Below are 121,896 nucleotides of genomic sequence, written 5' to 3'. Positions count from 1 at the left end.
CTGCACTTATTTCATGAGAAAGATTCATCCAAACAGACATCCACATCTTACTTACAAAGAGCTGCAGGACTCTGGTCCATTAGATTATAAACTACATCGGAACATTTATTCTTCAGGTGAAACAGATCACTTGATTTTAATGGCTTTATTACCATTGAGTTTGTACCAACCATTTAGTACCATTCAGTTGCACATAATTGAAGTGAGACTCCTGCAAGTCTTCATTGACAACGTTATTAACATTTGTAACTGCAGCATTGAGCAGGTCAGAGACAGTTCACACTATTAAAGATGACAATCAGACATGGAGATGTCATGTTTAACTGTTCTTATACTCTAGCATTTCCTTAGTTAGACTGCCATTACTGAAGTGCTGTTTACGTAATAATAATCCATCAAGTCCTTGTAAGACCTTCACTTGGTTATAAGCAAAACAGGAAGTTATAAAGAGTCATTAATGTCAAACTTTCCACTAAAGTATAATTGCAATCTATCTCAATAAAATGGGTATACAATTTACACTTCCTAAAGAGCCATCAGAAAACACTGGTCACTGACCTGCAATCATAAGTGCTAATTGTAAGGATACATGTAAGATTAATATAAACAATTCACGAAGCCTGCAGTCTGAAATGTAACAATTGTGTTGGAAAGAAAAATTATATAGGATGTCTATTGAGCTAGTATTCAGATAGTTTGTGTACAATGTCTATTGTTTTTTCTTTGCATGATGTGCAGATTTGTGTCATCTTTCTTTGTCTCTCATCCTGCGCGTGCGGGAGCAGTGTTGGCGCGCGCACGTTTGGGAGCGCTCCTGCTCTTATAGTGGCATGTGGAGGCACCACGGGCTCTAAAACAGGGACAGGCAGAGGAGAGGGAGGCAAAGAGGGCCGGACTGAGAAAGAGGGGCGGCGTGAAATAGTGCGAGAGTTTTGGACTGCTGCCGCCGTGTGAGGAGGGGATATAAAAAAAAAAATCTGAAGAGGATGAAAAAGTAGAACCGAGATTCTGGATCTCTCTCCTGAACTTTGATTCAACACCACCAGCAGCAGCAGCGGCAGCAGCAGCAGCGGAGACAGAGCTCCATGAGCGGAAAAACGAAAAGCAAAGAGGATAAAGACCATGCCGCCAAAGGTGAGTGATGATGAACCCGAGTCAGATACAAGGAAGGATGTAATGACACGTGTTTTCTTCTTTACTGACAGCACAAAGGAAGAAACACTTGCTTCAGCGTTGCTGAGATCAGCATACTTATTCTCATTGTCCCCACAGAGCAGAATACAGGGCGCGCTAACTGGACTGCCTTTACAATGTAAACCCCCTAAAAACAATGTGTTCATAGACGGGGTTTGGGGTAAACGCGTAACAATGTGGATATGCTTCTCTGTACGGGTCTTGCAGCTTACAATTGTATTACAGAAACATGAGGAGACCTACATACCTGACAGGGTGTTTATTAAAGTGTGCTAAAGGAAACATCCAATAGGGAAAATGTCGATCTTATTTAATCACTAAATGAAGCTATCATTCTCCCCACAGAAGGGTTTCTGTGTCCAAGATCTAATTGCAGCCTCGCACACTCACACTCATTTATTTTCTCCCCCTGGATAGCAATAAAATTGACGCGCGATACACCGCAATGGAAACTGGGAAACTATCATTGCCATGGAGACAAAAAAGGGTGTTGCCCGCAAGCTGACAGAGCTCGTGCATCATAATCTATGCATATGACCCGTATCCATTCATAAAAACGCATTAATATGCAGCGTACTGGGGTTTTAATAAAAGCAGCAGAGAGATGAGATTCATATTCATCTTATATATAATTGAAAGGAAAATAAAATAAGCAGATACAGACAAACGCATGATAATAAGCTTTTAGTGGAAGTCCTCCTAAACAAGGCACAGCCAAAACGCAGTGGAAATCATGATACGAACATAAAGAAGTGTATTCAAGAATGTGACAATGAAAACTAAATTAATTTTTCCACAAAAAAATATCTCCAATGTTAATTTACCTTCTTAATATGGTAATTTGACATTTATGTTTGTGTATATTGGCTGTCTTCCCAAGATCTCAAGTGGAGGTTTTAGTTCAAGCAGTAAACCATTTTTATGATTACACTCGTAAATTCTGCCAGTAGCTATGCCTGGAGGTCCCAAGTGAGCTGAGCGAGCTAAACACACTAGAAGGCTGCAATGGCCTGAGAAATTTTTACTGGGAAAAAAAAAGAAGGTGACACCACTTATCGAAAAAAAAATCAATAATAGTGATTATAATTTAGAAAACACTTCCAATTCCATTACTGAGGGTGAGACAAAAAAAAGACAAAATCATTTGATACAGTAACATGGAAAAAGATTCTTAAAAATCGCTACAGATTAGTTGTCCACTTACAAACATTATTCCTCTTGCCAGGAGGACACAAAGTATCAGTGAAAAATGAACACAACCCCCCCTTAGGGAACATAGGCATAATGGCTTTGGTAGACTACAAATACAATAGTACAAATAGAGCAGTAAAACACATAGCATCAATGGTAACAGTATTTCAACTGCTGTCAGAATAGTGCACCAAGTAAGAAGTTAGGCTAGTAGTATGCTAGCTTGGCGGTAAAACACAGGGAAGAGGGAGTGCGCTGTTCCTTTAAGTAAGGTCAGGTAGTTAACCAGAGGAACAATTTGCCAAGCCAGCCAGTTAGTCTTCAATCTTGAAGAGTTATCTCTTGTAAAAAAAATATGATTCGAATGCAACTGAAATAAGGTACAAATCTCACCTTAGTGTCGCTTGTCCAGGTATATTCTCTTGTGCGACGTCTTCTTCGTCTAATTTAAAGTGCGTTAAGCAGTAATTGAGTCATTGCTGCCCCCTGTGGTCCGAGACGAACAGTATCAACAGCCGGCAATACTATATGTGTTTCCCCCCTCAAAGGCCACAGGGGGCGACAATGAGCCGATTCCACACTTGTAAATACACTTCGACAAGCGACATAAAGGTGAGTATGAGTATTATACTTTATCAGACGAGTTTTTAAACTGGGGTTTTCGTTTTCACAAGAACTAAGACTGAATATGTTAAAAACAGTCTGGCTGGTTTGGACACCGTAGGCCTACGTATGGTTGATGTAGTTACCTCCATTTATGAGCAGTCCACAGAAGCTAATTAGCTGAGCGTTACTTCCGGGTATGTCTCCCTCACTTTTCACGGAAAAAAACTAAACGGCTGATCATGAAACAACAATTAAAACATCGGGAAAACAGAAATAAAAAAAAGTTGCTACTACAGATAATGCTCAAGAAGAGTCATTTGAGGCGTTTCTAAGCGATTATTTGGCCACTAAGTGGACAGAAGCCTGGATGTTACAGTATCAGTAAAACGTGTGCTGTTTTGGAATTCGTCCAGTAGAGGTTGCCATAGCAATAGAATGTTCAACTGAAACCAACCGCCAATGACAGAATTGTAATATACCTTATTTATGATAACCTTTCCTCATAAAGCACCCTTTAAAGGATACAAACCATCCCATCAATACCCAGAGAAAGCAATAAAACCAAGCCAATAAACAAGGAGGAGTGATTTATTAGATGATAACTCCACAGAAAGACCAGAACAATAACTCCTGCAGGCTACAAAGGATTGCAATACAACAGACGATAAACACTACCCAAACCTAATATTTGTTGTTGAAATTAACATTGGTGTATTAGCACATTTTTAAGGCTATAGTTTTCAGTGTTTACTATAAGGTGGACCAAATTTAAGACCTTTTGGTATCATGCTACAAAGTACAGCCGTGAAACACAACATAGTACTCTCAACAGTGAAACATTTTTAATAAGTAAAGCAGTATGTATTGAAGCACTGGTGCTTTGCATTGTTTTTATACAGGTGTCTTTTTTAATTAGTGGACTTGACTATATATTGAGTTTGAGCTAAAGGATAATCACTCCCTATGACTTAATGATGAAAGCAACAATAAACCACATGTAAGTTACCACTTTCTAAATTATGATACTTAAAGCTTGAGGGCAAAACAAAGTCGTGAAAGACGTGCAGTTACCAAAGCCACTTCATTGGAAGATTGATTGTGACAGTGACTTAAAACAACAACAAAAGAGACCGACCCCAGCAAAGTTTGATCTCACCGTCGCAGAAATGTGTCAAATCTGTTGTACTTTTTGATTAAAATGTCCCCCCACTGCCTCACTCCCTCTCCGGTGGACATACATTCAGGGTTATGTGCCACCTTGTAATGTTCTGTATAAAATAATAGTAGCATTAAGGATTAAGTTTGGGTAGAACAAGAACTCATTAACATCTTGTTCTTAAAGAGATTAGGCTTAAAGATGAGGATTATAACTGTTGTAGAAATGTAGAAAATAAGGAGCTGGAGAGGATTCAATGCAGAGACACTATTGTTAATTAACCCTGATTGTGACACGGCAGTGTGGGGGCAGAGGTCAACACTGCACGGCAATTAACGCCCATCCAATATACAGTATAACTGAGCTACATCTGATGTTACACTGATGTGAATATGAGCATAGTCCAGCAATAATGTACAACCAGCACAAGCTGATTGCCTTCTTAGCAGTACAATGGAAGCCCAGCTTCACTAAACAAAAAGGAAATTCCAACACCCAAAGATTTTTAGATAGCACTAACATGTTGGTTATAGCTATATTGTGTTGAACTACAACAAGATTTAAATCTTTTAATAAAGTTAAATAAAAGTTTAATAAATCCTACAGAACAAGAATCATACGACTCTGTTGATCCCCTGCCTTTCCCTCTAGCACCACCAAGAGGTCGACAGTTGTCCTGACATCTTACTTCTCCTTATGACCAAATAACAGCAAACAAATAACATTCCCATCAGCCTCACTTGCACTTAACACGATTAGTGCTAATTAGCAAATCTAAGCTAAGAGCTAATAGGAAGGCTGTATACTTGTACTTTTGTTATTACATTATTAGATGAAATACTTATACAATACATTAGAATACATACAATAAATATTTTTAAAATGGGCTTCTATAATGAAAATAACAGGTGCATTGTTTTGTTTTACAAGTCTATTTAGGTATTGAATTGTTTTCCAGTATATTACAAATTGATGGTATATAGCCAGCAGAGTAAACCTCATAATTCACAACAGTTTCTGCCCACAATTAATGTTATTACTTTGGAAGCACTTTGTTGGTCTTTATATTATCTGTGTGGCCCTGCCTCTTTAGTCTGGGCGTACATTAATACTCTGATGTCATGAAAAAAAAAGTGGAACATTTCAGTGCAAATGTGTGTTATACTTTGTGGTGACAACCTGGTCCACCTTCTGTCCTGCCATCCGCTGCAGTAGATGAGGTCTGTCACAAAGAGGGACTCCTGGGAGTCTGAGTGGAATTAGAAATGTGACGAGGATGTGAGGGAGTTATCACTGTGACGGAAGTTTTCCTCTGTAGCCTGCCTGATAAAAGTTTTAAAATGTTTAGTCTGTCTTCTTTCATGGTTTGCTTTTATTTTTGCCACTACTGAACTGATTATTTGAAGCAATGTAAATATACGTGTGGCAGTAAACCTTGTTGTTATTATAACTGCCATTAGAAGTGAAGGCTTTGGCAGCAGTCAGGTGTTAAGGGTTGCAACCTGACAAGGTGAACATGGGAGTTATGAAGGATGGACTTGTTGGCTCCTTTCTTTGCAGCAGTGGTCACATTGTGTTGTAAATGGTTTGCAAGGCCACTGCAGCACCGTGTTTATGATCATCTGCATTTGCTTCATTATTCTAGTAATGTTATGAGAGCTGAGACAAGACACTTGCACCCGCAGAGGCTTGACATGACAGTGCTATCTAACCTGGGACCTGTAGGGACCTGTTATCTGACGATATGGCGCCCTCTAGTGGCTAAAAAGTCAAATTGCTGCTTGTGAATGACAGCTAATGATCTCCAAAGTGCTCAGTGACTGGGAGTTGGCTGCCGGCCCAGGCTACTGGCCTGGGGAACCTTTGCCAAAACGTACCTGCTGCCATCTTTGTGGTCTGCTATTTCAAGCCAAAGCTACAAAGCTATTTCGGGAGGTGTTATGTGTTTGTTCAAAGCTGAAATGGCTTTTCAGTTCAGCTGAGACGGATACAAATACAACAGGAAGAAAGAAGGAGAAACACAGGCACAGTAACCCAGTCAAACCATCCGCTTGCTCAGGAAATAACTAATTTCCTGATCACAGGAAGCCATAATGTTATAATTATGACAACTGTGTGTGCAGAGACAACTATAATATTGTTTCCCTGATTATGACTTTTGTAGCCTCTGAGAGATTTGTAAAGCACATGTCTTACAAAGATAACGCAGATAAATCTTCTACAAGCGTCGCTTTGAAATCGCTGAGTGTGCACGTTCTGCAGCAACATCCTGCCTCACAGCCTCCAGCAGCTCTCGCAGGCTCCGGGCCCTGCAGTATAGACTCTGCACCGTGTAATCGTTTCTGCATCATCTCAGTAATATGGATGTTGCAACCGGCTGCTTCACAGGAAGTAATGTAACAGCACTACAGTGTGATGGGCCGATAATAGATGGTTGTGTGCGGCTGTGTGCAGACTGTGTGCAATCTTGGACTGCTGGCAGCTTTGCTCTGAGTGTGGTTACTATATAATGTGATGGTACGCATTGATGATAGCCCACAGAACCTCAGATAGATATAGCGTGAAGCCATTAGGTGTGTATTTGTGTGCATGCAGAATGAGTTAGGCTCTATTTTAAACTTTCCTGTTTCCTTTTGCAGTAAATCACATCACAAAGGCAGTTTTACACAAGAAAATCATGTTAAATCGAACACCAAGTTACAGCTTGTTACAGCTTTCGCAGAGGTCTGAGCAATTACAGAGCAATTAGTCTTTTTGGCTCAGTTATTTATTAATCGCTTGGTCTAACCAGACTAATTGACAATGAGAAAAGTGCCTGTGTGCAGTGCTAAGATGAGGTTTCAAGGCAATGCAAGGCAATTTATAATATGATGCTTATTATAATTAAGACTAAAATATGCAAGATTGAATCTGAAGTATTTTATTTAGGTTTATGGATTAGTTTCATGGAGCGGACCTACTTTATCTTAGGCGTTACTAGGAGGCAGTGGAGTCCTACATGCAGTAATGTAAATGTAAGCAGTGAACATGTGTGTCCCCTGACAGTTAATCTGCTGTAGGAGTCGGTAACAGTTTTGTTTCACTCTGATCTCACACAAACACACACACCTTCTGCCTCCTGGATGGCTCCTTGAGTTTGGGACCGGCCTGCTGGCTGCCTCCCTCTCTTATTGTGCCAGATCAGCGGGGCCTTGAGATGAATCATTAATGACCGCTTCCAAAGGCTTAATGGCCTCTAATGTTCTGTAATGATCTCCCGTCAACGCCATGTGCGCGGCCTTAATGGATCCAATGCCGTGGAGAATTGTCTGCTTTGAACTTCGGTAATTCCTCCTCTTTTCGTCGGGCAGCGCACAACAGGAAGTGCGAAAAAGTCACGAGCACAAAGCTCCGGAGCTCCACGGGCGCAGCATGACTTTCCCTCTCCGCCGATCCACCTCAGGTAGGACCGGGGGAACGATTTAATAATCAGGCCTTTGCTAATCCTGTTACAAAATCCTTTTAAAATTTTTTACGAGTATTAGCTCAACTCTTTGTATGCAGTGCTTTGGGAATTGGCGGGCACTGGAGAGGAGTGGTAAACTTAGAATAAGGTCACCAGACGCTCTTTGACTCTCCAAACGGACTGTCCTTTGGTGCTGTTGTTGATTTTCCACATACAGATAGTTTTCGACCTTGAAATGTTCTCAAATTTTAAAATGTTCGGTTTTATAAAGTTGTGTTTAATATAATTTCACTACACTGCTAAAAGGAAGTTGAAGTTTTTCGTGTTTTTAACGGATTCAAACTTGAGGCGCTGTCCGTGGTGCTGAAACCGGCGCGGGGCGCGCCCTGCTGCTAAAAAGGATGCTCGACTTCGGTTTAACATTTTAATTTGATACATTTTGAAAGTCTTATATACATATAAAGGAATGGCCTTGTGATATAGGCTGAATGTCATTCTGTAGTATCCTTTGTAGCTCTGAGAAAAAATGAAAACATTTCAGGAATTGAGAATTGAGATTTCACAAGCTTTACTTTTCAATCATTACAGAACTTAACTGAAAAAAAAACATTTTGGAAGTGCTGAATAGATAATTTATGTTGCCTCTTATAAGTAAACACCATCGCCTTCAGAGACCCTGTATCTAAAGTCCCAGCTCTTTGCTCTTCCAACTAATCCCTTTACTGAGAGACTGCATGTCGCCTGCAGGGCGGGTTCTCACATCCTCTCTACTTCCAAAATAAGATTAACAGATTTACATTTTTTCTCTTAAATCCTTTACCTTAACAAAGATGCCCCAGAATGTTTCAAGTACAGTGTACATACGTCAATTTCAAGGTCCTTTAAAGGATGCATCACACTGTTCACTGCTGCTTTTCATGGTCAACACCTGCTGAAAGCCTCAGCGGTTTGCTGCAACGTGTTTTGACTGTTTTGAAAACAGCTGCATGATCCTACTCTAACTGGCACTCATGGTTAGACTGATGATAACACACATACAGTCAGGGCTCTTTCTGGATATAAATATAGTGTTGTTTTTGTAACAGGATTGGGCAGAGGACAGGGTGAAAACGCTGGTGCAGCAATCAGACAGAGTCAGGTTAACGGAAGAAAAGGGTTTTTATTTACCCTAACAGAAAGTCCCTGAATGCCCTGATTCCTTTTGTTCTCCCCTGATGTTTGATCAGCCACAGGTGTGTGGCTTCCCGCCCCCGCTCCCAATACTGTCAATTGGGAGTGGGTGGAGCCACATGGCAGAAATGTAGATCCCTCCAATTACCTTGCCCCTCAACCCCTTACATTTTCTTATTCAGAACTCCCTGTTGTCCTACCTCTTTGGTCAGATTGTACCACCTGTAGGGGGCGCTATGAGCTCCCACCAAACCCAATAGAAGTTTTAAAGAATTGTATAGACTGCATGCAACAGCTCAAAAGAACTTTTTAATTCCTTTGTTTTTATTTGATGTTATAGATGCAATCAAATTAAGACTTTTAACTGTTTATCCAATATTTGATCAAGGCTTTAGCCGGGATATTTTTATATTCTCGAAACAAATCCTTTGCTAATTCCTCCCTCTGTGTTGTTTGGCTGCTTATTTGTTTAATCCACCATATTTACTTGGCCGCCATTTTCCTCTGACATCATGCTGAAGGCGGGAAGCTTAACATGCAGTTATACTGTCACACTGATCAGACACTGAAAGAAAATCTGGAGGGAAACGCGGTCGTCTTGCAAGTAACATTTGATTGTTGTGGTTCGTAGCTGTTGATATAAAACAGGTCATGTTAGCATTTAGCCACTTACTTGGTACTACAACTGTTAGCTAGGAAGTGGCTGAAATGTAATAGGCCTACTACTGTGTGGTAGTGTTCCATGATACAGTAGGAAATGTGTAAATTAGCCACCCTGAGTATGTCAGAGACAAATGGCCGCCACGTGAATATGGTGAATGGTCTTTCTATGTATTAACTCTCTGTAGGACCTTTCAGTTTGTTATTTGCTTACAGCAGACGTTTAGAATTTGCAGTTTAATTTCCTTCAGCTTCCTGAGGTTTCCTCAGTTTTGTCTTCTCTTTAGGAGCACATGGTGTGTGTTGAGCGAGGACGTCATCAATGAAAGATGAGAAACAAGCCCTAGCTTTCAGTCATTTCATCACAGTGGTTTTACATGTTTTAGCTTTCCTATTTTGATGTTTTAGATGACATCACGGATCGGTTATGAAATGGCTGAAGTGTCCCTGTGAATGCACAGCATGTGGGCAGAGCTGCACAGTCACACCTAAACTATATTTATCTGCACATTTACAAGGGGCTTACCTAACCAGGAGGCCACAGGTGGAACTCCAGCTCCTTCACGCCAAAGGTCTCCTCCTCGGTGACCAGGTCCTGACCCCAGCTTTCTGTCCACAGTCCATCACTTTCCCCTCCACCCACAGTGTGCTGCAGCTCACAGAGTTCACCTCCGCTTCACTCGTGTAATTTACTGCCCTCCACATCCTCCCGCTGCTTCAGCCATCGATTTTCTCTCTCTTTTCCACTGTGGAGAAGCACGCAACGGTCGTGCCTGCTGCTCGGCGCCAGGTGCCCAAAGGTCGACTTCTGCTGCGAGTCTCCGTCCACCTCCTCGTCCTCTTCCTCGGTACCGGTTGGAGTTGCAGTTGCCATGCGCCACTGCAGCTGTATCTTTCACTGACAGCTGTGCACGGGTTCTCCTGCAGGGATGCCTGCGGCCAGCCGACATGCATGAATTGGCTGCTGTGTGTGTGTGTGTTTGCTCTGAATGCAAAGAGAACATCGTGAAAACGCCACAACTCATCCACGCTGAAGAGCTGCTCCGTTTTTCACCTCCTCCTCTCCCGCTGCAGCCTGTCAGCAGGAGTGAACCTCTGCACCAAAACAAGACGAGAGCCCCTCCTTTCCCCCTCCTTCTCTTCCTCCACTTTCTCTCCCCCTCTCTCTCTCACACACGCTTTAGATGTCCCCCTCATTTTTACTCCTCATGTCATACTTTATGTCCTCTCCGTTTCTGTAACATTTCTGTTCCTTCTCCATCTTACGTCTTCTCTCTCTCTCTTGCTCATTTGCCTCTCTTCGTTTTCTCCCCCTCCCTGTCATTCATCATTCTTTTTTCCCAATCCATTTGTAGGTTGTATATTCTCTACAAGCTCTCTGTCTCTCTCATACACACACACACACATACACACACAGGCACACTCAATATCTCATTTTCTCTCTCCCACACCCACCCTACCACCTCCCCCCTCTTTCCATTATTCCTCCTCTCATTCATTCACCTGTCTGTCTCCTGGCTCCCTCTTATTTTTTCACTGTTTATTTTTTCTTCTCTCACTCCTCCTCCTATATTACCCCCCCACCTCCCTCTCCTCCTTGTCTCTCTCCCCCCTTTTATCTCCCTCCCTTCTCTTAATCTCCCTGCCTATCACACATCAGTATTCAGGGGAACATGTAAATATCATGCCACGTGGGGCTCAGGGTTACAGGTGCCCTATAAGAAAGAATCGCTGAAATCCACCACTTAACACCACCAACACACATACACACATGCACACACAAAACACGTACACTCATACACCCCCTCCACCCCCCCCTCCTCCTCCCCCTCCTCGTTCTTCCTCCTCCTCGGGGCGCGCAGGGAGGGCTGCAGCAGTTTTATGAACGGCACGGCTGCATCATGATCCCTCTCCTCCCTCTGAACCGGCCCCGAGCTGTTTCATTGACAAACATTCCGGTTGGTGCATTTCTGTCACGGAGCGCGTCGAGCGGCGGAGCAGCACCGGGGGAGCGGCGCAGCGCGGCAGCAGCTGCAGTGAGCAGCAGCAACAACAAGCCCCGGTGTCGTTCACACCAGCGTCTGTAAGCTGTTGATTCGCCGCTTGGACCCGGGACTAGATTCTTCCGCACCTCGCTCTTCTCTCCCGGGACAGCCTGAAGATTCAACTGAGGGGAGAGCAGACAGCTTTTGCCTCTCAGACCCCTTGAGGGGGGACATGAGGCGGCGTCGTTAAGTCTCACTCTCTGGCACATTACCGGATTTGTTTTACGACTTCCATGAAGCGCCCGGACGCACCGATGATGGAGGATTCTGGACGCTTTTTAAAATCACGGATATCTGCGAGACTGCAGCGGCCGGTGTGTGATGCGAACTGAGCCGTGGGTGGCGTAGACCCCCTCCCCGCAACCCCCCCACTGCCTTATCCGCGAACCCCCCTTTGAACCGGGACGCACAGGCTCGTTTCGCTCCACCGGGGGAACATGTCCCGGGCAGCGGCCATCGCCAGCTCCCTGATCCGCCAGAAGCGGCAGGCGAGGGAGCGCGAGAAGGCGAACGCGGGTCGCGGCGGCGGCAGCCCGAGCAACAGCAAAGGCACCAACGAGAAGCCCAGCAAGCTGAACGTTTTCTCGCGCGTTAAACTGTTTGGCTCGAGGAAGAAACGGAAGAGAAGGCGACCTCCAGGTCTGAGAGTGGGGAGAGAGTGGCTGCACCCCCACCTCAACCATCTTCACCCCCACCACCACCAGCATCATCACCATCACCTCCACAATACACCATTTTCTCCCATCACTCAGGCTGCTCCTTCATCACTCCATCACCCTCCTGGCTCAGGAGTTGATCCTGTTGCATGACACCACCACCATCACATGTAAATAACTTTGTGTTGAGTGTTGTAGCAGCATGCGTCTGTGTAGCTGATGGAGCTGTCAGAAAGCAGAGTGATGATTTAAGCAGCACTTGAGCTCCCATCATGTCACATCTGTCACTTATTCGTGCGCCACAGTGTGCAGGGGTCAGGGATCGATACTGGGCCCTCAAGGCCCTGTGATGGAAACAAAAACAGCTTCTGCTCCTCTGACACTTCCGGTTTCTGCTGGATTTGGTTCATGTGATCACATGACTGTATTAAGGAATGAACGCAGTCAATGTTTCTCCTCTCCTCTCGTCCTCGCAGAGCCCCAGTTGAAGGGCATTGTGACCAGGCTTTCCAGTCGACAGGGCTTCCAGCTGCAGATGCAGCCTGACGGCACCATCGATGGAACCAAGGATGAAGACAGCACCTATGGTGAGTCCTGCTCTGAGAGAACAGTGGCCATGCAAATGTTCCCATGCTCACTGATTTTCTTCATTTGCCCTCTATTTTAACTTTGGCTGCAACTAAGGCTTATTTCTATTGATCAATCTGCAAATCACTTTATAGACAAGTTGATTTATTTATGTTATATTGTCTGACAACAGTGAGAAATGTGCATCATAATTACAAAAAGGCCAAGGTGCTTTCTAATAATTGCTCATTTTATGTGACAAACTCAAAGATTTAGAATTTACCGTCACGTGTGCAAAAAAAAGCAAAGAAATCGTCACATTTTAAAAACTGTAACCAGCCAGGTTTTTGGTGTATTTGCTTTGAAATGACTGAAACAATGAGTCTATAATCATTCTCACTATTTTAATTTCTTTACTGTCGATCAACAAACACATTAACAGGCTCTAAAATCTGCTTTAAAGAATTAAAGCTGCCATAAAAGCAAAGAGAAGTGTGTGCTTCTTCAGTGCAGGTAACTACTGTGAGCACAGTCTCCAAAGGGCTTCATTAACTGGTATAAATATAGATTGAAAGTGAGGAAGATACAAGAATATGAACACATATAACTGTACAGTAGAGGCAGAAACCAAGCTTTTAATCTTCAATATTACTCCAAGCTACAACAGACCATTGCAACATATTGAAGGTTCAATATCCAGCAAGATCTAATTTAGTTTAATTCCCATTCGCCCACTTCGCAGTTATCATCCGAAACCAATTCGAATCCAATTTAGTGATAAACTTCACCCTGTGGAAATCTGTCTGATGTGGGGAATTCACTCAGACATTCACCCGACAACATGTCAAGTGTTCATTTAATTAGTAAGCTGACGCACGTCTTCCCTCCAAAGGTCAGATGGCAATCTCTCCGTGTTAAATGTTTCCTGGTTAAAGAAATCAATGAAGATCCACAGGATGCGCGGTGTAACGCTCAAATCTGTGACCTAATGAAAGAAACCAGTTTAAACTGAACATTTTTGCTCTTTCGCTCTCTCACAAACAGTCACAGGCCACAACGCGTGATTGATACGGCTAATTCACTTCTGCTGTCGCGGTTCAGACGGCAATCGCTCTCCCGCTCGTGCACAGTTGGTGTTTCCGGCGTCGCACATTAATCTCTGCCACTTCTCGGGCCACCAACTGTTGTTGTGTACAGCCGAGGAAGGAGCTGCTGCAAAGGAAGCGTGCTCTTTAATTAGATGATTACATGGTGTATACATCATGTCAACGCCCACACACACATGAAACCAGTCGACCGTGACTAGATGTGAATGGGTAATCCATGTAATCCAAGTATCTATTTAACCACAGTCATTATAAAAACATGGTTGGCTGAATGAGTATAATTAAACAAGAGCTGAGTCATCAAACTGTCCGGAATAATTATGTGGCTGCTTCTGAGCTTTTACTGTAAAACATGAATACACAGCTTTTTGCTTGTGAATGCAAACCACCGGAAAACTACAGGGATCCAAATGAAAGGATGAATGTTGTGATGGAGTTTTATGTACTCCAAAAAGAGCTTTTAAACTACATTAGATGTTTTATCTGTTCATTCGGTTACTGGGAATACCTTGGAATGACATCACTGAAATGCATTAGCTTTCATTGGATGACATTTTAGTCTGCAGGGGCAAAGGGCGATATTAAGTGTGCTTCAGGTGCAGCCACTTCTGTGCGATTCACCAGACAATAATCGATCTAAGTGCTAAAAGAACTACAATATCATCCAACAGTAGTTGGTGCATTTTGGCCCGTGTGTTACACCTCTTCAGCTCTCCAATCCAACTCTTTTCCAGCATGCTTCCAAAGCCTGCCCAAACATGATTCGTCAACAGTCTGCAGACTGAAAGCAGAAGGCCTTTGATGCCACAATCTCCTCCCGTGTTTACAGATTCTCCACTCACACGCAGATATCTGTTTGCAGAGATTATATTCACTGTAATGTATTTAGAGTGTGGAGCCCCAAACAGCTTAACGTAGTTTAAGTTGATTATGTCTTTGTGCCACAAACAGCTCTTGTTCAGGCCCCTTGAACCTTACAGTGTCTGTACTCTATAGACAGGAATAAATCAATCATATAATCAATACATTTATATTTATATTTATATTAATGTCGCGCCAAATCACTTCAAAAGTTAAGTTGTTAACACTTTACATACAGAGCAGGTATAGACCAAAGTCTTCGTTATGAGTTTTCACAGAGACACAACTTAATCCAAGTCCTGAAGATCTGAGTTGATTGATAGACCATCAGGGGCTGCATGGTGGTGCAGTGGTTAGCTATTAGGTTCCTGGTTCGAATCCCGGTTCGGACAAAGTGGGCCTTTCTGTTTGTATGTTCTCCCCATGCATGCGTGCGTTCCCTCCAGGTACTCTCGCTTCCTCTCACAGTCCAAAGACATGCTTGTTAGGTTCATTAGTAATCTTGGACCCCATCGGCTATAGACGACGGTATAGCCTCAGGGGACAAAGGTGAACATGCCAGGTGTGTAGCTAGCGGTTAGCATAAACGGCTTCCGGTCAATGCTTCCTTTTCCGCGTACTGCATTGTTTACAGAAAAAGAAACCGCTTTTCTTGTGATTGACTTTAATTACAGGTCATTAACATACAGGTAATTAACGGGTCTTGTCTTTGCTGAAATTTCAACATCATGATGTAGATTTGTAAGAAGTAAAAATGGAAGCTTTGTCCGGTCTGTCCTCAAGAGGAGAAGAAAACTACTTTTAAAATGCTCGTTTGTTGAACGGAGGTCGGATCGATCATTTCTGATGTCAGGAAATCTGAACGGCTTTCGTGACACAGCGTCAAAGGAATTTATCTCAGGTTTAATTTTAGATCTACAGCAGATTGTTAGCGGTTAGCATGTAGCTGTCTGTTTATAGAGATTAATAAGAAGCTAAACCATCGTCAGATAGCCGCTGATGGGAGCCGGGATGTCATTAAGGCGCATTATGTTCCGCCTTCTTTTGCTCTCCACACGGACTGTTTTTCCTGCATACGCCGCGGCCTGCTGGTACGTGATTGGTCAATATTACTCAGACTACAAGCGTACTACAAACAGAAACAAGAAAGCTTGCCATCCCTAAAATCCACGTCCCTGCCTACAGATTCTACATTTATATGTAGAATCTGTAAATATAGATTAGGTTCATTGGCGACTCTAAAATTGCCCATAGGTGTGAGTGTGAAAGTTTGTCTGTCTCTATGTGTCAGCCCTGTGATTGACTGGCGATCAGTCCAGTGACAGCTGGGATAGGCTCCAGATGTGTGAAACTGTGACAGGCATCTTTTTTTACCTTCCTTCTTATTTTCTAAACAAAATGATTAACAAGAATTAACGTGACAGATTAGTCGATAGTGTAAATACTCTTAGCTAAAGCTGTAATAGTAATATTTAGAGTATAAGTAGATGTAAACTCTGACTCTGTTGAAGCTTCTCCTTGCATTTCCCCATGTATACCAACCCTGCTTCTCTACATACCTTTTGACAGCTCTCATCATTTCCATCCCACACTTAATACCAGTCTGAATATCATAAGTGTAATCCAGCAGCCTGAGTGCCTGACTGACCTTTGAAACAGCTTCTCTTTGGCAAAATGGAAGTGTCAACACACCAGATGCTACATTGATATTGATGAGGATTTTTCTCTCTGCCTTCACTCTGTGCGCGCCTGTTTGTTTGCTGCGCGTGCTCGTGTGTTTATTGTGTGTATTTTGTAGCTGTGTTCAACCTGATCCCAGTGGGGCTTCGTGTGGTGGCCATCCAGGGCGTCCAGACCAAACTGTACCTGGCGATGAACAACGAAGGCTTCCTCTACACCTCTGTAAGTCATCACCAGCATTAGAGTTAGAGTAATAAACCGGCATCTCTCATTATCTTCTGATCATCTCATCAATACTTTAACTACAGATCGGCCTTATAATCCTGTGTCTGAGCCTTATCTGTGCACTGATACTGTGCCCTCACAGGATTGATTTCAGATCATCCTCCTGCCTCCTCTTGTTTATCTCCCTTCCCTCTCCTTCCCCTGATGGAAAGATTACTTTGTGTCCGTTTACAAGCAGCACTAAAATGTGTTTTCATGCTTTTATTCCTCGGCTAGATTTACACATACATCCCCACTGTGCATATATTCTCTCCTGCAGGTCAGGAGGCGGTGTTGGCTGCAGTGCATTGCATTAAGTGCTTCTCTTTAGCTGTTGAGCGGTGCTGGTGGGTGGTGTAGAAGCAATAACAAAAAAGAATCAACAAAAATAACTCTCGGAGCAATCTAAACACGCCGGTGAGCCTGAGAGATGAAAACTAACAGAGAGGAAATAGAAAAATGACACACACCACCTCAATGTAATAACTATATGCTGCTGCTACGCCTGTGCAGGCACGTACACCACCACCACGTCTGACCCCTCCTGTCCAGCCCTGCATGCTCCTGATTATCTTTGCTTCAGTCACACTCATATCTCTTGTTTTCAGTCTTCACACCTTATATGAAATGATACGCGCAAAGAACACCAACCTATCAGGTCAGAACTGATCATTCAAACCTGAAAGATGATTAATATTCATACAAGATGGAGTAAAAGAGCATTATTTCTGTATCTTTCCGCTTCCTACGGCAAACTGGGAATCATCCTTCTCTCAGCGGGCTGGTTGGTATTCATGGGAGTAGCCGGTTTCCATGGAGATGCAGGAATAAGGAAATGCAAATGTCAGCTGTCCTAAGTTGGTGCAGTTTGTTCTCGGAGAGACTACAGCCCGGCTGAGATAATGACTCAAAGAGATGGAGGAAAACACCGACGGCACTAACAGAGGAATGATTGAAAACTTTTTAATGCAGCTGCCATCACAAACTTTCTCCACACCTCTTCATAACTACTAAATCTTCTTATCTTTATCATCCTTTCCCCCTCAGGAACACTTCACCCCGGAGTGTAAGTTCAAGGAGTCTGTGTTTGAGAACTACTACGTCACCTACTCGTCCATGCTGTACCGGCAGCAGGCCTCAGGTCGGGCCTGGTACCTCGGACTCAACAAGGAGGGCGGGATCATGAAGGGGAACCACGTCAAGAAGAACAAGGCGGCCGCACACTTCATACCCAAACCGCTCAAAGGTAAGACTGCAAGCGTGGTAAACTGCACCAAACCACTTATTAGTACAACATCTCAAAGGTGAGAACAGACTAGAGGTCAAAGCGGACACATTTCTTAATAACTTGTTTTCAGGCAACCAAAAAGTTGGTGTCAAAGGAATTGCTCTGTAACATTCAGTTCCCCTTTTTTTCCCCTTGGATGTTTGAGCTGCGCCGTGCAGAATGGCGCTGGTCTAGTTTGACAACAGGAGGCCATTACAGAGGGAAAGTTTCTCTGTGCTCACCTTGAGTACGAGTGTATAAAGGTACAGCTAGTCTGCCATGGTCGAGTGTGCATCTTACAGACGTGCAATCGATATTTAAACTTCCATTAAACATACAGACTTCAGTGGAGGAACAGAGCTGTTTAGAATCTGTTTGTAGTTTTTTGAACTTTACTTTGTTTAAAAAAAATATCAGAGAAAGTCAAATTCAAAACAAAGAATTTAAAACCCTGGTTTGGGAATGAAACACGTCTCTACAACATCAATTATTCATGACTAAATAAGCGGCTCTCCGAGTTTTAGCTCAGATAAAAACCTCCTTAGAGATTATTTACAAAGAGTTTAAAGGAGGACTCAAACCATAGCTTTAGCATCGTTGGAGTAATAGAAGTCAAAGTCAAGGCAGAGCATCTTTCTTGCACCGTGCACCTTGTCAAAACCTGGTGCCTACATTACCCACAATGCAAGTCAACAGGCAACTAGAAGCAGCAGGATACACACAACCCCAGATTTTTTCACTTCCAAACTTCAGACCCAACCAACGCTGACTCAACAGACATCACTTGAGGCATTTTTTATCAGTATTCACACGGCTCCTTTTGAAGACACCATGTGCATTATGTAGCTGTTATTAGAAGTCTCCAGGACCTGTAAGAAGACAGGTATGGGATGCTGTTTGGCTCGGTTGGTAGAGCAGGCGCCCCATGTACAGAGGCTACAGTCCTCGTCGCACTGGTCGCAGGTTCGACTCCCGGTCTGCCGATCATTTGGTGCACGTTATCCCCCACTCTCTACTCCCAACATTTCCTGTCTATCGTCAGCTGTCCTGTAAATAAGCCCAAAGGCCAAAAAAAAAAAAAGAGCCCTGCCCTCCTTACATGAGTGAAAACAAAAATCTACCGAAGCAGAAACACAGAAACATCCTCTGTGATAGAACAAAAACTGTTAGAGAAAATAGTGTTGTCCACGCAGGATCCCCTCATTCATAGCTTTGAAGGCTTCTTTAAATATTCATCACTACAAACGTCCTTAATTATTGATCCATAAATGTAACATTAAAAAGCTGATCTGCTCCATCGGGACTCTGTGGGTGAGCTGGGATCAGATTTGATTGACAGTGACGTCTCCCTGGCAAAATAAGAAACAAATCCATCACTGTCATCCCGCTGACTTTGACTCTAAATTGGAAACACTAAACATTATTATTTTTTCCTGTCAAGCCTCCCAGCATCCAAACACTGCCATCTCATATGAGAAATAAAGGAAACTCGGTCTGTTTCTGTTTTTAGATCCTGTCGCTAAAAGCTAAGCTAGCTGGGAAAGCTCTGAAGGTTTCCACTGCCTTTGATTGTGCCCGAGATAACTATAAAAATGAATCCTTTTACATCACAGGACACTCTCGTGGTTGTTCTTGTATTCAACACACTGACCTGTTAATATTCACGAGAGAGCATTTACATGAGTTTGTGAGCGTATTACTAAAAACTATCAACTGTTAAGAGTCTCAGAAATGATTGTAAATGTCCAGTTTGGTGAAGCATCTTGCAGCCCGTCACCCACCTACACACAGATTCCTGAATTCATCTCTCTTTTTTTAAATTACATTGTGTGATTTTATCCAAGAGAGACCTGGCTTGTTTCTCAGTATGTGGGTAGATATTGTAAAAGGATTTCTGAAACACAGCACTGAAGACAAGAGCACAGTTTGTCTCACATTTGCATAAACAGTGGAACATACAGAACGACTGCTTGTATGTTGAAAGGCCTCTGTAAGCTCCCTGCTACTCACCAAACAGCAGGCAAACACAGGAGGAGACTTTCTGGTGAACATTTAGCAGCTTAAGAGCCGATATTTCCCTCAGGAGAAGGTAGGGACCAAGAAGAGAGCTAAAAGAAAGCGAATATTAGGCTTACATTCATCAGATGCACACAAACACGACTCCAAATGAATTCTAATGATGCTCTGAAGCTGCAGGTCGTGTAAATAAATAACTGTTTTTTAACAGGGTTGCATCTTAAAGGGCCAGCGCATAAGATTCAGAGATAAATTAAATACAATATAGTGTTTATACACCTGAAAATAAGAATCATCGTGTTTTTGTTACCTTAAAATGAGCTTTTTATATAAGCCGAGGGGGAGGGTCCTATTTGCACAACCGTGCTTCTACAGTAGCCTAGAATGGACAAACCAGAGAGTGTTTGCTGTGTTTTTGGAGTTTCACAACCATGGTAGCTTGTCCTACACGCTGAGGGGCTAGGGAAGCAGTTATTAGTTTGTGGCAATCTGCAACGTCCCTGCTAGATGCCACTACCTCGAACACACTGCTCCTTTAAAGGAGTCATATCTTTAAATGGATTTTCTCATATTGTGCATGGGTTTCACATTTTGGGTGTTTATTGTTCAGAACTGCATAATTCTGTGTTTTTCCAGAATGACATGTTTAATAAGGTCTCCTCTGAAATGGGCCGTTCAAAACAGCTTCTATGTAGAACCTTTCTAAATCGACCAATCATCATTCACCGTCATTCCCCTCAGGCTGCCTTCTCGCACTAGCTTGTAGTCAAGTCGTTGTCAAGATTTCAGCTTACCACTCACACGATACCTCCTGGTGTTTCTGGCTCGTACACATAAGGCCAAATAACCGATCCTAGAGCAGCCATGTTTTCTACAACTTTGGAGTGACAGTGCAGTGTCGCCCACATGGGATCGCACACGTGTGGGAGGGGCTATGTCAGCCAATCGTGGCTAAGGTCTAACCTTTGAATCTTAAAACAGCTTGTTCGTTTCAGGAGGAAAAAGAGTCTCAGAAGAATAATTGAATTAAAATGATTAAAGTGATTCAACATTAGAATAATAGAAAATTGATGAATGTTGCTTTATAATTTGCTTTCACTGCCGACCACGGGCACAAAGCCTCAGCTATTACAGGATGAAGGAACAAACAAAGAAGCTGATTATGTTCTGATACGAGAAGGTCATTGTTTATTTAATTGTGATAAATGACTAGAGATCATCATAACTTATTCACTCATGTTTTTATGGATCATCACATTAAAAGTCATTCACTACCGTAAAGTCAGGACTTCTGAATGAGTCAGACTGTTGACAAATAGCAAACCTCGTAGCTACTGCCCCAGGGCGAACTAAATGTACCTAACTGCCTGAACAATGTGTGAATATAAACCTGAGTGATTCAGTCAGACAAACAACTACTGTAACAGTTTAATTGAAGATCCTTGTCCTGTGTGTTTGTGTGTTTGTGTGTGTGCAGTGGCCATGTATCGGGAGCCGTCCCTCCACGACCTGACAGAACTCTCAAGGTCGGGCAGCGGCACGCCAACCAAGAGCCGCAGCGCGTCTGCTCTACTTAACGGAGGAGGGAAATCGGCCAGCAACAATGATTTATCCTAGCCCTCCACCCCTCACAACCCTCACACACAAACAAACACACACACCTACACACACACACACTCACAGATCTCAGGCCGACATGCCCACACATCAGGCTGGTGAGGGGTGAGAGGATGAGGAGGAAGCCAGGACGGGAATGTGTTCTTCCACTTCACGGAGCCCACTGTGACTGACTGTGATGTAAATAAATCAAGGACAATCAATCGATCTGGCTCTGCCGCTCTGGTCTGCAGAGGGACAGGACCTGCAGATCTCTTCCCTCGACTCCTCTTCCTGCTGTATTATAACCAGAGAGAACAAGCGGGTGAGGGCTAAACCGAGACATAGATAGAGTCAGTTAGTCAGTCACATAGTCAGAAAAACAGACTGTTACAGAGAACCAAAGAGTACAAGTATTAACTCACTAAGTTATTGCTGTGAGAGACACGTGGTGAGAAAGATAAACAGCGACAAAGGAAGAGGGGAAGTCTTTATCTATTCTACCGTACGCTATGTTTACACACAGCTCATGGGGTTAAGTCATATTTTTCAAAATGACGAACGTATCCTTGTACACTTATGAGGACTGATCATTTGTTTGCATGCAGGTGCGCCTGTGTGTGTGCGCGAGTGTGTGAGTGGTCAAGTACACGCTGTGCTTGCGGTAGGTGTGTTGCGAGAGCGAGTGTGTGCGCACGCATGTGTCCGGGTCGGGGGGGGATTTTACCTTTTTAAGATCTGTTGTATATCAGACAAACCTCCTGAGGGCTTTAGCAGGTTAAAATAAGGTTTACTGTATATGCTTCCATGCTTACTTCTTACAAGCAATGCTGTTGTTTCTCTTTCCGTTTGTTGTTGTCGTCCCTTGCCGTTTGTTTGTTTGTTTGTTGTTGCATGGAAGCTTGTGGACCTCTGCTCAGTAGCAGCATGCCGAAGGTCCTTTTTTTCTGGTCTTACGTGTTCCTGACCAAAAGAGAACACTAGTGAGCCAACAGTGTCGTACCAGAACACTAGTGAACCAATGTGAGGGTGTGGGAACACTGCTGGACCAATAGTATTGCACCAGAATAAGAATGGACCAATGGTGTTGGACCAGAACCAGAACCAGTTTAACCAATGCGAGCACAGATTAACTTAATATTTTGGTTCCTGCTGTGGACAAACTAGAAATGCACTAAATAAACTCTTTCTAAAGAAGTTACAGCAATGTCTGCGCTTACTTTGTTGACTTCTCTTCCCGTTATATATTATATTAGAGATCAACAGTCTAAAATCGTGGTTTCAAGTGTCAGTTCTGAATTACAAAACAAATTTAGCAAAGGTTTTTCTGAGTTCTGCCTGAGACTTCTGTCACCACCTCACTACGAATATTAGCATTGAAAGGAGAATTGTCCCCATCAGAAGGTGTTGACAGAAACATTCATATTTACATATATACAAAGATGTTGTTTCTTATTTCTGCCAATAAAAATCAAAAAGATGAGATTCCTTTTATATCAATAGTGAAATACATTTTAGAGACAGAAAAATAAATAATTGGAAAATAAAATTGTGTTTGCAAAATGTATTTGCTCATGTGCTGCTACGTGAAAAAAGATTTTTTTAAGGGTGAACTGACCCTTTAATTTTTCAAGCGTGGTTTTGTTGCAATCCATACAGAGAAATACAGCAGCACCTTCAGAACTTACATCCATCCATCCATCATCTATATACCGCTTATCCTGTTCAGGGTCGCAGGGTCGCTGGAGCCAATCCCAGCTGTCACTGGGCGAGAAGCGGGGTACACCCTGGACTGATCGCCGGTCATTCACAGGCCTGGCACACAGAGACAGACAAACTTCCACGCTCTCACATTCACACCTACGGGCAGTTTAGAGTCACCAATGAACCTAACGAGCATGTCTTTGGACTGTGGGAGGAAGCCGGAGTACCCGGAGGAAACCCGCGCATGCACGGGGAGAACATGCAAACTGTGTCTGAACCGGGATTCAAGCCCGAACCTTCTCGCTGTGAGGCGACAGCGCTAACCACTGCACCACCGTGCAGCCCCCACCCTCGTGTCTGAATGTAAAATATGAAGCTTCAGCCAGCAGCCAATTAGCGTAGCATAATGACTGCAATCAGGTTGCATGACTCTGTCCAAAGGTAAAACAAATCTACCTACTAGCTCCTCCGTGCAGCCCCTCAGGACTTCTAGATAAGTCAAATTTTTGTCACTAGAAAAGTAAACTCATAAATGTCAGCCTACACGAGAGAGGACACGAGAAGGCTCTAAAACACACCAGACTCCACTAGATGGCGCTGGACGGTCAGAGTTTTGACCTTGCTGGTTTCTCACACTAAACTTACTCTGGGAGGAAGTATCAGGCTGAGTTTGTTAACATTAAAACAAACATACAAAAATGAAAAACAGCCCAGCAGACAAAGTCTCATCATAAAGCATCTTTTACTCCAACATGTGTGTTTGTTCGTCTCTCTGTGAGGAACAGGGAAAGCAGACACAGGCAGTATTCTCTCATGATCCTGATAAGTGGGGTTCTTCGGCTAATTTCCAATACATTTGTATTATTACAAAATACAACAAGTTAAAGTGCAAAAAGTCAAATATGAAAAATACACGTATAATGGTTAAAAACAGTTTCACATTGCAATAATAAACAGGAACAGTGTCATACTCAATATGTTTTCCTGCTGGTTTAAATACTCCTCACAGGACGTCTTATGTTTCTCTCTCTAATATCGATAACTTAAGTTTATAATAGTCGTTTTAGTTTTTCATTTTACACGGACAGATACTCTATAAAAGGGGAAAACATTATGTGTGCATCTGAAATTTGGCCTGTAACTCTGAGCTCACAGTACTGATGAAACACACTCTCCCTTTGCTTTACATTTCTATAATAATATCACAAAGAAAATCACATTTTCACTTCCTGCAGCCCTGTGCAAATGTAAACACACATGAAAACTCACAACAACATTGACTTCATGTTCATAGTGATCCACATTAATACTGCTAACGAGTACATCAGTCTTATTTACAGTGTTTGAGACAGCACCACGCGGCCTGCACTTGCAAATATTCCTGTTTCTTTACATGTGAGAGGAGGGAAGATCGTGTCAGTCTGTCCTCCTTCCTCTTTCCTTCTCCTTAGTGCCACCTTATCTTACTCTTCATCTTGTCTGTTCTTTTACACATCCTCCGGTCTCGGCTCAGAATTTTTCTCTCCATTAATCCATCTTTTGATCCGCTTAAGTTCAGTTTATGTCCCCTTCTTCGACTCCCACTCCTGTAAATCACAAGACAGCATAAAGTGAGGAAAATATTTTAGTCTGTCCTCATCTTACACACACGCACACACACACACACAAACACACTCTCTACCTTTGCCTTCTGCATGACGGTCCCCTTGGAGGAGGCGTAAAGTGATGGAGGACGTTTTCGCAGCTCGGATGCTGCGTTGACCGGCAGAGTCTCATTGTAAACCTTTTCAACCTTACCGCCCTGTGCCTGCAAATACACAAAACACACTCGTCAGATTTTTGCATTACAGTTATACTTTTGGGAAACATGCTTATTTGTTTTCTTGGACTATTTGTTGGACAGGATCAGAGCCCTCCTGTGGTCATCTTTGTGAGGTTTCTAGGTCACTTCCCACAGGTAGGAAACAATCTAGCACATATCTCCCTGTGAATCCACAGCTTGGTGTTTTTGGAGGCTGATTTGTTTTACCTTTGGAAACAGTCATGCTACCTGACTGCAGTCATTATGCTACGCTAATTGGCTGCTGGCTGGAGCTTCATATGGACGCTGTTGCCTCGCAGCTGGAAGGCCTTTCTGTGTGGAGTTTGCATGTTCTCCCCTTGCATGTGTGGCTTCCTCCCACAGTCCGAACACATGCTCGTTAGGTTCATTGGTGACTCTACAATGATAGTGTTGAAAGGTTGTCTGTCTCTATGCGTCAGCTCTGTGATTGACTGGCGATCAGTCCAGGGTGTAACCCCGCCTCTCGTCCAATGACAGCTGGGATAGGCTCTAGCCCGCCTGTGACCCCGAACAGGATAAGCGGTATAGATAATGGATGGATGGATGGACATGAGAGCGGTGTTGATTTTCTAATTCTCCACAAGACGGCAAATAAGCCTCCCAAAATGTCCAACATACAGCGACGGTATGTTTATTTATGTTTATTTATCATATATGTGTATTATTTGCACAATGTTTTGTTCAAATATCCGATCAATCTGTTTCCATGCTTTGGAAAAATATGTTTTTATTTTTCATGCCAATATGGCCTTCAAATAGTGAATAGTCTCCACCTTGGTGCTGATCTTGGTGTCAGTGGGCGGGCCCAGCGCTCCTCTAGCCAGCGACTTCTTCAGGTTCTCTTTGACCTCTGTCAGTCGGAGCTCCAGCTCCACCCTCTCCTCCTCTTTCTGTTTACACAGCGTCTCCAGCTTGGCTAACCGCTGTTCCACACCATGACCTGCAAACACACATACACACACAGACACATGTAGTTAGTGCTGCTAGTCAAGTCTAAACAGCCTGTGTGTGTGTGTGTGTGTGTGTGTGTGTGTGTGCTTTGTCTCTGACCTGTAACACTCTTCATCCCCTCCTTCACCTCCTTCTTCTCCCTGCGGAGGGAAATCAGTGCGTTTCTGAGCTCCTCCTTCTGCTTCTCCAGCTCCTCTTTCTGCGTCAGGTAACGCCTGGCGTCCTCCTCTGCACGCGTCTTCCCATAGCGTGCGTACTGATTTACATCTGAGAAAAACACACGGCAGAGTAAGAAGAGACGGAGAAACGCTGATGCGACTTATCAAACTTCTTCTTGTCACCACAATCATAATCAGAAGAAGCCAGAGGTAACATATCTAGCAATTTTCAGCCACATTTTCTATCATATAATTTAATGTAGCCAGGCTACTCAATTATGAAATTAAAGCAGACTCACTGGAGGCGTGCCTCTTCACAGCGGCCTGTTGTTCAGTTTTTTCAGAGTCCCTGCTGGAGAAGGAGGCATGACGTCTTATCTGTCCAGTTCTGCTCTCAACATCCCCCTCCTGCAGGAGAACAACTGTTTTAAAATGTGCAACACCAGGGTCCATTGAACTTTTATGTATTTTAAACTAGAACCGTGCAGGAAAGACCATAAAAGGAGATTTAAATGTGTAATATAATCATTTAGCAGACGTTTAATCAAAAAGTTCAAGCATGTGCAAGAGAAGTATATTAGAGGGGGCGCTGGTTTAGCTCAGTCGGTAGAGCAGGCGCCCCATATACAGAGGCTACAGTCCTCGTCGCACTGATCGACTCCCGGTCTGCCGATCATTTGTGCATGTCAGCCCCCACGCTCTACTCCCCACATTTCCTGTCTCTCTTCAGCTTTCCTATCGAATAAAGGCAAAAAAAAGCCAGAAAAATCATCTTAAAAAAAAAAAAAAAAAAGTATATTAGAGGCAAAAGTTACTAAATAATTCAAGTCATTTTAAGTCTGGTACCGAACATAAGAGGAACAAGAAAGGATCTGCAGGAAGCACAGAGAGGCAGATTAAGACTAAGAAACCTAAAGTGTTTGACAGCTCTGACTGATGCTGTACGTTATCACTTGTTCACATGTTTCCTCACCGCGACACTCTCATAGACATCATCATATGTTCTGGAGTCTGTCGAGGCACTGCTGGAGGAAGCAGCAGTGGTCGTGGCCCAACTGAGAGGAAAAAACAGAGATGTATTCAAGGATCAAACTCATAATGAGAGACAGAAAACTCCGGATAAAAACAGAAAGGCACAAACAGATACAGTAGGAAGTGACTCACAGGAAGGAGTGTCTGGCAGCGTGCCGGATGTCAGTGAGCGTGTCCACGTCGATGTAGTCGTAGTGCAGCTCTTCAGGGAGAGTGGCGCTGCCGGTCTCTGCAAACAAAACACCCAACCAGCGGCCAAGATCCTCCGAGCAGCTGGCCTGATGGACACACACCCGCACACGCACACACAAAGACACATTGTTTTCAGAAAAATGTAGGTGTGTCATCCCTGTGTTAACTTTCAGTCTCATCTGTGTTCACACTGATCCAAAAAGACACTCATTCTTTCTACATTAAATCTGCTCTGCAAGTTACAATAGTTTAAAACCTTGTACCTCCAAACATGCTAGCTCGCTGCCTCCCTGCAGGATGTAGAAGGAGAAGGGATGTTTGGGTCCGAGGCCGCCCGTCACCACCTCTGCTCCTTTGAGCGGCACCACAACGACCGGTGGCCGCTGATCTCCAGGTTCCTTCTGCAGGTACAGGCTCTCACCTCGCACCACGCACCAACGCTCCTTCCAGGAGCCGCTCAGACACACGCTGAGGTAGCCTGAAGAGAGAGAAGGAGAGTGTCAAAACGATAAAGAGGTGGCAGACATGTTTAGTGTGTTATCGCAGCTGGAGTCAGATAATCTTTAAGTCCCTCTGTCAAATGCTGGCTTAGTTTTAGACGATGTTTTCACTTACAATTTAATCACGACAGAGGAACAATATTTCTGCAGTCCTAAAGCGGTCATAGAGTTTGCCTACAAAGGTTTTTCACACTGTTTCCAATCGTATATCAACTTATTCCAAACCTTCTCTTTAGTTTTTAATATTAATGTGAATCAAATACACGATTTTCCTCCTGATTCGTTCACGTCCTCACCACAGCGTGGGTTGTCTTGCTGATTGGAAGACGATGGAGGCTCTCCCGGTAAAGGAGGTTTCTTTTTGGAGAAAGTGATGATCCGATTGATTTTCTTCCCGGCTGCTCGGCTCATCGATCCCGTCAGCTCTGAGAACGCTCCTCGCTTCGCCCTGTCTGAAATCAAACACATCCCGATCAGACGGTGCTGGGGTTGAAAATGGGGTCACAGAACCGAGAAACTTTTATTCACATAATGGTTGCTGCAACACTGAACGCAACCTTATCCTATTCAGTCCTGTATGATACAGGACACAGGACACCAGTGCATTGGTATATACAGTATCGGGGAGGGCAACCTTACATTAAGTAAAGTAAAAAAAGTCTTTTATTTTTATTCAAACTTTCCGCGGAGCGTTCACACTGCATGTGCCAGGTGCTGCAGCACTCAGCCCAGCCTACTTCCTATGATGTCAGTGGGAGACAATGGCAGGAAGAGGACAGGAAGGATGTCGTATCTGTTCGGGCCTCACTTCCTGTCTCTCCCTCTCTCTCATGTCTCTTTAGGTTCAGAATCGCTCCGTCTGTAAACAGGCTGCAATAACACTGAAACAACACGACTGTGTTTGGCTATTATTGTAACACAACATCATAGATCCGCGGGGTTTCACCTTCCTGATTTTGTGGATGGACAAACAACTGGTGTGTATGTGTGTGTGTTTGTTCAAGTGTCCTAGAGGGGACTTGGGTTCAAGAATGGAGATCGAGGATGTTTTTGGAAAGTGAGGACTTTAAGCTAGATAGCAAGAACTTCTACTTTGTACTTTTACAAAGACTGTGGTGGAGGCCTCATTTATTTATATCACAATTTTCCTCCTCCTGCTCTGTAGGGGACGGGAGTGTATGTGGACAAAGCTGCATGTCTCTGTGCAAACTCTAAGACATCATGGATCAGTCTTAAGTGTAAAATACACTTTACATAAAGTTTCAATTGCAAACAATCGCACACATTCGATGTTAAATATCACTTTGCAAGTTAATATGCAAAACAATATTATCTGCTACAACTGCTATAAATACAGTAGTATAATCTACAGGAGACCTCTGGAAAAAATAATTGAAATATAATCAATAATTTAAATCAATAAAGCTTCATTATGAAGGTAACATACTCAGTGAGTCAGTGGAGTCCCGCCCTGGTCCCTGTGCAGCTGACTGGCTGTCTGCTGTTGGCCCGCTGTCTGAGTCTGACGCCTGCCTGTCACACTGCAGAACCTGGCAAAGAAAAGGAGAAACTTTTATACTTCCTCTTCATTTGTTTAAGAGGACGGGACGTATGTTACATAAAAGAACGTGCAGCTCCGGAAAAGAATAAGAGAGCACTCCAAATGTTCCTTAAATCTCTGACAGGGACATGTCATGATCAGCCCAATCCAGATCTGAACCCAGTGAAGACCTCCTGGATGTGATCAAGAGGAAGATGTAGGGTCACAAGACATCGAACAAAGAGTGGCCTAACGTCACCCAACAAACACAAACCTATAAATAGAAGAACCAACTTTGCCGTGGTCTCTTAATTCTTTCCGGAGCTTTGTTATTTATCCCACAAAAATACAAAGACGTTTCTTTTAATGAATGTGTTTGTGTTTCTAAAACTGTTCTTCCAACATGGGCTGAAGCTGCCATGTCACCATTCATTCAACTTGTTGGTTTGTTGAAGCCGTTTGCCAAAACTCTGATGAGGGTACGAAGCTCTTTGAAAACCAGCCAGCTCAGCGACTGCAGTAATGTCCCCACATTTACTGCTTGTTAGGAGAAGCCAAAGGAACAGTTGTGTCATGCGTGGGCTGAACGTGGTGATGTCAGCGACACACATTGCTATATACAAACTAGATTCAGACTGAAATACATCTACACGAATGCAAAGTAGATAAAACTGCCTGTCTCAGACATGGTGTGTATGTTACTCTGACACAAGGAAACCTTTTATGACAAATGTTTCAGAAGTTTGTGACGTGTTTGTGGGTCAATCTTAAGACATTCACATGCAAACACACAAAGACAACACTGTAGACAAAGCACACACACCTTGTCAAGCTCCAACTTCCTCTGTATAATGGGAGAAGTGGACCCGTCCACTCCTTCAGTGTTGCTACTTTGGCTGCTAACATCTTGCACCACCTGGTTCCAGAAAAAGAAGAATCTTATAATTTCCCCCTCATCCATTTCCCCCGCGTGTTCCCCCCCACTCCTGCCTGCTCTCTGATATACTGAGTAAAGGTACCTTGAGCCATCGCTGGGCCTGCTCTTTACTCTGAACTGCCAGGACGAGAGCTTCACCTCCAGGCAACGAGAAGCGTAGCTCGTGTCTCTTCTTCCGGCCTTCCTTCGGGACGTAGATGACGTTGCACAGATTCAGGGGGAGCTCTGTGTGAGGAGTGCTCTCTTTGATGCTCTTAAAGCACTGTGAGGGAGAGACACAGACAGACACACTTTGATGTTTTATTTGATGATGTTTCCTTTGGTAAAGTATCCATCCCAGCAGATAACCTTTTTTTTTTACCTGATACTAACTTAAAAAGGTGCATCACTCTGTCTTTTACCTTTGTTGTGAACCTTTGATGGGGCATTTGTAACAGATGTAGACTTAATGTTAACAGAGGAATCCAGCTGTGCTGGCCTCCTGCGTCCTGACTGTGTAGTTGTTTTTTTTGTTGCCTTTATATTTATTTTTCTTCCCTTTATTTATTTATCCATCCATCCTGTTCGGGGTCACAGGGGGGCTGGAGCCTATCCCAGCTGTCATTGGGCGAGAGGCGGGGTTCACCCTGGATTGATTGGCTGTCAATCACAGAGCTGACACATAGAGACAGACAACCTTTCAACGCTCACATTTTAGAGTCACCAATGAACCTAACGAGCATGTCTTTGGACTGTGGGAAGTACAGAGTGAACATGCAAACTCCACACAGAAAGGCCCCTCACGTCTGAACTGGGATTCGAACCAGGAACCTTCTAGCTGTGAGGCAACAGCACTAACTACTTTATTAATTTATTGTTTAAATATTTTCCCTCTTTTTCATTTTGGAGTTTGTGTATCATGTTCAATTTACATTTTTTTGAATTCCAAAAACTACATTAACAGTGATTTAAAAAAAAAGTGCAATCACAGATCAATATGCAGTTTATTTGCCTTGATGCACCTGCTAAAGAATTTTCTGGTAGCGCATACGTTGCAGACATTATACCTAAATAATGCCAGCTATACATCTGTGAATAGTGTGGAGATGTCATGCGACAAAGGGCTGAGGGTGGGAGTCGAAGGGAGGACTGTAGCCTCACATCTGATCCTGTGAATGAAAGTTTAAATAATTACGGATAAACATCTTTATTTACCTGCAGTTTATTGTCTCTGACAACGACCAGCTGTTTAGCCCACTGGCCAAAGCGTTTCTTTCTCAGCAGGAAGGCGCAGATGCGGCAGTCTCTAACAGGCACATCTGCGCTCTCCTCCCTCTGGTCCCGCCCCTTGGCTTCTTCTTCCTCCTCTTCGTACGACTCGTACGAGCTGCTCAGAGCGTCCGAGTCGTTGTCTGAGCATCAAACACATTATCAACAAACACTTTATAGTTCTGCTCGTGCATGTATCCACCTACTACAACTTCAGAACATGTGTTTATATTCGTATAACTGCATGAATGAGTGCAAGAGAGGGTTCTGACTCACAGGAGTTTTTCGGAGGTCCATTTATCTGGGTTGTGGGGTAGTTGTTGTCTGCATCTTCGTAGTAGGCATCCTCCACAGAGTTCCTGGATGCTGCAGGAGCAGAAGAGTCAGGATGAGATAAAGTTGTAAGAGAAAGAGACACTTCTTATAATTAAGATGGTGTGTTTTTGAGTTTGTGTGTGTGTGTACTGAACTGTTCATATTGGTGGTGAAGTACTGAGGCGTGGATCCAGGGTCGAGAGGGACGGCCTCTTCATAGTAGTCATCAGGAAGGGGGGTGGTTGGCAGAGGAGGGGGCGTGTCGGTTGGCGTCTGAGGTGGACAAAGTTTTAGTTACGAGGAGCAGATAGGGAGATGGACTGACAGGTAGATCCTTTAAACAACTTACAGATTTATTCACATGAGTCTTCTCCTCTTCCTCTTTGTGCTCTTTCTGCTCCACTGGGGATGCACTGAGCATGTGCAGGTCACAGTCTGGAGGGAGGTTATTGTATACGTCTTAAATTTAGCAGTGGAAATATTGAAGGTGACATGAAGGTGCTTTAAAGGTCGACTCACCAAAATCCTCAAACAGAGACTCAACAAAACTGGTGCCGTTGCCATAGAGACAGCTGTTCATGTAGACGTCTGATCCATTGACTGTGGAAAGGATAAATTAGGGGTTAGGAATAGGATCAAAGTAAGGGTTAGGATTGTGGTCTATACTAAGACCAGGAGAGTAAGGATTAGCAGAGACGCAGCAAACAGCCGAGTGAGAGCTCAGTGAGTACGAGCAGCGGACAATCTGAGTTTTTAAGACACATAAATCTCTTGGAGACCAAAGTCAGACAGAGAGGGAGTCCAGACGGCAGCTTGTAAATCTTTGTACCAGAAGAACAAAGATAACTGAAGTCACAAAGTGCGTGCGAAAGTTTTCCAAAGCTTTCTGGATTCAGTGTAGGAAAACTGTGTGAAGTTTCTTGGCTGTGAAAGCTGAATGAATGTGGAATATGTTAATGTGCTGGGTAAAGGGCAGCCTGGGTCCGCTCAAACAACTGAGAGGACGTGTTTACCTCCTTTCTTTGACCTCCGCTCATCGTCCTCCTCCCAACTCCACATTTCATTATCCTCTTACCTCAATCCTTTTAGCCTCCCGACATCCTAAATGCACCCTGATAAACAAGCAGCCACTACAAAGTACTTAGGCCGTGTTGTGCAGTTGTAGTACAGTTGGCCCCTGACAGGAAGATTCCCTCGTTGCATAAAGATGAGTAAGAAAGACAGGCTCTGTCCTTGTTTATATAAACACTGTCGTAGTAACCTCCAACAAATCGCTTTGGCTGAACTGCTGCGAGTGTCATATTATATTAATGTGCAGCAGGATGCAGCTGAAAACCATCAAATTCCATTAACCAAATAAAAGTCACCAATCTCTAGACTTTGAACATTTACTGTGTTTTGTTATTCTTTGAGGACACAGTGAACTCTCAAACCGGCAGCGGCTTGAAATAAAATGCTGCTCGTAACTTAATAATAGAAAAAGACAAAGTTCAGGCTCAGTGGGATAAAAACAATAAAAAGTAGAGATATGGAAAGAAAAGATACGGTCCCTTTCACAGGTAGGTAAGTAAGTTAAATGTATTCATATAGCTTTTCACAGACATCGGTCACAAAGTGACGTTTGAAGACAGCAACAGATTCAGCAAACCGCGAGCATGTGGGCAGAGCAAGTTTGGGTGCTATGGCCTGAAAAGCTCTGCCACCACAGGTCTTAAGGTTGTCGCGTGGAACACAAAGCAACTGTAGCATGTTTGACCTGAGGGAGCGGGTTGACAGGTAGGGGTGAAGAAGTGCAGCCACATATTCTGGGGCCTGACCTTGAAGGGATCTGTGAGTGAGTGTGATGATGATCTAAGTGCAACAGGTAGTATGGCAGTGATGCGAGACCGTTTATGTGACCTTGTTAGCACGCTTGCAGCAGCATTCTGTGTAGACTGCAGGCGATTTGAAGCAGACATGCTGAGTGAGGAGAAAAGAACAATAATCAATGCGAGATGAGATAAAGGCTGGTCCACTAAAGCGTGAGCATCTCTCCCCGTACTCGTCTCCGTCCTCTGGCTCCCTGCAGGTTTAGAATTCATTTTAAATGTCATTATTTGTCACTTCATGGATCGGCATCCTCATATTCATCAGGCCTCTTAATCCCCTACACCCCAGCACGATGTTGTGTTATTTTAGATTGATAATCATGTTATTTTAGATTGATAATCATGTTATTTTAGATTGATAAAAGTTTTTTTATGAATGATATTGTGAGGAAGGGGCAGGATTAAATAAGCATCTGCTTCTTTCTGCTCCTTCTCGAACCCTTTCGTTGTGTTTTCTTTTGTTTATATTGACTGTAAGATTTAACAGTTTATGTTTGTGTTTTCTTTTTTATTATGTAATTTCATGTGGTTGATTGTTCGAGATAAATAAACTCAACACAACACAACACAACACGAGCACTGTGAGCAGTCCCTGCTGGTCGTCCCTCAGGCTCAGTGGAAACTCAGGGGGGGCCGCGCCTTTTCAGTTGTGGGCCCCGTTTGTGGAACAAACTGCCAACTCACTTAATTCCTTCAAGGCTCAGCTCGAAGCCGACCTCTTTTATTTGGCCCTTTAGTTAAAGCGCCTTTGAATCTGTTTCTTTACATCATTGTTGTTATACCTGTCGTTGATCAACATCATTTGTTTTTGTCTTTTTACAGGGTTTTTTTTGACACTGTCTGTGAAGCATGTTGGTCAGCTCACGTTGTTTTAAACGTGAACAACTTTTTGCATCGTAACTCTGATTTTGTATTTGACTTTATTTTTGCATTTAACTCTCTCTGCTTTCTCTGTCAGAGCAACCGTAACGCCCCCGGGGATTAATAAAGTATTTCAGATTCTGATTCTCAAATGTGCTATACCAATAAATTTGACTTGACCTGAACTTGTCTCAACTTGCCAATACCAAGTACCAATCCAATTCTAGTACAACAAAATAAATGACATTTTGGAACAACTGCAGGCCTATATTACTAAACCTGAATTGCAACACACCTCAAAGCTTTGCTAAGTGTACAAATCATTGTTTCACAGGGGAAAATTTCCAGTGTAAAATAAAGCCAAATTGCTGGTATGTTGCGCACTAAGACTAACATTACGATGTCTGCTTGCACCACACTGATGTGGTTTGCTGTCACATATTTTTAATTTTGAAATGTTTTCTTCACCGCTCTAAAACAGTAGCAGCAGCACAGAGCAGCTCTCTGTGTCAGCTCCGGTTTTGAAGAAGTGGGAATAATTGATTTCTGGTGAAACAGGTTGATTTTTTGTAATTGTAATAAATAATGGTATTGAATTGGCACTTTAATTTCAGCTCTAATAAAAGCAGCTAAATGCTTTGGATTCAAAGCAGCTGACTATTTAAACGAATCTGTGATGTTGTTGTTTGTGCTGTAGAAGAATGAATGAAAGCAGCAGGAGCACTATCAATGTCATGCACCATATATGAATATAACTCTTGTGGCTGCAGTCAGTTATGTATTTTAGGTGTTTAGGCACATCACTATATGGACCCCATGTGGTTATATACCCTCCCTGCTCCATCTGAGACTTCATTCTGTACCTGACAGCTGCAGCGAGTCCAGGATGTTCCGTACGGAGGCCATCTTGTCAGACGTGGCGGGACTGACCGTCTCGTGGTCCAGCATCTTCAGCAGAGACCCGAGCTCGTTCACAAGCCGCTCCATCACCACTGAAAACAACAATAAACGCACAAACACACGTTAGTTTGGGTTTGCAGAATGATACATTACTCTTTGAGCGCCGTCATGTCATGGAAAGGCCCACGCTGCAGAGTCTTTACATGGCTAAAATGCTTATGCGATTACACCAAGTGCATCAAATATCAATTTAACACACACATGCAAGGCCAGACAGGCATGTGCCAGCAAAACTCAGCGCACCGCCTGTTGCAACAGCTGACAGGGAGGAGAGTTTCTACACCCTGACGTATCACCCACATCATTCTGTCCGGCTCAGGGTCATTGTGAGTTTCAGATCAAATCCTTCCACATTTAAAGCTCTCTTTTGAAAAATGTTCATGTTAAACACTCACATCCTGTGTGCTGATGTATGTGTGCGTTTTGTTGACCTTGACATTGTTCCAAAAGGCCTGCCACGCTCTCACACATCCTGCCTGCTCAGAAATGACAAAGAGAGCAAGGAGGGGAGAGAGAGTCAGAGAGAAAAGGAGGTGAGGAGGAGGAGGGGGCAGGAAGTTTCCTATCCTGAAGGAAATGGAGCCAAAGTGAAGAGGAAAATGGGAAGTTCCACCAGAGATAGGAGAGGATATGGTTACAGAGCAGCTCATTCATTCATAAGAGATATCTCACAGACGGAGTTTAAAATGAAGGACATTACTGGAGTCTTAAGCTTAGTCGACCTTTAATTAGACACACAGTTTAAGCGTCTACAATCATTCATTCAGCTTGGCTTTCACCGGACGGCTTTATAGTCCAACTACAGCCCCAAAGACTTCTTTTTCCTTGCTGCCAAGAGAAGTTATTTTGGGAAACATTTAACCTTTATCCTTCTCAGAAATAAAATTGTGAAATCAATAATGTAACTTCAGCCAAAGTACAAGAAATGCTGACAGGAAGTTCAAGGAAACCTAAGTGAGGATGCTTGAGCCCCAACATGGGCCACTGAGAGCATAATCAACCCGTACGTTAAATTTACTGTAAGAATAATGACTTTAAAAAGCTCCTTTTGACACCCTGACCTTCCTACAGTCTGAATAAAGCCAACATCACTTAATAAGGTCTCTTGTTTTATTTACTACTATTTACTACAGTCGTTAGTCCATCTGATACAACAGTTAGTCACGACTGAGTAATCTGATTAGACAAGAGGCTTTCCATGAGTGCTGACAACATCACTGGGACTTCTCACTCTGTGTATCACTCCGCCTCAGCCAGGTGTTCTGAATACTGTTAATAAACATCACAGCAGACTGTTTATGTCTACATGATAAATGAAAACATACAGATGATAAAAACAGCTGATCTGTGGTAACATGTTCACACAGAGTGCAGGAGGTTGTTTGGGTTGCTTGGCAACAACAGTCCAGTTTCAGTTAATTTGTGAAACTAGCTGAGTTGGTGGAGCAAAAAATGTAACTGTTGTGTAAAAGCAATATCACACTCGAGGTCGTGATGTTATACTGAATGTCAGCACGGCTGTGATTACCTGTAGCCGTGATGCTATTCAGTACATCCCTCCCTCTCATGTGACATTGCTTAAATGTGCCACAGAGCTGTAACGGTCAGACAAAAATCCAGCAGTTGTCACAATCTAGGCTTTGATAACCGACTGTTGATAAGCGCTTCATTATTTTGAGTAAGTTTTTAAGGAAAAAGTATCAAACTTCTCTGTTTTAAGCCTCTAAAATGTCAATATTGTCTGGTTTCTTTCCCTTCGTCATGACAGTAAACTGAATATCTTTTGATTGTTAATCAAACAAGACATTTCTTGGAAAACACTGATGAACATTTTTTAGTTTTTCTATAATTGTTTAAACCAAACAATTTATAAATTAAACGAGAAATTGATTGACAGTTAGTTAGCGACAGTCAGGTGTTAAATGGATCGATAAAACTACAAAACTTAAAGTGTCTAGTTTGCTGTAGTCGTAGACGCTTGTGGATAAAGTACGCTGAAATGCTGGCACAAGGGTGAAGTTAAAATAAGATCAAAACAGCCTCTGTTCCTCTCACATAGAGACCACAGAGAGCGAGAAAAAAGCCCTCAGTCTCCCAAAGCCCCCCCCACGTCTCCCCCTCAGTCTGACAATACTCTATTGTCTCTACAAGAGCCAAATTTAGATGATCACAATGGTCTGCAAGACCAGAGAAACAATACAATGTCAGAAAGTCCAACGCAAACAAAACAGGAACCAACACACACACACACACACAATCCAAGAGGGGCGTGGTGCATCACAGCTGCATCGCCTCGATCTGCGGGCATTCTGGGTTAAAGGATATATCTCCAGCAGCTGTGTGTGTGTGTGAGTGTGTGTGTGTGTGTTGTATTTCTCGGCCAGCAGCTGTGATTTCCCGTCTTAGCTGTTGACAGAAGCTTTTCTCCACTCCTTCCTGATCTGGACTCTCTCCTCCATCCTACTGCGAGTCTCACCTCCTCTCGCTCTCGCTCTTCCTCCCACTTTCCCCCCTCCCCATTTCTCTCCATCCTGCTGTTTCTCTTTCCGTCCCAGCATCCCTCTCTTTGTCATCCTACATCTCCTTCCATCTCTTTTCCACTCACCACCTTTTGAGGAAGTTTCTCAGCTGATCTTACGTGCTTCACTTTTCTATACAATAAAATGAGTGTCAGTGTAAACAAAGCTTAAAGAAGGCTTATGGGAGCTTCAGACTGGGCCTTTAGTCTATTTTCTGTTCTTCAAGTCTAACTTTACACAGACAGTCAAGGCCTTCCATTAATTAACTCTCTCTCTCTCTCCTTTATGTCTGTGTGCATCTCACTCTATCACTTTCTCTCTCCCTCATTCCCTCAGGGGGCACTCGAGGGTTCAGAGGCTGAGAATCAGCTGTTCTGCAGGCTTGTGGTCGGTCTCACCACAGAGGGATCTTTGTAAACCAGCCATTCCACACACACACACACTCGCGCGCACACACACACGACACAGATCTCCTCTTCCAGTCCTCTCCTCCCTAATAGACACATTATGTATTTGTCTCTTACACACGGACATCATCCTATAAGAGCAAAAATAGAGTCACAGGAACACTCTGGAAAATGTGTGTGTGCGCTTTTACATACATTTGTGTGTGTTTCCGCAGACAGGCTTCCTGCACGAAGGAGGGCGGTCATGGGACCTTGAAGCATGCGACTCTGATTTAACGTGTTTGGTTGCAGCTCAGAACAAAACTGCTCACTGCTGCTGCTGTTTATCTCACCACCACGTTATGTTTATGGGCGGCAGGGTGACAGAGAAATCATACTTTTCTCCTCCTAACCTGAGGCTTTCGCTCCCATCCATTACTCGTCCAAACCATCAATCACACCAATCCAAGGCTAACCTCCTCCCTGACTCGCCTCTCCCTTCTTAACTATCATCTTTTTTATTTTCTGTGTAAACACTTCGGAAATATGCGACAGCTCTGAATTTACTCGCTTGTTGTTTGCACGTTTCCTGAGGCACAGAATTATCCGTAACAGGAACATTTAAATTGAGAATTTCAAGCCTCCAAAGCGTCTGAAGCTGCTCTTTTAGCGTCCTGCCTCCCCCACACTCCCCGAGGTTGATGTCCCTCCAGATCCCACATTCTCCCGTCCACTCCTTTCTTCTCTTCTCTCCCTCGTCTGCCTCCCTCCGTTCCTTCTCCAGACACCCGTCCTCTTCAGACCGAGGTCAGGGGTCAAGTCTTGGCGGCCCCAGCAGCTCCCTCCAAAACAAAAGTCTGCTTCAGAGATCCAGCATCGTGTAATTCATATTTTCGTGACAACAGTGGATGGTGTCACTGCTAAAAAGTCCCCTCCAGAACCAAAGTGATCTTTAAAAAGAAACAGCTGGGGGAGAAGAGTGGTGAATGCTCTCTTTTTCACATTCTTTCTGTATCTTATCACTTTCCTCAGATAGCACATGGAGAGGAGACACGGGGAGCAGAGGAGCAGACACTGAGGCACAGCAGGAGTTTAATGTAACATCCAGACTGTTGTGCTGATGTTTCACCAGGTATGGAGCCATTCGGGCTCCACTGTGACTGTGGGAAAGACACGTGCCTCGGCTAAACGTATGCTGGTGTGAGGAGAGTCAAGTTTCTTCCAGTTGAAAGAAGTATTTAAACAACATGAGAAATACACTGTCTTGATAACAGTTCGATGAGGAGATTGATACTGTCGTGTCTAAATCAGAAGCTACAGTCTGCAGCCGGTTAGCTTATTTTAGCATTAAAAACTGTGGGGAAAAGCTAGCCTGGCTCCGTCCAAAAGTAAACCAAATCCTGAAAGCTTTCTCAATAATACACTTAGCTGTGTCTGAATTCAGGGTCTGCATCCTTTGAAGGAGGCAGTCTACAGTTTGTAGCATGTGTAGACGAACTTAAATGAGACGGAATGAGACCAAACACGGCTCCTAGCAACAGGTAGCTAGCTGGCTAACTAGCTATCCTAAGTAACGTCTTTGTAATTTGTTTCAAAGCCCCTTTGTTTTTTTATATTTGTATCGCGAGCTGTTCTATTAAGTTGAAGCCAAAAACCTTTACAACTAAAAGTGTACTCCTCGGCTGTTTAAGAGTCCACCATCTTGTTTGAATTGGCACGCAATGAATCTCAGGATATGTTGGGCTGCAAAGGATGCGCCCGATGGATCCTTCATGGCCCGGGAAAAAGAGGACGCATTTGTCAACCGCATCTGAAGAAGCCTTCGAAATGGGACAGCCTTCGACTCGCCGCTTGATAGCCTCGTACAGCCTTCAAATACTTCCTTCGAAGGCAGCAGCCCCTGATTTGGTACAGCTTTTATTGTTTGTTTTGTGTGTACAAAAACCAAAGTGTAAAACCACAACAGTCTTTATGCTAAGCTAAGCTAAACTCATACTTATTATTTTTTTGCAAAGATTAAGAAGAAAAGATTGTTGCCGATAGTTGATGATAGTTTGACAGGCTTACAGGCCTGCGACAGCCATATACACTGAATCATTTTATTTGCTTGTGATGGTGTAAATGTAATCTCCTGCTAGACGAGACATGACCCAGTGTTTTTCCTGTTTAGCAGAAGATTACTATCACTACATCAGCTTAGCTTCCCACCTACACCAGACTAAAACTACTGCATGCTCAGACCTGCTGCTTTTGATATCTCGAGCAGAAAGTTTAACTGCAGTAGGTTTGCACTCTTTTTGCTCACAGTTTATAATAGTGAAAAGGGGTTCACAGAGGCAAAGCTGTTTCCCTGCTCTCTGAAATATGTCTTAAAATGAGGATAGAAAGAGGGGGGTTGGGAGGGAGGATCACCGGGTCAGGAGGGAAACAGGGAAGGCAAAAGGAAGTGTGAGAGAGCCATGGTCGAGGTCAAGGCTTGTGGATGTTGTTAAGCAGCTTGTGAATGTTGCTTTTGACAACTTTATGTCTACATGTTTATCCTTCTTGTTGCAGCAGTTGGGATATTGGCCCCGAACACTATTATTCCTGCTTTCCCTCTGAATATTTTCCTCTCAAGTGCACAGCTGCACAAGTGTTTAGCACCAAGACCCTTTTTGTATATGCTGACAAACATTGTGTGGTCTAATGTTTCTAATCTCATTTTGTTAATGAGTAATGAAACAATATAGAACTCAAATTGTAGCAAATTCATATTTACATTATCTTCCTTAATAACCACCACGGATGGTTAAAGGAGCATGAATGAATGCGTTTCCTCTGACTAATTGTTTCCCCAATGATAGTCATCCTTGTTTGCCAGATTTTCGAGCGCTTCATCACCTGGTGTCACATAATGCAGCTTCCTGTTTGCAGCTCTGTTAGCCTGAAGGCTCGGGAACAGAGCAGCCATTGAGCTGCTGCAGCTTCACTTCCAGCAGCGCTGCTTCCAACAGGGCACTTCTCTGTTGGTATCAGATTGCATCACTCTACCTGAGTGAGGACACCTCCTCCATCCACACACAGCGCACCACCCGGCGTGTAGGTGTATGACATCACTCTCCCGTTAACCGGGAGCAGGGCGCGAGGAGTACTCACAGACTCAGTTACACAGACTAATAGTCCTTCTTTTTAAATTTGTTTAATGAAAACTAAATAAAGAAGTGTGTCTGATTGAAAAAACTGTTTCTCATTTTTAGGACGAGTTTTAAGTGATGATATTTTTTGTGTATTATCCTAGTTTGAAATAGTTGTAACGCGTGTCTGAACATACATTTATGAACTCTGTGTCATAGTATGACTTGTTCTCGCAGTCATTACTGTAAATTTACTGAAGTTCTTTGTAGCGAATAAATACCAACATGATATTGGAAAAAGAGTGACTGTTACTCACCACTTTGGCGTTTGGAGTCCATGTCGTTTGAGTTTTAAACTCGCTGGTTATTTCCGGTAATAATCCCTTAGTTGTTTCATTCAAAAGCGACGGTTACTAAAGGCGTGTTCGCTACGGACACAGCGGAGCTCTGTCAGCCTCCGTGCGGCCAAGTGAGTCAGAGTGGCCGCTACAGTTTGTAGTTTGACTCGGCAACCGCTGGTTCATCATCCAGGGCTCCACTGGGTCCTAGTGCTAGTCAAATGCAACTCTTCAGATAATATACAGTAAGTCTATCAGTCTGTCGTTTTCAACATTTATGACCTGAGGTACCCCCCACATTCTTGTCAGATACTTTTATGTACCCTTTAGGCCTATACCCATTTATTATGTTGAAAATGTAAAACACTCGGCCATCTGAATTTATAAATGTTTGTTCACCAAAGCTTAATGTTTCAACCATTTATCAATTAGGCTACTCTTGCTAACTAATTAAACCATGGATTTATCTAACTATTTCAACCCCCATAGTTTAGCTAACTATTTCAACCACTATGGGTTTAACTAACTTTAAGTAACGAACACCATAAGCTAACTATTTCAACCCCTTATCCATTACTTTTAGCTAACTATTTCAACCCCTTATCCATTAGGCTACTTCATGCCAACTATTTCTACCACTTATCCATTAGGCTACTTCATGCTAACTATTTCAACCCCTTATCCTTTACTTTTGGTTAACTATTTCAATCCCATATCCTTCACTTTTAGCTAACTATTTCAACCCCTTATCCATTACTTTTAGCTAACTATTTTAACCCCTTATAACGGGTCACAATCGATGATAAGGGGTCAAATTACACATCACTTTGTTAAATAGGATTCTAGGCCAAAAAGGCTGGAAACATGTTCATGCTCATGCAGCTCTCAAGTCTCTGACCTGTTGTTGGCCTTGACTGGTAAAGGTGATAACTACCATGAGAGAAGTGATGCCTGAATCGTTTATTTAGGAGTTGTAGTAGCAGACATGGGTTTGCATATTTTAAATGTTACTCCAATAAATAAAAACCTGTAAACGCACACACACCTGGTGGTTTCAGTTCTTGCTGCAGTGAGAAACATTTTTCTGTCTTTTACATTAAGGTACAGAACATTCCTGTTAACTTGATTTAGGCCCAGACAGTTTCTCTGACACATATTGTATCCGTTATCACTTCCCTTTAGTGACAAAACAAATTAACTCTTGGTTCCACTGTCTATTGAATTCTTTTAAGCCTGCTTCCTTCTTTTATCCTTTCCTTCACATCTTTCTATTTCCTTTCTAAACTTCACGATTGAATTTTCTCTTGAGTCAGAGGGTTTCTGAATACTCATCTATGAATAATCCTGTATTATTCATTTGCTGTAATTACACACACAAACAGCTGTGTGTGCAGCTGCAAGTATAAGTTGACAATAACTCAGATTCTCTAAATAAAACAAGTGAAACACAGAGATCTTAAAGTGTACATAGTACAAAACCTGATTTCTAAAGTTAACTAACCTCTCTGAGCTCAGAGCCATGACACAGGTCTTTCACATTTAACCTTAACCACATCATATTTCAAAAACCACGTCAGTGAGTTTACATTCTGTTCACGACGCAGCTCAAAGAACCCTCAACACTGATATGGCTTCAGGAAAACTGACATCAAAATCAAACACATGCCCATATTAGAGGAAAAAAAGAAACCTTTGGAATACATTATCAACACATAATAAAAAAAAACATGTATTTCCTTGTCAAAAACCCTAATGTTGAGAATCACTCTTGTCTGCACTTTTTGTCTTTGAGACAAAAATTTGATTATTTTTGCAATCACTTTGTCCGTCTGTCTTTCAGGCAAGCCTGTTGGCTCTCACAAACTGTCTTCCTCACATTCAGCATGAAAGCAAGGTTGACTCAGTTTGGAAGATCCGCAGCAAGATACCGAGCACTTCAGGTTACACTCCAGCCACCTCACTGATACTCATGAGGACACACTGCCATCTGCTGGTAGCAGAGGGAGAAGCAGCAAACGTCTCCCTCTGCTCACTAACTTCCTGTCTGTCCCAACTGTCTGTTGCTCATCTGCTGTTTCTGGAAGTCTTTAAGCTCCTCTTCCAGTTCTCCTTCTTCTAATATCAGTCTCTTTCCCTTTTGGCCAGTTGGCTGACTTCATATTTATTGCTTAAGAAGTCAAAGTACACACGAGTTAAAGCACTCTGAGATCAGGATGCCAACAGCCCTGCTCCTTCCACCCCAAAGGAGCAAAAACTTATTTCATCCAGCTCCTCTTCCACTGGGACAGAGATTCAATCTGGGGTCAGCAGGCCGTTGTGGAGGCTTCTCTTCAGAGCGCACTGCTGGCGATGGACCTGAATTGGGTTAGATGGCTCTGATGACTTCATCATTTTCTCAGAAGAGTCGGACCTGTTTCTTCAGTTCGTTCTTCTTCCACTGAGCGAGATGATCAAAGGCTGACATGGACATGCCAAAGACTCTGTAGAACTCCTCCGGTGAGAGGTGACGCTGTAAAGACAGAAAAGAGAGAGGGAAATTATACAGACAGCAAGCCAATGATCTAAACATGTACAAAACTTTTATAACCAGACAAGTGGCATGGCTTCATTATGAGATTATTAAAAAAACAGTTGACTGCATTTCCAAGTGAGCCTAGTGAACCTTGTAAGCCAGTTAAATATTAAAATGCTAGGTTTCCACTGTGAGCATATTAGCGTGCCAGCATTAGCATTTCTGTGCCCAATAGCAGCCTCACAGAGCTGCTAGCATGGCTTCTCTCTCAGTCTCATGTCGTAAGTCTTACTTAAGGATTTGTCAACAGACAATTGGTAGGCCTCTAATGTGTTTCATTTTAACTGTTTTGTTTTGGGGGGCTCTCATGCTGTCCCACTAGGGTGCAGAGTAAAAAAAATCTTTTGGAGCCACATTACCATGAACATCTTTTAGCTTCACCCTCTCAGTATGGTTAAAGAACCAATACACTCTTTATTAAGTCCATTACTTTGGCAATACAATTAACATTGCAACATTCAGAGACACTGGCTGGGTTTTAGCCTTAAAGTGTTGATATGTTCTATCAGTGTTTTAAGTGTCACCAAGATTTTGTAAAAGAAAAAAAAGAAAAAAAAGAAGTCGGGTCCTGTTGCAGTTTACCTCTAGTCTGGCTCGGTCCACATCAGTGGGAAGACGCTGCTGCCTTCTGACTGACACGATGAGGGCTTCATATGGGTAGATCTAGCACCCAAACACACACACAAGTTTTGTTTTAATACAAACATTTACAACTTCACGGCACCACAGAGCCTTTCGCCAACATGTGAATTCAATTTTTAAACAACTCAGAAAGTTTCAGAAACTGGGAATCTAACCCTTTTCAGATTTTGAGTCTTATTTACCCATTAGATCATCAAGCACCACAATCTGGATCTAAATTGTTAACCACCCAAAGGCCAAAATAAACCCTTTGAATATTTAAATCTTTTTTTTTTTTTCAAGCTTGTAAAACTGAGTTGTAGCCTAAGAATCCCAAAACACTTTCCTATTAGTTTCTAGAAGCAGTATCTCACAAATACAGTAATAAACAAACTATTCCTTAATAGTCACCACACTATGATGTGAAGTCAACACATCATGAGAGACAGTTTCACAAAAACACAAAGAATAAAAAGGCTTGTGAGATATATAGTACAGCAATATAAAGGGCACCTGTCAATCACAGGTGGGATTAGTCACGTCTCAGCCATCTCACGAACCCTTTATGCCATTACCCTTTGTTACTGTGTGTTCATGTAGTTTTGTTGTCAATACAATGAGTCAGACAGCTTCAGTAATATCACCGAGCCGAGTGGGTGTTACTGAGTGAGATGAATAAACCATTCAATATGAACTTTAAACAGGCAGCACATCATCCTTATGTATAATCCATTGATCCAGACCTTTCAGACCCGGGCTTGGTAACAGTTCGCTGGCTTTGGCAAAGAGCATCTTACCTTATATTCTGAAAGACAAGCAGAAAGCACAGTGTCAGGTGTGTTAACTGAACAACACAGAATAAGATGCATCAGGAGGGGAGGTACATCAGGAGAAACTGGGGTTAAGCAGATTTGAGCAGTACAATAGGCTTACCTCTGATCTGCCAATTAACTGCGTTGTTGCTGTCGTACTGGTAATAATCTGCACCGGCACTCCCAGGCTGCAAAACACAGCGACAGCAGTTTAGCAAACATGGACCAAGACCGTGTGTTTCATCATTTTAAGGAGGGAAGCGATCAAGCAAAGTAGACAGACCTAAAATATGATACCTTTAAAAAATCCTATTAGTGGGAAAGTCTGCTTAATATATCAAACTGACAAATATAATAGCAATGTTTTGCCTCAGGAGTTAAACAGATACAGATGAGTCTCATTGGTTCGGCTGCAAATGAAGGACTCAGCCATCGCTCATGGTTTAGTGAACGGCCATGCCTGTCTTGTTCTGTCTGTATCAAACACACGCACACAAAGAGACGCTCACACATCCATTCATCATTCGTCATTACTCACCCTGTTTATCCCATTTTTGCCGTAGCCTGGCAACGAGGACGATTTGGCAATGTATGAGTCTGGAAGAACAAATATAAACACATAACCACAAACAAACACGCAAATTATGCAGAATAATACAAAGACACCCTTCAATCAAAATGAAGGGCCCAGGCTGTCTAAAGGCTAAAAAGATACATTTGAATGACCGTGAGCTGCGTCTTTATGTTTGTTTTTTGCAAAATACTGGACTATTTTTCCCTTTTATCACAGTCACTTAATTCAACAAGACCATCAGAGAAGTTTAGAGCTGAAATGTCTCTTTGGTCGAACTACTAAACATCCAAAAAGTAACAAGGAGGCCCAACACGACACTAGCAACTATTAAAGCCCCCCTCCAGTGAAAATCAAGTGTTTAACCTTGTAAACATCTCCATGTGGTGTTCGTCATGTGCTACAAGACATATCAGGGACAACATAAGCAGTCATCTCCATGGCTGGGCCTGTCTGCTTTTAAACTGCAGTGTACCAAGGACAGGCTGAACAACACGTTTTCAGATTGGCAGGTTTGAGACGTCACAAACCTAAGGGGCCAATCCTGTTAATGGACGGAGTGACGCTATGCATATCATTATGTGTAACCTATGGCAACCCCTTTGGTCATTTTTGCAAACTCACTACTGACTACTAACGTTAACGTTACTGCTACTAATTACTACATTTCAAGTTAGCTAATCTACAAGTTGCCACTAAACAACGGCAGAGACGTGTTTTGTTTAGACAGAGGGGCCGGTTGGAGATTTGCACAGTGGGCGGGGACTATGCAGATTTGGGAATTTCTAATGAGGGAGAAGGAAGCCTTGGGAGGATTTTTACAAGGTAAAAAAAGGTACTTTTTTTTGCAGCCAAAACATTTGCAGAGCATTTTACATGTCTTAAAACATGACTGGAGCTGTTATTTAAATAGATGTAAAGGAGTAAAAAGCACAGAACAATCACCTGAAATGTACTGAAGCAGAAGTAGCATACAATGCATATACTAAAGTGAAGCAGTACTTTTCTTCAGATCTTAGAGTAGGTCTGACCAGCAGCTTCTAAACAGCCTCACAAGCCCCGGTTAGTAAATTCAACAAAATCACAACAACAAAAAAGAAGACAGTTGATGAAATATTACAAAAGAGTTTCCAACATCTTTGTCATCCAGTTTCTAATGGAGACAGTTTCTCCTGTTTAGTACAAGAATAAAAGGCAGCAGCTCCTCTGTCAAAGACCGACACTGCTTTGTAAACCTCAAGGCCATCACTGCCTCCCATACACCCACCTGACAAACTGCTGATAGAGAAATGTGGCTCAGATCACACACACATTGTTAGAATAAAACTGGCAACTGAAGCATAACCAGTCTCTCATTAACATCTCGACCGCAGCCAGTCGTTTAGATGTGCTGCTTTAACCTCTCGTTATTAGATTTACACCCTAAAAACAAATAACGTAACTACAAAAACAAAAACAACATGACTCTTTTCTACCCTTTTCTTGTTGTTACTCCAGCGTGGTCACATCTCTCTCTATACATTGGTAACCATCAGCATCCAAGCCGCCTTAGTGAAGCCTGTATTAGTGGTGTGCACTGCTGCAGCTGAAGCAGCAGAGGGCAGTGCATTCACATCAAGCCTCTGCCTCTCCTCTCTTTCTACTTTCACTCTCTTCCTTCTTGTTTCTTGGCCTCATCGTTGTCTCTTACAAATAACGTTGCTCGTCTCCGCTGCTTTCCCACCTCGCATCCACCTTGTCTTTCTTTCCCTCTTGTTCACTCTGGTGTTGAATGGAATTAAAGAACACAGAGATGTCAAAGAGCCGGGACGGACAGCTTGATGCGTTGGAATAAGGGCTGCCGTGTGGCAAACTATAATGAGTTTCTCTGCTACAACTCTGTCTACAAGAAATGAGATAATAGATGGTGCTCGTCTCGGAAATGTAGTTGTTTCATCAAAGAGGAGCCTGATGCCAAACACCATTAAATCTACTGGCCTTTTACAGTTCAAGTGCTGGCCAATCATCATTGCTGCTATTCAATCCTCATATTTGAGGAGTATTTTGAATTGATCGATCAGTTGTTTTATTTTTTTGGCATTGTAGGACAGTGTGCATGCACAAACATCCATCCATCCATTATGTATACCGCTTATCCTATTCAGGGTCGCAGGAGGGATGGAGCTGATCCCATGTGTCATTAGGTGAGAGGCGGGGTTACACCCTGGACAGGTCGCCGGTCAATCACAGGGCTGACACATAGAGACAGGCAACCTTTCACGCTCACACCTTTTAATTTGAGGGTCACCAGTGAACCTAACGAGCATGTCTTTGGACTGCAGGAGGAAGCTGGAGTAGCCGGAGGGAACCCACGCATGCACGGGGAGAGCATGCAAACTCCTCACAGAAAGGCCTCCTGTGTCCGAACCAGGATACGAAGCTTCTAGCTGATGCACAAACATGCAATTTTATAATGTTCAAAACCAAATTCGGAGGCCAAGCTGGGATATCGTTGGGGTGAAATTAAAGTAAGAGCAATGAGACAGATTGTGAAGCGATCACAACCAAACAGACCGCGTAAATTCTTCAGACTGCTTCTGAAGTAGCTAATTTGATCCCATAAATCACATCTACCTTTGCACACAAAAGTGTGTAACTGTAGATTGTGAGACAGATGGCTGAGGGGTGCAGGTCAGTGATCCTGGATAAGTGCTGCTGCTAAAGAAAAGCTGATAAATACAGGCCTAAGCTGCAGCCTCATTCATCTCCCCACCTGTAAAAGAGGGGCGTGTGTGTGTGTGTGTGTGTGTGTGTGCGTGTGTGTTGATAACAATCTCCCACTTTAAGCTCTGCCTCATTCACAGCAGAAGCGATGGGAGGAAGGGGATCAGAGGGGAGATGTCCCGCTGTGACGCCGTCCCCTTGAGATGACCTCAGAGATCAAAACACACGGATGAACCACTCACCGCTGTCTGCACTATGGAGCGACCTGGGAGCTGAGGGGGGGAGAGGGGGAGGGGGAGGAGGGAGAGATGGACAGAAGAAAAAAAACACACGCAGGACAAGACATTAATTTTGACTAGTTTTACACCTTGAAATACAGAGCTCTTTCTAACTGACAGCTGTGCATCATGCAAAGGAGTGTCCTGCACAGTATGTGAGGCTGTGTTTAGTGGGGTGAATAGAGACATCAAAGTATAAGGACAGACAGTAAACAGAGATTGTTAAACTTCAGTGGAAGGCAAATAAAGAAGGCCAGCTGTTGTGGGACATCTATAAACCATCAGCTGTGTGACGATCTGCCGCTGACAGCACCAACACACAGACAAATCACCATGAAGACCTACACAGCTTATAAAATATGGAGCAGGATGGGCACAGGCGGCCGGGCAGCATCGGGCCACTCCTGTTAAAAATGCATATGTGTATGGCATCCACCCACTGCACTTTGTAATATTAATGGACTGTGGGCTCAGCTTTCTCTATCAAACATGCTGGAATATGTTATGTTGACAACTTTGGTTTTGTGCACTGGCACACTGACGTTAATCAGCATTAAACACTGTCACCTATGGCGATAAACGGTAATTGCGGGAGCACACTTCCAAGATATCCAGACAGTGGGCCTTTTCCAAACCTGACCCTCCCCACTCCCACTCCATCGTGGAGTGAACTCCCTTTGACGTCGCACTCACAGCCGGGCGGAGCACCCTTCGTTTAGGTGAAGGGATTAAATGCAGCGCGGAGCTTTGAGACAAACCCTCACTCCGGTGGAGGCAGGAATGTGTGTAACCATGGTTTCATGTCATACACATAACAAAAGCTACGTAATACCAGTGAGGCAGAGTCATTAAAATCACTCCACATTATGAGGAAAATAAACTTCCCGAGCTTCCTTGGTGGCTTTTCTTATTTGTAGCCTAAACATATTTTTTAAACAAGTTAATGACCTGCTGAGTTTTTACAGCCGTCCCTGCTGATATAAAACACTTCAGTATATTATTTCATGTTTATCTTAATTAAAGCAGTTCTCGTTTGTACGGGTAATAACACGGAGCTTTAATTTACGTCTCTCACCTCATGACGAACATAACACAGCGTTGCAACTGATCAGTAAGTCAGCGTCGGTGCAGACTCGCTGGTGGAGGGTTTAACAACCCACTCCCACTCCACACTGAGAGGTTTGGGACGACACTCAATGTGGTGGACCCTCCACGCGAGCTCGCAAACGGAGTGGGAGTGTGTGGGGAGTGGTTTGGGAAAGGCCCAGTGTCACATGTGTGACGTCCACTGTTGCCTCCAGTTGTAACTCTTGATTTTCCTCGCTGACGGTCGCTTTCCTTTTTAGACTGTTTGCCTTCATCTGAGCGTTGAATTTGTGTCTCTTTCTTTGGATTTTCACTTATTGTTGAAGTTGTATCTGTAGACATCGATCTTTTCTTTGTTTGTTCAGCCATAGTAGATTACTGTTTACTCGCAACACTTGCAGAGACCGGAAAAGCAGCCGCTTAGCTCCGCCTACCCTCTCTGGCAGACCAACCACTGCTGGGTGATGGAAAACACAGACACCCAGTCTGTAATACTGTAAATGCAAAAGCTTTCATCAGTGGGCCACAGACTCAGTCATCATTGTGTTACCGTATTCGGCTATAGACAGTGACTTAACAGACATTTATTTAAATGAAAATCTTTAAGATTATCAAATAGAGTGCCAAATTGGGAGGAGTGTTTATCAGGTGACTGTGGAGAGTGACACGTGTGAAATCCGTGCAGCTCAAGTTCCCTAGCTTTACTAGCTCGCAGGCGTCTTCCCATTAATTAAATGGATGGACACCATAAAAAAAAGCAGGGGTCGACAATAAGCACAATTTTCCACTGGAACTCCGGGCCAGTAACTTTACAAATGGCCCTGCCATTAAAAGCTGTGCTCTCATTAAAAGCTGCACTATGTTATATCAGACGGACTGTTTCTGTTGCTCTATTTGTGGGAATCACTGCTATGGGTGTCTAGTGGCTCATCAGCGTTGGGGGAAGTAAATCTCCCTCGCGTGTGTATGAAGACTAAAACGCGTGTGTTTATACTAGTCTGCGGTAGCTTGCTAACATCGATTAGCGTGTTCGAGAATGACAGCTGATCTGTCGCGAGTGCAGCGCGTAGGGTGTAACGTGTTGTTGACAGCAGTAGCCAAAGTGCCGGCAGTGATGCTGACATATGACTGAGATTACTGCGGGGTTCTGCTTAGAAAGTAATTCGTCCCGTTCATCAGAACTGTGAATCTCGGGAGGGCTACTATCTTGTCTACATTGTGTGCTTGTAGATCCTACTGGCACACCGGGCCAGTTAAATAGTTAATCTACTGGCCCGGGGGGTTACAAACATACCGTCCGGCCACCGGGCCAGTGCTTATGTCGAGCCCTGAAACGCCTACGGTGCTCAGGCCAAGGGGCCAGAGCCTCTACTTGTGTGACTGTTCATAAAAGGTACACAAATTACTACACAGTAAGAGCAAAGGGAGCACAGAAGAACTACAAACAGACTCAAATGATCACAAAGAGACACGAACAGTTGTTAAGATATTTCCGCCTGGACCAATATGGTGGGTAAACAGACCAACAAGGCCATCGCTAAAGCTAACGCTGCTAAAATTAACCAAAAGGTAAATGAAGTCAATTACACAGTGAGAGTTAATGTCTGTTTTATGACGAGGTGGAAATCCCGATGTGGAATGAGCCTCCTCTGATGAATACATGAGCACAGACCTCTCAGTATTGTCTTATCAGTATAATAACAGCAGACAGCATAAAGCCACAGTGATTATGCACCAACGTTATCACAGCCCTCTCTGTGTGACCTCGCCGTGCTCCTCTCCCTCTCCCTGCACAGCTCTCTGAACCTGATTTACCTCTCAGCTTCATGTCGTACATCTTCTGTGAACAGCTCCAAATTACTTGTGCTCCTCACTCCCCCTCTTTCCTCCTTTTTTAAATTTAATTCACTCTCTATCTCGTTCGCTCTCCTGTTATAACACCCTTTCTTTTATTCCCATTTGACCCCCACCTAAACACTCTCTCTCTCTGAGTCTCTCTCTCCATCTCTCTCTGAGTCTCTCCATCTCTGTCTCGCCCTCACATGTGCTGAATGCAATGAGGAATGGGATCAATGGGAGAGTTAATGCAGAAGTGGGAAACTTCCCCCACCAAGGCTGGCTCAGCATCACAACAAGAAACCAACCTTCCTCCGCCTATAAAGGAGACTACACCCATTTCTGAGCCTCTAGCCTTCACCAAAACAACCCAATCATCAGCTCAACTAAAATCTGATCCTACACTCAGCCTTGAACCAAAGATTTCTTCAAATTCTATCCATAGTGTTTGCAAACTTTTACGCAACCCAAACACACAGCTGGAGAGCACTGTCCTTTCACTAAGGCCAATCTTCTATGGAAGTGATTCATATCTGCTATTATTTAGACGCCGGTGATACAATTCTTTCAGAAATATTATTGGTTTCTGATCAGAATCTGCTCTCAAACTTGGCAGGTTTTAGTTTAGATTTAGTAAATGTCCCATGCTGCAGTCTTTCAACAAGTTTCATAAAAATCGGCTTAGTAATTTTTCCGTAATCCTGCACACAAACAACTGGCAATCGAAAAACATAACCTCCTTGGGGGAGACATCGAGCAAACAAACATACAGGAGATAAGAAATTATTAGCATGCTAACATAGCTGAACCATTGTTACATAATGCCTACTAAACATCAGCATGCTACTACTGTTATTTCATGTTAGCATGCATTAGCATCGAACTCTGATGTGCCTCAGTAGAGATCATAGACTGTATAAAAAGATGGACGACCTGACAGCTCCCTAAAAGTGAAGCCAAAACATTTCTAGCGCCCCCTGCTGACTGGCTGCAGTATAGATCATAAAGCCCGCCTCCTCCATGTTAACAGATGGGACATGAGTCAAACTATAAAGTCAAAATACACGTCCGATAAATGTTTCTCAAACATGGTTTCTGTCATTATAGTTAGTTCTTATCATGCTGATTTACGTCCAAGAGTTCATTTTTCTGACAAGTTTATTTTTAATTAGTTATTTGATGCTGTCAAAATAATGATTGACAGTTCTGTTGACAAATTCAGCTTCTGCAGCCAATCAGTTCCGGGTGAGCAGAGTGGAGGACGATGCGCGCGTGGAAACGTAACTAAAACAATCACTACAACGTTAACCTCAGACCAACACAGAGAAGCTGTTCTGCTGTTAAACACGCCGGTGTGCGGGATCCTTGCTGTTTTTTCGGTAAGTTAAGTGTGTGTTTTGGTTAGCGGAAGTGGCTACGGCCGCTTCACTCGCCGATCTCTACTGCGCAGACTCTTGCTCCATATGACGTCGCCATCGTAAGATGGCAGCGCCTATCACAGGGGCTATTTTGGCATCAATTTTGTACAATGGGAGCAGATGGAGACGCGTTGTCCATCTATATATACAGTCATTGTTAGAGATGCACAAAGCTGCTAGCATGACTTAAAGCCTGCTCAAGAGAAATATAAAGGCTAAAATAGCATCAAGTATTTAAAGGAGCAGAGACAAGACAGCCAGCCTGAACAGACCAAGAAACTGTCTCACACATTGATGTTAAGAATGCAACAGGTAAATGCAGTAAACTGACACAGACTTACAGCCATTGAGGGAGCTGAATCCCAGATTGTTCAGCGCCTCCTTGCTGCTACAGCGGGAACTGCGTCTGCTCCCCCACTGGTCATTGTCATAACACCCCGACCGCGCCTTCATCTCCTCCTTCAGGATCATCCTGCCAATTCCCTGGAGGGAGAGGAGGAGGGAGAGGAGGAGTGAAATAGAGGGTTGGGAAATGGACAGAGAAATGGAACAATTAGAATTAGCTGAGTGGGATTGAATCACGGATTGTTTGATAATAATGGACGCTGGACGAGGCAGGAAATAATTATGAGGTGAAACAAGGAGAGAAGATCACTTTGAGTCATGTCCAGTGGGCGCGGTTGGAAAGAAGCATTTAATTAACTTGCTCATTAAATATTAACACACACACACACTCTACAATATAACAGGCAGAAACAGGAGACTGTCTTCATTTCTTACCTTGTTTATATTGTGATTCCATCCTTCCTCCTCTCCTCCAGACGAAAACCTCCTCACCCTGGAGACTAGTGAGAGAGAGGGAGGGAAAGGTATTGCGTTTGGTGTAAATGCAGAGGTGAGTATTGGGGGAAAAGAGGGAGCTGTACCTTTTGGAGAGCCAGTGTACGGGTAGTAGTTGGAGTCTGGGTGATAAATGTTGTTACAGTTGGAGGTGGAAAGGCGGCTGGAGTTGACGAGGTTCTCATTGGTCTTACTCTTATTGGCTGTTGGAGAGGCAGATAGGTCTACATGACGGAGAGATGGAAGAGAAAGAGAAATGAGAATGTAGTTTTATCAACACAAATTACAAAACCTTTTATCCAAGCATTTTCAGGCTGAGGGGAAAAGTCAACGCAGTAAAAGAATGGTGCTAAAAAGGTTCTGCTTTAACACAAATATGTGTTTGTTTGTTTGTTGGTTTTGCTGTTTAACTAACGTGAGAGTTTTTGTGTCTTTTTGAGTGTGTGCAGGAGAAGACAGACAAAGTAGTGCATTTACTTACAGAGCGGGGAGGGCACAGCAGGGGGGGAGGAAGGGAAGGAGGAGAGGAGAAGCATCAAGAACAAACAAGGGGAAAGAGAACGGAAAGGAGGTCAGAGAAATGTGATGGGATGTGATGCACAGCTTTCAGTGAGCAAGAGAAGACAGAGGAAGGTAGTCAGTGAAGATAACTCAAATGTTTTCAAGGTGTTTAGAGGCCGGACTGTCGTAGAAGTAGATAATATCTTAGTTGTTAAAGGGTGTGAAAAGAGCAAGTCAGTGAAATATGCCAAAGGTCAGACAGATCAATATTTGGACAGTCCAAACTTGCGCTGAACAAAGACATTACACGACATCCAACTGAGCAATCTGTTCCCTCTGTAGGACGGGGGTTTTCCATATTTTTGATGCAGGGTCGCTGCAGGTTTCAAGAAATTAAATGAAAGATATTTTGTGAATAAGTATCAAATGTCTGAGTGTTTTAATCCAAAAAGGTGCAACAGATGTTAATAAATCAAGAAATATGTTGTTCTCAAGCAGGATCTGGCTTAACTTGCACTTCCTCACATTAGATAAGTAACTCTGACTGAAACAATTATTATTTCTAGAAGCAGCTACTTTTTGACTGAAGATCTTTTAGCCCACCCAAAACAGCACAACAAACAAGCTTTGTGTGCTCCTATAACTCTGACCAGGCTGCACAGATTGCATTAGTAGTTATTGGTTCTTTTATGGTTTCATTTTGTTGTTTTGTTTCAGCATGATCAGCTGCAATTCTCTCCAAAATCTAATTAAAAAACAAATGGAAGTTGTGTGAATTTCATAATCAAATACATTTTTAACACCTGTCAAAATATATATACTGTAAGACATTTCAAATTGAGGTTATTGGGCATCTTAAAGTTGTAATTGCAAAGATCTCAGTATTGTTCTCTTAGGCGGCAACCATGGTGATCAACGGTAATTGCGGGAGCACACTTCCCAGATATCCAAACAGTGTTGCATGTGTGACGTCCACGGTTTGCTATGTTTGAAACTCTTGATTTTCCTCGCTGACGGTCGTTTGCCTTCATCTGAACGGCGAATTTGTTTCATTTTCTTTGGATTTTCACTTATTTTTGAAGTTGTATCTGTAGTCATCGATCTTTTCTTTGTTTGTTCAGCCATAGTAGATTACTGTTTACTCACAACACTTGAAGAGAGCGGAAGAGCAGTCGCTTAGCTCCGCCTACCCTCTCTGGCAGACCAACCACTATTGGCTGATGGAAAACGCGTCACTAACTGGGCGCCGCTTGTGATTTTTTCCAGGAAAAGTTGCCACAGACACCCAGTCTGTAATACTGCAAATGCAAATGTTACCTCATTCGGCGACAGATAGTGACTAAACAGACATTTATTTACATGAAAATCTTCGAAATTATTACTGTAAGGGCTTGAAGTAACAATAACATTTCTCTGACCATCAAAAAGTCCTAAATAAACTGGGACAAATGCATCCACCATCTAAAAATGATTCCTTCCATTCATGTTTAACCATCCTTCACCCTGAGTCACAATTTATATCTCTTACACATATCATTAAAGCACAAAGAAAACATGCGTCTCCTTCGTCCACACTGGTCCTTTTCGGTAATATAACCAAACACCTCCTTGAGTTGAGTTGCAGCCAGTTTTCACTAAGACGTACACTATGGTACTAAATAGTTTATATACATGATTATAGTACTTTTATATAAAAACTGCTGTATAAATGATTCATGCTATAAATTCAGATTCTTCCACAGAGCCCAGATCACAGCTGCTCGGACTGAGAGAGAGGAGATTTGTCAGCAGTTTGCAGCTCGGCGTAAATCATCCAGAGGTGTTTCTGAGGAACTGTAACTCTGTCGGTCCTGCCATCTGAGCTCTGATGGATCACCTCCACGCTCGGAGGATTTGGCAGCGCTTCTCTCGGTTTTACTTCAACTCTTCAAACACCAGTGGAATCTATAATCTGCCTACATGACTACAGCTATAAAATAAGTCTGCTGTAGTCTTTCTCCCTGTTTAGTCTGGTGTGGTTCAGTTGGAGGTTAGCTCACAGCAGCTTTGTTGTTTCTCAGGGGATTCATGATATAATGAGGGACATGGTGTGAGGTAAATTCCATAGTCATAATTAGGGATGCAATGACCCGACTTTTTCTTTTCCATACTGTTACTTTACTGTTTAAGGCTGCAAATATGAATTTATATAATAGGCAAATTTCAGCTTCTGTTTCCTCCACTTGGCTTCCTCTTCAGTTTGTCTTTGTCTTCAGTTTGTCAACTGTATGTATTTAAATTTTCAATATGCATCCATCATGTTACTATTAAGTTTATTTATTAAGTTTAACGCTTATTATTCTCTAAATCTTATCCAACAATACTTCACTTCATGACATCTGTAGTGCAAACTACATTTGAGAGAAATATTGTACTTTTAATCCAATACATTTATCTGACAGCTTTAGTTTGTAAGTACTTTGCAAATATAGATTTACATACAAAAAGAATTCCTTGACCACAGGATGTCAAACCGTGTTAATTTTGGCAGCTTCTTTAGTCTTAGAACGAAAATGCTTACGAGTTACGTTTTAGTATTTTTTACCCTTTTAGGTTTTAGCCGACAAAACTGAAATCATTTAAGTCCAATCTTAGTCAATAAAAAGTCACATTTGTAAAGTCCTTTCATCTCTCCTTACATCAGTTGTTTCCTGACGATGTTCTCCCCGGGCAGTATAGATCCTCAGCTGAGGTTATGTATATGGAAACTTCTGGAACGTAACGTTACGCATGTCAAGCCTCAGAACGAAGTCGTGCAGGTACAGTAGCACACCATGCACATTCCTCTCTTACCTTATTTACAGTGGCAGTGTCGGTTTTTACCATTAAAACTTGTCAATCTCAATTACACAGTCTGGCTGAATCAGACAGCCCGTGATCGCTCCTATCAGAGCGGAAGAAGCCCCTTTAAATGCCCCTTTTTCTGCAAGCACATTTTAGTGCCGTCTCGTCTCGTTAATGAAAACAAAACATTCGTGTCGTCTGGGTTTTTATTATCAGCGATTTTTTAGCTCGTCAACCTCTCTTCTTCATCATGGAAAAAAAAGTCGTTTAGCAACATTTGTCGTCATAATTTTCAGTAACGAAATGAACACTGATGTCAAAATTGAGCTTAGACAATCGGTCAAGTAATTAATTAGTCGGTCATAAAACAAATATCAACTGTTAAAATCATTTTTAAAGACTTTTCATTTCATGATTTTTGCTTCAGTTATGGGACAATTTGCAGCCTTTCTGTTGAGTGTCTAACAAAACAAGACATTACAAGATGTCACTTTGATCTCACAGGGGCAATTTACAGTTAATTCAGTACTTTTACTTTTACTGAGGGGACGTTGTCAATACAGACTTTTAATTGTAATGAGACTTTTATTGCAAAGTTAAAATAATTGAAACAAATGTAATCCTAATACAGTGACTACAGAGACAAACTGTTAAAAACTGCTTGTTAGAGCCAAAAAAAGAGGTAAGTAAGCACATTTGATTTATAATAGCACTTTTGTCAGACAGAAGTCACAAAGTGCTTCACACGAATAAATACAATATATACACAGATAAAAGCATAAGCAATAAGGCGGCTCACTGAGCCACATATTAAAAATCATTCAAGACAGACACTGCAACAACAAGGAACGTTAGGTAGGAAAATAAAATAAATGGAACATTCACCATAAGTAGACTGAGTGAAAATAAAGCTACCTGAGTGCCTGTACAAACAGATCCGTCTTTAACTGGGTTTTGACTCAGCAGAGTCAGTAGAGCGTGTAGCTATAGGCAGGGCGTTCCAGAGGCGAGGTGCTACAGCCTCAAAAGCACAATCACCACGAGTCTTAAGGCGTGTTGGTAGAACGGACAGCAGGTGAAGTGTGTTGGACCTTAGAGAACGGGCTGAAGAGTGAGGGCGGATGAGTTCTGCCAAATATTTCGGGGCCTGACCGTGTTAGGGCTCTATGAGCGAGGGTGAGAATTGTGAACTTGATCATATAAGCAACAGGGAGCGAGGGAAGAGATTTCAGTACGGGAGCGATGTGAGACCGTTTGTTTGATCTGCTGAGAGGTCTTGCGGCAGCATTCTGTATCGGCTGTAGGCGATTGAGGGCGGACACGCTGAGTGAGGTGAAGAGAGCGTTACAGTAGTCAGTGCGGGATGATACGAGGGCGTGTATGAGCATCTCAAGCTCAACACTTGAAACAGATCTGAGTTCACTAATATATCATAGATGGTAATAACATGATCCTGTTAGCTGCTTTACATGGCTGTGGAATGATGACGACTGATCAAAAATGATTTCTTAATTGCGCTTAATCGCTGCCTATGTTTACATTTTCCAGGGCAAAAATTTTAAGTAAGTGATACATAGGAAGCAGGAAGAAATTCTTTGTTTAAAACAGCACTTAAGCATGTACAGGACAAAATCAGCAAAGAGATGAGAGGTACGGCTTTGTCCACAGGGGGCGCCAAAATCAACACAAACTGAAAGTTCCCCACAGGAGCTTTAAGTTGTGAGTCATCTTCAGTAGTCCGGTCCCTCATAGCGTTTAGCCCGTTGAATCCTCCCGTACCGTGTATCACACAGCTCGTGGGTTTGTTTTTGTTTTTCCTCTCTCTCCTCCATCTCAGGTGCTCCTGATCAGGTGTTGCAGTGGGTGGCCCTGCCCACATAGTAAAAGGAAGGCCGGAGGACATGAAGCTCTCTCTCTCTCTCTCTCTCTCTCTCTCTCTCTCTCTCTCTTTCTCTTTCTCTCGTGGATTGTTTGATTTAGTGTTCTGGTTCTTACGGCCTTTTCCTGTAATAATGGAGGTCTAGTAGTGTTTCAGGGCTTTGGTTATTAACTTAGTTTCTTTCATCATTTTCTTCTGACTAATGAGCTTTGGATCTGACTTTTTAATTCCAACAAGGTGCACTTAGCGAACAATGACCTTATATTCAACCTTGGAACATTTAAGGAGCAGCACAATACAACACAAGTACAAGACGGAATAAAAAGCATTAAATCCTCTCATTACCCTGCAAGAAGCTGCAAATGTTTGGCTTTTTTTCTTTTGAATTACTTCTCAATGAATAGATTGATCTTCACAGCACTAGAAGGATGTACAATCTGTTGGTCGGTTAACACGCAGCTGAAAAGCTACTATTTGAAACACTCTCTTCAGATTATCAAGTGGCACTCGATAAACTCTGGGACTGAATGTGGCCAGTGATAAACTCCTGCCGCATCCAGCCTGCGGGCTTGTAGAGGAAACGCTTTCACTTCCTCTGAATACTTTCCTTTGAAAGAAGCTGGAGAGGAGGACTGAATGGCACCAGAAGCACCAGATGTGAGACAGACCGGAACTATAATTGAGATTTAGCTCAGATCTTCTTTCTGACTGAAGAACGTACGAAACGAGCGGCCGCCTGACAGGAAGACAGCGCTATAAAAAGCACAACACTGTGAGGAATAGACTCACCTTGTCTTTTATAGATGGGGGCTTTCCTGTAGATGTTGGTTTCCTCTGAAGCTGTGAACAGATACAACAACAGAATCAGCGTTAAACGGAGGGAGGGAGAGTAACCTAGAGTTTGTTATTCATCCCCTCCCAACAAATTAGTTGTATACATTTACAGTCTCCTTAACCATAAAGCTGACAGCACAGGTAATAAACTGCTATGGCGGAGACGGTGCCGTGCATCCAGACGGCCTGACTGACGTGCAGAGAGGCTGATTAATACAGAGTCACAGGCTTATTACTGGAAAGAGCAGCAGATGGCACAGGAATAAAGAAGAGGGAGGAGAGCAGAAGCAGGGTGGAGAGAGCGCTGGATGGAGAGGAGGAAGAAGAAGAGAGTTTCCTGTTCAGCCATTCAGCAACTACATATAACAGTAAATTAAGAATAATCTGTGTGAAAACATGCAGTAAAAAAACCCGTAAAAAATCCACAGAGCGTGACACCAACCCTGCCAAAGTTGGAGGTTTGACTCCCAATGGGCCTTCTACTCTAAATTTGTATGCACTTGTAATGCCGTGATGCACTTTGGATAAAAGCATCCACCAAATACATTTCGCTCAGCGTTGAAAAGCATGAAGGGAGAGCTGTCGCAGGGCTGGCAAGGAATAACAGCCTGAGAAAAGCCGAGGAGAGGGAACACGCAGGGAGAGATGGACTGGAGGCAGGCGGAGGGGATGATGGAGGGAAACCAAATGCACAGCTTGCAGTGAGAAGTAAAGGGGCTTTTAAAAGTGAAGGGGACAAAGACGGAGCGAAGCAGTCAGGGAGGAGAGAGGGGCATTAACTCGATAAAATGAAGGGTTGTTTGAATGTTTAAATAAAGTGGACAGGGACTGGTTGTTAGATTAAAGAGCTCGTATGCTATACAAGAGCGGCAGATCAGCGAGATAAATCAGAGACGTCCCACAGGAGGACACAGAGAGGAGAGCGCTACTGTATGTTTTTATGGATGTTAAGACCTCATTTAAATGAGTCAGAAGACTAAACATATTGAACATATTTTTTACTTTCCTTGTCCTGTTTTGATGGGAAACTTGTTGGGTATCAAAAATCATAGCATCATTTTTTGAGTTATGTCTTTGATAAATGTATTTGTTAAAAAAAGTATTTAAAAAACTATAAATCAACCGATGTAAAGTCCTCACTTTTTCTTGTCTAACAAACCAATTGAAAACCCAAAGATATTGTATTTACTGTATAAAAAGATGGACGACATGACAGCTCCCTTAAAGTGAAGCCAAAACCTCTCTGTCGCCCCCTGCTGACTGGCTGCAGAATAGCTCATAAAGCTCGCCTCCTCCATGTTAACAGATGGGACATGAGTCAAACAAATCAAAATACACGTCACGTTCATGTTTCTCAATCATGGTTTCTGTCACTATAGTTAGTTCTTATCATGCTGATTAATGTCCAAGTGTTTCTCTGACAAGTTCAGTTTGAATTAGTTATTTCATGCTGTCTAAAGGATGATTGACAGCTCTGTTGACAAACACGGCTCCTGCAGCCGATCTGTTCTGGATTAGCAGAGTAGAGGAGAAACAGTGAGAGGAAACGTAACTAAAACAATCACTACAGTCATTGAAGTTTACATATCTGTGAACGTCTGCTTCAGACCAACACGAGAAGCTGTTCTGCTGTTATATATGCCGGCGTGCGGGGTCCTTGCTGTTTTCTTCGGTAAGTTAAGTGTGTGTTGGTTAGCGGAATTGGCTACGGCCGCTCCACCTGCCGATCTCTACTGCGCAACTCTGGCTCCAAATGACGTCACCAACGCAAGATGGCAGCCCCCGCCACGGGGGTATTTTGGCTTCAATTTCTTACAATGAGAGCAGATGGAGAAACATCGTCCATCTATATATACAGTCAATGGTATTTATTATCATATAAAAAAAGCTGAGAGCAGCAAATCTCATATTTGAGAAGCTGGAACCAGAAAACTTTTGAGCACTTTTTTGTTTGAAGTCTTCGCTTGCTTCAGCATTTATAAATATGTGAAATATTTAGTGTATGTGGTAATGAGAGGCAAACAGGTAATGAGGTATGCGAAAAGCTCACTGGAAATGTAGCTGTGTTTCTGTTAGGAGAGCTGGACTGTGGATCTGGGGTCAGGATGTGGGATGGCGTCTTTGCCAGGGTCTGGAGCGTTAGAATCAGAGCTGACAGCCTTAAAAGCATGATGCTGTATCAGTGAAGAGTATAAGTGAATATATGGACTGGGTTGGTTTTGGTCTGACGTGGGGAAATTCAGGTTAGTAAGCAGGTCGGTGGGCACATCAGGGCCTACCTGGCACATGGAAATGCTTGGGGGCTTGGAGGGTGTTGGTGCTGGTGGGTGTGGCACACCTGGGCTCTGGCTGACTGTAATAGGGTGAACTCCTGCCACTCTCACTGCCTGCAGTTAGCCAGCCAATCACAGTAGAGAGACCAAAGCATGAGCAGCAGAAAGGCCCACGAACACGAACAGAAAGACAGACTGATAACGTGATGAATTACATGGTGCAGCAAGGAATTCTGGGTCTCCAAATGGAGCACCACAACACATTGCACCCACTAACAGAGCTGGTGCATCTCGTCAATTAGGGACCACATATTCTGTGTGTGTGTGGGGGACGTGTGTCTTCGCTTGAGTGGGCACATTACCGGGGAGATAACAGTGCAGTGGGGAGCCTCCGTGGCGACTGTGAGCAGGAGAGTCAGTGAAGGCGGAGCTGGAGGAACGCCTCGTTCTCAACTCTACGCCGTCCAAGAGATCCTGGAGGGAGGGAGCGAGAAGGGGAGAAGAATGAGGGAGAGAGGACGTCTTTGAGAAATGTGCTTCATTTACAGCAAATGCGATCAATCAACATAATTTCTACGTCCCTCTCAATCCTCTATTAGAGATCTTCTTTTACATGCAGCATGCTGAGAGTGTTTGACTGCTGTTCCCTGCTCCTTGCAAACAGTAACACATCACATGTTAAGAACGGTGTTTCAAAATTTGGGTGGAGTACTTACATGAGAGTATGGCGACAAAGAGCCCAAAGACTGAATGAGAGGGAGACAAAATACATTTACTGTGACTTATGAGAAACATTTTTTTTTTAACTTCAGAGTTATCACACACAAGAGTTATGGTCAATTTCCTTTTATCTGACTTTTTTAAAGGACAAAATGTTACTCAGACCTGGCTGTCCCTTTTATCATTGATTGTGTGTTTGTGTGTGTGTGTGTACCTGTCCACAGCTGTATCGCTCCAGAGTGTCGTCTGAGAAGTGAGTGTGCGCGTGGTCGGCCTGATAAGGGATGATGTCGGGCCGCTGGATGTCATATATGGCTTTGACCCTGGGCAGAGCCGCCAGCTGCTTATAGTCCAACGCATCACCGTCAGCTTTAGACTGTTTGAGTGTATGAGGCGGAGAGAGAGAGACAGGTAGACACAAGACATTGGGCAGAAATAGTTATTAAGAAAGAAAGAAGGGGTTTTCAAAAACAGACATACACAGACAGGAAGCAAAACTGACAAACATAGAAATACAGAAACATGTTGACAGATGGACAGAGACAGATACACAGAGACACAACATACGGCAGACTGGCAGGTCAGCATGTCAACTTAAAATACCTGAAGGCTTGTCTAAAGACTAAATAAAAAACTGTTTAAGACCAATCTCCTATAAGAAAAGTCAAAAATCACCAAAGAGCTAAATATAGAAAAGCAGGGGATCTGTCTGCGAGCAGCTTGTAGACAGACAGGTTCGACAGAATGAGCTTCAGTGCTTCTGTTGCTGTGGATTATACTTTGATTGAAAGCCGGGACAGTGACAGCTGAGGACGAAACCATAATGTTTCCAGTGTAACCGTGACGACGGTACTCACGCAGATGAGCCGGTGAGGGGAGCCAAGCAGAGGAGAGGAGTTTGTGGGAGAAATGGACGCCGTCTCAGAGGTTCGTCGCAGCTGGTGGGACGAATGAGGAGGTCAAAGGTCAAAGCAAAGTTAGCGTAAATACAACAGCCATTTAGATTTTAAATAGATAAAAACAATTATGTTGAAGACATAATCCACACGTCTATAATTCTGACCAATATTCGACCTGTATCAGTTCTTGTAAATTGCAACTTCCTGCATATAGTAATATAGTAAGTAAAAATACACTGATCAGCCATAACATTATGACCACCTGCCTAATATTGTGTAGGTCCCCTTTTGCTGCCAAAACAGCCCTGACCTGTTGAGGCATGGTCTCCACTAGACCTCTGAAGGTGTGCTGAGGTACCTGGCACCAAGACGTTAGCAGCAGATCTTTTAAGAGCTGTGAGTTGTGAGGTGGGGCCTCCATGGATCGGACTTGTTTGTCCAGCACATCCCACAGATGCTCGACTGGACTGAGATCTGGGGAATTTGGAGGCCAAGTCAACACCTTGAACTCATCGTCATGTTCCTCAAACCATTCCTGAACCATGTTTGCAGTGAGGCAGGGCGCATCATCCTGCTGAAAGAGGCCACTGCCATTAGGGAATACTGTTTCCATGAAGGGGTGTACTTGGTCTGCAACTATCTTTAGGTAGGTGGTCCGTGTCAAAGTAACTTCCACATGAATGGCAGGACTCAAGGTTCCCCAGCAGAACATATGATTCATCAGACCAGGCCACCTTCTACTTGCTCCGTGGTCCAGTTCTGATGCTCACGTGCCGATTATAGGTTTTGTCTGTGGACAGGGGTGAGCATGGACACTCTGACCGGTCTGCGGCTAAGCAGCCCCATACACAACAAACCTTTGATGCACTGTGATCTGCCACCTTTCTATCAGAACCAGCATCAACTTTTTCATCAGTTTGAGCTACAGTAGCTCTTCTGTCGGATCGGACCACACGGGCCAGCACTCCCCTCATGTATCAATGAGCCTTGGCCGCCCATGAACCTGTCGCCTGTTCACTGGTTTTCCTTCCTTGGACCACTTTTGGTCGGTCCTGACCCCTGCAGAGCGGGAACACCCCACAAGAGCTGCAGTTTTGGAGATGCTCTCTCCCAGTCGTCTAGCCATCACAATTTGGCCCTTTGTCAAAGTCGCTCACATCCTTATGCTTGCCCATTTTTCCTGCATCCAACACATCAACTTCGAGGACAAAATGTTGACTTGGTGCCTAATATATCCCACCCACTGACAGAGGACATTGTAGCGAGATAATCAATGTGATTCACTTTACCTGTCAGTGGTCATAATCTTATGACTGATAGGTGTATGTGTGCAACATTTTTTGGTCGTTAAGGGCAAGACTTTTTTTTAAAATTAAACTTTTTTTATACGTTTCTTAGCATGCAAACATCAATGCTGCTTGTAAACCAAGAACGACAAATTTTAGAGGAGAGATGAAGAGAAACACACAGAGGACAGCTAAAGAAATAGAGGAGAGCAAGGGGTTGTGGGTATTTTAAGTATCGCTCACCCTCAGTTTTCTCTCCAGCCGAGCTGCTTCTTTACACATGGGGTGCCAAACCTCTGAACCTGCAGACAAACAAACACACACAATCTTAGCTCTGTGTTTACTGTGTGGGCAGCAGCCTTCCAGTTTTATGGGATCCTATGAAGAGTAGATCAGCCTTTCTCAAGTGCATCAACATCAATCAACAACACACAGACACACACACACACACACACGGCTGGTATAAGGCGGTGGAGGCAGTTTGTCTGGTCTGAGGACAGAGGATGTTAGTCTTCTTGTCTCCAGATAAACAGAGAGGGAGACAGAGAGAGGGAGAATGTGGCTCGAGGGCTGGAAGTGCAGGTCGGTCGACCACTTTGGTGCAGGCATAAACATCTCAAAAACTATGCGTGGGTTGTAACTTTGGACATTCATGATACCCGGAGGATGAATACCAATGAGGTTGTGGCTTTAAGTGAAATGTCTCAGTAACTGTTGGATTGGTTGCTATGATAATTTGGTACACACACACTTTCATGTTTCCATTATTAAGGTAATCATTTGTTGATCCCTTAAAGTCGAGCTGAAACGGCATTTCGAGAGTATCTAGCTTCCGTATCGTGACGTATTTCAGGACGTGCAGGCGGGACATATCATTAGAGGGATTTGATTTGATCGTTGAGAAGTGGGCGTAGACAGACGTTCTCCACAGCGCAGTAGCTAGCTAACTGACTGAGTGTTCTTGGTGTTCTGCGGCTAAATGTTGCAGATTGATTGGTTGAAATTGTTTGGTGCCTGCTTATGTAAGCACGTGTGAAATTTAGTTTTACTGGAAGAAAAAATGATCGGATTTTGATACAAGAATACGAAGAAATGGATTTTCTGTATTTGTTTTGGCCTATATTGTCAAATAGATGCACAATATTAGCGGGGATGTGATCTAAAAGGATTAAAATGACATTTTTCATTTCACCTCGACTTTAAAGCGAGAGTGGGTAATTTATCAAATCAGCATTTTTGATTTTTTTCACATCCTGACAGTTTTCTTTGTAAAATTACATTTAATTAAAGCAAATATTAAGCAAACAGAGCAACTTAAACAGGTAAAGCACGCCGTTAGTGGACACAGGCCCTTAAGTGTCTAACTTACAAACAACGTACAATATTACACAAGCTGCCTTCACTAAGTGTTTTTCTTTTTAATTTTAAAAATGCCAACTTATTGGACACAATGTGCATACAGATACTTTACACAGAACCACTGCTCTGACAACATTGTGCTTAAGCCATCCCAACTATGGTTTTTAAGGTGACCTGAGAGAAACAGTAAAGACAAATGGAGGTGAAGAGAGGAAGGAAGGAGTTGGCCTGAGGGAAAAGAGAGAAAACGGTGAAGAGGAAACTTTACTGTGGAGCAAAGGAGGAAAGAGGGAACAAATAAAGGCTTAAAGATCGAATTCATAACAATTAACCACTAATGCCAGGATGTGATATTATGTAGATCTGATAGTGGTAATGAACGTCATATATCTGCTCTGAACACACACACACACACTGTGTGGCCTCGGGGCATCGCAGGCCAACAGAATGGACTCAGTTAGCTGATCATGACTCTAATATACAACCTATATCAACACCATAAATCTGACCTGCACGCACACACACACACATGGACAAGCACAGACACAAAAAGTAGACTACACACACGAGCAACAAACACACACTCGCACACAAAATCAATACAGTAGACAGGAAGCATGCGTGGTGATTCAGTGCACCCCCGTCCCACCCACGCTGCTCGGCTCTGCTGCTGAACAGATGTACGGCCTTGGACTTGGGATCCTTTCTCTGCTGGTGAGGAGAATCTCAATGTGCAGAACACAGCAGTTCAACACACTGAGCTGCAGAGAGCTCCTGAGAAGATTAGCTGGAAATTTGTCACAAAATAAAACATTTGAATAAGTTGTTCTGTCATTTTCTGTAGGATTGAAGCTTAAACTAGACGGACTGATGTTTTTCCTGTTTCAGTAACTTTATGCAAAATGAGGTTCATCAGTGGACAGAACGGACCTCCTTATCTTCACTGGTGATATTCAAAATGAGGGATGAAGGCAGCCAGTGAGATCTAGATTAGCTGTATTGACATTTGTGTGTATATCAGTTGAAATTGTAGAACTGTGAAGCAGCAGATATGTTAATGGCCTTGGGCGCTTTGCTCTTTGCTGAATCATGCTGCCACGACAAACAGCATGCAGATCAGTATGTAATGTTACTGATCAGACATGTACTGTTATTTATTCCACTCATTTTTACACTTTTTGAGGGAGTAACAAAAGAGTTGAAGATGCAATCAGTTTGTAATTGGAGGTAGTGATATTTCTCTTTGATGCAACTGATTTTACCAAAACAACAAATCTTTGTCACCACTGATCTGTCAACTCTGTCCAGAAATACAACAATATGAAGGCTTCAAATCACAGATATTTTTTTGCCTCTTGGATGATACAAAAATAAGAATAAATCCTCCTTGTTATTAAGAATCGATACTGTAACCTTTTAAGCTTGAAACATATTATTGATTGTAGACCTGGATTTTTTCTCAAGCAGCTTAATAGGATAAAATACCTGACGCCATTAAAATAATAATCTTGAAGATTTTCATGTTAATAAATGTCTGTTAAGTCTCTATCTATCCCAGAATGAGGAAACACAATGGTCTGTGGCCCACTGATGAAAGCCTTTGCATTTGCAGAATTACAGACTGGCTGTCTGGTGGGATTTTCGCCCAGTTAGTGACGTGTTCTCCATCACCCAGCAGTGGTTGGTCTGCCAGAGAGGGTAGGCGGAGCTAAGCGACCGCTTTTCCGGTCTCTGCAAGTGTTGCGAGTAAACAGTAATCTACTATGGCTGAACAAACAAAGAACAGATGGATGACTACAGATACAACTTCAAAAATAAGTGAAAATCCAAAGAAAAAGAAACAAATTCGACGCTCAGATGAAGCAAACAGTCTAAAAAGGAAAGCGACCGTCAGCAAGGAAAATCAAGAGTTACAACTGTAGCCAACCGTGGACGTCACACATGCATCACTGTCTGGATATCTGGGAAGTGTGCTCCCTCTATAACTGTTTATCACCACAGGTGGCGCCAAAGAGAACGAAACTGAGACCTACGAGATTGGAACATTAAACTTGCTTATTAATATAACAGTTGAGAAAAGTAGAGGAAATAAACTCATAACTATGAGAGTCAATGAGCCGTCTGAATTATGTCTTCAGTAGAAACACAGTTGTTGGTTATACTTTGTTTTCTAAATTAAATGTCTCTTTTTTTTAATGACAAATAAGGAATATTATGATGGTGCAGTGGTTGCCTCACGCCTGGAAGGTTCCTCGTTCGAAAAAAGTTCGGGCCTTTCTGTGTGGAGTTTGCACGTTCTCCTCGCCCATGCATGGGTTCCCTCCGGGTACTCTGGCTTCCTCCCACAGTCCAAAGACATGCTCGTTAGGATCATTAGTAACTGTGAATGTGAGCGTGAAAGATTGTCTGTCTCTGTGTGTCAGCCCTGTGATTGAATAGCATTCAGTCCAGGGTGTACCCCGCTTCTCACAGAATGACAGCTGGGATAGGCTCCAGCCCGCCTGTTGCCCTGAACAGGATAAGTGGTATATATAATGGATGGATGGATGGAACAAAGAAAGGAATATTTAGACATCAATTCGGTAACTTGTAGTGGGAATTTCTACAACAAATACAAATGAAGACAGTTCAAAACGAGTGTGGGGTTGAATATTTGAACAACCTGTTACAGTGGAGCTGTAACTTTTATGGAAACAGAGTGAACTTCAGATTTAAATGCTGAGTAATGAAAACAACTGAGAGAACATCAAACTATTTCCATCCATTTATCTGTTTTAGGAGCTGATTTTGAGATTCAAGATTAAAACATTAAAGGGTCTACATCCACACTTACACACACACTCACACACACCACTTCTTATTCCAAACATGCATCCTGAGATTGATTGCAAGTGTGTGAGCGTGTGCATGTGAGTTGTAATTGAGTGTGTCTCACAAGGGTGATTGCTCAGCCCTCCTACATGTCTCAAGTCATCAAAAGGAGTGAATGTAACCTTGGGGCAGCTCGCTGGAGCTCAGCACACACGCAAACACACGCCTGCATTCATATGCAGACACACCAATGTGCAAACATGCTTTGATGCAGATACACTTGCATACATGGGGAAATGACGCATGTATGCTTTTACAGGCATAGATTAAAATGCACACACACATGGACTTCAGGTAAAATATGCAAATGCTTGGTTTTACTGTTCCTGGGAGCGAGCGAGCGAGCAGCAGAATGTCAATGAGGTGAAACAGGAGGTGTCGACTTGTGTGGCGACTGTGGTACACTGTGTGTCGGCCGCATGGTACGGTACAGTAACTCTACAGTTAATCTGGATTAAACACAGTCCGGCCAAATCATCTGTGCTACACGAAAGGTCTGTTTCCTTTGTGATAAGTCCTGACGTCTCTACCGGTGCTGTTTCACCTTTATCTTAAAGAAACATCTTTGCAGTTTCAAGGTTCAGATGTTCATGTGTGGCCTGTTTACACAACACATCTCCCACAGTGTGTTTATATGCAGCTGATTTGCATTAATATCGTGTTGTCTGCTTGTTTTTCCTGAACAGATCAGACATGTAAACTCAGCTTACATGCAAAGTCAGTAAACTCTTTTAAATGCCATTTAAAATGTTAGATGTTAACTTTCACCTCATGGCTTTGTTTCTTTGCTAAATTGTGTCGTTTTATTTTTGGGATTTTATTAACTACTATTATTTTCTTGAATTGTAAAGCAGTTTGTTACTTTGTTTTGAAATGTTGTTGTGACTTATTATTATAACTCTCATGTTCATATTGTATTTTTCTGCATATAGTTCACAGCCAACTTTTCCAAATTGTTTTTCCTGCAGTAGTTAAAGTGATAATCTTGAAGATTTCAGTTTCATTCTCTTTGGCGGCACCTGTGGCGATAAACGGTAATTGCGGGAGCACACTTCTCAGATATCCAGACAGTGTCGCATGTGTGACGTTCACGGTTGGCTCCGGTTGTAACTCTTGATTCTCCTCGCAGACGGTCGCTTTCCTTTTCAGACTGTTTGCCTTCATCTGAGCGTCGAGTTTGTTTCTTTTTCTTTGGATGTTCACTTATTTTTGAAGTTGTATCTGTAGTCATCCATCTTTTCTGTGTTTGTTCAGCCATAGTAGATTACTGTTTACACTAGAAAAACAGCCACTTTACACACGTGTGTTTCTTGTGTTAGCTCCGCCTACCCTCTCTGGCAGCCCAACCACTGCTGGCTGATGGAAAACGCGTCACTAACTGGGCACCACTTTTTGATCTTTTCCATGAAAGTCACACCAGACAGCCAGTCCATAATACTGCAGATGCAAAGGCTTTCATCAGCGGGCCATAGGCTCAGTCACCATTATGTTACGTCATTCGGTTATAGATAGAGACTTAAACAGTTATTCACATGAAACTCTGTGGCTATGGTGTGTTTCAGATGAAGGTCAGGAAAGGTCACAATCATGGTTGTATAATTAAATGACCTTGCTGTTTCCTCGTGTAAAATACACGGGACTTAACACCTCTTTATTGCACTGGCTCTCGATGTTGCCTGTTTATCACAGACTTGCAAATCACATGTAGTTTAGCACAAACTTGAATGTTCCTCCTGAACATATTTGCTAATTAACAGCAGCTTAACAGTAACATTTGTATTCTTAGTAAAAACATGAAAATGAAAAATGTTGCCATGCGGTCAAGAAGTTTTACCATCAAATCAACGATTGAGCTCATTAGCTGAAATTACTCTAATTTAATTTGTAAACTGGAGCTCCTGGATGATTCAATTTGGACCTCCGGTGAGGTCGGCTTCATTCCGATTAATTCTGTCAGGGGCAGCAGAATAATGGACGCAGCTGAGGCGGAGGTTGAGAGGTAATTGACTCCAGCCTTTGTGTGTATCAGGGAGACATCAACAAGGGGAAGGGGTGTGTGTGTGTGTGCATGTGTGTGCATGTGTGTCTTTGCCACTGAGTGTTATATGTGAGATCAATAACCTTTAAAAGTGTGCTTTGTTAAAAGCAGTCATCTATCAGGTGGCCGTGTACTGCGCTCTAACTCGCCTCTCACACACAAACACACACGCACACTCTTCCACAGCTGCAGACACACTCAGGCCATCTGGATACTTGCAGGGTTCAGCTAATTCAATAGGTGCTACAAGTCTATTTTTATGCACAGCAGCTGTACACACACACACACGTCTAATAATCAATTCTATTACTATCACTCATATGGGCCATTTGTTTGGCTCTCCTGACCTCTTTTCACCTCACCTGTGATGTACATTTCCTCTCCTTCCAGGAACATCATGTGGCAGCGGGAACACTTGGCACAGCTGGGATGGTAGCGCTTTCCACCAGCCTGCAGGAGAGGTAGGGGAGGAAAGGAAAAATAGGAAAGGAAATGAAAGGAAAATGAAGGATATGGAAAGACAGGATTGGAGAGGAACAGGAAAAGGAAGGACAGGGGATGAGAGGAAAGTAAAGAAAAGAAAGGAAAGGGAAGGAAGAGGAGAGAGAAGGGAGGAAAGGGAAGAAAAGAACGTGACAGAAAAAGACAAAAGTGAGAGGAAATAAATTAGGCAGAGAGAAGCAAAAGCAGATGACACAAACGAGGAAACGAGAAGAGAGTGGAGATAAGAAACAGAGAAAAACAATGAGGAGTGACGAATGGCGAGAGTGGCGATAAGAAACAGAAAAAAACAGAAGCAGAAGATTGGAGAGTGAAGCTTTGTTGGATTTCCAAAGCTGCGTCGTCATCAGTCAACACTTCAGTCACTTTAAGAGGGACAGCTGCGCTTTTTCACAGCTTTTTATAGACCGACACACACACACACACTTTCTTTCACAGAGACAAAAATCACACACTTTGTCCTGCTTGGTCCAAATCGTCTGTTACACACACACACACACACACACACAGATCTTTACAAATGGGCTCACCTCCAGCACTCTGCCGCTGATGTACCTGTTGCAGCTATCGCACCTGATCCCAAACTGGGTGTGGTAATCAGTCTCACAGTACGGGATCCCATCCCTGCCAGGAACAAAACATCAAAACAGCAAATTACAGCCTGGCTTTGTGCAGCTATTATTTACCTAGTAACACATTGGTTTTTTTTAAACCTGAGTCAAAGTACATGAATCATCAACTGGAGCTAAAACAAAAGGGTCCTGCGATATTCACACAAGGTTTAACTTGTGATGTTTAAATAGATACTGAGGGTGTCAGTATAGAGTATAGAGTTTAGATTAGATTCAACTTCATTATCACACACATAGCAGACAACGAAATGCAGTTTAGCATTTACCACAAGTACAGAAAGCAGTTAAGTAATAAAAAATGACATACAGATCATATGGAAATGGAGCGACGCCTGCGAGCTAGTTGAGGCAGGCAACTCGAGCTGCACTGATTTCACACCTGACATGCGTCACTCTCCACAATCACCTGACAAACACTTCCTCCCAATTTGGCGCTCTTTTTAAGCTGCAAGATTGCCAGTCTCTCCCTCTGCTCATCGCCATCGCTGCCCTGCACCAGTACTGCTCTCGTACTCTCAGCCCCACCACCAACCCCAGCATCCACCCTGCAGGCTCCGGCTGGAGGGTTAAGATATCATCCCATCACTCCTCTAATTTCTGCATGTAAAATAAATCTGCGAGGAGTGATGAGGTGGGAGCCGAGACGGCAAACACAAGCTGTGTTCTGCTGCAGTAAACATTTCAAACTAGTGACAGGTTGATATTAATACACTAAAATAGGGGTGCTGTGTAGCTCTGTTGGTAGAGCAGGAACCCCGTATACAGAGGCGCATCGGCCGCCTGTTCGACTCCGACTTGTGGCCCTTTGGGGCTTTTCTACCCCTCTCTCTCTCTCTCAAACCGCACACGTGTGACAAAGACACCTACTTGCTGATGTACTCTCCAGTGAGCGCACAGCCGCACGTCCGGCATTTAAAACAGCTGACGTGCCACTGTCGCTCCAGAGCCAGCAGAGACTGACCCTGTTTGATCTCCTCACCGCAGCCGGCACAGTCTGGAGGAGAGGAGAGGAGAGGAGCAGGTAAAAAAAACAGCAATGATATAAAACACATTAACATGTTGAGCTTCTTTCGTCCCTCCTGTCTGCCCTTGCCTCTTTACTCTGTCAACCTCTCATCCCTTCTATCCTCCTTCCTTTCTCTTCCTCAGCCCGCTTTCCTGCTGGGATAGTCACCGTCTGTGCCAGATGGAGCCATCAGAAGCAGGCTACAAGACTACCTGGAGCAGTGGGCCACCTTCTGTGTGTGTGTGTGTGTGTGTGTATGTAGCTGCAGGGAACGGTTTCACAGTGTTCAGCAGGTGGACAGTAAAAGTCTTCTGGTGTTCGTCACCTGTCGGGCTACAGACTGTCTCACATGTTGGATTTATCAGAAATTAAGGTCAGATAAAATCATGGTTACAGATGACTCTTCCACTAAGTGTCCAGGAGCAGTGCATTATTTAAAGGTAACTGCACGGCTCTGGTGCAGCAGCTTAATTCTGTCGCCCTAATGTCAAAAGATAATGCTGGACAAGATAATGTATATCTTATTGAAAACGATACCATGAAAAGACAACAGCAAAAGATGAATTGTCCTTTGCTGCAGGGCCCAGCCTTTTGAAAACAATCTATATACAGTATGTGCGACCATTTCTGTAAGATTTGCATCTTTAGTTGGAATGAATAAGCTCGGCCTAAAGAGCCACAAAGACACAGACTAAGAATGGTTGTATTTTTGGCCATAAGTAATAAGAGTCTAATGCTAAAATATTTGAGGGCTACCTATTTCAGCTGTTTCTCTTGAAAAATCTTTACATGCATTACTTTTGATAACCGCACAGCATGTCGTGCATTATGAGCAATAACTGTCACATTACAGGTTAAGTATGAGTGTGGTGCAGCATATGCATGTGCATATATTTGTGTGTGTGTCTTACAGCTTGGTCCATGGACCTTGACGGGCTTGTCGCTGTTCAGAGTGTGTGAGCACTGCTGACACACACACTTCTTCCCGCAGAAGGTCACCCTGTCTCCGATTGGGAACGGACTCCTGAGAACAGGTAGAGAAATTATTTAATTAAAAGGTCTGCAGACGTGCCAGTGCAGAAATTACACCTTTTGCAACAGACAATTAAAGGGTCAGTTCACCCAAAAATATGTAAGTCAGCTCTTAACTTTGATTGGTACCATCCATTTATTTGAAATATGTTTGGACATTAATGTGAATGAAATGGCATCATTGAAAAATCAACAGTAATGTTTTACACTGAGACTATACTACTAAAAGAAGTAATGCCAATAAAAACAGCTGGAAGCACGGTCTGAGGAGTATGTCTGTAGTTTGGCACCAGTTGCAAATTTTCTTTTGTACATTCAAAGTAATCAAGAGGTTAGTTATACTCATAAAAACCATACAATATTGACATGTAAAATCAATCAGTGGACCGTCAACATCCAATAAGATATGGGACTTTGTTAGCTCTTGCTCATGTTTAGTGGTGTAGATGTTTTACCATGATAATAAGTGTAAGAAGTTAAGGCAGCTTCCATGTTGTTTTCACATAACCACTTTTGGCTCTTTTGAGTGTCTCTCTGTGAACACTGTCCGAGTGCTTGTTGTTGGAGTCTGCTCAAAGCTTTGACAAAAACTAATGTGACAGAGACACAATTTTACAGCAATATGCTGACACAGCAACTTTCAAACGCATACTCTTCATTCGCAATTTCAGCACGCTGTGTTCTTATTCAATAGAGCGGGTACACACAAGAACGCAAACACACACAAGTGGGGGAACTCAGTCCAAAAAACTGTGAACATTAGCAAAGCAAAACCTAATGATCCACGTCTACCACTCTGACTGACAGCTTCTCTTTGTGTTTACTGTACTGCTCAACAGCCACGCGTCATTAACACTCACTTTGATAAAGTCACATCCACTCCAACTCTGAGTGAACTGATCTGAAGCCAATATTAATTTTACATGATGAGAAAGTGAGAGCAGCCAACTTCAGCAGACATTAAGCATATAAATATTGGATAATGTAACTTGTTGTAACTTGGATGTCCTTTCTCATTAACTTCCTGGTCCACACATTAATATCAACAAATGTGAGTAACTTCATGGTGCTCCAAAACTATTATACTTACAATTCTGAAAGGGGGACTGCAGTGATTTTCATGTTACGTATAGTGAGTAAGTTGTTATCGCGAAATGAAACCCCGACATGGTGAGCGGGTCCCGTCTCACCCTGGTCACTACTCATTATCACACTTATTACATGGCTATTTAATTACAAAATCAATTATTTGACACAAATTATTGTATTATTTTAAAGTAATAATCTAGAAGATTTTCATTTAAATAAAGGTCTGTTAAGTCACTATCTATCACCTCTGCATTTGCCGAGTTATGGACTGGGTGTCTGGTGCGGCTTTCGCGGAAAAAATCACAAGCAGCGCCCAGTTAGTGACGTGTTTTCCATCAGCCAGCAGTGGTTGGTCTGCCAGAGAGGGTAGGCGGAGTTCAGAGGCTGTGAGTTTAGCTCTTTAAAATAGATTATATTTCCTTTTTTCCGTGTATAAATTTAGTCCGTTACACTCACAGTGAGAGCTGCGTCCATAGCAACGGTTAACTCTGTAACATTCTTAAAATGAGCTAACTGAGCTGTTTTTACTCACATTAAATGGAAACATTTGGTGCAGTAAGACACAGTGAACAGGACTGCAGGAATCAGCGCAGCAGCTGATTGAGGTTTTCTGTCTCGTCACTGTCAGAGTCTGTTGACATTTTCTTTTCCATACACCGTCTTTAAACACCGCCGTGTCCCATACTGCGTTCTATTTAAGGTTTACTTCATGTGCTGCCTTCAGTTTTTGCATAATTTAACCTTAATTTATTTCTCTCTGCTTTATTTCTCTTTTTTTCCCAAACAGACCGACGTCAAATTTTCCAGACTTCTTTCGGCGGATTGATATGATTACAGTTAGTCCTCCGGATTGTGTGATTAGAGCCGAATCCCTAGCAACAGTCTGTCCTTCATAGCAACGGCCTGTTATCGAGAAACAGCAGACCTCGGAATGCTGTGATTAATCAATCAGAATCAAGTATTTAACACAGCCGTGTAATACAAATGTATAATGTAGCCTGTGATAGCTTACGAATGTCTAAGATAATAACGCTGTTGATCAGGGTCATTACGGTGTCTGCTGTATCTTAGTTATGTGTTTGTACATGAACAAATATCAAACTTTATTTTCTGAAACTCTTTGTGACGAACCTCTGAAAGACTTCACCATCATTGTGATTTGTTTCTTTCAATAAAGCTATAAAAAGTTTGCTGTCGATATTTCAATTAAAGCCTCTTCAGCAGTGTTTCAAAACACTGTGCAGACTTTGGAGTGATCTGGTCAGTGATATCAAACAAGGACACACATGAATTTAACGGCCCGCAGTACTCGAACATTATTGCAATTTAATTGTTAAGGGCCACCAGTGTTTTGCAAGAAGTTGTGAAAAGACTTGCAAAGTAATTATAAAGTCCCACAGTATGTGGTGCTCTGTGAGGATCTCATTTGTTCCCTTTGTTTTTAGTAGTCACAAGGTTCAAATAAAGCAGTGCCAGGAGAATCCCTGAGCACACAAGTGGAGCTGTACACTTCTACTGTTGCTACCATTACATCTATGCAACTTCTGCTGCATATGCTGTAGTGTAATTCTTTAACTAAATATCTTTAAATATATTACTTTTATCACTTTTCCTGACCTGCAGATGCTGCAGACGAAGCAGTGCGGGTGGTACGTCCTCCCCAGGGCGGACACCACCTCTCCAGTGATGTACTGCTCACAGCTGTCGCACTGTGTGCCGTAGAGCCGCTGGTAGTCCTCTGTGCAGATGTACTCGCCAGAGTGGTGGAAGAAGCCGGAGTGCACCAGATCACAGCCGCATACTGCACACACGGAGAGAAAGAACTGAATCAGCTCGGTTTAGTGCTCAGACGTAAGAGAGAGAAAGCTGTAGTGTGTGGCAAAAATGTAGGAAAGGAGGTGGAGTGGAGTTTTATTACCTAAAGCCATTTCATGCCTATAATCAAATCAATACATATGATTAGAAACTTTGTTGTCATCAAGAGTCTGTGTGAGGGAATTTAACAGTGTGTATGTGTGCTGTTGTTTAGGATGCAATCTGTTGTCCTTTACTTACCCCTTAAGTGTTAATACTCTAATCTGGTTTGGGGGATTAGAGCAGTCACGGTCTAATCTGCTAATTTATACAGTATGTAATGGTTGGCTGTGCATAAAAGAACACACACAGTGCGATATGTGTACCTGGCTGCTTTATAAATGTGTATCTGAACGTGTCCAACACACACAAGCACATTAACATGTATCTATGGAGGTCGTGCTGTGTAATAGATGCGTGTCCAGGCATAGAGACACGCGAGTACATACACACACTGTGTTTACTACATACACTGACAGCATGATGTATGGCTTTATTTATTTAGTGAATGCAAAGTCCCTCAGCCAAATGATTGCTTCTGGTCCAGCTGTGCTGAGGGTGAGGAGCGGCTGATGAGCCGGCCGGTTAGACAGTTTGAAAGGAGCTGAGCGATGATTTGCTCCAGCTATCAGAGAGGTGGGGGGCGTACTGTGACCGCCCATCAGTTGTGTTTTAAAGGCCTTATTACAATATGATGTGAAATATGGAGCCGCGGGGACGAAGGAGCAGATCCAAAATAAGTCGGAAATTCAAGTTGTACATTTACAAAAAACAACTAGATACTCTTTTAAATTTCATGAGTGCAAATAATAAAGACTGATTCTCTAAACTTGCAAGACAAAAGACAATGAAATTATCTGTTCATTGTGTCATGAATACTAATTTAGACGTGCAGCTGCTGTTTGAACGTTTGTTCAAAAATATAAATGAAACCACATTTAAGCACTTTATAGTAGCTTGAATTTAACATCTAATCTTAGAGAATATGTAATCTAAGGAACTCTGGGTTAGGGATGCACGATATTATCGGCACGTTATCGGTATCGATATTGGCTTCAAAATGAACTATCGGATATTGGCCAACACGCCGATATCCGCCGATATAATTAACTGATAAAATAATGGGCTGCTGCATACTTGATTTAATGCCCGACCTCGGCGCAATGTACCCGGCGCGAAGAAGACCTGCGCGGCGCAGCGTGATGACGTCACGTGTGTCTACCTGCAGCATGAGAGAGTTAGAAGCCAAAATGTCCGTGGTGTGCAAGTTCTCCAAAGTGTCCGAAATAGACAGAAAAACTGCTGTTTGCAATGACTGCTCAGCTTCGGTGATGCGAGGAGGAGCCAAGGCAAAGTCTTTCAACACTACAAACTTGATTAACCATCTCAAGACCCGTCACCCCGACCGCTGTAACAAATGTGATAAGAGTATCACCATTATACTGTACGCTAATTCCAATACAGAAGAGAGTTGATGATCTCTGCAATTAGGTGAGTGGGAAAAAAGTATCGGTATCGGTAATCGGCTAAATGAGTTGTAAAATATCGGTTATAGGCAAAAAATCCAATATCGTGCATCCCTACTCTGCGTTCTACATCCAAATGTCACCCCCCTTTCCTGGCTGCATCATTTTCTTATAATGCCATAGCACATCCACTTATTGAGCCACCAGTGTAAAGATTTTACTGTAAAGTGCCCAACATGAATAAATAACTGGTCCCTTAAGTGAACACTTGCGGTATCAGTCACTATAATATAACCCGTAGTGTACAGGCCGGCCACTAGACGTATAAACGTCAGTACAGGCTGGCACCATGATACAATCTGATGATGTCTAACTTAAAACATCTGAACAGAAGCCAAAGGATCCAGATATCTGACAGGGAATAGAAAGTGTGGCCTCTAATTAAGCTAATGGCTCCAAACCCACAGGAGTGAATGGATCCGATCTGATCCGAGCCAGCGTGTAAAGTGGCTCAGAGAGAGAGAGAGAGAGAGAGAGAGAGAGAGAGAGAGAGAGAGAGAGAGAGAGAGAGAGAGAGAGAGAGAGAGAGAGGAGGGAGAGACAGATTTTAATGTAGCCAAAAGACGCTTGAATCATATCATGGTGGCTTTAATTCTCTTTAAAAAAGTATACTGTTGTAATATTATGTAGATATTAACTTGTTACTGTTGTTAATTAAACGTTTCATCACTGGAATAGCTGCAATTACATATAATGGTATAGCTGACCATAACGATCGCCTCCACTGCCAGGAGCAAAGTCATTGAACAGTGCACAGGTAGACTGCAGCATAAAGGAAAGGCAGCTTTTATCTGTACTGCACCTCAAAGAAACAGTTGACAATATAAAAAGACATTGCAACTTTAGTGCAGACAATAATCAGTCACAATAATTTGATATGTTTGCCGAGGCAAACAGAACAGCTTTGATTTGATTTAAAAGAAGCAGAAAGTGGAGCAGGTCTCTTTCTCCAAATATGTGGTGCCTGAAAACTGGATGCTGATCACAGTCTGGTTTTAGGCTCTGGAGACAGTAAGCAGACCTGATTCAGGCTACCTACAAAGTCTGTAAGGTGCATATTAAAGGATCAGATCAGAAATCAGTATGTTGCCAGGGTGCCGGTTTAGCTCAGGGGTTGAAGTGCGCATCCTTCAGAGGACACAGCCGTTGATGCAGCGGCCCCGGGTTCGACTCCTGCTTGTCGTCCCCACTCTCTCCTCCCGTTTAGGACACTGTCCTCTCTCTCTCTCAATAAAGGTATTAAAAGCCCCAAAAAAAAGAAAGCAGTATGTTGCTCTAAATAATTCAATGTTTTATAAACCCAAAAGTAGAAAGCAGTGTAAAGTTGAGAGGTGGACTGGTGTAATCCAGTGTGTTGGTATTAGTGAGGACTCCGTCTGCAGCTGTGTACAGACTTTGTTTTATGATCTGGTGTCACTTAAGAAAACATCAAGAATTCATCTTATAGTTTATATTTTTACTTGAGAAATTCACCCAAAACATGACGGACCTCCTGACTGTATGTTTGAGTTTTAACCAGCATGACGTGAAACAGACTGAAGTTTGTATCCAAGTGATTTCCCTACACGCAATGTGTTTGTTGCTTCTTGTAAATAAATTCATTGTCATTATTGTCTAATGACTGATTTTATTCTTCAACTTCTTTAATATGATAACAATATATTCATAAAAGAAAGAAGAAGTAGGCCATCATCTCAAGCAGAAGAAATAGTGCACACTGTGTTTGTTTTGCTCCGTCTCCTCTCTGACTCTGATGTTGTATTCTTGTCGTGGCAAAGCTGCTGTCGCACAACTCTTAAATGCCAGCCTGACCTTTCCCAGCCTGCCTCAGACTAAAGCTGTTCACAGTGAAAGAGCCGCAGCTCCTGTTGTATATTTGGTGTTGAAAACTTATTTTTAGAAAATCCACAATTCAGAGTATAAGGAAGGAGAAGGAGAAAGATGGAGTTATGTGGTTTTAGGGCTGCTGTGTTATGTGCAGCCTATAGATGTACTTTTTTTTTGCCAGACTCATGCAGAGACACCCACGGATGATCTCTGGGTCCTTCTCATCTTTTCCCACCCCGCTGATAGCACTCACATATTCATCACTGTCTAAAAGGAAAGCTGTTAAGACGGGAGAAAAACAGGGAGCTGTTGAGGCTTGGCCTCTCCTCAGAGACCTCTGGTATATTTGGATTTTAGATCACAGGCCATTTTCAGAAACTGTCCTCACAGAACAAGAAGCACGCGTCAACATTTACACTGGCTGGGCTGGTGAACCTTTTGATAAGTGTAAGGTTTATTGAATGCTTGATTTTATCAAGCAAGTCCAGAAAAACATTTTGTACAAACATTCCTGATCCTCTCAGCATGACGTACGGTCATTTTGGTTATACTGAAACTTTTAATGCAGTGTAACCAAGAGGTCAATAAAACACTAATCACGTCCACAGAGCCTGAATACATACATATATACATCTCTTGTATATCATACATATCTTGTACAATTAATGTTTCTGTGCAGTTTCCCTCCTGAATAAAATAATGAAATATAACAATAAAATATGAATTCATATCATCTTCAAATTCTGTGTGAATAAACAAATGTCAGCATACGAACCTTTTAAAGGTTAAGCAAATGTTAGCATACTAACAGCTTAACCTTTACATTATTCCTGATAAACATCAAAAGTGCTAATCTCAAAGATCTCAGTTTTGTTCTCTTTGGCAGCACCTATGGCGATAAACGGTAATTGCGGGAGCACACTTCCCAGATATCCAGACAGTGTCACATGTGTGACATCTCAGGTTGGCTCCGGTTGTAACTCTTGATTTTCCTCGCTGGTGGTCGCTTTCGTTTTTAGACTGTTTGCCTTCATCTGAGTGTCGAATTTGTTTCTTTCTCTTTGGATTTTCACTTCTTGTTGAAGTTGTATCTGTAGTCATCCATCTTTTCTTTGTTTGTTCAGCCATAGTAGATTACTGTTTACTCACAACACTTGCAGAGACCGGAAAAGCAGCCGCTTAGCTCCGCCTACCCTCTCTGGCAGACCAACCACTGCTGGGTGATGGAAAACGCGTCACTAACTGGGCGCTGCTTGTGATTTTTTAAGCGAAAGTCACCACAGACACCCAGTCTGTAATAATGCTATATACTGCAATTGCAAAGCACCATTGTGTTACCTCATTCGGCAGTAGACAGTGACTTTACAAACATTTATTTACATGAAAATCTTTATCACTTTATCTTTATTGCCGTCAGAATGCTAGCATGCTGAGGTTAGCGTTTTGTGCAAAGCATGACCGTTCCAGCTCAGCGTCACAGAGCTGCTAGCATGGCTGTAGACCATAAGTACATCTCTCTTAGACTTTAACCTGTTTGAGGCTCCTACTGAAATGTTGCTCCTAATAAAGATGATCACTGGGCAAAGCTCAGCAGTTAGAATGAAGAAGGTTTTTATATTTAAGACAGAAAATAAATAGAATTTTTAATTTAACATGCACAACTGCAAAAAGGCTAATCCATGCAGTAGCTCAGGTGCAGACAGGCCCTCAATATATCTATGATGAACATAAAGTCACGCCTCTGATGGAAACGCCACTAAAGATCGTTCAGGCTGTCAGTAACTACATTCAAAGTGTATAAGAGTGTGTCTGAGCCAAAATAATGTCATTAAGCTTTCATTTGGCTGATTTACAGTATAATTATAAAACTGGAAGCAGGAAAGGCAAGAGCAGAGGACTCCCAGGATCTGAATGAGTGCGCGCCTGCCTGCTGCCATCTATCATCTCCTCTCTGTCACATGACATTTCGGTCTTTGGGGGACAGTCGGGACAAATCTTCCCGCCGCTGCTTGAACTTGCTGACGGAAGCTGAATGTTAAAAGGGGCCCAAGAGTTGTCAGTCGACTCCAGAAGAGACCTTATGACCCCCACGTGACCTCACCCTGACCTCACCTGTTGCTCTAAGCTGAAGGTTTCTACAAATAGCCTCTGTCCTGAGTGCTGAGTCAGTTGTTTTTTTAAGATGCCGACAACATCTGTCAAAAGGGAGAACCCTCTCGGCTAACTCGGGTGCATTTACATTTTGCTTGAATGTTGATAAATGTACATCGTCCCTTTTCTTCAAACAAACTATTAATAGAAATTGCTCATTTGAAAGGTGTCACAGCAGGTCAATATTTTACACTGTTGCAGGAGAGATAAGGCCAGTAAAACTCAAGCGGTACACAGCTGTTTGACTTGTCAAAAACAGGAGCCACTCGTAATATTATAAAATGTTGCATAGCATTACAAACATTTGTGGTGTTATTAGTTCCACCTGTGCTTCTCCTGCAGTCACATGCTTGCCTTCATGAATTCCAGGAACAATAAGAAAACTGTGATGATATTTGATGAGCAAAACAAAACAAGCAAAGATGTCAACAAATAAAGAAGCCAATCTCAATCAAGAGTTTACTTTCACTAAACCCTGAATTACCGTGACCTGGATGACTAAGAACCTTCACAGACATGCGACTGCTGGTGCGAGAGTTTGAAAAGACGGCCAAGAAGAAGAGGCTTAAAGTTCTAGCTCCGTCCACCAGAACTGAAGAAGCCTTTCGGATGAGAGGTGAAACGTCTTCAAGAACAGTTTCAATTGTTTGACCCCGGCGGTCAGCCCTCCACATGGGTCTGTATGTGACTGAGTGAGTGAGTGAGTGACAGTACTTTCACAGTCGTAGAGAGAGAGTTGCAACATCGTAATGGCAGATCATGGAGCTATTGGACCTCCACTGACGCGACTCTCTGTCTATACAGCTCTGGATACATTGTTCGGGGAGTAGGCGGGGCTGCTCCTCCGCTGCTCGTCCGCTGTCCTCACCTATGTCGCACCTGCTTTCAAACACGTTGTCATCGTCTTCATAAGGACAGTCCTTGTAACACATTGCCCACAAAAGCGGACATTGACCTGATGCGATCAGCCACATACGAGGTTTTGACCTAGTCTTGTTTTTGTTTGCTTTGCCTTCCAAAGAAGGGCATATAAGAAAATGTTTGGGTGTCACAAGGTGAAGGTGTATTCTGGACACAACAATGAACTATCAACATCCCATGTTTCTGTACGTTTCTACAGTTTTCGCAGGTAGGCGGTAGGGCTTTTACTTTTCAATCGAAATTCGATATAGCATTCGAACCTGGTGAAATATAAATAGTTTCAACTGTAATGATGTGATTGAATTAAATATTGAAGCACGGCAGATAACGCTCGCCCACAAACAAATCTGCTGTCCTGAGTCCCAGAATGCATCACGTTTAAAGTAGTGTGCCTTGTATTCCAACAGATGGCGATAATACGCTGCCTGCTTCAAACCAATGGAGGAAACTAACGAGCCGAGCCGTTGTTAACCTTTCCTGCTTCAGCGTCCCGAGCGTAGTCAGAAAGCACAGGGGAGAGACTTGTTGTTGTTCTGCTCGGGGGCCGAAGCTGCAGCTAGCTTGCATTTCATTCGAGCGATTTCCATATCACGTTGAATTCGTTTGAGCTTGATTTTGGGGAAAAGTGACAGCCCTAGTAGGCGCTGAGAAAACCTGCTGAAAAACCTGCAATAGCATTTTGTGCTCTTGATGTGAACACTGAAACTTCCACCGGTAGTTTTAATATTCCTAGAAAAAGGCTGTGATTTGAAGGACTATTTTTTGTCACATACGGGGTTATATTTCTTTGATTACAGGAAAAGTAAAAGATCTTTCTTACTTCTATCAAAAGGCCTAGAAGACGGGGGAAAGTATAAGTAGGCGTGTTCAGAAAGCTAAAATTTCAGGTCACAAATAAATAAAATAAATACAACAATAAATAAATCAAAAATCTTTTATCCTCCTAATATCTATTCAGTTCATTCTTCACCAGCCTCCCACGTCTCCCTCTCGTCTGCTCATCGGGGGGCAGGTTCAGCTGCAGTTCGATGGAGGAGCTGAAGTATTTAAATAGTTTTCTTCTACATCTGTTATCAGTGATTTGTTGCCTATTAGATGGAAGTGCTCGAGGTCTGGACACACACATCGCACAAACACACACAACTGGCAGAAAGACAACAGATAATGATTTCTTTGTTTACCGCCGGCGGCACAAGCGAAGGGTCGAGGGATTGGAAGGAACATAATGCTCAAAAAACGAGGGATGTAAATGAAGACGGATGACGACTCCTGGGGGCCTGATACACATGTTGACTGTGTCATCGTTCTGATTGAGCTTCCGCATGCACAAAGAAGCGCGCACCAGCACGCTGACCCACTGTGCAAATGTGCATGCCAGGCCGCGCACACAAAAGAACGCTGCAAAAGCTGAGCTGATGCAGCGGTTAAAGCTTCACGGTTTGTCCTTGAAGTCTGTTCTGAGGAAAGAGGCAGGCCATCCGTGACTGTGTGCGCGGCTGAGAGTACACTAATACTGATAAAGAAGCTCGGGCTGCTGCGCCTGCTGTGCCTCGTACTGAAACACAAACTTGTAGCAAACAAAAGTGGGTCAGGCTTTGCAGTAAGCTGTACGATGTAAGAGGAATCATACGAGTCTGTTTTATATTCAGCTGAGAAGGTGAAGACCCAGCAGATGTAAAATCCTTCAAAATAAAGGTTGAATATTCTGTTTAAGGTGAGACTTTTATACTGAAAATCTGAAGGGACAAACAGCCTCCAAAATTTTTGTTTGCGCAGTGAAAAATCTGACTATTGGAGTTTGTATTTTTCTAAACAGATGCTGAAAAGGTCAAAGATGATGTACACAGTTCAATAGTCTAGTCGAGGAGGGGATTATTTTAGACACGAGGCTGAGACGTGCTGAAAAGAGAAGAAAGGCAAGACAGGAGTCAAGGGAGAGATTAGAGGAGGAGAAAGAGAGAGCGCATCATATGTGAGGAGAAAGGGAAGCAGACAGCAGAGTGAGGGGATGAGGATGCAGAGGAAGAGACCGAGGAGGGGGGAGGGAGGTACCCAGGGGAGGTATCAATGAGCCTATCGATCTGTCCATCAAGCGCTCGTCTGCCGTCCTGTCACTGTCTTCCCTCATCTATTCATCAACATGGGATGGATTTCCTCGCTGTAGCTCGTCTGCATTTGCACGAGTGTGATCAGGGTGGACGGCTGGATCAAAGGAGGAGCAGGGAGGGGAGGGGAGGGGGTCTAACCAGGCTAACAGAGGAAGTGGTCAGTATCAGGAGACACAGTGGTACAAATACATGCCCTGATATGGATGAATCAGTTAGAGGATGGGTTGATGAGTTACGGCTGAATATCTGCACACCCAGCAGGACGCGGGGCTAACACTCCGAAAAACTGGCTTCATTTGCGTTTAAATGAGGCCAAATTTATAACTGAGGCCAAATTTATAACTGTGCTCCATATTTTATGAGATTTCATGAGAGCAGAAAGATAATATTTGCAGAGTTGCATTTTGCTTATGAGTGATCAGTCGGGGTAAAAACAGCGTTCGTAAGCACTCTGTTCTTTGTTGTTATTGCTCCAAAAGAAAATACAAGTGTAAACAGCAATAGCTTCTTGAGACCGTTACTACTCTATATCATGCTAAATGATGTCTCAGTCACTGCAATAAAAATGTACATGTATGTGATTTGTAATTTTAACCAACTAATTAAAAGTCCCTGAAACAAGAGACCGCATGAAGATGGGAGCTTAAGCACTTCTGCTGAAATGTGAATACAAACAACAAGGTAGCTGCAGAGACCTGTACGTTTACAGCAACGTTAGCAGCTGTTAGCAAAATGCTAATGCTGAGTGTTAAGAGATTATTATTATAGTGCATTAGCAGTCAAACATTACTACTTGCTGCATTTTCTATATAAGCTACTTGAGGCAGATTGAGATGTCATAAGTTAAACTCAAGTTTTGAGCTGATGATGGCACTGGATGAAAAGTAGAGGGATCAACCTTTATACGACAGTTCTACAGACAGCTTAGTTCTGAAGGGTAATACGTAACAAGTAAGTATTATTTGTAGTTATTTTAAATCATTCAGGTGGCTCCTCCAACATAACTACTTGTGAAATTATTACATTAAGTATGGCCATTACAAAAGTAGCTTCATTCTGAGCCCAAAAACTATGTACAATTACTCATGTAGACATATTGTATTTGAACTACAAACTGTAAGGCTACTGAATGTATGACCCTGTTGTAAACATTTAAAAATATCTGTGTATAAGACGCACTTTTAATACTTTTTTTTTCATGTAAAAAGTGGGCTGCGTCCTTTATACCAGTGTGACCAATATAAATACAGTGTTATGGTATTTTACCCAGACGATGGCACTATAATCTAGCTAAAGCTTCGTCACCGACATGCGCCGTCCTGATCTCCGGTGCAGCCGCCACCCTCACACAAATCAACGTCACCGTAGACTGAGCTCAACTGCCTCACCGGTAGCTAGCAGGATCGCAAACTCGACATGGCGAAACCAGATGGGGGGCTATAATGTGTGTGTGTTTTGAATGTGTTCCAAATGAACATAAATTGAAATAGTCTTGAAATAACTTGTATACATGTTTTATTAATAAATAGCTATAGAAAACCTTTTTCCCCAGAAACAGACTGTGTCTTATATTCCAGATTTGACAGTACTTCCACAACTGGAGCTGGACTGTTGTAAAGCAACACAAACATGACTCTGCACTCTTGCTACTTTGTGTATGTCAACAAGTTACCACACAGACAGTAAAATAAGAGTCTTTTTACAGCTGCTTTGGTGGCCTGTGTGATTCTGAGGTACCAACTTGATCAATCAAGATAAAGAAGTTTCCTGTAGGGTTAATTAACAGTATTCAAAACACGTGCGGCGCATTGATACATTAGGTTAAAAGTCCCAGTGCTGTCAACTCTATAACAGAGCTTATGGAATACTTCTTGTCCAATCAAATCACTTGGTTGGAGCGAACTGTTGTATAACACACAGGGCTGCCGTCTCATCTATCTCACTTTGCTCATCTCTTTCTATTCTCATTTATCCCAAATCTCCTGTGCTCGCTCCTCTCTCTTCAATCCAAAATAGCCTCTCTAACAAGAGATTACGCTGTTACCAAACAAAGACGCATTGTAACTCTCAGTCATACAAGGCTAAAAACAAAGACTAAGAGACAAGAGAGGGACAGTGGAGGGGGGAAAATAATGAGCTCTGTACTAAAAGCTGACAATTTGATTCCTGTCCACTTCATCAGCTGATGTCTGCTCAGGCCTCGGTCCATTAGCTAAAAGTCATTAAGCTTACTCTGCAAGATCAATTGTCCATAATAATAAATACTTTCATATCAAAGAGAGAGCGCCTCCATCAATAAATCTAGCTTGTGTGATGTCAGAAGGAACGAGAGCTTCGATCGAGCAATCAGTCAGTTATTCAGTAAAACAAACAATCCAAGCTGTTGTTTCTGCTCAGGTTATTTTTAAAATCTGCAATGAGCAATGTTTCAACACCTAACAGAAAACCGTCTTCTTTTGTGTCCTGTTACTGAGCAGATCTAACAGAGAAATCAGTGTAGTCTCGCAGCGTGCTCGGGGACTTCGAGGGTCCCGGCCTGTGAAAGGAGGTTAGCTGGTTGGAGCCTGACTACACGCTGAAAACCTGCTGACTGCACTGCTAAGCTAGCTGCTGACTCCAGACCTCTATTTGTGCACTGTGTCCCACCTGCTCACGGGGGAAGCTCGAACATGCAAAGACACGCACATACTCACGTACGGCATGGACGCGCACACACAACCACACACTCAAATACAGCATGTGGACAAATGCAATTGTGCCTTTTGTTTTCTCTTTGTTTCATCTCCACTTCTATTTATATGTGGAACATTAACAGAGGCCATGTTTGATTTATCCACGCTGAAAGTGGGGCTCAGATACAAATCATGGTTTAATATGTGACTTAAGTAGGTGCATGTAAATAATGTATTTAACCTGTTTATATACTTATGAGGAGTTTACACAGGAAATAAAGCACTCTATTTCCAACTACTTCAATTATATAAATACAAATACACACATTTATGGTGACATAAACAGACTTTTTAAATATATTTTTAGCTGTTGTAGCTTTGGTCATTGTTCAACATTACCCTGCCTTACCCTGTCATGCTTTATCCCTCCTGTACGGCCCGTTCTTCATACAATAAAACAGACGACTGACAAGATGCAGCTCCTGGATGGAGACAACATGACTGATTCGTGACACATGATTCATCTAAGACGCTTTTCATCAACTCATCTTTTGTCGACTCTCGGGGGGAGTCCTATGTGGCAGGGATTCTTTTCATCATGAGTCTTTGTTTTCTTGTCCAGAAGAGTTAGATAAGATAACTTGTAATTGACACCACTCTTATGTCTGTGCGCACAGCAGGCAGAATAAGTGGGACTTTCCTTAAAAAGACCCATATAGGTATTTTTTTAAGTTTAAACTACTCCTGAAAAGTTTGAGTCTGCGATGGTTTAACTCAGCGGTTCAAATCGCACACCCATACAGAGGCTACAGGACATGGCCCAGGGTTCAACTCCAACCCTCGGCCCTTTGCTGCATATCATCCCCCGTTCTCAACCTTCTGTTTCGAAAACTATCCGCTGTCCTCGCTCTATCAATAAAGGCACTAAAGGCAAAATAAAAAACATCTAACAAAATTATAAACTGTCTGCAAGGATAAATGCATGCATGAACTGTGCATGTGACATTAAAAGGTATAATAAGTAGGATTTTTCCTTGCATTTTGTTAACAACATATTCAAACTGCAAGGAAAAATCCTACTTAGCTAACTTAGCTTGCCGAGCTAACACTTGTCGCTTGTCCTACCCGGTCCTACCTGTCCAACAGAAAGAAGGCCAACTCTGCATCGCTCTTTCGTCATGTTCGCCGCTCTGGCCCAGTTGCTAATTTGAACCACTCCCACACTCACCTGTACGCTGTGATTGGCTCAGGGAACCACAACAGCGCCCCTCCTGAAAACGTCCCGAGCAAAGCAAAACAGCAGAATAGATGCAGAGGGATACACACACTCACCAACACACATGTATAGAGGCCCATAAGTGATGATTTATATTATATTATATTTGTAAAAGTCTTTATCTAGGAATATCTTACTTATTATACCTTTAAGGAACTTAGGGTACATTTACAAATCTAATCGGCCTAGAATGGATATATTAAGTGTAAATATATATACCTACTCCACTCATCCAAGCCTCTGGTCTTTAGACATCACATGTGCTTTGTTATTTCCCATTGGACTTCCATATTTGTGCTGCAGTGACTGCTGACATATGTAGACAAACTACAGTGCCTCTGATGTTTAAAAGATCAAACACCTTCTGTTCTATTCGGGGACATCTCACGTCACCTTTTGTTTCAGGTGACAGTGCTGTCCTATTACTGAATCTTCTGTGTCACTGAATGTTGTTCTTACATAAAACCGTTTGACTTTTTAACCTTGGGAGATTGGTTTCTATTTCAGCGGAGACAGAGGCTATAACGGAGTCATTGTGCTGGTTCCTTCTTGTCTGAGTACTGGTAATTATTTAATATTTAATTGTGCTAATTGATGTGGGTGGAATCCACACATGAAATGTGAGTGTGGGAGTTGAGAATGGAAGCTGATGTGAGCGTGTGTGCACGCGGTGTGTTTGAAAAGGTGTTAATGTGCGTCGACTATAAGGACGAGTGTGTGTAGGTGTGTGGTGGATTTTTTTTTTTACCTTGGCAGGTGAAGCAGTGGACGTGGAAGTGTGTGCTTTTGACACGCACCACCTCGCCGCGACAAACCTCCCCACAGCGCTCACACACGATGGGCGAGTTTCCCCGGCTGGAGAGAGGAGAGCTGCTGTTGTTGTTCCCTCCAAAAAGGCCTGACTGGTACTGAACTGTGGAGGAGAGAGGAAGGAGAGGATCAAACACATGGTGCTGTCACTTCTTTTTGTCTTCCTTTCAACCACAATCAAACACCTGATCAAAGCGCGATTAAAATGTGGAACCGCTGCCTTGAGAAGTTAAGGGATGTGATGCTTTTTATTTGTCAGGAAAGTGTCTACATACAGGAAAATGTGACAGCTCAACACAAGCTTGATGAATAATGTATTTAAAAACAGCTCAGGTTTGTCTTATATTTATATGCCTGTGTATAAAGAAGAAACAAAACAGATCCACATGCTGATTTTTGATGAGAGCTTTCTCCAATGTTGCATGAATACTATGGCAACCAATCCCTCCGATCAATAAGACAGAAGCACACACAAAGATACAGTACATGATAAAAAACAAACAAACATGGAGGCAGACAAACATAATCACATACACTCTCCACTGAAGGTTTAGGGATGAAGAGAGCTCCTGGAAAGTCTTGAGATCAGCTCGCCTGACGACCATTCATTACAAGGTAGAGGCTTAAGAGAGACAGGCAGACAGACAGGCGGACAGAGAGACAGGTGCAGGCTCATCTCTATTTATGTAGAATCTGTAGGCAGGGACGTGGATTTTAGGGACGGCAAGTGTTCTGGTTTCCGTTTGTACTACGCTTGTAGTCTGTGTAATATCGACCAATCACGTATCAGCAGGCTGCGGCGTATGCAAGAAAAACAGTCCGTGTGGAGAGCAAAAGAACATAGTGTCCCGTAATGACATCCCGGCTCCCGTCAGCGGCTATCTGATGATGCTTTAGCTTCTTATTAATCTCTATAAACAGACATCTGCATGCTAACCGCTAACAATCCGTTCTCGATCTGAAATTCAACTTAAATTCCTTGACGCTGTCATGAAAGCCGTTCAGCGTTCAGATTTCCAGACTTCCCCGAATGCATCAGAAATGATCGATCCGACCTCAATTCAACAAACGAGCATTTTAAAAGTAGCTTTCTTCTCCTCTTGAGGACAGACCTGACAAAGCTTCATTTTTACTTCTTACAAATCGGCATCATGATGTTGAAATTTCAGCAACCTTAAGACGCGTTAATGTTTTCTCTGTAAACAAAGCTGCACACGGAAGAGGAAGTAATTAATTGCTAACTGACGGCTAAACGGCTAGCATGTTAACCATTGTCTCCAAAGGCTACATCGTCGTCAGACTATAGCTGATGTGATCCGAGATTGAGATCATTACAGTCACTACAACAAACAGTTAGCTACATTAATGCACTTGTCAATACTTAATGATGTCTGTTCTTAACAAATGACTGTGTTCTCAGTTCAGACTTGTTTTCCTTTATTTTATTGCATCAAAGATAACAGCATCCTAAGAATTGCATTGTACTGAATATTGCAACAATAAAGCTTTAAATTCTTAATATTGGAATAGACATGCAGAACATGACATACACACACACACACACGAGAGAGAGAGAGAGAGAAAAGGGAGCCCTTTTGGGATTACACCTTCATCCTCGATTATGAAACTGGTCAAATCCCTCTTAGAGACACAAGTCCTTTCTTTACGCTGCCTGGCGCACACACACACACACACACACACACACACACACACACACACACACACACACACACACACACACACACACACACACACACACACACACACACACACACACACACACACACAAAGCTCCGTCACTGTCATGGCAGGCAACAAGACAACAGGGCAGTGGAGTGAAGAGATTTCAAAGGGCGACAGCGTGTTTGATCAATATTGATTTTGATTTCCTGGAACGGTAGACTGCACTCACGACGCTAAGCAACAGTTTTATTGTATTCTACTCAATTCAATTACATTACACTTAATGCTGCTCTATCACAGAGTATTATGCAATGGCAGCACACACACACACACACACACACACACACACACACACACACACACACACACACAGGCAGGTTAAGCTGATGACAGCAGGAGAGAGACAGAGAGAGTAATGTTTCTATAAATGTTTTCAGAGGAGAAAAAAAGAAAACTGGAACACAAATGTTTCCTAACAAATAGTATCAGTGTGTGTGCGTGTGTGTGAGAGAAAGAGAGATAGAGAGAGTGTGTGTGTGTGTGTTGAAGCTGGCACTGGTTCTATAGCCAGATGGCAGCACAAGGACTGAAACCACAGCCACCTGTGTGTGTTTGAGCGTGTGTGTGTGTGTGTGTGTGTGTGTGTGAGTGAAAGAGAGAGAGAGAGAGAGAGAGAGAGAGAGAGCGATAGTGACTGAATGTTATTTTTGTATATGTTTGCTATTATTAGTAGGTTTTAAATGTTGCATGTTCTAGTTTATGTGCTTGAATTTATACTTACACAATATTACTTTGATATTACTGACCAACAGACAATAAAAATGTAACGGCCTGGGCACACTTAACCTCTAACCTCTGTCTACAACGGCAGCCTTTGACCTCCCTTCACTTCCGATCCTTCAAAATAAAGCTGCGTCGCCTTGTGACCCCGCGTCACATGTAGCAGATCTTGCTTTGAGGTTGCATGTCCAACTGAAGAATAACATTACCGCTCCCTTTTTTCATCATTATTTTATGCGCTTTAAGTCAAAATTAAAACATTGTACGAGAAAAGTTTATTCATTTGTTCTTATGTTAACGTTTTTACTCTTGATCCCTCACATTTATGACCCTTGGTCTGGATCTGTCAAATAGTAATCCTTCTTTTCCAGTTTTAATTAATAATTTGAAGTCACAGAAAAATCGCTTTTTATTTACGTGAAAAAAGGTAAAAAGAAAATCTAAAAAAAACTAGCTTATCCATCGTCTCGCCGGTCCAGAGCCCTGGGTTAGCTCAAGGATCAAGGATGTCTTTATCATCCCCGAGGGGTAATTTGTTTTACAGCCAGCAGTACCACACAACAATCACACCAACAGGAAGAGGTTAAAATAAGAACCACAAAAAAGGCAATGACAAGAAATAAATAGATAAACATCACTTTGAGCTATTTAAAAGTGGTCTGCAACATCAAAACAAGTGCTGATAAGAACAAAGTGTGAACAGTTATTCAGTCAGGAGCTGCAAAACCTCTCTGTTGCTCAGTTTTTACATAAAATGTAATTGAATGTCACCTCTATTTCCCCATGGCTTTAAAGTCTGCACTGTTTGACAACAATACACATTATCTCCGACCTTTGACCTTATGATACACAGTCTGGATAAAACAACAAGGTCTCCTATAGTGTCAATCAAAGCAGTCAGCCAAAAAGATAATCCTCTTCTTTTCTGCGGGAGATATTTGGGGTTATACAGTTGCTCGGCAGCGGCGCCTTTCCTACGCTGACATGGTCGTAATGTATCGGAGCGCAGCCCCAGCGGAGCCCTTATATAAGGTTAAACACCCCCTGAGGTGAGAGGCATAAAACTGGGAGGAGTGGGCAGCTGCTGGATGTCTGTGTCATTTCTGCAGAGCCTCTTTGTTTTGGATTTTGGGATTTAGTGGTTTCATATTATTAAAAAGCTGCTGTATGTGGGTCTATGTTTAGACCTGGGCACATATTAATATGTGGCTGGCACAGTGAAGACCAAACATGTGCTCTCTGATATATCAGAGTGGCTGATGCAAGCTTTTCTGAATGTATTACTTTTTGCCACAAAATAGGCTACTTTACATGTTTGTTAAATAACATGAAATTGATAACGTGATTGTATCATGTGACAGTGGTGTAAAGGAATCCCTGCTTTTATCACAACCACAGATATCAGTTCAAAAAGTCTTTAGAGCTGCAGAGTGACAATGCTGAAAATACTGATGAGTGCTGTCATATATCAAAACACAATATCAGCCTCTGTTTCTAACCTTCACTGGCCGATAATGACAGGATGAAATGCAGTGTCAATAAGCAAGTCAAGTGATCAATAACCTCATTGAAGGGCTGTTTATGTCTACTTCAAGTTAAACCCTCCCTGGACACTGTGATATTGATTAAGCAGGAGCACATACACAGAGAGAACACCCACACACACTGACACAGCCACACATGTGCGCCTCAAACACGTTCACACACACATATTGCTTACCATTTGTTGGTCCACTCATGATGTGAGGTGAAGTCCAGCAGCTTGAATCCTCAGTGTCTATCAGTCAGATCATTTGAGCATCCAGCAGCAGGACAAATGCTCCAGATATGACCAGACACTCCTCTCTGCTCCTGTCCGACTTAAAACTCTCCCTCCCTCTCTGTCTCAGTCTGAAAAGGGCTTTCCCTGCTCCTCCCGTCAAGCGGATTATACTGCCAGGCGGAAGACTACTGTACCCCTCCACCCTCCGCTTCAGCCGGAATTAAATCGAAACTGACTGGTACCATGCTTCTCCTCCTCCCCACGCCTTCAGCCTCGACCTCTCACAGCCAACGAGCCCCCGGTCGGTCGCAGAGGCGTCCATCCCTCCCTGAACAGTCAGTGCACTCCAACGGACGCGAACATGCTCGTGCGCTCCAGAGCAAATGCTGGCTGGTGAGTTTCTGAGGGTTTTCCACACACGGAGCTGTCAAGAGTGGCTTTCGCCGGGTCCGACATGTTTCTGTCACGGTGCGAGAGCGCCGAACAGCGTCTGAGCTCCGAAATGACTCGGCGAAAATGACGAGTAGGCGCAACAGAAATAGCTTAGGTGTTCGTTAGAGGGGTCGTTTTGCTGTGCAATTTCGGTCTTTTATTGCCAGACATCGAAGCTTAAATGTAAGTTCATGGAGGATCCTGGCTTAAATTACAAACCAAACAGCCCCGAATAAAACCATAATGTGAAAATATAGTAGCTAAAAAACAGACAGTTACAACTTACCCCAAAGATAAAAAGTTTGTGTAACAAACATGGCGGACTCCCCCACGGGGTTTCCTGGCGTGGGGTCAAAAGGTCAAAAGTAGCCGTTAAACTACAAAACTGGAAATAATAAAATTAGAAAGCTTAAAGCTCCTGTGAGGAGTTTTAAGCTGGTTATGACAGGGACATAAATTAATAGTGATGCTTCTATATGAGCTACAAAAGCAAACAATACCATCAGCGACAAGATTGATTATATCGTTATTTTTAATGCCTGTAATCTTGTTGGGAATTACGGCTCTTTGAAGGGAGCTGGATCTTATGGCTCCATTCCTTTCTGAGAGCCCATTGTTCACAAATGTCACAACACTAAGAGGTAGAGAGTGGTCCGACTCGTGAACGTGCCTGCACTATATTTAACACACGCATGTTTAAAATTCTGCACTTTTAATATTTAAAAGCGAACAGCAGAGTAATGTAGGAACAAATAATCAACGTCATTGATTTGCCAATAATTTATGATACAACTATGTATGACTTCAGAGATGTCAACAAAAAAAACAACAAACTTGACGTAGGTTTATAATGCTCACCGTCGGCACTATGTTGTGGTGACATGATTCTGCTGCACGTGACCTAGCATTAGTTGCAGTTGAAAAATGTTGCCCGTGGTAATTCGGCATTAAGGGGAGTGGATCTCAGGCAGGCAGTAAAATTTGGGCGCAACTATATAAAGAACAGCTCTCACCTATGACTCGGATCCTGTCGTTCGCACCAAAGGGCTGCTCAAAAGAATCAGATCGTTCGTGAACGTCACAACACTAGCCTGAAGCCACTGCTGGGGGTAAGGTGTCAGAGGAGACGATTAACTTCGGGCTGCCAAATCAGCATTTTTTCTATATTTTCAACATAAAGATTCACAGTGAGTGATATATTAAAGAAAACAGGAGGAGACTTTTCATCAAACAACTCAACTTACACGAACAGGACAGAGATCAGCAAAGAGAGAAGAGGTTTTGCTTTGTCCACAGGGGTTGCCAAAATCACAACAAACCGAAAGTTCCTCAAGGGAGCTTTAATCACAATCTTCCTGACATTAACCTGGCAAAGTTACACACAATGTAGAACAACAATGGATTAATTCATGACAAAATTGTACACAATAATCAAATGGCCTACTGGGCTATGAACATGAAGCAATGGTGGCTAAATGATACTGAAATGCAGCTGTCTGCTTATTTCCACCCCCAGATGGACTGGGATTAGCGAAAGGTCCCCAGATTTATCATCCAATTTCGCGAGTAGGAGCAACACAGCACATATTAACCCATTTTATAAATTACCCATTCACCTATTGAGGGATTAACAGGCTCCATATCGAGTTTTATTGAGTCTCTACTGGCATATTATATGAGCCATACCTACCTGTAATTATGTACTTTGTTGGTCCTATGTGGTATCAATGTAATATTGCAATCAGGAAAGTGTGTAAATGACTTCCAATAGTCACTTAATGGTGGCCTCATTATGGGCCACTGGAATCCTACATGGTACACACTCGGAGTGTGTCACTTTAATAATCATATGATAATCCTAAAGAGGAGAAGTCCAGCCTTAAAATTTAAATTGTATTGTGCTGTAAACAGCTGTCCCCGGAGTATCAGATCATGAGTTGATTATGGTGGGTGGTTTTATAAGGAACTTTTTGTTTAATGCATCCAAACATGCTGAAAATGAACGTAACAGCTGCAGGTGTAGCTACAGCAAGTGCAATATGATATTTAAAATGCATTGGCTGATAAAGACTGTCAATGGCCAGGTAAAACTACTAAAACCCTGGACAAATATGAGTTTTTAGACCCCCCCTTTGTGTCAGTGCACAAAAGCCAAAACCCCCTCCAGTACTTATAAATTGGCTTCAGGTTTTCTGTATATAAATTAGACTGTGGTGATCTGCTTTGAGGAATTTGCACCACATGAGCACAATAGAGCTACAGTAATAAACTATAAATGTACCGTACTGTAAATTAAATGAGTAAAAAACAATTGGGCTTATTGACAGCCTTCAGGCCCTGGGATTCTCCTCAGCTTGGTCTTGGTGGAAATCCAGCCCTGTCACTGCCAAAGGAGATCGTATCTGATCCCCTGTATCTCTCTTGTTTGCCTCTCTGCTCACGGGCCTGAGAGAGACCCTACAGTTTATTAAAACTGAGCTGTGAAAAATGTTCAGGACAACATTTGGTTGCATTCCCCAACTAGATTTTGTCCTTTGTTATTGAAAGAGTTTTAACTGCATGACCTTCACAGGATAATTGAAATATAATCATGATTGTTTTGAAGGCATGTTAGCTGTAGGCCTGTATGACTATCTCAATAATGAGTGACAAACCCGTTTTTCACATTTTACTTTTCCATCTCTATTCTAACAGGGATATGAGTCACAGTGACACATGCTCTGTGATAAACTATATCCTAACAATATAATTGAATAATTAAATCCGGCAGTTATAACAATCATGAATGAAAACACAATATGCAATGTTTAAAATCAATTTAAAACTAGACTCCAAGAATACCCAACACCATTTATGGTGGGTTAAAATTTACGTTTAAAGATATGAAATGGTGATCTGAGAAAATATTAAAATATAACAGATAAGTTAAAGGAAGGCTGTAATGACCAATTCAAAAAGCAGGTTAAAACCTCTGGAGGGTCAAACCTTGTTAACGCTATCAAATAATAACCACTTAACTATTTTCTGTGATGCTGCCTCAGCTACTGGACCAGTCATGTTCAGTATGGTGGCCTGCAGGTGACATAATTCTCATAAATATAATTTTTTACAGCAGTTTTTATTTTAGAAATACACAAGAGGAACAATGTTTCTTTCAGTGATTATTCCGTTAGTGGAATAAAATGTGTTTATTTAAAATGACAGGTGCAAAACAAAGTGAAGGCTCCCATTTATGTTTGAAGATATTTCAGTTACTTTATTACAGAGATGTTCAAAGATTTTAACCTAGACTCATTAAAAAGGTGATTGGTGTTTAAATGCATGATTGACTTAGGCCAAAGTTTAGCAGATTCAGCCACAGTGGCTACACGAGTCCCATCATCTGTAGCTACAAAGACTCACCAGAAGGTGGCAGCACACGCTCAGACGATTCTGTTTGTAGGGAGCGAGAGGCACTGAGGGGGATTTCATTGTGTCCCAGTTGTGAAATGTCAAAGTAGTAACCAGACAGGGAAGCTGTGCTTACTGTCCATCCAGGCACCATGAGATGCATTCTGGGTATTCTAGTGGCATCATTGGCGTCGACTGGCTCAAACTCTGCACATAACAATGAACGCGACCAAGAGAGTAGATTATTGCATTTTAGTTTATTTAGCTAAATGAATAATTAACTGAAAACCTGATACCAAATGACACAAAGGATGGAGAGAGAGAGCTGAACAAAGGCCCTGTCTCAATAGACTCAGCTGGATTGCCAGTACAGGTGTCTGCACTCAGGTGATTCACCTGAGCACTGAACAGGAAACACCAAAATAAAACAGGATGTAACAGTAACCCCGTCACATATATCAATTATTTTAAGATGAAAAATGTGTTGGACAATATATTCATATAAATGCACTTAATTAAAATCAAATTCATTCAAACTTGGTTGTAAAGATTATTTGGCACAAATCTTATTATTCAATTTCCAGTTTGAACCAACACAAAAACATGTTTGCACAGCTACCTTTCAGTTTGTCCTGGCTCCCTTCCAACTTCCAACTGACTGAAAACAATGTTCAGGATATTTCCTGCAAACACCAGCAAAGCGCTGATGCTTCCTCAGACCTCCCGCGGAGGTTTCTGCACAAGGAGGGACTTATTTAACAACAGGTTTGCATCAAAAAAAAATCTAACCTCATTCATAAAAATGGCAAATAACATTACTTGACAAACTACAGTTTACTAAACCGAGGTCTGTGGAGTGTGTCATCCCGGCAGTGTTTCCGTGGCCTCTCTGCCTGTGATGTGTGCTTACAGAGTCACAGCCAGGCCTCAGGTTTAATATGAAGTCTACTGGAGTCAACAGTAAGTCACCCCAGTATCACATCCAGTCTGTCTGGAGAGGCCTTGTTAATGACCCATTGTCTAGTTAGTCCGCCTATTTTTAAGCATTTGTGACGCAATGCAAAGTTCCTTCAAAAGAACACTGTCTGAACTTGTAAATTGACTACATAGCAAACAAACTGCTCTTATAAAGAGCCTTTCTAGTTAATCGCATAAAAATACACCCTAAAACTGCAGCTATCTTTCACTTTGACTGTGCCAGAGTAAGATGGGTCATTGATTTCCTACAATTTAAAAGCCTTTGGGTTAAATTAGTACAGGCTTCTAAAAGAGGAAATGCTCAGCTTCTGTCTGTTGACTGTGAAAGATGAAATGACATTGTTGCGGGGCAAACCAAAAGCAGTTAAAGGGGAAGTTAAAAATAGTAAGATAGAACTTAAGATAGCATGCTTCAGTGAACAATTAAACAAATACAGGTCATTTGAACATTAACCACATGGCTCTCCTGGCTGTGTTTGTTGTTGTTGGATGTTGACATACTTTATACACTGTCTCTGTGGAACACTGCTTGGTCAGTGACAAAGTGAAGCAGTTGGGTCGCTTTTTAGCTAAATGAAGTGATGGTACAATTTCCTTTTGCAGCGTGTTTTCTAAATGCAGTGCATGTGTTTTCTAAGTGCAGTGCATGTGTTTTCAAATTGAAATGACTTGTATTGAGTTCATTCGTTTTCTTGAAGCGCTCCCAAGGCCGCTGTATCGTAAAGATAAAACACACATTATGTGGTGCCTGAGAGATGGAAAAAGAGCCACATCCTCTTAAACAGGAAGTAACAGGCTTTATAGGAAGTGTGGCATAACGGCGGCCTATAAATACCACTGCACTGAGATCGGGCCTATTACTCATCTTAAAAAAGGCTTAATTTGCCCAGTTATAAAAAAAATAAATACATTATATGATATAGCATATTTATAGCTGATTATCTTCCGTACAACTCCTTCCTCATAAGGTGTCTTATGGTGCATTGTTGACACAGATTTATCCATCAGAGCAGCTTTAATACATAGATGTAGCTCCTTTAACCTAGCAGAAAACAAAGACATTTCTGAGTTTGTTCACCACTCCTCTGGCTAAAATAGATGTCAGCATTTTAGACCAATCCAGAGAAAAAAAAGACTAAATAAAACAATAGAGGTGCTTTAATACCTTTCCACAAGGTCAGTGTGTCAAACTATGCAGGTTATTGTTGTCCAGTGGAGTTTGTGTATCATCCATCCAATTTTCGTCACAGCCAGACAGACGATGCTACAGCTCTGGCTAGTTGGGACAATCAACTTTAATCCTACATTAATCCTCCAGTTGGACTGTAATAGACGTTAAGATCTTTCAGTGCCGTTGATTTAAATGTTGAGTCCTGGAGATTTGGAGGACGTTTGGTGATTAAAGCCACAAATATTAAAGACTATGCTGTCTTTCGCTGCACAGCAAGAGACACTGACATTTTTTAAGTATCTTTAAATTCAACCTCACAAGTTTCTCTTCACAATAGCCTGGGTCCTCAGTGTCAGTGTCTGTTTGTGAGAATGTGTTGTATGATTTCATCAGAGTGTGGAGACACAAGTCTGTACATACAGAACATTGAAGAGACTCTAAAACGAAAGGTCGTGGTACACTTTGTGTGTCTCAGTCAGTCAGGAAATGAGACAAGGTGAAGGTGAGGTCACTGCTCGTGTGTGTGTGTGTGTGCGTGCCCGAGTATGATCACTACTCCACCCTCCACAATAAAAGGTCATAAATTATGTTTGGATTTTTTTCTTAAGTGAAATTCATTGTTCATAAATCTGAATCTGCAGGTCAAAGGTCACGTAACACACCCTAAGAATCTTTAGATTTATAGCTGTAGGAGATAAAAGCTGATGAATCAAAGCATTTTTATATTCTTTCTGTAAATAAAAGACAAACCACACCTCAGACAATTAAGCAATATCACATGACGGGGAGAGATGTTGTACTGAATATCATCACGGCTGTGATTCGGTCTTAGCTGTTGGTAATCACAGCTGTGCTGATATTCAGTATAACATCATAACCTCGAGTGTGATACTGCTTTGACACCAGTTATACAAGCGGCTTGTAGTAGTAAACAGTAATAATCAACAACAGATTATTTTTGCTCCACCAACTCAACTAGATCCACAACTTAACTGAAACTGGACTGTTGTTGCCAAGCAACCTAAACATTCTCCTGAGTGATACACAGACTGAAAAGTCCCAGTGATGTTGTTCTCTGTATCAGCACTCATGGAATGCCTCTCATCCAATCAGATTACTTGGTCAGAACTAATTGTTGTATAATGTATAATACATCACACACACACACACACACACGTATTCCTGCTGAGGTGTTTTTAGTTTGACCTCTCCCATGAAGCGTCATGGTAAAATCCCCTCATGCTTCTCTTACTGTGTGCTTTTCATCATATCAGATGGTGATGACATACATGTTGTCTGTTATTCCTCTGTGCCCATGGTGTCCTCTTTCATGTGATAGATATAAAATAACCCCAGTCAGCTTTTTTGACAGTAAAAACATTGTAATTATGAAAAACAACCTTTGTCTACAAACAGAGAAATAACTCTACTGTTTTTCAGACCTCTAAATGACAATGTTAAAAGCATTCAGGCATTGCAGTTTGCTGTGGTAGCAGATTAGACATGTGAGCCTAAACAGCTCTGTTGGCTGCTGCTGCTTCTCTTCCTCCCATCCTTTGAACCCCGGGTGTGGAGCCAGAATTTCACAGCTTTGGTTTTTATCCAAGGTGGACCAGGCAGCTGTGTTTGGACGGACAGGAATTCGCCAAGCCTTCGGGGTCTGATTAAAAGCAGGACAGAACTGTAAATGACGTGTATCGCACCAATTTCCAGCAGAAAGTGACCTCGGCTAAGTGGAACTGGGAAATGTGTTTGTCGGGAACTATCAGTTTAAAGATACAGTATGACTATAAAAGTTTGGTGGTTATGAAACAAGTGGTTCATTCATAGATTCGTCCTTCTCTAACTCTTTTGATAATAAATAGTTTAAATCATCTCCATAGGATTACCTCCTTGGACTGTTGGTCCGACAAAATAAGACATCTGAAGATGGTCCCCTCAGAGTGAAGGATATTTTTGACTATATACCGGTAGTTTTTTCGATGTATTGCAGACCAATTAATTCATCTGCCGAGAAGTACTTGAAAAAAACACAACTAGTTGTTTGAACTAAAAAAAAGTTAGTGTCCTTCAAACTTTTAATTGCAGTTTAGTTGCCGATTTAGTTGTTTTTCTTTTCAACACAGTCTTTCATGGCTGAAAGGGGATAAGATGCACCGGTGAGAAGCGCACAGTGGACACAGGCCCCGATTCTTGAGTTTAAATCACCTTTGAATCTAACTCTAATTGAGCAGATAAAATAAATAATACTGGACTGTAGTGAAAACAAAGTTATGTTTAGGGTTATTACAAACCTGGCAATTATAATCTCAGTTAAAGGGGCACTGCGTCAATTTTACCCAAGCAGATCAATGAACTAGGCATAGCATTGAACAGCTTAGGGCTGGAGACTGGGCTTCAATGGAAAATTACTATATTTCAAACTAGGCTGTGGATTTAGATTGACGTGGGCATTTCCCAGGCATCGAGGTTCTGATGAAAAACGCTGTTGAGTTGCTTTATGAGGAAATTCAGATGTGCAGCGTGACTCATAACAGAGACATGACAGGTAAAAGGTCAGGAAATCTCACCTCCGGTTCCACCACCTTGTTGTAAACGGCCTCTGTGAGTCCCCTAACTTTAAGGACCTGCTATAATCATCACTCTGATATCACTGTAACAATAGTGCTTTGATGGACATATTTACACAGAACACCAACCAGATGAGAGAGGAGCGGATGAGTAGCGGGTGAATTCTTTCACCTGAAATCCTCCCTGACAGAAAGCTTTATCTACACCAGCTATAACTGTATGATGATTATGTTTCGATCTGTTTAAATGCAGGGTGTAATGAATTCAAAGAATGAATAAACCTTGGGGTAAAAACTGCTGAGGATCGTGCGCAAATGTTATTTCTGCTGGATGGCTCCAGTACAAGCCCAGGCTGAGGGAGAAAAATAAGGACAGATGAAAGAGGAGACAATGAGAGAAAACAAACGGAGAGAAAGCGATGAGAGAAGAGGCAGAGGAGTGAGAAACGAAGGGAGAGGAGATAAAACAGGAGAGAGCGTTGAGGGTGAGAGTGCGCATTAGGAGAGAAAGAGAGAAAAATGTTACCTTTTTGATCCTTTAACACTTTTTTACAAAATTCAACCATTTGAGGAGTGAAGAATGTGTCTTTATTTTAATCTAATAGTTTCCTCTCAAACCAATGTGCAGGAAACAGCTGAGGTATGTGTTAATATCACTTAATTAGTTGTGTAAGTGACGTGACATAGGTGAGATAAATGAAGTGACCTACATTACTTAAGTAAACGAACACACTTGGTTTACACTTGGTCTCCTGTGTGAAAGTCTGTGGACTGAACCATCAATCCACCCCAATGTCCTCCCTTCCTTATTATTCCTACTTCACGTCTTGACTTCCTCCTTGGCTCATATTAAGTACAACCACTATAATTCAGTTCTCACCTTTAAATGTAAACATGCGTGGTAATAAGGTGCTCCCAAAAAAAGGTTTTGAACCACTTCTTAATCTATTATAATGTATTTTAGCCGGAGTACCCGGAGGGAACCCACACGCACGGGGAGAACATGCAAACTGCACACTAAAAGGCCCCCTACGTCTGACCTGGGATTCAAGCCAGGAACCTTCTAGCTATGAGGCTGCAGCGCTAACCACTGCACCACCATGCAGCCCTACAGCTGTCATATTAATGAATAATAGTGTGTACTAATAAGACCACATTGTATGGTATAAAAGTAGTTTATTGGAATATGCTACGGGGTCGAGGTTGTTTGGGATGAGAGGGGGTCAAATGGGGTCGAGTTAGCTGGAGCCTTCAGGAACCCGGGGGTCGAGACTGGCACGTCTAGATGCGCTTCCTTTCTTGATTCTGTTTCCCCGAGTTGTTCCTGTGTTAAGACAGGAGAGAGGAGAGGAATGGGGTTAGGGGAGGAGGACTTTGAGAACTGAGACAAACAGGAGAGAACGGGTTAGGCAGGCATATATATCGATCAGCCATAACATTATGATCACTGACAGGTGATAACATTGATTACCTCGTTACAATGGCCCCTGTCGGATTTGTCAGAAATGGAGTGAACCCTTTGTCCTTGAGGTTGATGTGTTGGAAGCAGTGTTGTGACCAAGTCATCTTTGCTCAAGTCCCAAGTAAGTCTCAAGTCATTTGGTCCAAGTCTCAAGCAAGTCTCGAGTCATTTTCTCTTGGGCATGTCAATTCAAGTCAAGTCAAGTCAAGTCACAGGTTATGTCAAGTCATGTCAAGTCAGTTCAAGTCAAGTCAAGTCAAGTCACAGGTTATGTCAAGTCATGTCAAGTCACAGGTTATGTCAAGTCAAGTCACAGGTTATGTCATGTCAAGTCACAGGTTATGTCATGTCAAGTCAAGTCACAGGTTATGTCAAGTCAAGTCACAGGTTATGTCAAGTCAAGTCAAGTCCTTAGTTAAGTCAATTCAGGTCTCGAGTCAAGTCACTTCTTTCCACCCAAGACACAGCACTCTTACCTGTAGTATCCGGTCTTTATAAAGAGAAAAGATAAGGTATTAGTAACCCGTCTAATAATGATATTATTGGCCAATTTATATAACTTGTTAAAAAAGTATGACAATGAAATGTGTCTGTATTATCTTGGCACAGACGCAGCCATGATGATGGTCTGGTCTGAGACCGTACCGAGTAGTGACGAGTACAACTGATGAGGCTTTCTTTTGGGGGAAAAACATCAGGTAGCAGGGGTCTTTGATGTTACGTGTTGCCATAGCGAGGAGTTTGACTGACAGCTAGTCCTCCAATTATGACAATCACATACCGGGGAGCTTTTTGAGTCGTCCAATCATGATTCCCAGTTTGCGCTGCATACATACTTGATAGTTAGACAGAAACTTGACAACACTGAATTTTATCATTTTATATTTAACAGCTAACAACAGTCATCATGCCTCAAGTCAAGTCAAGTCGAGTCTCAAGTCCCCCATATGGGGCTGCATATCCGAAGATGGGTCAGAGTAGCAGGTGTTATGTTATGGCTGGTCAGTGTGTGTGTAAGCACCGGTAATTGCATTAGAGAGGCCCGTGTGTGAGAGCTAACGAGACACAGGTGATGGAATTAGTGAGGGAGGCGTGGTCCTGTTCCTGAAGCTATGTTATAATAACTTAATTTAATTTGACCACAGAAACAACAATGAAGTATAAAGTGGCTTAAAATTAAACAAGTTGTTTTTGTACTCATGTGCAGTACACCTTCTGTTATGTAACTTTATGTGACATTTAAAAAAAAACGACACCTGTAAAACAACCTAAAAGTCATCCAAATAGTCTTCATTTTCTTAATCAGAATCATGGATGTTTCTCTCCACCTTGTTTGACCCCTTCCACTCATCCCATCTGTCATCACAGCTGTGTCAGCAGAGGTGACGCTGGGGCTGTAAAAGAACATAAACACAGTGTAGGAGGAAAGAGAGAGTGAAGAGAGGGGGGGGGGGGGGGGGACTGTGACCGAGCAGGTGAAAAATAGTATGTGGGTTAAGACAACATTTTCATGGATTACTTTTACAACCATTGCATTTACAGTGTATTCCCAGTTATGTTACAAAGCACAGACTGCAATTTCTTATTGGGATTATTCCCCTAATCCTGCTCATATCTGAACCCTGCAGTCCATGTAGCCAAAGTCAGGTAATATAAGGGCTCAAAATCCAGACTTGTTCGGGTATAGCAGCAGGAAACTGTACAGTCTTACAGTCTCTCTCTACAGCGGTCCAGATGTACACTATGTACAGGATATACTGTGCAGCCTGGGCCTCTCTGAGTAGAGCAAATAAACTGCAGCAAACACTCAGCTGAGGCGTATGGGAACGGGTTTAATACTTAATGTACGTTCACTCAAAATGCGTCTGTATTCTGCTGCAGACACATCTCTTTCCTTCGCAGTATGCCTGGTATCTCATAACAAACGTCATGACAAATTGCCCACGATACCACAAATATAGCTTTCACGCCGTCACCTCGTGTGTATCACAGCTTGCAGCTGTATATGCATCTGAATGACCTGTCTTATCATGCAGCTTATCAGCACATCACAGCCACTCCATGCTGCAACACTGCTGTGGCACAGATTGGTACCAGCAGCCGAGGAAACCACTCCACAATCAGGCAGGCAATCTGATGTGTCCGAGGTTATTTTGAAGCTCTTGAGCTTCACACGAAATTAGATTCTGTTGAAAGTAACAAATTAGAGATGTGAGCATGTGATAGAGTCAAACCAGCGAGCTCCATTTCTACAACATTTTCCTCCGTGAATGGACGTAACGGTCCTGGACTTATTTCCTTTTAGTTTTGCAGGTTTCTCCGCAACCTCTAAAATGAAACTAATGTCTCGCTACTTTGACAGGCATGATTGTCGCTGTGTAGTGGCAATGGCGCATCGTACAGATGTGGATATTGTGGACTTGGTTTATCAACTTGTCTTCTAAGCTTTCTGCCATTGTTGGCCCTGCTGCTGCATTGACCCTGTTACGTCCCCTCTGCCTCTACACTGCCCCTACTGGTCATGTGCATACTGCATATTGAGTACGTGTTGCAGTCATTTTTGAGGACGTGCAAAAACCGACACTTCAAACAGACACAGGGAACGTGTGGCAGCCATCATGCTCACACGAACGGGTAGTTAAAGTATATCTCCGGCCCTTATATTATTATTGAGCTGCCTGCACAGACAACCTCGACAGGTTAGTCTTTCATACAATACAAATACTATAAGCACATATTGCATTGCAAGAACTGATATCGTAGGGAAAAATAACTAAAGGCATTGTAAACTTACAACCTTCAGTTTGAACCTTTATACCTTTATAATGTTGACTAATTCAAGGTAGAATAACATTTTTCCCTTTGCAAAACAAGCAACAACTTTGAGACACATGGAAAAAGTTAGAGACTAGATTCAGCTCTGCTATGAAATAAAGGAATGAAGCATTGGAAGGTGTGGCAGGGAGAGGAGGATGTAGAGAGAGGGGAAGGGATAGGACAAGGGCAGGAAGAGGTGCGGAGCGGAATGTGTAAGGTTGAGACAGACAGAAGGTTTTGTCTATACTGACTGCACTGTGTCTCTTCTCCTATAGATAAACACAGTACTGTGAAAAAGACAGAAGGCGAGATGATCAAAAGTAGAAGGAGGCTGATAAAGAGGCATAAGACAAGTCATGCCACTTTGCACTTCTTGGTGGTTTCCTCTGCAAGTGTGAAGCCCTTTGAATGACCTTTGTGGCAGCAGCTCGCTCTTGCACGAGCAGAGCGTCTGTTCCCGCCAGAATAATGAGTGCAGATCAGCAGGGTGCTCAACTAATATCTAATGGCAGTGAAGATAAATCGCAGTGTTCAAACGGTTCCTCAGAGCTTTATCTCTAATCAGTCTATTTGGCCTCATTGATGTTGCTCTGGGCTTCTTGTCAAACATGCCCTCGAGGAAGTCATGAGAGGAGAGAGACGATCGCAGGAGAAGGAGAGGTACAGGATTCTATTAAAAGAGACGAGAGAGACAATGTGAAAGGACAATGTGTGGTTTAACTGTTTCCTGTTCCCAGGTAAAGTGACACACAAGTGTGACTGTGTCAACAACAAAAGAACTAAACCTGCTGCTTCAAAAAGGTACTTTTGTTCAATTCAATTGGAAACCTACAGCAAAGTTTAACTAAAAAAAACACTTAAATATCAATAATAAAGATAAAGCAGGATGAGTGCTCTGTGGTTGGTTGTTTAGATGCTCCTGTACTGCTGGCTTGTTGCTTTCATTGTGGTTTTATTTGTACTGCATGTGGTGCGTGTGTGGGAGGATTTGGTTGTGAAAAAAAGGTCTGCATATAAAAAGAACAGTACACTTTGTTCAATGACGCATTGCTTTACATCGGTACATTCTGTGGTTTATAGGGCCTGTAATATGGGTTATTGTGTTGCTTGCTCACAATGTAGGTTAATATGGTTGTAATGCTACACTTTGAATTTTAATGTGATTATGTTGTGTATAATGTAGCAATAATTTGGTAATTGGCCACGCACAACTAAAAAATCTTCAACAGAAAGTTAAACCTCTTTCACATATGCACAGCTCTCCTGTAAATGTGTGCATGTGTGAATGCAAATAGCTTTATCTGTTCATCTGGACTTTAAGCCGATGTGTAAACGAAGCAGGTATTACTCTGGAACTTTTACAACGAGCGAGCGGGCCGAGTGATGATGTCGTTCAGGTTGAGCAAAGTTTTGCTGCTTTATACTCTTAAAAAATTTGCTTCAGTTGTCGATCTATTGTTGTCTATTATTGCGTTAGCATTGTAGAAACATAAAACATACACGTTGTTGTATATTAACCCATAAACAATCACCATTACAGATGACTCCTCCTCCTGCACACTCCACCCAGGCACCCCTCCTCACCTAAACTTAACAGAGTATTACGAGTTGTAAGAAAGCATCTGACATTTGAAAACCTCCGACTCCGTACGACATGTGTGGAAGACAACTCAAGAAAACATCAGGACCTAATCGTCCTGAAATAATCTAGAACTTTTCAGGAGTTGAGGTGTGAAAGAGACTCTGGAGTTAGGAAGAAATAGTTCTTCTAGCCCTTCAGGCTCGCACCGGGGACAAGAATAGTTGGATGTCAGCAGGGGACCCAGAAGTGATCCTTGTGGAACTCCTCCTTGTTAATCTGGTGGTTTACCAACACAGCCGATACTGTCAGCACAATGAGAACAGAAGTGAGTCATTGCAAGGGTCAAGATTTAAACCTACTCTGGTGGGGTTTGAGGAGTGGTTCTATTAATCCCATAGAGCAAGGCTGTATCTTGAAGTCTGAACATTCGTCCTCTGACTGGAATTTAACCTGCAAACATGTTTCCTGCAGCACATGAAGTAAGTGTTTATTGTGGTTTCCATATCGTGTCATGTCTGTTCTACCACTGTTTGAGTGTTGTTTTGACTATGACTGGATATGCAACTGTGTCTTTTTATTGCTGATACAGTGAAACATACTGTACACTAGGTCTTCTAGTTGAACATTGTTGTTAGGTTTTAAACTGCTAAACTGTAGCAGCTCAGCCACTCAGCAGCCAAAAACAGAAGTGTGTGGTTTTATACAGCAGCTCCCCTGTACAAATGTGCGCAGGGTGGTGTGGAAAAAAAAAACTAGAGAACCCTCCCTGAATAAATTAAAGGTTAAGAAACGAATGTGTCCCTGAGGGCAAACAGTGCTGTCGAGCTGTCAGTGCACTGCAGACATGCAATATACACTGAAGGCCATTCCTTGTCCTCTGATTGGCTACTGTCCTGCTGTGATGTCACGGAGGCTTGCTTATAAAAAGGGTGCCGGGCTCAGCTGCTTCAAAAGGGCAAGTGTGGTTGAGGGCTGAATGAGTGTGTTTATACATGAGCGTGTGCTATAAAGAGAGAGCGACAGAGAGGGTGTGTGTATGTTACACACAAAACCAGACGATGATAACTCAGCAGAAGAGGAGGAACTAGAAAAGCTGCTGACAAACACATTATAATGCTACTTTGTGTTGTGGATTTACAAGTGTCTGGATTATTAAATCAGTGGATTGTAAAGAAGAGGACAGAGCCCGGAGGTAGGACAACTAACACACACGTTTCATACTCTGCGTCTGTATATATAAATGTTAGAAACATCTACTCATAATGACACACAGCTCTATGCCATTAAACCTATGCCAGTTTTAAGCCATTTTTACACTGTAAAAGTCTCACTTATTCAATAATAAACAGAGGTCAATTGATACGTTCAATGCCTTTGGATCAGAGTGGATATTGCAAAACTTTTACTGCACGTGTGCAGAAACTCTTACGTCTTAAATCTTAAAATAGGTGCAAAGCACAACTCTGATCCTCTTTATTATAACAGCTGATCTCTGAACAAACCAAACTCAGCAATAATAGTTGCGTAGTTGAGTTTTTTTTAATATTTCTCAGATTAATTGAATCCAAGCATTCATCTTTAAAATGTATGTTTTTTTGCTCTCAGTTTGTATAAGAGCATTTTTGCGTTTCACAAAGTGCACTAAGACATCCGTCTTTCCTCGCTGTTTGGTCCACTATAATCAGTTTATTCTACTAAGCACTGCATAACCTGGGTGTTCTCTGTGTGTGTTTGTCCGTCTGTGTGTTTGCATGTGTTCTATTATGTTCCTTTATAGTGTGTTAAGGTGCTCAGTGTAATGACCACTAAGCTATCTCAGCCTAAATATTGGGATTTTTCTGTCTAAGTAAACCTTTCGTGTTTGATTACCAGCCTCAGAGAGCTGTTCGGGGTTCTTTGTGTGCGAGCGTGTAACTGTTTGAACAGAAGATAGCAGAGTGTGCTGAGCCTCTTTCACAAGCTCGACTACGCAGGTAACAGCCTCGATTATTGATCTGATCAGTTGTGGGGGCAGTGAACAGTCAGCAGGCGCCATCAAAGGGTCATCAGTGTGAAGAGAGGCAGGGTCAGCATCACTGCTGCATGAAGGAATCACAGCGTACAAAGAACAGCTTACAAACATGAATAAAAGATGACAGCAGGGTTTGGTCATTGGTAATGAAGCTTTGTATTGGATTGTGTGTGATGCATTATTCTCTGTCAAGTTCAGACTGTGCTTTCCTTAATTTATTTATAACAATATAAACACCTTTTTAAGAATCAGTAATGAAAGATTGATTTTTATAATGACTGTGTGGTTACATTTCCAGCAGATCCAGCACTCCTTTGACCCACGCTCTGGCACCTGTACAGATTACAGCTTGATTGAAAGCATACTAACAATGATCATTTATTTGCACTGTATTATAGTGATGTAATGACAGTGTAAGGGCATCACTTTAAAGCAGTGGTTCTCAACTGGTTTAACCTCAGGACCCACCACCACCTCCTTAATGACAAATCTCCACCCAAAATTCTGACATTTTTCAACCACTCAAATTTGTTTAATAAAAAAGGTGCAGTTTGGACCTGAAGCGGAACGAAACATCACAGTTTGTCAACTTCACAAAACACAACAGTGTGATAGTCGAGCAAAATGACCAGCAGGTGCATAAGATGAAAGTATTCACCTAGCAGCCTTTTTTTCAACAGAAATAAACTAAAAAAGTGCAGCATAAATGCAGCTACTGTGGGACTCATCAAGTTTCAGGACTGTAAATGTAACTGTAGCTGGTACTACCCAATCAGTCGATACAAGGAGTGTGTATAAACTACACTATAGGGCACGCACATCATAGGAAAACCATGTCCTTCAAAATAAAAGCGCAGCATAGACTTTTTCCCGCAACTTTTTTTGAAGCACACATCTGCGACCAGCTCCACGACCCACCTTTGGGTCCGGACCCACCAGTTGAGAACCATGTCTTTAAACCATCTCCAAGTTCTCAGTTTCTTTCTATTTGGCGGCACCTAATGGTGTTTAAAGGCAATTGCGGGTGCATACGTCCCAGATAACGTTATGTCTACAGTTGGCTCCCTTTGTCACGGCTGTAACTCCTGATTTTCCTCGCTGACGGTCGCTTTCCTTTTTAGACTGTTTGCCTTCATCTGAGCGTCAAATTTGTTTCTTTTTCTTTGGATTTTCACTTATTTTTGAAGTTGTTTCTGTAGTCATCGATCTTTTCTTTGTTTGTTCAGCCATAGTAGATTACTGTTTACTCGCAACACTTGCAGAGGCCGGAAAAGCAGCCGCTTAGCTCCGCCTACCCTCTCTGGCAGACCAACCACTGCTGGCTGATGGAAAACACGTCACAAACTGGGCGCCGCTTGGGATCTTTTCCGTGAATGTCGCCACAGACACCCGGTCCATATAAATACTATATGCTGCAAATACAAAGGCTTTCATCAGTGGACCAAAGGCTCAATCACCTTTGTGTTACCTCATTTGGCGATAGATAGTGACTTAACAGACATTTATTTAAATGACAATCTTCGAGATTATCACTTTGAAGCACTTGTGAAATGATTGTCATAAGAAATGCTTTTTCAAATAATTTACATCCCAATTTTAACACTTTGCTCACTGACCAGAGTAAAACTGGGTAAGCACATGCAAATCAATGCGTCTCTTTACATAAACGTTTGTTATGTTTATATAGTGTTGGAATAAAGCCAACGTACATATCAATATAAGTGTACGCACACAGAAAATACTGTTAACCAAACAAGTGGAGGTGGTCAGAAGTGCGTTAAAAATAAGCTGAACAAGCGGTTTCTCCACAGGTAGAATTAAACTCTGACAACAAGCAGCTACTGCAGGATTACTTATCAATCTTAACCTTTGCTTACTACACAGAACCTTCCCCCGGCTGCCAGAACAGTCAGAAAAGTAAACATAGATCACCAGCTGTCTGATGTCAAATTGGGCAATGCTGGGAGAGAGCTTCGAGCTCAGCCACCCTCTGTGAATGAAAGTTATATTCAATTCTGATGTCTTATTTTCTCTACATACTGTGTAAAATAACTATGAAAGATATTTAAAAAATATACATTTATGGACAGAGGCTTGTGATCCAGTCCAGGCAGACAAGTGGCTTTCTGCACTTGCTTGCCTGGACTGGATTAGTACATGTATATACAGCAACATCTAAGGCACGCATATCAGTAAGGTGCAGGTGTTTATGCAAACACCTTGTACCACATATGCTGTTTAGTCCACTGAGCATTTTACAAGTCAAATTACTTTCCAAGCATCCATCTTCCCGCCTGCACCTGTAGTGTTGGCACATGCTCGCAGGGAGCGATTAGATAAGAGCTAATGTAATCTCTGTACCAACTATGTGTTATCATAACAACACATTTAAAGTCGTGCCAAGGACCTGTATGGAATTTGTCCCTCCTCTCCCTCCCCCCCTTCATTTCCCAGCAGTCTGCTATCAATTATTACAACTACCATGACGTTACTCGTAAATTGAGGTACACGATGAGCTGGTAGAGATACAGCTGTTACATCACATCAGAGTACAAGGCAGAACTCACATGTAGAGTAACAAAGGGCAAGAAGAACCGCTGGACCTAATAGACTCATGATAACAGAAAGAGAAATATAACTCCCTCTGTGAAAGACCGCATTTGTTCATCTCCATAAGAAGGCAAAGAGCGGACCTCACCAGCTGGCCTATTTGATAGCTATGTCATCTGAAAATACTGCTCTGATTTACATGCAATCCCAGAACCCATCAGCTGCATTGTCTGACTATGATATTGCCTTTAGGAGTATCAACCTATTTCTCGTGGCTCCCAGTGAAGCCAGCGGTTGTCCAGATAAGGAATAAAGAATTTCCTGGCTAAGGTTTCCTTTTGTCTGCGCTGGTCATTGTTTACATTCTAGCTAACAACTTGGCTAGCAACTAAATGAGTTCAAGTAGAGCACATCGAAGGCCAGACTGTAGACGACTGTTTATAGAGATTAATAAAAGCTAAATCATCTTCATATGACGACTATGAGGTTCCAGGATTGCATAACATCTGATGTGAGGGCTGTTTTCCTGCATATAGCCAATGTCCACTGGAACGCTAGTGGATGATACTACTCAGACTACAAACCAAAAAACCAGAACACCTCCGACACCAAAAAACTTGTACCTCTTTTCCCTATAGACATAAATTTAGATGCAATTCTGCATGTTTGGTAGTAAGACACCTCTAATATTAGAAAATCACCTCTAAAAGCTGTCCTGATTAACACTTAAAGCTCCTGTGAGGACTTTTTCACTGGTTATGAAACAGACTGAAATTAATTCTGATTACTCTATATGACTTACAAAATCAAACCAGACCATCAGCGACAAGAGTGATTATTTCTGTATAGTTATTTTTAATGCCTGAAGCTGCTGGCGGGGGGTAGGTGTCAGACGAAGCTATTAACTGCACGCTGCCTTTGTTTACATTTTCTAGAGCAAAAAATTAAAGTGAGTGATACATGTGACTGTTAAAGAAAGCAGGATGAGATTTTTTGTTAAAAAGCACCACTTAAGCATGTACAGGACAAAATCAGCAATGAGATAAGAGATACAGTTTTGTCCACAGGGGGCGCCAAAATCAACATAAAATGAACATAAAAAATAAAAAGACTTTAATCCTGAAATTGGACCATGTACCTGAGCTGTCTTAATGCATTAAAAAAAGGTGTGTTGTAATTTCTGACTGTAGATCATGGCACATGTGAGTGCTGCCTCAGCGCTGACTAACCAATCACTGAACAGCAACTCCACCCAGCTCCCTGACTGGCCAGGGAGGTCTTTGGAGTACAGTGATGCAGAGCTGGTGCCGCTGGGTACTGCAATGGCCATTCTGGTTCTGGCCATAGTTTTTGGTAAGTTACAAACACGTCCTTATTTCAATTTCTTAAATGGTTTGTAGAATAATTTAAAACTGATAAAGACGATATAATATGTCTCCTCATTAATGTTTATTTTCTCCTGACCAGGGAACGTGCTGGTGATCACGGCCCTCCTGCGGTTCCAGCGGCTCCAGACAGTCACCAACCTCTTCATTGCCTCGCTGGCTCTTGCTGACCTCATCATGGGTTTGGTTGTGGTCCCGTTTGGCTCCAGCTACATCCTGCTGGGAGCCTGGCCGTTTGGGAACTTCATGTGTGAGTTCTGGACAGCCGCTGACGTGCTGTGTGTGACAGCCAGCATTGAAACCCTGTGTGTGATCGCTCTAGACCGCTACCTCGCCATCACCTCACCACTCCGCTACCCAACCATACTCACCAGGTATGAACAAGACATTTTGGTCCAACTATGTGGAGGACTGTTTACTCTCTACTAGCATGTTGTAAAGCTAGCAATGCTGCCAAACAGTGATGTCATAGCAGGTCTGCTAAATTGCCTTAAGTGATGTCAATTAAGTCAGCATCAGTCGGCCTTGAAAGTGTGGCGTTAGAAAGAAGTGAGCTTACCACATCTGTGTTGAGGCTCCTCATCTAAGGCTACCGGCTCAAGGCTACATTACTACTACTACTAGCATAGGATCCAATTGAACTGTTGTTGCTATGGCTGTGCTGCATTGTGGGTAACGTGGCCACAGGGTTAGGGTTAGCATATTTCTGGTTCTTCTGCATCATTTTGATGGAAGTCATACGTGATAAATCTATAAATCTATAAATAAACAACAAGAGTTGTTTGGTACTACAATTAAGGGAGGTTGGTTGTACAACAGGAGGTACATCATGTAACAAATCATTTTGCTTCAAGTGCACTTTTGGGCAGTCAACACTTACCAGTGTTTCACCTGTTTCCTGTCTCTTGTTGTTGTCCAGAGGCCGGGCCTTCGCAGTCGTCCTCGGGGTTTGGATTGTCGCCTCCCTCATCTCCTTCCTGCCCATCCATCTCAAGCTGTGGGTGTCGAATGATGACAAAGCTCACAAGTGCTTGGCCGACAAGTACTGCTGTGATTTCATCACAAACGCGGCGTACGCTGTGTCGTCCTCGATCGTGTCGTTCTACCTGCCACTGGCGGTGATGATCTTCCTGTACAGCCGGGTCTTCCAGGAGGCTCAGAAACAGCTGGAGAAGATCAGAGGGAGGGAGAGGCACTTCTATAACTTGCATCACACTGCACAGCAGACTTATCTGGATGATAGTGCTGCAGTGAGTAAACTCAAGGCAGGAGCTGAGGTGGGGAAAAAAGCAGGAGAGGATAGTTTGAACATGGAGAAAACAGCAGGTACAGATGCTGGTAAGGGAAAGGGGGAAGGAAAACACTCTGCCACAAAGCGTCTTAAGTTCAGTCTGAAGGAGCACAAGGCGGTGAAAACTCTGGGGATCATCATGGGAACGTTCACGCTGTGTTGGCTACCCTTCTTCATCCTCAACATCCTCATGACCTTCCATGACTTGGGTGATGTTCAGCTGCTCTTCAGACTCCTCAACTGGCTTGGTTACTCCAACTCAGCCTTCAACCCGCTCATCTACTGCCGCAGTCCGGACTTCAGGCACGCCTTCCAGGAGATACTCTGTCTGAGGGGCAAAGGAGGGAGAGGACTGGGGTGGTGCAGGGAGAGACATTGGTACTCCAAGCCAACAGGCAGGACCAATGGGAACCCAAACCTGAATGGTGTTCAGCAGAGGCCAGCGTGGAGGGGCAGTTTGGAGAACTCTATTGGAGACAGCCAAACACTAACTGTGGCTACTGCGACTTCTGGCTGTGAGCAGGTTTTAGAAGTTGCTCCGGGTTCCCTGACAAACTGGCAGGCTAACAGTTCTGCAAATGAGAGCTGTCAGGAAAATCTGGCTTCTAATGCTTGACCAAAAATGTTGTGCAGTAAGCAGCTGTTTGATGAAGCTCAAAATGTTTGCGTTTGGTTGACAATGTTTTTAACTTTCTAGTCTTTTTTTACGCTAATTGTAGCATTTTAGCTAGTACTCCTTTGTTATTCCTGTTCCTCTTTGCTGCTGCAAAACAGTGTTTACCACAAAGGCAGCTAGAGGTAAACCATGTTCAATAGTATGTGTTAGCTTTGGATTTGAGTGGATTTCATGGCACCTTGATACAGCTAACCGAGGCCTTTTTCTCAGTGCCAGCGTCTTTTTACAATTGTTCCCAATGAGGACAGAGCATATGCGGTTGCATAGAGAAAAAGCGCTGCACCCAGCGTGCCGCTCCGAGCACTTCAAGTTGAAAATCTCGGAACTTTTCAGAAAGGTGCTGTTATTGCACTGCCGCTTTTTTTAAGCAACCGATCAGATCTGGTGCCACTCGCCCCCCTGGTTTCTACCAAAAATGGAGGAGCAACTTGTTTTGGCCGTTTCTGTCTACCTGCAGCTGTACGATATGACACACAAACAGAATCACAATAGACACCAAAAAGCCCATTCGTGGGAGCAGATCGGCCGGACACTAAGTGTTGCTGGTAAGTGTTTAAGTGCTTTAATCGCCCTACACGTAAGCTTGTTGTTAGCTGTTAGCTGCTAGTAAGTTAAACTTATTGTTGTCATAGAAACAAAACCCGCGAGCAGCACTTTTTCTCTTCATCCCAGCGCTCTCCAGCGCCCTGCCAGCACTTTTCTGCCAAAAAAAAGGTGCTATGCGGACATGGGGCCTTAGCAGAGTGAAACCAAACATTATAAGCTTCACTTAACTGATTATTATTGCAACATGTCTACTCTCTGTTAATAACAAATAGAAGTTGTTGTTGTAATGGACTGCATGTGGGTAATTTGCTGTTCATATACAGGACTTCTGCAGAAACGATTCCAAAAAGCAGGAAATGAGTCAGCATTTATGCACTTTCAGTTCCTGTGTCTTCAAGGATTTTAGGATGAGTTTTGGTTAGATGCCTGATATAAGGTCTGTGGTTAACACGAGCTTGGGAGATTGTCTTTTGTTCTACAACTTAAAATATATTTTTAAAAATGTGTCTGCAGGCTGCTTTTACATGGATGGACAACACCTTCTGGACCATCAGGAAACTCAAACAGCTGTTGCATAGACTCGTAGAAAAACTAGCTGTTTTTACAATTTTGCTGGTTCAAATTCAAAATGTGTTTATACTTCGAATTCCTGCAGACTGTCAGGATGAAAGAAGCAAATCATGCTCCCTATCTCCCTTTATGTTTAAGTGCCCGTATGCAAAGATACTGTAGCACCAGCTGCTAACCAGAGGGTTTAGAATGTATTGAGCCACATCAGCTGGTCTGCAGGTGTCACAGCAGTTGTGAATGTAGCCGTGTAAGCACAAAATGACTGTGATACAATGTGTTTTAGTCCTTGTATATTTATAACACACCCTGACTGAGATTCACATGAGAAAACACTTGTATAAAATATTCATGACTAAATTAGCAACAATCAGAGGACTGTGTGGGTGTTGTTTGATCAGATTTGATGGACAGTGACGGTAACAACCCACCGACTGTGTTCAGATTCTGATGGAAGTAAGTGACATCATACTTTGCTAAATTAGCCCCGCCCACTTTAAACGACTGAAAAAAGCAGGAAAAAAACTAATTTTCTTTTTGTTTGTTGGAGATAAAAAAGACATTTTCAGGCCCTTTAAGGTGACTTTTTTTTTTGCTGATCTCTTGACAAATTACTGAAGCCTCTGAGGTCCAAAATACACTGGTTCCAGAACAAGCTGTGTAATAATTTTCTACATGAACCATCAGGACAGAAAGCACTAGCAGGAACTTATCTCTATATGTGCAGTTTTAATAAACGTGTCTGCCAGAACAAACCACCATGAAAGAATGGATTAATTATGTCTTTTTCCCTGGTGCTGAAAGTCTTGAAACTGAGGGTCTCATTTGAGTCTCACTTATTCCAACCTCCTTTTATCAACGGGTCGCCTGTTTTTCATTCCTGCCTGATGAACCTCGTAGCTGGTCCAAAATCATTCACTGCTGTTTATTTGTTCTTCAGATAAACACAAAGCTTGTGACTATCATCACTGCCCTCTCTCTCTGTTTGCTTTCTTTCATCACTTATCTATTGGAACTATTTTACCCTTCTCTTTTTACTCTCCAAAACATCACCCTCGGCCCAGTCTTACCTTACCTTACCCTGGTTGCTCCATTAAGAACTTCACTGGCTGTCAGACAGAGCCGGGAGATTCATTTCATACATTGGGATCTGTTTCCAAAACATTGTCTCTCACCATTATTACAAAAACATAGCTGCCAGCATACACACACTTATATTACTTTCTGATTATAAAATGATTATGATGAAGTAGGGGATGCATGGTGATGCAGTGGTCAGCTAGAAGGTTCCTGGTTCGACTCCCGGTTTGGACGTATGGGCCTTTCTGTGTGGAGTTTGCATGTTCTCCACGTGCATGTGTGAGTTCCCTCTGGGTACTCCAGCTTCCTCGCACAGTCCAAAGACATGCTCGTTAGGTTCATTGATGACTCTAAATTGGCCATGTATGAGCGTGAGAGATTGTCTGTCTGTGTGTGTCAGCCCTGTGACTGACAGGCGATCAGTCCAGGTACAGATTTATAGGTAGAGTCCAGATACACTGTGAGAGGACGCTGGAGTACCTGAAAGGAAACCGGGGAACAAACTGCACTCAGTCCGAACTAGGATTCAAACCAGGAACCTTCTAGCTACGATAATAAAAACTAGAAAATAAGAATAAACTCCAACTAAACAAACTACACTGTAAAACACAATCTCAGCAGCCCCAATTTTATTTAAATGAATAATTCAGCCATTCATTAATAATTAATTTGTGTTAATAGTTACACCTGAAAAGCTGTTGTGGGTAAAATATTCCTACTAGCGCACTGTAAATATGATCCGCTTGTATGTTTCGTGTTCTGATGTGATTATGAGCTACTTGTGCATCTTAAAGCTTGAATGCCGTCGATTATTTGTAAGCTTGTCTGGTTCTCCAAAGAGAACAAAGGCTAACATTGTTGTAATGTGTGTTCTGGTATCATGTCAGTTATTACATGTGGACACTGAATGACTTTAAGCAGCACTGAAACATGAGTCTACACTCACAATGAGATTTTATCATTTTATATCTTAAACTTAAAAGTTTGTTTTCAGAGTTACAGATTCTTTCTACCTCCATCACATGAATGTCATCTCACCTCTGTACATATTTATCAGAACTGTAAATGTTTATACATAACTGTGTACTTTGTGAGTAAAAGAATGATGTTTGAAATTGAGTTGTCTGAATCTGTTGCTGAGTGTGTGCATGTGTGTGTGCATGTGTGTGTTGACCACATGAGATAGCTCTGGGAACAGAGAGAAAGAAGAGAGTGTGCTTCACAGAGATAGAAATTGATTTATATTATCTTGTGATACTTTTCACATATTGGGCCAAACAAACATGCTTATCTTTCTTTCTTCAGAAAGATAACCAGTAAATCCAGTTGACTTTGATGCTACTTTCAAAACAGAACAGACACTAAGGCCTCATTCACCAACCACGCTTCTTCTTAAAACCTACTTAAACAGTTTTCAAAAGGATTCTGACCTTCACCAAAGTTTTCTTCGCTTTGATTTAAAACATAAATGTCACCATTTGATGCACCGTACCAGATTATAGCTTTAAGCTAATTCTCATCTGTAGTCCCTTGGCAGGTCAACACAAAAGGAAAAACCGGACAAAAACAAACAGTACAGAGTAAAGTATACAA

The 121,896-nt window shown here is 42.5% G+C and overlaps 4 protein-coding genes across 5 annotated transcripts; 2 read left to right on the top strand and 2 right to left on the bottom strand.

Moving 5' to 3' along the window:
- Window positions 1-887: 887 nt before the first annotated feature.
- Window positions 888-23,004, top strand: fgf13b (fibroblast growth factor 13b). Of its 2 annotated transcripts, none has more exons than XM_069668613.1 (5): window positions 888-1,134; window positions 12,600-12,710; window positions 16,456-16,559; window positions 17,649-17,847; window positions 21,362-23,004. In XM_069668613.1, exons 1-5 carry the CDS (start codon window positions 1,086-1,088, stop codon window positions 21,499-21,501), a joined length of 603 nt encoding a protein of 200 aa, XP_069524714.1. In that variant the 5' UTR covers window positions 888-1,085; the 3' UTR covers window positions 21,502-23,004. The 2 variants fall into 2 exon arrangements, with proteins under 2 accessions (XP_069524714.1, XP_069524708.1); XM_069668607.1 differs by lacking the exon at window positions 888-1,134 and adding an exon at window positions 11,461-12,106.
- Window positions 23,005-23,909: 905 nt separating this feature from the next.
- Window positions 23,910-42,063, bottom strand: LOC138604223 (actin filament-associated protein 1-like 1). The gene is made up of 19 exons (XM_069676103.1): window positions 41,925-42,063; window positions 35,493-35,621; window positions 32,420-32,500; window positions 32,250-32,335; window positions 32,056-32,173; window positions 31,862-31,951; window positions 31,532-31,728; window positions 30,420-30,599; window positions 30,224-30,316; window positions 29,308-29,410; window positions 28,157-28,312; window positions 27,624-27,838; window positions 27,301-27,446; window positions 27,110-27,191; window positions 26,436-26,544; window positions 26,078-26,245; window positions 25,801-25,967; window positions 24,866-24,991; window positions 23,910-24,770 (listed from the first exon to the last, which is right to left on the bottom strand). Exons 1-19 carry the CDS (start codon window positions 41,944-41,946, stop codon window positions 24,744-24,746), a joined length of 2,295 nt encoding a protein of 764 aa, XP_069532204.1. The 5' UTR covers window positions 41,947-42,063; the 3' UTR covers window positions 23,910-24,743.
- A 1,139-nt stretch (window positions 42,064-43,202) lies between these two features.
- Window positions 43,203-95,804, bottom strand: LOC138596349 (actin-binding LIM protein 3-like). Its single transcript, XM_069667940.1, has 23 exons — window positions 95,754-95,804; window positions 91,509-91,673; window positions 78,043-78,226; window positions 75,216-75,328; window positions 74,166-74,292; window positions 73,197-73,290; window positions 72,528-72,615; window positions 66,141-66,199; window positions 64,570-64,650; window positions 63,927-64,088; window positions 63,709-63,738; window positions 63,355-63,466; window positions 62,999-63,106; window positions 60,675-60,725; window positions 54,769-54,906; window positions 54,623-54,687; window positions 54,184-54,325; window positions 49,467-49,496; window positions 46,489-46,547; window positions 46,072-46,138; window positions 45,936-45,943; window positions 45,100-45,180; window positions 43,203-44,454 (listed from the first exon to the last, which is right to left on the bottom strand). The coding sequence occupies exons 1-23, from the start codon at window positions 95,770-95,772 to the stop codon at window positions 44,341-44,343; spliced, it is 2,097 nt and encodes a 698-aa protein (XP_069524041.1). The 5' UTR covers window positions 95,773-95,804; the 3' UTR covers window positions 43,203-44,340.
- Window positions 95,805-115,951: 20,147 nt separating this feature from the next.
- LOC138600905 (beta-2 adrenergic receptor-like) lies at window positions 115,952-119,093 on the top strand. The gene is made up of 3 exons (XM_069672449.1): window positions 115,952-116,111; window positions 116,226-116,517; window positions 117,063-119,093. The coding sequence occupies exons 1-3, from the start codon at window positions 115,952-115,954 to the stop codon at window positions 118,048-118,050; spliced, it is 1,440 nt and encodes a 479-aa protein (XP_069528550.1). The 3' UTR covers window positions 118,051-119,093.
- The last annotated feature ends 2,803 nt before the right edge of the window (window positions 119,094-121,896 follow it).

The sequence above is a fragment of the Semicossyphus pulcher genome, unplaced genomic scaffold (assembly GCF_022749685.1).
Source record: "Semicossyphus pulcher isolate SPU_LCO1_2020_fin unplaced genomic scaffold, fSemPul1.0.p SCAF_10, whole genome shotgun sequence".
Lineage (NCBI taxonomy): Eukaryota > Metazoa > Chordata > Actinopteri > Labriformes > Labridae > Semicossyphus > Semicossyphus pulcher.
Note: the sequence above shows the minus strand (reverse complement) of the source record. Positions and strands in the feature narration are given on the sequence as shown.

Coding starts and splice junctions, on each gene's coding strand:
- fgf13b (XM_069668607.1), top strand. CDS start 11,905: ATGTCCCGGGCAGCGGCCATCGCCAGCTCCCTGATCCGCCAGAAGCGG. Junction 12,107..12,599: donor GAAGAGAAGGCGACCTCCAG/GTCTGAGAGTGG, acceptor TCGTCCTCGCAG/AGCCCCAGTTGAAGGGCATT. Junction 16,560..17,648: donor AAGGCTTCCTCTACACCTCT/GTAAGTCATCAC, acceptor TTTCCCCCTCAG/GAACACTTCACCCCGGAGTG.
- LOC138604223 (XM_069676103.1), bottom strand. CDS start 41,946: ATGGACTCCAAACGCCAAAGTG. Junction 35,622..41,924: donor GGACTCCAAACGCCAAAGTG/GTGAGTAACAGT, acceptor TGTTGTTTTCAG/TGGTGATGGAGCGGCTTGTG. Junction 27,192..27,300: donor GCTGCCAGACACTCCTTCCT/GTGAGTCACTTC, acceptor TTTTCCTCTCAG/TTGGGCCACGACCACTGCTG.
- LOC138596349 (XM_069667940.1), bottom strand. Junction 78,227..91,508: donor CCACTGCTTCACCTGCCAAG/GTAAAAAAAAAA, acceptor CCGTGTGTGCAG/TATGCGGCTGTGATCTGGTG. Junction 54,326..54,622: donor GGAATCACAATATAAACAAG/GTAAGAAATGAA, acceptor CTCTCCCTCCAG/GGAATTGGCAGGATGATCCT.
- LOC138600905 (XM_069672449.1), top strand. CDS start 115,952: ATGGCACATGTGAGTGCTGCCTCAGCGCTGACTAACCAATCACTGAAC. Junction 116,112..116,225: donor GGTTCTGGCCATAGTTTTTG/GTAAGTTACAAA, acceptor TCTCCTGACCAG/GGAACGTGCTGGTGATCACG. Junction 116,518..117,062: donor TACCCAACCATACTCACCAG/GTATGAACAAGA, acceptor GTTGTTGTCCAG/AGGCCGGGCCTTCGCAGTCG.